General features: G+C 42.5%; 1 protein-coding gene across 1 annotated transcript; it reads left to right on the top strand.

Annotated features, from left to right (window-relative positions):
* Window positions 1-22,407: 22,407 nt before the first annotated feature.
* On the top strand, window positions 22,408-128,993 carry KHDRBS3 (KH RNA binding domain containing, signal transduction associated 3). Its single transcript, XM_039362976.1, has 9 exons — window positions 22,408-22,802; window positions 66,018-66,136; window positions 78,068-78,184; window positions 83,452-83,598; window positions 91,026-91,165; window positions 96,438-96,630; window positions 105,967-106,049; window positions 122,938-122,993; window positions 128,332-128,993. The coding sequence occupies exons 1-9, from the start codon at window positions 22,715-22,717 to the stop codon at window positions 128,421-128,423; spliced, it is 1,035 nt and encodes a 344-aa protein (XP_039218910.1). The 5' UTR covers window positions 22,408-22,714; the 3' UTR covers window positions 128,424-128,993.
* Window positions 128,994-143,797: the final 14,804 nt, after the last annotated feature.

The following is a 143,797-nucleotide window of genomic DNA, read 5'->3' as shown; positions in this document are numbered from 1 at the left end:
TCCTGCCCTCAGGCGCTTTGGAGAATAGCTTGACTCCCTCTTCTTTGTGGCAGCCCCTTTGGCTACCAACTGGATTTTCTTTGGCTACCAACTGGACTTTCTCGTTTTTCTTTGAAGACATTTCGCTTCTCATTCAAGAAGCTTCTTCAGCTCTGACTGGATGGTGGGGAGTGGAAGGATTTATACTCCTTGCAGACCGCTGAACATTTGCCTTCTTTTAGAGAGTCATTGAGGCCATTTGGAGGTTTATCTGTGTCCTCAGAGTCCCCTGAGTAGTACAAATGGGTGTGGAGCCATCTTGGCTGCAGGATATTTTCTGCCCTGGGTCCCTTCCCTGTTGAAGACGAGCACACAGGCTGTTGGGGATGAGTCTGTGTTGTCTGCATGTCAAACTGAAGGGCGAATGGTTCCTGTAGTCTGCAATGTTTTCTGGAAATCCATTCATACTCCGTCAGCAATCGAAGGATGTTCGTCCCAAAGTGCATAGCTCAGTGTCTAAGGAAATTCTCAGTCATCCAGGTCCTGGTTAGATTTGTTGTTGTTGTAGTACTGGTATAAAATCCCTGTGGGTTTAACTCCATTAATTAATGGAGTTTACTCCATTAATTAATGGAGTTCACTCCATTAAGCTGCCAACTCAAGGGGGCAGTGTTCTTCTCCGTTTCGAGCCAGCGCTGTCCGAAGACATTTCTGTAGTTCATGTGGACAGCATGACGTCACAGAGCGCTGTTGACTCCCCACTAAAGTGGTACCTATTAATCTATTCCCATTTGCATGCTTTCGAACTGGGAGGTGGGCAGGAGCTGAGGCAAGGACGGGAGTTCAACTCATCACGGGGTGCTTGGGTCTCAAACCTGGGCTGCTGGCTTTCCAGCCAACAAGCCCAGCGTCTTACCTGCTGAGCCACTGTGTCACCCCATAATGGTATAACGGCCGTATATAATTATGTCTCAGTCTCCTTATTACAATGCAACCAGAAAATGCTGGAAATTTGTATTCGGTATTCAAAAACAGGAAAAAGAAGGGGGAAAAACAGCTTCCATAAGCTAAATTACTAATTACTAAATTATTTAGTGTGACAACCCCTCCTCTCTACTTACACTTGAGCAACAGCAGACACCTGGCTCTCCTAAACCTAAATGGAATGAACTCTATGTCTGTCATTGCTAACACCTGTCTATGTCTGACCCTTTCATACCACAATAACTGCTGCACCCAAATAGGTCGAATAGAATAGAATAGAATAGAATAGAATAGAATAGAATAGAATAGAATGGAATGGAATGGAATGGAATGGAATGGAATGGAATGGAATGGAATGGAATGGAACGGAACGGAACGGAAAGGAGTAGAATGGAGTAGAGTAGAACAGAACAGAACAGAACAGAACAGAACAGAATAGAATAGAATAATAGAGTAGAGTAAAGCAATAGAATAGAATAGAATAGAATAGAATAGAATAGAATAGAATAGAATAGAATAGAATAGAATAGAATAGAATAGAATACAGCTGGAAGGGAGGTCTTGTAGTCCAGCTCCCTGCTCAAGCAGGAGAACCTACACTGTCTCAGACAGGTGAATGTCTAGTCTCTTCTTAAAAATTTCCAGTGATGGAGCACCCACGATTTCTGAGGGTAAGCTGTTCCTCTGGTTGATTGTCCTCTCTGTCAGGAAATTTCTCCTTAATTCCAGGTTGCTTCTCTCTTTAATAAGTTTCCAACCATTGTTTCTTGCCCTTCCCTCTGGTGCTCTGGTGAACGTGACCCCCTCTGCCTTGTGGCAGTTCCTCAGATACTGGAACACTGCTATGATGTCTCCCTTATTTCTTCTTTTCTTTAGACTAGCCAAACCCAAGTCCCGTAGCCGTTCTTCATATGTTTTGGTCTCCAGGCTTTTGATCATCTTAGTTGCTCTTCTCTGATTTTTTTCCAAACTCTCAACATCTTTTTTGTGATAAGGTGACCAAAATTGGCTGCAGTATTCCAGGTGTGGTCTTATGAGGGTTTTATAAAGCGGTACTAATACTTTGCGTGATCTTGATTCTATGCCTCTGCTTATACAACCCAGGATTGTATTAGCTTTTTTGGTTGCTGCTGCACACTGCTGGCTCATAGTTATCATCCAAACCAGGTTTGTGCAAGATGTGCTTGAGCGTTACATAATGTACAGTACACACACATGTAGGATGAGTGTAATTCATTGGAAGCTTGCTAATAAGACCAACTTTCCATCACCTCATTCCAGTCAGATGGAGCTCTTGAAGGTGGCAAAAACTAATTCCACTGTCTAAGGATTCCTAAAAAATCAAAGAAATTCAAAGGACAAAGAAAGGTAAGGTTTTCCTATATAAGGAACTAACGAGAGACAGTTCAAGGTGGCCACCTCTGACAGCTAACTATATTGTCTGTATGCTGACCTCAAAAATAAACTTCACCTCCGTTTCAAGCAACTGCCCATCTTCTGCATTCTTTTTCCACTTTGGAACAAACCTGACTTCTTTTTCACAAGATCTTCTCAATGACTTGGATATATCTTCGGAAACTGGACCTTCTGCCAAAAATATTTTGAAGTAAGATGGATCCATAGCAGATCAGACGTGGGGATGGTCTAATGCACAGGTCGGCAACCTGCGGCTCCAGAGCCGCATGCGGCTCTTTGAGCCTTCCCTTGTGGCTCCCAGCCTCCTCTGCCTTTGCAGAGAGAGATGGAGACAGAGAGAGGCAATTGCACTTCCCTGCTTCTCTCTCTCTCTCTCTGTTTGTGTGTGTGTGTGTGTGTGTGTGTGTGTGTGTGTGTGTGTGTGTAAAAGAGAGTGCACTCACAGTGTTCTCAGAGGAGCTGAAAAGCTTACTGGGCGGAGCTCCTCCCTTTGCTGCGTCTCTGCAGGAAGCAGGAAGGGCAGGAGAAAGCTAGCTAGCCCAGCTAGGCTGACTCAGGAATTCTGGGAGTTGAAGTCCATGAGTCATAAAAGAGACGAGGTTGCTTACGCCTGAGCTTGTTGGACAACAGCTTGAAGCTTGCCAGGTGAGCAGCAGATAGGAGGGGGGGGGAGAAAGAGAGAGGGAGGGAGGGAGAGAGAGAGAGAGAGAGAGAGAGAGAGAGAGAGAGAGAGAAAGAGAGTGGGGGAAGAGGAGTGGCAGACCAAGGGCAGATAGAGAGGGAGGGAGGAAGAGAGACAGAGAGAGAGAGACCCTTTTGACATCTAAAATGAAGATAACACTGCATATATCCTTTTTTTACCTGTGTGTGTATGTAATTTTATTCTCTTAAAGCATTCTCTTGGTGATCATTGTTTTAATAGTATGGATATTCCCAAGAGTAATATTTTTACTTTTATTTTTAATGTGTGTGTGTGTGTGTGTGTGTGTGTGTGTGTGTGTGTGTGTGTGTATGTGTGTATATATACATACACACACACACATACATACACAAACAAACACACACACACACACACACCTATAATAAAGGTAAAAAAGGATATATGCAGTGTTATCTTCATTTTAGATATCAAAAGGGTTTTGTGGCTCCCAGTGTTTTGTTTTTGGTGGGAAACGGGTCCAAGTGGCTCTTTGAGTGTTTTGGGTTGCCTACCCCTGGTCTAATGTCATATTTAGTCAATAACTTGGGAATGGAGAGAAAGTGACTCTTAGCTGAGAATATTTTCATGAGTAAGATTTTCTTGCTCACCTTCCCCTTCACAGATCTTGGATTAGGAAGGTGATGTTATCCTCTTTATCTTAATTGCTACAAATAAGGATAAAGGCCCAAAGTCAGAGTGATTTACAATGCAGTGATGCAATTGGCAAAGCTGGCCAAGTGTTCGTGTGGAGAAATTTACAAAGCATAGCTTGTTAAGGGGCAAACAGATGGGCTCAGTGGCTAGATAATCCTTTCTACACAAATCTATTTTATGTGTGCAAAGACAAAAAGAAGTCCAGAATGCCATTCTCCCTGACATACCTCTGCAATGCCAATGCAATCATGTTGGACTCTGATGCTTATACTGGCAATGTACTGGGAGGAGGAGGAGAAGAAGAAGAAAAAGAAGAAGGAGGAGGAAAAAAAGGAGGAGGAGGAGGAGGTGGTGGTGGTAGGAGATTGTTGTTGTTGTTGTTGTTATTGATCATCGCATAGTCAGCCAGATGTTCAGATTGGATTTGGCATTTTTGTCTACCTATTGAGTCCTTATCAAGGACCTGGGATAGGCAGATGTGGATGTTTGATGGTATTACAGATATCATCGCAGGATGGAAGCAGTTCCTAGTAAGGCCGCCTTTTGCAATTGACTAATGGCGAATTTGTCAATGCCAATGGTGTTCAAGTGGTGCTCCAATTGTTTTGGGATTGCACCCAAGAAGCCTATGACTATTGGTACTACCCTTGCTTGCTTTTGCCACAGTCTTTCTATTTCTATTTGTAGGTCTTTGTATTCTGTTATCTTCTCCAGTTCTTTCTCATCTATTCTGCTGTCTCCAGGCACTGCCACGTCCACTATCCAGACTTTTTTGTCTTTCTTATCGACAGTGGTTAAGTCCAGGGTGGTATGTTGCAGGTACTTGTCTGTTGTTGTTATTGTTGTTGTTATAATTATTATGGCAGTAATTTGATCTAGTGTTTAAGGCATTAGGCTAGAAACTGGCAGACAGTGAGTTCTAGTCCTACCTTAGGCATGAAAGCTGCTGCTGTGTGACTTTGGGCCAATCTCAGCCCAATTCACCTGACAAGGTTGTTGTTAGGCAAATAGGGAGGAGGAAGGAATATCATGCCTTGAGTTATTTATGCAGTAAAAAAGGCAAGACAAAAATAGAATAAGTCCTGAAATAACAAGAATACGGAAGTAATGGATTAAAACCTAGAAAAAACAAATCCTGAGAAGGAGACCAGAACGTCAATAATTATAAATGAGCTGAACTGAGGAGACAAATAGGAGATATGCTATCTCTAAGAGAAAACAAAAGGAACAGGATCCATGCTTAGACTGCAGTGTGTAGTGGGAAGTTTTGAGTTCTGGTTTCCTGTTTTTGAAAATAATTTGCCTTGCTAAGCTATTGAAGTTTACAGAGGTGGAGGTGGAGCTATTTGAGCTTTGCTTGCATTTTTCTCTTAAGAACAGCCCTAAAAGAGATGGAACAATGCAAATAGGAAAGGCAGAACAACCCCATTGAAAGCCAGTTTTGGCTATCTGAAAGTATAAAATCAATACATTTTTTTTTTTTTAAGGGAGAGCGCTCAAACAACAGATTTTTCTCACTTCAATCAGTTTTGATTCTCAAGTGCAACTTCAGATCTGGATCTGCTTATTCTGAAAATTCAACTTAAATAGTCCTACCTCTGGTTAAACTGTCTGCCTGTTTGTCTGACGATATGTCCCAAAGACTTTTAAATATAGAGAAATCCTGAATGGGACTGAAGTGAATTTTTAATTGATTAAAAAAAAAACACAGTTTCCGTAAGAAGGAGATTCTTGTAATCAATGAAATAGGAGAACACTTAGACTCAAACAAGTAGCAAAGCAGGGATGTCCAATCTTGGCCACTTTAAGTCCTGGAGACTTCAACTCCCAGAATTCTGCAGCTAGCCATGCTGGCTGAGGAATTCTAAGAGATAAAGTCCACAAAAGTGGCCAAGGTTGGACAGCTTTTTATTAATAGATGCCAGCCAGTGGTGGGATTCAGCCGGTTCGTACCACTTTGGCAGAACCGGTAGCTAATTTTTTATTGCCCAGGCCCAGAACCGACTTCCAGAAACAGCATCCACACAGAGAATCGGTTGTTCACATATTTGAATCCCACCACTGATGCCAGTTATTACCTGGAGGTGAAATGTTAGCAAAAGTACCTATTTGCTCAACGACAACAATATTAAGGTTTAAAATTAATAAGGAGTCTTAAAGAGACAGAAAGGGAGAGAGAGAGAGAGAGAGAGAGAGAGAGAGAGAGAGAGAGAGAGAGAGAGAGAAGGAGGAGGAGGACGAGGAGGAGGAGGAGGAGGAGGAGGAGGAGGAGGAGGAGGAGGAGGAGGAGAAGAAGAAGAAGAAGAAGAAGAAGAAGAAGAAGAAGAAGAAGAAGAAGAAGAAGAAATATATGAGCATATTAAAATCAGTTTTGTCCCCCCTTGTTGATTGATAACTAGATTTCTTCCTTTGTAGTGTGTTTCTTCAGTTCCTGCAGGGACCTGCTCTCCTTCTGTGAATATTCCATGATTTAAAGGACTTTGACTCTTTCAGATCCCATGGAGAGATTTCAGAGAGAGTAATTGTATTTTTGATGATCGGGGTAGATGTGGGAAATGAATATTGCAAAGCCCAAATTCCACAACTCTCAATTTAAAACTTTAAATCAGGTCAAGGCGACACTAAAAAAAAAATTACCCCGTCTCTTGTGCTTTACACAGGAGGACCTGGATGTTCTTTCTTTGGGCTGACCATGAAAGGAGGCCTAGCCTGGCTTTGACCTCCTTAGGCTTTTCATCTTCACCTTCACCTTCCCATGGTGAACGTAGTATCGATTCATCAGGTTTTTAAAGCAGGCAGCCTCTGTGCTCCTGCCCCTGGCTAGGCACGGAGCCAGCATATATTGCATTCCAACTACAGTAATCAGAATTTGTAGGAAAGTGAAGCCTACTACAGAATTCTGTGTGTTGGTGCAAGGGATAGTACACTTTTATCAATAAGTCATTCTTGGGCTGACTGACAGCCCTTGAGATGAGGCTCTAAAGTTGAAGAGAGGAAGCAATGTTCTCCTTTCATCTCATAGGATGGAGGCCTGGGGGTGATTCACCACATCTTACCTGGGTAAACATTTTTGAAGTTGTGATTAAAGGCACAAAATAAAGTTCATTGTGGATTTTGAAGGAAGTGGACATTGGGAGATCACTAAAATTGCTTGCACCATTGAACAGGAAGTAGTCCAGGATTCGGGAATAACAGAATTGGAAAAGACCTGAGATGTCTTCTAGTCCAAGCCCCTGCTCAAGCAGGACATCTTATATCAGTTCAGACAAATGGTTGTCCAATCTCTCATTAAAAACCTCCAGTGTTGGAGCATTCACAACTTCTGGAGTCAAGACGTTCCACTGATTGATTGTTCTAACTGTCAGGAAGTTTCTCCTTAGTTCTAGGCTGCTTCTCTCCTTGATTAGTTTCCATCCATTGCTACTTATCCTGGCTTCAGGTGCTTTGGAGAATAGGTTGAGCCCCCTCTTCTTTGTGGTAGCTCCTTAGATATTGGAACACTGCTATCACATCACTCTTAGTTCTATGAATGAATGAATGAATTCATATTGTGCTACAAATTCCATAGCTTAAGGAGGTACTCTTCTGAAGCACGCAAAAATTATCCAGGCATGATACAAACATGTTTTTCAGCTCTACTTATAAATGATTCAAAGATCTCAAACTTAAAGAAGTTCAGAATCAGAACCAAACAAAGTAGCAAAGCAGAGGTGTCCAACCTTGGCCCCTTTAAGATGTAGGGACGTCGACTCCCAGAATTCTCCAACATGAAACAAACATGTTTTCCAGTTTTACTTATAAATGATTCAAAGACCTCGAAGTTAATCCAAGTTGGTCTCTTAGCTGACTGACACTTCAGCCAAATATTCCTTGTTATCAGCTGGAGCTTTCCTTCTATGCAACGTGATCAGGATAAAAAGACAGGAATTCAGTCTGATTTATTTTCCTTATTGAAATATTTATAAGCAACTGTAACCTATGAGCTGCTTAACATAGTACGTTGCAAACACCGTCTGAAGAAGCTTGGAGGAAAAATAATAATCATTGGTTTTTATTGCTTTGAATGAGGGAAATTGAATTAATTATTGTGCATGGTTAAATTGTAAGGAGATTGGAATAAATTTCAGAGGTTTTTTATTTTAATTTTGCCTTTTAAGATTGCAGCTCTGAGTTAAATGGGTAAATTCCAATTTATGAAGTATCTTCTGGTTATATATACAGAACCCTGGGAAACTCAAAAGGTATTTGGCTGACCAAGGCAAAAACTTTGAATAAATAAAGACTTCCAATTTGAATTGTTTGGGTTAATACATATTTAATTTTATGTTTGATAAGTTTTATGATTCTGTAATCTTAAGTCTTGAACAATTTCATTCTATCATAGGCCACTTTAGGAAGAGCCAAGCAAGACTGATCAACCACATCAAACTGTTGAATCCATCATTCCCATCCATCAAAATGCTTCTTTTATGGTGCAGAACAGAAGCACCATAATCACCTGGTGTCCTACTTTCCTTCTGTATTCTATTTATGCATATAAAAAGGTTTAAGTTGGAATAATCACATTAGTTTCCATGCAAATTATCCTCTGTATTATTTCAAAAAGCTCTCAAAAATTCCATGCCTGGAGAGACAGAAGCAGAGAATGCAAATGTTGTTGATCATTGTTCATATCACTATTTCACCTTCCTTTTGCTTATCTTTCACATCCTTCTGTTAGCGTTTGCTGTTAGGTAATTTTCTAATGTTTCCGGTTCCTAATAACCATCAAGCTATATTTCTGCTAGATGAATTGAGTGAGCCATGTACTAGCTCTGATTGGGATACAGTGATCGGGTGCAACTCAATGGGAAATTATCAATAATAATTTTCTAACACAGACTAGTTCAGTGATGGCAAACTTTTTAGAGACCAAGTGCTCAAAAACTGGCCCCGCTCCTACTCCATCCCCTGCCCCGCCCCCACTCCACCTCCCATCTCTCATCCTGCCTGCCCGCAGGGCCACTCACCGCCTCCAGGGCCCACCACAGATTGCCCAGGCAGCCCAGCAGCGCTATGGTGGTCACGCCCTCTGCTCGCGCCCTGCAGCATCAACTGTGCATGATGGGGCGTGAGGCCAGAGTCTTGTCTACGCTGCCTGGCTGCCATGTCCTTGGCTGCACTGCTCCACGTGGGCCACACTTGAGGGCGACTCTCCTTCAGGGGGGCTGCTGGAGAGAAGGGGTCGCAGGGGGAAGCGAGGTGGGGGCAACAGCACGTGTGCCCACACAGAGGGCTCTGAGTGCTGCCTCTGGCACCCATGCCATAGGTTCACCACCACTGGACTAGTTGGTCTTGGGAACTGGGAGCCACGTACAGTTGGCAACTTTCTGACATCTCTGGGTAAGCTCAGAAAGTCAAAAACCCCACCCAGAAGATCTAATTATTCCCATGGATGAAATTACTTGGAGAAAATTATTGTGGTGACTTCAATGATGCATTTAGACCCATTCCCAGGGAAAATAAATCTTGGGACTGTAGAAGTTAAGCAAATGAAGTTGATTTAGTAGTTGATACCAGCAGGTTATATTAATATCTGCAATGATCTGAAGTAGATGTCACACCCTTGATCCCAAGAGATTCCTTGAGGTAACTTGAAAAGCTGGTTGTCTGCAGCTGTTTTGGGGATGTTTACTCTCACATACAATTATTGGCTAAGTTGTGAAAAATATTTCCAGAGGAAGTCAGTGGTTATTCACAAAGTGAATATGCCAACAAATAAATAAGTCATAACCAGGTACATTAGCCCAAGACTAAGTCATTATGGGAGTTCCGCAACAAAAAAAGAATGCTTCTGAGTGCAAGAGAACAAACTAGCACTTATGTTCAACTCTTAAAACCAGACACATTTTTTTCCAGTCACAATTTTGAAGAGCAGTCATGTGATCCTTGGAAAATATATAGTTGTCTTTTGGTGTTGCAGACAAGTGATATAGCTTTGGTTGATTGACTGATTTTGTGCCAACATGACTCTTAGTGACCATATGGATCAGGGGTGTCAAACTGCCGGCCCATGGGCTGGATGCGTCATCCGGAAGCTGCGCCCACCCCATTGCTGGCAATGGCAAAACCATCCCGATACGTTGCGCAATGTCACGTGATGTCGCGAGTTTGACAAGTCTGACATAGATAGACTATTTGTCCCCCACCTGCTCTTTCAATAGGCACCACTGACGCTGTAATCACATCCACTTGTTTTGCTATTGTTGGTTGTCTTCTTTCCTTCTCTTCCATCTTTCCCAGGATTCTGTACCTTTCAAGATCTTTGAGTTAGGTGTCCAAAGTATAATAATTTGAGCTTGGTCACTTGCCCCTTGGGTGAGAACATGGATTGATTTGTTTAATGGCCCATTGGTTTGTTTCCTTAGTTGTCCATGATATTTATCTCTGGAGTCTTCTCCAACATTAAAGTTCAAACACATCAACGGTCTTCCTATTCTCCTCTTCAAAGTCCAACTTTTGCTTCTGTAGAGTGTCACAAGGAAAACCATTCCCTGAATTATGCTGGGATGGCTTGTTGTCTGGCTGGCTTCCCCCCCTCTCCCTCTCTCTCCCTCCCTCCCTCTCTCTCTCTCTCCCTCTCCCTTTCCCTCTCTCTCTCTCATCTCAAATGCTAATCTGCAGCACATTTCTGACTGCTGCTTCCTTTCCTGTTGACAGTTGATCCTAAAAGGTAAAACCTATTCACCACTTCAGTGCTTACTATCAAAAGCTATATACCTGCATGCACTAAACTAGATCTTTGCTTGTTGAATCTCAATTGTTGCACGGGCCTACATACAATTACATATCCTCATTTCTACTTGGAGATAACAACTAATGATATTGGAAGAAGGAATCTTTGCCTACCTTACAAGAGTGGTTTTATAAAGTTTCTTATTTGGCGGAAATGGCAAAGATTTCGGCTTTCTTAAAGGAGCAATCTCAAGAGAAATTTTTTGTTGTATGGGAAAAATGGATAAATTTTATACAATATAATTTGGATATGGAAAAATATCATTTAGCTTTTTTATAAATTGTATAAAATTTTTTTTTTGATATTTTACAGATTGTTTTTTTCTTTTCTTTTTCCGTCCTTTGCTTTCTTCCTTCTTTTTTTTTATCTTTTTTATTCCTTTTTTTTTCTTTCTCACTCGCTTTCCTCTCTTTTTCTTTCTTTTTTTAAGTATTTTTCTTTTTAATGCTTATGTCATATATATTTTATTATTAATTATTTTATAAGTTGTAAAAATTTGTTTAGGTTTTTTAAAATTATAGATAAGCCTGTATTCAGCTCTGGGAAGCTCGGGAAGGGGGGAGGGGGGGGGTTGGGAGGGATGGGTGAGGGTTGGTTGTTTATTTGTAAAATTTTTAAAAACTTTTCAATAAAAAAAAAACAACTAATGAAGAAATGCTGGGGTAACGTCGTGGTTAAATTGGGAACCAAAGTCCATGTTCAGTGATAGGAATCAGTCTCTTACCCTCTCTCTTTCTCTCCTTCTCCCCGCCCCCCAAACTTCATCTTGAAGTCCTGGAAGAAAAGCAAGACACAAATCTAAGGAACAAAAAATGTTATTCAAAAATCACTGGGGCAGAAATTCAAGTTTAGCCAGTTCGGCGGAATTTCTCAAATTGCCACGATTCAAAGATGCACCTTTGTGAAATAGTCAGATGAAAGTGTTAATTTGCTTGTGGTATATTACTTTTTTGGTGGCACCCTTGTAAAAGGCTTATTTTACTAATTAAAATCAAGGCGATTTAGACTCAGGGCATAAGGCTCATTCAAAATCTGTAATTTTTTGCACCAACTTGCACAACTGTTGTAAACGTCTTTGACACACCGGGGGGACACAACTTTTTCAGATGGATCTGAACTCTTTGCTGACCCCCCCCCCCCAGAGGATGAGCGTTGAGGGTGATGCCAGGAATAGGGCTGGGGTGCGAGATCTTCTAGGCCAGGGGTAGGCAACCTTGGCTCTTTTATGACTCGTGGACTTCAACTCCCAGAATTCCTAAGCCAGCATGGCTGAGCTTGGAAACCTCTCCCTTTCCCCTCAGCATGGCTGGCTCAGGAATTCTGGGAGTTGAAGTCCACGAGTTACGACCACAATTGAGCCCAAAATTTATGTTGATAAGGGAGAAATTTGTTAAGTGAGTTTTGCCGCATTTTATGACTTTTCTTGCCCTATGGCTCAAGTGAATCACTGAAGTTATTAAGTTAGGAACACAGTTTCAAACTACAGATATAAACAATTATTTAGGTAAAGTTAACTTTCCTAAATTAACAGAAGCTAAGGAGAAACTTCCTGACAGTGAGAACAATTAATCAGTGGAACAGCTTGCCTCCAGAAGCAGTAAATGCTCCAACACTGGAAGTTTTTAAGAAGAGACTGGACAGCCATTTGTCCGAAATGGTGTAGGGTTTCCTGCCCGAGCAGGGAGTTGGACTAGATGACCTCCAAGGTCCCTTCCAACTTTACTACTATTACTATTACTAAAGAAGAAATTGTTACAGCTATTAAACAATTGAAATTGGGCAAAGCGCCGGGTACGGATGGGTTGACATCTATTTATTACAAAACTTTAGTAGAAGAGATGACTCAACCATTGTGTGAATTGTTTAATAACTTATTACAGGGTTTAGAGATCCCTCCATCTTGGCGTAATGCATTTATATCATTGATTCCAAAAGATAATCAAGATCTTACATTGCCTAAAAATTACAGGCCTATATCTCTTTTAAACGTGGATTATAAAATCTTTGCAAAAATTTTAGCTAATAGGTTTATGGGGATCTTGCAGCAGTTTATACATAAGGATCAATCGGGTTTTATAACTGGAAGGTATATGAAAAATAATGTTAGACAAATTATTAACTTATTAGAGTATCTAGAAAAGAATAACCAAGTCTCTGCAGGCCTGATATTTTTGGATGCTGAAAAAGCCTTTGACCAAGTGAATTGGCAGTTTATGTTATGTTTAATTAAGGAGATGAATTTTGGACAAAATATATTACAAGTATTATCTAATATATATCAAAAACAGACTGCTCAACTTATTGTAAATGGGGGTTTGTCAGAGGCTTTTGTAATAGAAAAAGGAACAAGACAGGGATGCCCGTTATCTCCGTTATTGTTTGTTTTAACATTGGAAATTTTGTTGATTAAAATTCGGGAGTCTCAAGAAATAAAAGGAATAGAAATTAATAAAAAAGAATATAAATTAAGAGCCTTTGCAGATGACTTGGTTGTTACTCTGTCTCAACCTACCTGTTCAGTGGTAAAATTATTACAATTGATTCAACAATATGGATGTGTTTCTGGTTTTAAAATTAATAATAATAAGACCAAAATATTAGCTAAAAATATGACTAATGGTGATAAACAGGTTTTAGTTAACTTAACAGATTTTGAAATTGTTGATAAGGTAAAATATTTGGGGGTCACATTATCTGCTTCTAATGCAAAACTGTATAAAAATAATTATGAAAAGCTGTGGATGGAGGTACAGAAGGATTTAAAAAACTGGAACAATCTACAGTTATCCCTTATGGGTAGAATTGCAGTTATCAAAATGAATGTCCTGCCAAAGTTTATTTTTTTGTTTCAAATGTTACCTATTTTAAAGAATGAACGTAATTTAGATGAATGGCAAAAAGGTATTAATAAATTTGTTTGGGCAGGGAAAAAACCAAGGGTGAAACTTAAAATAATGCAAGATTTTCGTGAGAGAGGAGGACTCAAGGTACCAAATATGAAATTGTATTATGATGCTGTAGTATTAACATTGATCAGCGACTGGGTGAATTTAACAAATATAGAAATACTTCATTTGGAAGGTTGGGACTTACTTTTTGGATGGCATGCCTATTTAATATTTAATAAAAAAGTGGATTGGGTTTTTAAGTCTCATATTATAAGAATCTCTTTGCTTAGAGTGTGGAGAAAGTATTATAAAAGTGACTTCAAAATACCATTATGGGCTATACCTCGGCATGCCATAGAAGGAATAAGGAAAGGGGTTAATATGGATATGGTCTCTTATGCACAGTTACTTAGATGGGATGGCCAAGATTGGCAGTTAAAATCTTTGGAAGAATTAACGCATGAAAATTTAACTTATTCATGGTTCCAATACAGACAAATAGTGGACAGATGGAAGATGGATTGTAAAATGGGCTGGCTTAGAGAAGATGAAGCTCTTTTAAAACAAGTAAGAGATCAAAGGCCAACCCATATTAAGAGAGTTTATGGGGTTTTAGTGGAATTGGACTCAGAACCTGAATTAGTTAAAGATTGTATGATTAAATGGGCACAGAATATTGGTGAAACGATTTCAATGGATACCTGGGAACTTATTTGGATAAGAAATGTTAAATTCACACAAGCGCAAAATTTAAGAGAGAATTTTTATAAGATGTTTTATAGATGGCACCTTGATCCAAAGAAAATGTCTATTATGTACCCTAATCTGCAGCCGAAATGCTGGAGATGTGGACATTTGGATGCTACTTATTATCATACTTGGTGGCCGTGTAAGCATATAAAAGCTTTTTGGATTAAGATATGGTGGAATATCCAAAGAATTTTTAAACGGAGGGTAAAATTTACTCCGCAATTATTTTTACTAGGTATTGTTACTGATGGTGATGCTAAGGAGGTTATATTGATGTTAAATTTGATTACAGCCGCTAGGCTGTTAATAGGGCAATATTGGAAGAAGGAATCCTGGCCTACTTTGCAAGAGTGGTTTCACAAAGTTTCGTATCTGGCAGAAATGGCAAAGATTTCGGCTTTTTTAAAGGAGCAATCTCAAGAGAAATTCTTTGCAGTATGGGAAAAATGGATAAATTTCATACAATATAATTTGGATATGGAAAAATACCATTTAGCTTTTTTATAATTTGTAATGATTGTTTTTTCCTTCTTTCTTTCTTCCTTTTTTCTTTACGTATTATTACTTATATATATTTTTTTTATATATATGTTCTATTTTTCGTCTACTTTTTTCTTTTTTCTTTCTCTCTCTCTTTTCTTTTCCCTTTTTTTTCTTTCTTTTTAGTATATATTATTCATTTTAAAGCTTATGTTATGCATATTATTATTATATATATTATTATATATATTATTATTATGACCTTTATTATTTTTATTAATTATCTTATAAATTGTAAACGTTATTTTTTAAAATTTGTTAAATAATCCTATATTCAGTTCTGGGAAGTCGGGGGGGGGAGGGTGGGGTGGTTTGGGAGGGGGGGGATGTTTATTTGTAAAATTTTTGAAAAATTTCAATAATAATAAAAAAAAAAGTTAGGAACACAGTTGTTAAGTGAATCTGGCTTCTCCGTTGACTTTACTTGTCAGAAGGCCGCAAAAAGGGATCACATGACCCTGGGATTCTGCGACCATCATAAACATGAACCGGTTGTCAAGCTTCCGAATGTAAATCATGTGACCCTGTGGATGACGCAATGGTCATAAGTGTGATAAATAAGTCATTCTTTTCAGTGCTGCTACGACTTTGAACAGTCACCAAACAAACTGTTGTAAGTCAAGAACTACCTGTATAAGAGTTTGGGGGTGGTGGTGGTACAAACAAGAGGATTTATTGATTTAATGGGTGGGGAAAACGCTCAAAGAAGCCTCTGTGGATTTGAAGATCTGGAGAAACCTCTTCTGTGCCACTTTCCTAGTTTAAAATAGAAACTACAGCTTTCCTTTCCTCAAGGCAGGAGTATGGCTTGTAACCGGATGGTATAATGGTCTCAAGGATGTCCTTTTTTTTCCCCTATGTGCCAAAACCAACTTCAAAGTCTTGAGTTATAGTGAAAACTTCGGATCCAATTCCCACTATTGGATGCAGGCACATCTGTCTGTTAAATAAAAACATGAAAAACATGAAAAAGAGCCGAGGTGGCGCAGCAGTTATTGTGCAGTACTGCAGGCCACTTTATTTATTTATTTATGAGACTTATATACCGCTTTAAGTGCAAGCACTCTCTAAGCGGTGTACACCAGTAAGCAATGTATATATATATTTACATTGCCCCCAACAATCTGGGTCCTCATTTTACCTACCTCGGAAGGATGGAAGGCTGAGTCAACCTTGAGCCGGTGAGATTTGAACCGCTGACCTGCTGAACACAGTCAGCTAAAGTGGCCTGCAGTACTGCACTCTAACTGCTGCGCCACCTCGAGAGTGCTTGCACTTAAAGCGGTATATAAGTCTCATAAATAAATAAATAAATAAATAAATTAAAGAAGAGCAGAACTGTTAAGCAACAGAGGGGCAATGTTAGACATTGGTGGGGTTGTATATGTACGGGCTGGAGTTATAGGCCGTCCTCAACTTACGACCACAGTTGAGCCCAACATTTCTGTTGCTTAGTGAGACTAGTGAATTTTGTCCCATTTGACTACTTTGCTTACCATAATTGTTCAGTGAATTGCTACAGTTGATGAGTTAGTAACACTGGTTGTTAAGTGAATCTGGCTTCCCCATGGATGCTGCTTGTTGGAAGGTTGCAAAAGGTGAATCATGTGATCCAGGGACACCGCAACCGTCATAAACATGAGTCAGTTGCCAAGTGCCTGAATTTTGATCGCATGGGCATGGGATTATATAATGGTTATAAAAGGGTGAAAAATGGCCACAAATCAGTTTTTTCAGTGCTATTGTAACTTTGGACGGTCACCAAACTGTTATAAGTCGAGGACTATCTGTACTGTGTGCATCAAGCTACAGACAGAGGAGGAAGCTGCAGCTTGGAGACTCAGCAGGAGTCAGCGGAGCCCGAGGGAGAAATTTAGAGTGAGTTAATTAAGGCAGAGTGTCTCTGAATATTTTGAGAGACTTTTTCCCAGGTTTCTCCCCACCTGGGCTGAGCTGAGGTTGATGTGATAAGCTGTCAAATGACTTGCTATCTCTTCAATTCCTCCCCACAATTTCTTGCTCAGCGGGATTTCCAGCTCTTACACAATTTTGGATGATCTGCAAAACCTCTGTTGCATGTCACTGAGGCAGATGTTCTCATGGTGGTGAAAACACAGGATCATGGCCATAAAGTAAAACTCAAATATGTATTCTTATTGATGTCTGGGGATATTCCTCAAAAGCCATCTACTATAAGAGGAACCCACAAAGGTATTATAGTACTAGGCTGAGTTGGGGACATATCCACGGAACTTGAATAATCTGCTTGTTTTAAAAATACTAAGGCTTTGGCAGAAACAGCAGATAAATCTGTAGGGAAATCTCCAAGAGATTCTTGAAAACCATTTCGCGCATGCTGGCTGGGGAGTTGATGTCCACAAGTCTTAAAGTTGCCAAGTTGGAAGACCCCTGATTTAAATGATCAGCCTCCGGGGTAGACCGTCATGTTTGGTCTTTCATCTCCACAGAAGCTACAGGTAGCCCAAATGTCCAGCTTGATCAGATCTGCTTTTGTGCATGCCAACAACGTCAGCTGAGCTGATGGGAGAAATGTGCTCATGAAAAACAGCAGAAATGGTTATGTGCAGAGATTTCCCAATGAGTAAGATGTGTTTGAAGATTAGTGGCTCAGATTGGGCTGTTGGTATGATTTTGCTTGGGTATCAAGGGGAGAAGGAAGATTCCTCGAAGCCCGGTTTCCACCAATAAGTCAATGAACAGACACATTGACATTGACCCAATCTGCCAACTGCTGAGAACGAAAAGACTACTCCAATCCCGAAGGCAGCATTTAAAATAAACAAACAGGCACCCCACCACACACCAACAAAAATCACAAGAAATGGGATCACGTCTCAGCAACAACAGCTAACCAGCCCAAGAACCCAAAACTATGTCCATGACTCAGAGGCAACCAACCAAACAAACACTATTTGCATCACACAGACCATACTTAAACACCAAAGATTATGGGCTCAGCAACAACAAACAGCCAAACAGCCAGCCCAAAACCAGACCCTGACTCAGAAATATCTGGACAAATAACACCCACACCAATTTACAACACACATAAAGGTATTTAAAGGCCAGCGCTCTGACAGACAAGCACGATTCAAAGCGCACTGAAGTGTCCCCCCAAATGGAGACGAAACGTTTGCAGCCAAACTGCCAAGCTCGGAGATCAAACCAACAGCCCAATTTCCAAATGATCATGATGCAGGAAATCCCCACCATCTCTTCCATTATTAACATCCTTCCTGTGGATGCCTCACATGAAGTGCTCCTTTGTGAAAATCAACAATTAATCATATGAATGCCTTCAGTGACCAGTTTACTGAGTTTTTGACTGAAATTAACTGAGGATTAGCAATATTGCTGTGGAAATGCGATGTGCAAAGAAGCTTCTGCTTAGTCTCTTTAGACCACAGTAAGCCTAGCTCAGTAATGGTGAACCTTTTAGACACCGAGTGCCCAAAAACTGCCCCACACCCACACTGCCCCAGCCCCGCTCCACCCCTGCCCCACCCACACCCACCCGCAGGGCTACCCACCACCTCCACGGCCCACTACAGTTCACCCAGGCGGCCCAGCAGCGTCACGGTGGCCATGCCCTCCACCCGTGCCCTGCAGCATCATCTGTTTGTGACAGGGTGCAGGGGCGGAGTCTTGTCCCCACTGCCCGGCTGCCATGTCCTTGGCTGCGTTGCTCCAGGTGGGCCATGCCTGGGGGGGCGACTCTCCTCTGGTGAGGCTGCTGGTATGGAGGGGGCCGTGGGGGGAGGTGAGGCTGGGGCGACAGCATGTGTGCCCACAGAGAGGGCTCCGAGTGCCGCCTCTGGCACACGTGCCATACGTTCACCACCACTGGCCCAGCTCATTGGTGCAACTAACAGATGCTGCGGGAGAAATTCTCCAGGGTCTCACAACTACCAGCTAAGGTTAAAAAAAAAACAGAAGTCCAATATTTAATCTTGAAATGGATTTGTGCAGATGATGTAAGAAGAATGTACTGTGGCTGTATAAGTGTACTTTTAAACCTAGAAACTGGATAACAGCTGTATCTTGACAATCTTTTACAGTTCAATCTCTTTCTTCCCCACTGGAGCCAATCATCACATGGATTAAGCTATTTTATCTTACTGAAAAAGAAAAAGTTCATGCTTTCAACCGTGCATTTTTCTTCTCACCGTCATTACGCTCTTTTTCCCTTTCTTTTGTCAGGGAGATACTAGGGGTTTCCCCTTGCAGCGTACATGAAGTATACAAATGAGTACTGCTCAGATCAAAGTTGACTCTCCAGACAGAGGTTAGCATCTCCTAGCAGCTACTTCAGTTGGTTGTGATGCAGAGAGGCTGTTCCATCACTTCTGCTGAGTTCTCAGCCAGATATGGCTTTCATGCCACCATAGCCATCCCATAATCCCAACTGTCCCAGAACTGTAATAATCTCCTATCTGCGTCAATGCTTCAGAAAGCAATCTCAAGGACAGAGATAGTCTTGCTGTTGATGTTTCTAAGCTCTTTTGGAAGTCCTCCTGAGTTGTCTGAAGAAAATAACTTGTTTCTAGATGGTGGATAGAAGGATGAAGTATTTAGCTTTTCCCCCCTAACTGCCATTAGCAAACTCCAAATAATTCCTCAAGGGGCTTTTCTGATGAACCTGTAAAGTCTCCAGTATCTATTGTTTATACTGGACATGTTGCGGGGAAAATCCCAAAGCAATTTCAGCAGTTCCTGAAGGAATTGTGCGACTTCAGTGTTTTTTAGCTGGGGGAAGGATAATGCTGGCTGCCATTTTACTAACAGGCAGTCCATTTGTAAGCACGTATGAGTTCTGACTTAAATACAAATTCAGGCTAAAGGCAGAGTTGGGAAATGGAACTCATTCTTAAGGTAAAAGACCATATTGCAACCAGAGAAGTTTTTTTTTCAAATGGTTCAAAAGGACACCATTGTCAATGCCACTGAATGTCACTGAGAGGTCTAAAAGGACTACGTATACCCTGACAATCTGGCTCCACGTGTAAGCCATCTACCAAAACAAACCTGTGTGATTTCTTTTCTCTGACTAGGCTGGAAAAGTTCCAGATAATCAGCTTTATCTAGGGCAGTGGTTCTCAACCTTTTTAATGCCGCGACCCCCAACCGGTCGTAAGTCGAGGACTACTCAACCGGTCGTAAGTCGAGGACTACTCAACTGGTGCAGCACCGTTTGCAGAATGGGACTTTTGGCGGGCTCAGCAGGGCAGAGACAGCCTGGACAATTCCTATTGGCTTTTGAAAGCCAATAGAATTAGACTCTATTCAAGAGAGTCTATTCTATTGGCTTTCAAAAGCCAATAGAATAAAAGGGAGTAGCACAGCTAAGGAAAAGGGGGAAAAAATGGTGGACTGCATTGTTTGGCGACCCCCGTGAAATGGTCGTTCGACCCCAAATGGGGTCCCGACCCACAGGATGAGAACCACTGATCTAGGGAAGGTTGGCAACTGGGCAAAAGTTATGAAACACAGCTAGATCCAGTGAGCTCTTTTTCAAGAAAGGGCAAACCTTTCAACTAAACCTTGGAAACCATGCCCTTCCCAAGAACGGCATTCAGCTACTTCTTGCAGCTATTCAGATTCTAGTTATCCCAAATAACATGCAAGATGCCACTTCACTCATCACCCTAGACTCTGTCCAACTGGCATTCAACCCACAACAGATAAGAGAGACTTTATCTGCTAAGAAGATAGAATATCTGTAATTCAGGGCTGAACTGTAGAGCCCTTGGTCCTGGTGAGCATGATTGTTTGCTTGCAGACATTTCATTACCCAACTAAGTAACATCCTGAGCTGGCTGTTCCTTTCATGAAAGGCAGAAAGTTCCCAGAAGCACTGTTCTTCCAAGTTGGGGATGGTCTTCTGTCAGCTTCCTATTAAAAGCTTAAAAAAAAATTATAAGCATAGTTTTTTGCAGACATTTTTTTGCCATGTATTTTGAGAAATTAGCATGGTACTTCTCTTCTTATGCAAGACTTGAAGGATCAGGTTGGGGACAGATCCTCCTGAAGAAATTTAGATTCAACATTGACTTGAGGGCACATAATGTAAACATGTCAATGTAGCTATATAAGCTCTGTTGCCAAGACACCTAAAACTAGCTAACGCAATAAGGGACAAAACAGCAACATGACCCAATAATGGTTTAATGCAGTGGTTCTCAACCTATGGGTCGGGACCCCATTTGGGGTCGAACGACCATTTCATGGGGGTTGCCAAACAAGGCAGTCCGCCATTTCCCCCCCCCCTTTTCCTTAGCTGTGCTACTTCTTTATTCTATTGGCTTTTGAAAGCCAATAGAATAGACTCTCTTGAATAGAGTCTAATTCTATTGGCTTTCAAAAGCCAATAGGAATTGTCCAGGCTGTCTCTGCCCTGCTGAGCCCGCCAAAAGTCCCATTCTGCAAACGGTGCTGCACCAGTTGAGTAATCCTCGACTTACGAACGGTTGAGTAATCCTCGATTTACGAATGGTTGAGTAATCCTCGACTTATGAACGGTTGGGGGTCGCGGCATTAAAAAGGTTGAGAATCACTGGTTTAATGTTTCATACCTACGCAGTGGCAATAAAAGCAATCATTCCCCCCCCCTCTTCTTGAATCTGTAGATTCCTGCATGTGTTGAATAATTTAAAATCTTTAATGGGTGGGACAAACCACGTGGCTGGCTGAGGAATTCTGGAAGTTGAAGTCCGCAAGTCATAAAGTGGCCAATATTGGGGACCCCTGTGCTAGATGATTTTCTTCTATTGCCATCTCCAGCTAAAATAGTTATTCACCAAGCAAATTTAGATACTGCCATCTCTTTGAGAATGGCTATTAAAAACCTTTCAAGGACTGTATTTACTTAACATGTTAAGACAAGCAATTCTATCTTAGCACTGTATGAATAAATTTGGGGCTGCATCCCTCTAAATCTCTTTGGAATTCATTCCAATTGCTCAAGTGAGGAAAAAAAAATAGTTTATCCTAACTAGCTGGTTTACAGACCAATTCAATTAAATTTACAAGCATTCAGCAGAAACCATGGAGGAAAAAGCTGGAAAACCGTGGAGTGCAGGACCTGAGGCATCCACCAGGGGGCAGCAGAAAGAAAAACAAAACCCAGCATTGCTGCCCCCTAGTGGTCATCTGAAGGCTTACAGCCCCACTCTGGGAGAGCTCATTCATATAGTGGGAAGCCGCCTGGGCACAAAAATGGAATATTGTTCTGTAATCTTTTTTTTAATTGTCTGACCGGTTTTATACGATCATTAACCAGGCGCGCTCCCGACGGGTGTTTGAACGCCCGCAGGTGCAGCCACTCGCCTCAAGGCGTCCAAAACGTCAAGCGCGCGCCCCGCCTCCGGCCGCGCACCCCCTAACGGCTTCCTCAGAGCGCGTGCTTGCTCGCCGTTTTTTTTGGCGCGCGGCTCAGCGACGGGCGGGGCGGGGTCGTGGCACCTACCCCTTAAGCGTCGCGAATAGGAGGGCGGGGAGAAATGCTGCCAATCTCACTGGGGGCTCTGGCCTCCTGGCGTCACAACGCTCTTCGTACCCAATGGCAAACAAAGGGAGGCGGGCGGAAGGGGACGGCTCGGCTTTTCCTCGCCGGGCGTTGGAGAAGAGGGGGCGCGGCATTTCCGCGCGAGGAGGGGGCGTGGCTGCGGAGCCGACTATTTAAGGCGAGCTCCGCCGTTGGCACGCTCAGTCGCGGTTTGCCGCCGGAGGGGGCGGTGCTTGGTGTTGTAGTGTTGCTGGCGGAGTGGCCGCTCCTTTGGATTCGTGGCCTCGGGAGGGAACAACAAGCGTTTCTATTTCGTCCGGGAAAGGCGCAACCGGGGCCGCCTCGTTTCCTCGCCTTTATCGGCTCCTACCCGCGGAGGCTTCTTGCCCGAGGAGGATTTACCGGCTTCCCGGCGGTGGCCGCACCGTCCTGCGTGGTTTTCTTCCCTTCCGGCGTGTCGAAGCGAGTAGTCCGGTCCCCCCAGCAGGGCAGGCGGGCGGGCCATGGAGGAAAAGTACCTGCCCGAGCTGATGGCGGAGAAGGACTCCCTGGATCCGTCCTTCACCCACGCGCTGCGCCTGGTCAACCAAGGTGGGGGCGTCCGCGTGGCTCTAACGGCCCGGAGGGGCTGCAAACGGGGGGCCGGGCCGCTGGGGCGGAGGCGCCGCTTTTGCATTGCCTTGTACGGAGGGTGCAGCCCGGGAAGCGGAAGGCAAAGGGGGGGGGGATGATGCATGGGGTGGGAGGAGTGCACGCCTCACCCGGGTCCCCAGCGCGTGTGAACGCCGGCCGGGTGCAAACTCGCGTCATCTCGGCTTCTCCGCCCGGCACTTATTCAAGTCTCTGCCCTTTTAAGCCCCGGCTGGATTAAGGCGGCGTTTCTTAAAACTCCTCCGAATGGCTGGCTGTTTCTAGATGGGGTGGCCTTGCTGAAGACACCCCCCCCCATTAGCTAGGGATTTAGCGACCCCCCCAAAAAAAACCAGCCAACCCGCCGAATTGCACAGTCTATGCACCCTGAAATGCGATGCTGCTGGAGAGGGATCGGGGTGGTTCAATGTGCCTCTGTGCGCCCCCCCCATTTTTCCCAACCAGGGGGTTATGGTGTAGTAAAATTGGGGGTTCTCCTTAGCTGCGTCCTGCCTCTCAGCTTTGTCTTGACCGGCTTAGGTTCTGCTGGGTGGAAAGGACAGACTAGTGTCTCAATTAAACCGACCCTTCTCTTTTGGGGAGCGGGCTGCTCTTTTTCCAATGCCAGAGTAGAAGAAAGAGCTGTTTTCACGTTGGAAGTTCCTGCAGGAAGAGTGCCTCCTTTCCCCCCCCCCCAGGCCACTTTGGGCTTGAAAAGATGACCTTTACTAACCTCCAGCGCTGAAGGAATGACGCTTGCTAAAGGAAACCTGGTTTCAGAGAGTTATTCTCTCAATTGGGGCTGCACTAGAATGGGTGGGAGACCCCAGGAGGTTCCTTGGGGCCCCTTAAATAGGGTGGAGGGGATAAGGAAAGGCATCCTGGGCTTCCATGAAGTTCCCTTATGGCTACAAGTGACAGCCACCCACTTTGCTCACAGGATGCTTTCTTCCTAGTAGTGGGACTTGATGCATGGAGGGCAATTGGGTGTGGAGACCCGAAAGATGGGAGGGCTTGAAGGTTTCTTTTGGAAACTCCCAGACGAGTGTGCCTAGGAAAAAAGGATGAAGTGATTGATGAGTTGTAAATTTGGAAGAAGGGCTGAATGGATTGGTGGTCCTTCAGATTGAGCTGATCCCCAAAAGAAGGGTGATGAAACTCAAAGCTGCTCCACAGGATTTCTTCCTTTCTAGCGGTTGACTTATTAGAATTATCACAGAGACGCATCTCTGTGGAAGTTCTAACCCTATAGAAGTGGCAGGTGTTGCAGTTACACAACTCTCAAGTGAATGTCTCTTTTGGTATAGATTGTTATGTAAAAAGGGAAGCCTGTCTTCCCTTCAGGGCAGGAAGCGGAGGGGAAAAAGACCTCCTGTTCTCTCAGCTTAATAGCAAGGAGGAGTAAAGAATCTGTGGTATTGACTGGTTAACGGGCGTTAATAGCTTTTGCTTTGTGGCTGTCTGTATTCCACAAAATAGGCATTCTCCTCAGCTTCAAGTTAATCATTGTGGCATCTTTTGCCGCGCCTGGAAGGACCAACGATCCTCTTGTAAATGGCTTTCTCTATTTTCCCCAAACAATGGGATTTTGTGTTCTCATTTCTGGCTGCCCTGCAGATTTATTGCCTTCTTGATGTTCTTTGAGAAGAGCTCATGAGAAAATGTGACCATCTTCTCTCCCGTGGTTAGGCTGTAAGGTTAGCCTGGCTTTTGCTATCTGGGAAACTGAAAACAACAGATGCTGTTTTTAATAATCAGCAGGTAGGCTTGCAGTTGCTCAGAGAGCCTGGATAGGTGGTGTCCTGTTTCCACGGTCCTATTAAAACAAATTCAGCTTATTGATTTAACAGGTGAGACATAGTAATTTTGTCCTGAAGCAGTCTTTTCGAAACACTTGTTACGGCGTCTTTAGTATAAGATGGTTTCAACATTATAAGCTCCCCTCCCCTATGTTTTTACTTGGGTAGTTCCTTGTCAATCTAGTTTACAGTTGGAGGAATTGTAAGAACAGTTGAGCACTAAAAAAAATATCAGTGTTTTTGTGTATTTTGGGGTGTCTTTGAATAGGAGCTGTAACATGTAAATAAAGTAGCGTGAGAGTCCTCTAGGAGATGCTTGTCTAATGCAATCAGAAACATTAAATTTTGGTAGCAAATACTTGAGTATTGCTGAAATTGGGGCTGTGGGCTGTCAGTGGAGTTAATAATTACATATTTGAAAGCATAAAGCATTGAACCTTTTGGGGAGGCAGTTCACTGTTTGTATCACAACAGAACTTGGTTAGGTGGATCTATGGTGTGGTATGGAAGCATTCTTATGTCAGAGTAGCTTGTTTACTGAGTTAAACTTCATAAAGCATCATGGGCAGCTAAAGCTAAAGGCTTTAATGTTTTGCTTCCTAGTCCTAGTTTAACACTGCAGAGGGAGCCTCATGTTCAGTTTGGAGTACTTGGCCACAGCTTCAGATGCAAAGGAAACCTCTGAGTACATTTTCTTCTAACAAAGTGCTTAAGTGTTCTGGACTTTGTGTGGACATTATTGGAATTATCCTTTAGGGCAGGGGTTCCCAACTGGTGGGGTGCGAGACGATATTCTGGGGTGTGTGCAAAAACTTGGCTTTTCACAATTATAGTGTATATGCATAATTCTCTGCTGTTATTTTGAACTTTCGTAAGGGGTGTGAATATATCAGAAGCATTCTGGGGGTGCGGGGTATAGAAAAGGTTGGGAACACCTGCTTTAGGGATAATAAAGTTTACTTTTGACAATCCAGCTTGCCTAATGTTGATGGCTACAATGTTAGTTCCTGCTCATTCAAGAATGCAATAATAAAAAAGGCTTTTAAATATTCTCAAAAGTACAAGCCAGGATTTGTTTTGGATAAGTTTCATGCTTGTGTAGAGTGTAAGAAAATACTAGAAGAATATATTAGACTTGCCCTCCCCCCAGTGATGAATAAAATTCTGGACAGCAGTTAATCCTCACTTTTTTGTAATATCCTTAAATGTTCAGAAGAAGGATTTAATTTAATTTGGGGAGTAAACAGCGAGAAAAGATTCTGTGTGTTCTTCTGTTTGTTAAGGCATTTGCTGGTTCATTTTTGTCTGAGTGTTGAAGCAGATGAGAGCACTCAGGTTTTGAAATTTTGGTGCCTCAGGGTTTTGTTTTTTGAAATCTGAATGATGAAATAAATATAATCAAGTAAATGTTTTCAGGTAGAAGAAATATTAGAATACATTAGAAGATATAGTTTAAATCTTTGTATTACAAAATACATTCCATAAAAAACACTTTGTAATTACAATGTTTAGCAGTATCATATTGCTCAAAGAGTTGGAATATATATATATATATATATATATATATATGCTGTGGTTAATATTTGTATTCCGTGCTTAAGTTCCCAGACCACTTTAAGTGATGCATGCCCGAACATCAATCTCTAGGCTTAATGTTCATCCTGGTGAGATGCTTATTAATTCAAATTGAGAATGACCTCTTTGGAATGGGCTGGTAGCCAGCATTTAAACTGCTGTCAAAGGTTATGTGTCTTTATACTGTGTAGATAATCTTAAAGCATAGAAAGCTCTGCAATGTTAATTTGTCTTAAGTGTCTGCAGGAACAGGTTTGCTATGATAAATTGCCGAGGTTTCACCCAATGTAAGAAATACTATAGTCAGAAATGTACTACCTCGGGTTTTTTTTTTAAAATAAGGCTTCTAAGGTTGTCCAGCTCCATAGTATCCCTCGATGGTATAATATTAAAGACAAGAAAAACTAACCTACAGAATCAAAAGGAATGGCATACATACTATCTTTAAAACTGTGCCCATATGAGACGGCTTTTGATGAATTTCTGAAATGTAGGTGTCTGAAAAGAAGTTCAGGCAAAGCTCTTGTTTAGTGAAAGTTCTGCATAATATATCAGAATTATCTCCACATCTCTATGCTGCATGTTTGTATAAATTAAGGGGTTTGTTTGAGGGGATAGTTTAAGTGATAATTAAAAAGATTTTTTTTTTAACAAATTAGATGTCATGGTAGCCAAATTTTTAATAATGGTAATTTCTTCTGGTGTGGAAATAGTGTGTTCTTCATTTGGAGTAATTCATTTTAAGTTGAGAAATGTATATATTGGAAGATTAGGAAAATTATTCCAGATACAGAATAAAGATGCACATGAATGCAGCATAACCATCCTGCTATGCTGTCTTTACTGAATTGTCCATTTGTGTTTCTTTTTTTTAAAATCACTGACAACTGATTTTTAAAATAGGCGCTTGGGTTTAAGTAATTTTACTTTCTGCTTATTAAAAAAATATTCAAGACAAGCAAAATTGTATTAGAAGTATGGGTTCTTTCCATCAGGGCAAAAATATCCTCTGGTTTAGAAAAAAAATGAGAAATTATAGAAAGTATCTGGTATTTATAAAAGCATTTCTAAATTGAAATCTGAAAAGTCAGACCGTTGGTTTATATGGAAGATGAATGTTCTGGAAAGGAAATCTGTATCTAGCTAAGGTTACAACTCAAAAAAAGTAGGCACTTTTCCTACAAACGTCCCAGAGCAGTGCAAATAATTCTGATTTTAATCATTCCATGGGAATCCTTTAGGCAAGTGATCTGTCTGAATTTGATGTAGCAATCAGTTCTTAAAAATATCTTGATCATCTGTTTTCATTGCAGTCATTTCTGCAGAAGCACAGACCAAGTTCAGCAATGTAGGCTAGAATCTAATCAGGGTAAGGATGGTAACAGCCACTACGTAGAACACAGAGGCAGAAGACTAACAGCACATCCATGAACACTTAGTATTCGGAAGAGATGATGAAAACTTCCTTAAACCGGCAATACATGGACAGACTTCACCGTCGGTTATGAGCTGGATCGTGCCAGGGAATTCCTGGAAGCTTGGCATTCAGACAGATTGTCCATTAATAAATACATAGGGATAAAAAGCACACTTAAATGCCATTTAAAAAAAAAATAAAGTTAAGGAAACAAAAATATCCAAACACATTTCCAGCAATCAACAGCCAGGTAAGCAGGAATTAATACAAGACAAACAATCTGGCAGAAAACAATATCCTAATCTAGGTGCTATCAAAAAAAGAAAACCACACTTCCATCAACTATGGTAGAATGAATGATAATGAATCTGTGGCAGGGAAGCAACTAAGCTCTTGCGGGCACCAAGGACTCCATACAATCTTTTTATATTTATCAAAATTATTTTAATAAAATCCTTTTGGAGTAAAAGTCTATCTGATAGATATCTATTTAAGATACATTAATAATTTAGTTCATTCAGCATTAAATGGAGCTTAGTTATGTAGCATGAGGATGATGATATAGAAGGGATCTTGGAGGTCATCTAGTCCAACCCCCTGCTCTGGCAGGAAACCCTATACCATTTCAGACAAATGGCTATCCAATCTCTTCTTAAAATCTTCCAGTGTTGGAGCATTCACCACTCCTGGAGGTGGGTTGTTCCACTGGTTCAGGGGTAGGCAACCTTGGCTCTTTTATGACTCGTGGACTTCAACTCCCAGAATTCCTGAGCTAGCATGGCTCAGCTTGGAAACCTCTCCTTTTCCCCTCAGCATGCCTGGCTTAGGAATTCTGGAAGTTGAAGTCCACGAGTCATAAAAGAGCCAAGGTTGCCTACCCCTGCATAAGTTAATTGTTCTCACTGTCAGGAAATTTCTCCTTAGTTTTAGGTTGCTTCTCTCTGATTAGTTTCCATCCGTTGCTTCTTGTCCTGCCTTCAGGTGCTTTGGAGAATAGCTTGACTCCCTCTTCTTTCAGGCAGCCCCTGAGATACTGGAACACTGCTATCATGTCACCTCAATTCCAGAAATACTTCTTTATATGTCTTAGCCTCCAGTCCCCTGATTATCTTTGTTGTTCTTCTCTTGCATGAGGCTGTACATTCTGCAATACTTACATTTTTGGTAAACTAACTCAATGAATCCAAACTCTGCAAGCTGAGATAACACCTACTGCGTTACAACAGCACTGAAAAAAGTGACATTTTTTACACTTAACATCTGCTTGTGGCATCACTTAAGTACAAGGGACCATATATAGGTAGTTTTTGACTTACAACCATTTATTTAGTGATTGTCTAAGGCAGGGGTTAAGATTTATAGGATTTGTAAAGTTGTCAAGGCTGCAGTCCCCTGGTCTAAGGTCATAACAGCACTCAAAAAAGTGACTGATGTCCACACTTACAACTATTGCAGCATCCCTATGGTCTCATGATCAAAATTTGGATGTTTGGCAACTGGCATGTATTTATGCAGGTTGCATTCCCAGGGTCATGTGTTTCCTTTTGTGACTTTCTGACAAGCAAACTCAGTGTGGAAGCCAGATTCACTTAACAGCGTGTTACTAACTGAACTACTGCAGAGATTCACTTAACAAGTGTGGCAAGAAAGGTTGCAAATTCACTTAACAACTGTCTTGTTTAGCAATGGAAGTTTGGGACTTGTGGTCATACGTTGAGGACTTGACCGTCCTGGAGAATCTTTAGTCCCATTCTTCATTTGAAGTAGTAGGTCCTTCACCCCATTTTATATTTAACTATGTCTGAGATGGATATAGATTCCAAAGTAGTGAGTGACATGTATTGATTGCATTGCTTGTTCAGATTAATTTGGGAACCCTGAGACACCCTGAAACGTAGGATTGACATTTTAGTCCCTGTTCATAATGTGGTTTAAATAAACAAGGTGATTTTGTTTTCATTAAGGACTTTATATGGAGATATATTCATAAGCAAATATTCCAAACTAAAGCTTAATGGGAACCATGTATAAATAGTTGCACAAAAATGTAGGAAATTGAGTTTTCTATAAATAGCAAAATAGGCACTCCTTTTCTTTGCAGAACTTTTAAAAAAAATACACTATCTCCGGAAACACAACCCTCAGGTAGTTAAGCTTAGGTTTGACTCAAGCACGAGTTAAATGCTTTAAAACTCCCCTCATTGTCTTTCAGCCATCCTACTGTCAGAAAACTTGTTCTACGTGAATTAGTCTGCTGGCAGAGCAGAATAGAAACTGCCAAAGTATTTGTGCAGGGCAGAGAATTTAAGGAGGCATTCAAGACAAAACTAATCATGGATCTCCAGTTAGAGCAAAAGAGGCCCTGAACCTTGGATGTCCTTAGCTAATAGACCTTACTTAGATATATGCTGAGCATTGCAGAAGATCGTGTCAGTTATTTTGCTTCTCCCAAACTGCATAATTTAGCCGTGCAATGCCTTAAAGTTGTTGAGAGAAAAGAGCCAAGATCCTGGAATAGCCTAAGAGGGTTTGCTGGGAACAAAACCACCAATCTCCAGTCATTTATGGCAGAAAAGATGCTTTCTGGATGGGGACCTCCCCACCCTGGCCTTCAAAATTTGGGCGTTGACCCATCGTTGGCTCTTTAAGGCTAGACGTGCTGGAGTGTGAAACAGGCTGACGTGAAGTTTTAAGAAGAAAATGCTAATAGAGTCGATGATGTTAGTTAATAAAGATCCATATAGTTTTAAGTTCATTAAGATTTACACCAGTCAGCTTGGGCTCAGATGGAGTCATATCAAAGTTTCCTTGACCATGTTGCTGAATGAGTCAAAATTAAGGAATTTGGTTTCTGATAGGGTGCTTCTGTTTGGCTTTGCAAATGTTAGCAATCTGCCAGACAGGCAGAAACAACAGTAATTATGTGCTTTTTTTTGCTCTTGGTGTTCCAACCCCCCCCTCAATTGTAGAACATGTGTTAGAATTACACTCTTTAATAGTTGGGCTTGTCTCACATTTGCTGAAAAGATAGATTCTTACAGGAACTGTAGCTTGTCACTTCGGTTTATACAGCCCTGACTATAACTTACATAAATGTTGGCACTATATCCTTCCATCATAGTATCAGAAAATTACATTTTTTCTTGCATCTGCTTTTCAGTAACCACTTGCTGGTTGGGGTGAAGGTATCAGAACAGTATTGTACCTGCAGGAAAAGGATGAGTTACTTTTAGGTTGTTCACGGGCTCTTCACTGTTACTTATGATCATGGGAAATATAATACAGGTAGTCCTGAACTTGCAACAGTTTGTTTAGTGACTGTTCAAAGTTACAACATCACTTGAGAAAAGTGACTTATGACCGTTTTTCACACTTAAGACTGTTACAGCACCCCCGTGGTCCTGTGATCAAAATTCAGATGAATCAGAATAGAGCTGGAAGGGACCTTGGAGGTCTTCTAGTCCAGCCCCCTACTCAAGCAGGAGACCTTATAACATTTCAGACAAGAGGCTATCCATTCTCTTCTTAAAAACCTCCAGTGATGGAATACCCACAACTTCTGGAGGCAGATTGTTCCACTGATTAATTGTCCACACTGTTAGGAAGTTTTTCCTTAATTCCAGGTTGCTTCTCTCCTTGATTAGTTGTTTCTTGCCTTCAAGTGCTTTGGAAAATAAATTAACCCCCTCCTCCTTGTGGCAACCTCTCAAATACTGGAGTAGTGCTATCATGTCCCCATTAGTCCTTCTTTAAACATCTTAGTTGCTCTTTGCACTTTTTCCAAAGTCTCAACATCTTTTTTGTAATGTGGTGACCAAAATAAGATGCAGTATTCCAGGTGTGGCCTTACTAAGGCTTTATAAATGGTACTAATACTTCACGTGACTTTGATTCTCTGCCTCTGTTTATACAACCAAGGATTGTATTAGCTTTTTGGGCAGCTGCCATACACTGCTGGCTCATGTTTAAGTGGTTATCCACTAGGACTCCAAGGTCCCTCTCACAGTTACTGTTTTTGAGCCAGGTTTCACCTAATCTGCACTTGTACCTTTGGTTTTTCCAACCCAGATATAAAACCTTGTTTTTCTCCAGCACCGGAGATGGAGAATCCACCAATGGGTTAACTCTGCCTTCCTGCCCATTAGACCAAGTCAGCCAAATTTGCCACGCCCGTCCTTGGATAGCCACTCTCAATCTTGACTTGGTCTAGAGCCCAGACGGACGTGACAAATCTGGCTCCTGGTCTAAGGCAGGTAGTAGAGAATAATAGATTGGATTCTCCTCACCCACAGCCTCTTCAGCAGCGCTGGGATCAGTGCTGGATGAAATAGGCTGTAGAAGATCAGGGGTGGGTTCTCCCCCTCCCAGATCTGAAGCTTCTACCGAGGCTCCAGCCCTCCAAAAGGGGAAAGCCTTGGTCAGCTGTTCATTGCTGGGATCAGCACGGCAGCCAACTCATTGGATCCCCTGGGGAAGGGGGGAATCCCTCTGGCTCATTGTTGCACGTGGAAATTGGCTGGGGCTCGTCCGTTGGATCGGCAGCCACCATTCCTTCGGATTTCTTCGATCCTTTCTTGTGTTTCTGCTGCTTTGAGCAGACGCGTCACTCCTCATCTCCTTGGGTGGGGGGGGGGGTGCTTAGTCGATGCACGCAGACTTACTGTTCTTGTGATCACTTCGCCACAGTGCTTGTTTGAGCTTGTCTTCTGGGATGTTGGCTGTTCCTTCCAGCTTAGTGTCATCTTCAAATTTGCTGAGTTCCCCTTGTATTCCCTCATCTAAGTCATTTATGAAGATATTGAAGAGTACTGGGCCTAAGACAGAACCATGTGGTATCCCACTGCTTACTTCCCTCCATGTAGAAGTAGTACCATTAAGGACTACCCGTTGAGTACGGTATGTCAGCCAGTTATAAATCCATCTGGTGGTGATGCTGTCTATCCCACATCATACCAAGAAATCTACTAATTTAGTCAATTTGTCAAATAATGAAATAAGATTGGTTTGGCATGATCTGTTTTTAACAAACCCGTGCTGGCTACTTATAACTGCTTTTATGATTATATTTTTCAGTGTTTCCCACGCTTCTTGAGTTTCATCCCACCAAGTTTCAGTAATGGCAACTATGTCATATCTGCCTTCATGTACTAATATTTCAAGTTTGGCCTGTTCATTCCCTAAACTTTGAGCATTAGTGTAGAGGCCAGGGGTAGGCAACCTTGGCCCTTTTATGACTCGTCGACTTCAACTTCCAGAATTCCTGAGCCAGCATGGATCAGCTTGGAAACCTCTCCCTTTCCCCTCAGCATGGCTGGCTCGGGAATTCTGGGAATTGAAGTCCACAAGTCATAAAAGAGCCAAGGTTGCCTACCCCTGGGATAGGCATTTGAGCCCTTCATTGGTCTTGACAATTGGTTCATATTTATGACGGTTACACAGTCTGGGGGTCACGTGATCCCCTTTTGTGACATTCTAACAAGCAAAGTCATTGGGGAAGCCAGATTCACTTAACGACTGTGTGTTACTAATTTAGCAGGTGCAGTGATTCCCTTAACAACTATGGCAAGGACGGCCGTAAAATGGAGCCAAGCTCACTTAACAAATGTCTCACGTAACAACAGATATTTTGGGCTCAGTTGTAGCGGTAAGTCAAGGACTGCCTACAATGAGGGTAGAGAGTAAATGCAGAAGCTTCTTGGTTTTATTTTATTTTTTATCCTATTGTGCTTTGCAAATTCAAGGTCTTAGCTATAAATTATAGCACAGTGACACATGAGATTCCAGAGAAGGAGAGGAACAAAAGGCACCTGTTTTCTAAGCTTGTAAGCCAAGAACGGGGACCAAAGAGTGTAGCTTAAATGTAATGCACAGTGAGGGTGAATGCTTTTTGTTTTAAAGATGGCACTTACGCTAATAGCTTCTGCAGAAAACATTCAACATTATTTTCTTTGGGGAGTATTTATTTGTTATAATTATAGAATGACTCTTGAAAGAAGAAAGGGGGGAGATGAAAAAGACCTTGGCTGCTGACCAGAACGATTTCCATCTATTTGTAACCTTCTAAATCATAGGTCACCAACCTTTGTCGGTTGGCGGACCAGAGGAAAAGGGAGGGAAGCATTTTACATAAGTGAGTGCATGGGGCCGTGAGCACGTGCGCGTGCAGCAAATGGGGCGTGGCTAGCACCCATATGATACTCATTAGCCCTGCCTTGTTCTTGCGTGGCGCAGCACCTTTTTTCTGCAACCCATGGCTCAGCGGTGGCCCATTTCCACGCCCAGTGGTGCATTGTCCATTTTTGCACCTTACATCGCAGTGGCGGCCTGTTTTTGCACCCCACAGTGTGGCGGTGCCCATTTTGATGCCCTGCACTGAGGCAGTGGCCCGTTTTTGCACCCCGGAGTATGTTGTCGGCCCATTTTTGTGCCCCGAGGTGGTGGCGTCCCATTTTCACGCCCCGAGGTGCAGCGGCAGCCCATTTTGCACCCTCTTGGCACGGGTGCTAGCGCAAGTGAGTGGCTATGCATGCACACTGGCCAGCCTGTCCCGTGTCCTGGTGGCATGTAGGCCATGGCCCACTACCAGGCCGCAGCCCACAGGTTGGGGGCCCCTGTTCTAAATGATTCTGGGTCAGGTTCTTCTCAAAAGAAAGCACGTATTTAAGAGTAAAAGATGATCCTAATGGTAGGATATAAATATATATAAAGGCCATTTCTGTATTATTGAATAGGCCTGATATACAAGGTGTGGAAGTTGAGCTGTAGTACTTTACAATATGATGGAGTGGAGGATTGGAATTCCTCCAACTGTTGATAGCAGGCAGGCAACCATAATTCTAATTCATCTAGTAGGAAAAGCCTTTTTATCCTACAGTAGTTCAGTAGTACCTTGGTACTCATCGTTAATTGGTTCCACGAGATGTGATGAGTACCAAACAGATTTTTCCCGTAACGAATAATGTAGTATGTCACAAGGCAACCAGAACTGACAAGTTCTAGCTTGTGCATCTAGTACCAAACAAACAACGAGTACCGGGACAAAATCTTCACGTCAAAAGGCATTGAGAACCAAATTTGCTGAGTTTCAAAGCAGCTGAGTACCTAAGAATCACGGCACCATCCACCCCCTAGATTTGCTAGGATGGTGATGGGGAGCACTGTTCTGTGACAGCATCTATTTGTAGAACAAGAATGAATTGAACCCAGATAGTTCTCAATTTACAACCATTCATTTAGTGATTATTCAAAGTTAGAATGAAACTGGAAAGGTATGACTATTATTTGCTGTTTCAGCATCCCCATGGTCATGTGATCAAAATTCAGGCACTCGGCAATTGGCATGTATGTATTTGCGGTGTCCCGGGGTCATGTGATTCCCTTTTGTAACCTTCCCGGATGGCTTCCAACAAGCTAAGTGAATAAGGGAAGCCAGATTTGCTTAATAACTTCATGATTCGCTTAACAACTGCAGTGAATCATTTAAATGTGGCAAAAAAGGTCATGCAATGGGGTGCCACTCACTTAGCTTGGGCTTAGTTGTGGTTGTAAGTCAAGGACTACCTGTATTCCTGAAGGCCCGTCATGGGAGAAGAATAAGTTTGATAGATTCAGAGAAATATATCATAAGAAGAACTAGGAGAAAAAGAAGCTTAAGATGTTTCCAGGAATAGAGAGGGACAGTTTATCAACATTGCCGGTGATGGAAGAGTTAGAAGAAAGAAAGCAAGCCCGTTGGTTATACTGGACATTTTGTGAAGTTCTGACCATAGCAAGAAATAAAAAAATTATGAACAGGGCCAAAGCTCCCTAGACAGTGATGGGATTCAGCCAATTCGCAAAACTGGTAGCTAAATTTTGTTGAGTTCGGAGAACCGGCTGAATGCACACTGCTTCTGGAAGTCCATTCTAGGCCTGGGAGGCCTGGAGGAGGCCTGCTGGAAGTGCGGGGATGCCACTTTCAGAATGCTGCCCTTCTGTTCATAATAATAATAATAATACCAATAGTAATAGGCTCCTTGGGTGCAATCCCAAAACAACTGGAGCACCACTTGAACACGGTTGGCATTGACAAATTCGCTATTAGTCAATTGCAAAAGGCGGCCTTACTAGGAACTGCTTCCATCCTGCGACGATATCTGTAATACCATCAAACATCCACATCTGCCTATCCCAGGTCCTGGGTAAGGACTCGATAGGTAGACAAAATGCCAAATCCAGTCTGAACATCTGGCTGACTGTGCCATGATCCATAATAATAATAATAATAATAATAATAATAATAATAATAATAATAATAATAATAATAATAATAATGTTGGAAGGGCCTTGGAGGTCATCTAGTCCAACCCCCTGCTCAGGCAGGAAACACTATAACATTTTAGACTAATGGCTGTCCAGTCTCTTCTTAAAAACTTCCAGTGTTCGATCATTCACAGCTTCTGGAGGCAGGTTGTTCCACTGATTAATTATTCTGTCAGGAAATTTCTCCTTAGTTCTAGGTTGCTTCTCTCCTTGATTAGTTTCCATCTGTTGCTTCTTGTCCTGCTTTCAGGGGCTTTGGAGAATAGCTTGCCTCCCTCTTCTTTGTGGGAACCCCTGAGATATTGGAACACTGCTATCATGTCCCCCCTCGTCCTTCTCTTCGTTAAACTAGACATACCAAATTCTAGCAACCGTTCCTTATATATTTTAGCCTCCAGTCCCCTAATCATCTTTGTTGCTCTTCTCTGTACTCTTTCTAGAGTCTCAACATCTTTTTTACATCGTAGTGACCAAAACTGGATGCAGTATTCCAAGTGTAGCCGTATCAAGGCATTGTAAAGTGATATTAATACTTCATGTGATCTTGATTCTAGCCCTCTGTTAATGCAGCCTAGCACTATGTTGGCTTTTCTGGCAGCTGCAGCACATGGTTGGCTGCTTAGTTGAGTTTAGTTGAGTTTTTGTGAGAATAACTACATGGGAATCTTAAAGCACTGTATTCTTTATTTAGCCCATTATTTATTTTTAAAAAGTAGGAAGTGCTGGACAGATTTGTTAGGCTTTCCCCTAGGTATTAAGCATAATTGTGTGGTGTCTAAAAATGATAGTGACACTTACAAGGGATTGCTTCATCTTCCGGCATTCTAGTAGAGGTTAGTCCTCAACTTACTGGTTGATTAGCCACCATTCAAATTTATGGCAAACCTATCTTGGAGCTACTTATCTTATGACTTAGATTCAAGGTTATAATAGTTTGCAACCTTCCCCCTTGACCAAATTTCAGGCACTCGGCTTAGTTTACAGCTGTTATCAGTGTCACACAATTGTGTTTACAATTGTTTTGATGAAAATGGGCAATTGTTTTCAGTTTTTGGCAAAACTGCACCTGTAACAATCCATTGGTTCCCTAAAAGGCCACAATGGCCACTTTATAATCACCAAGTTGGTTTAATGACTGCTGCAATTTACGAGGTTCCATTATGGTCTTAAACCGAGGACTGCATTTTGAATTTCTGCTTCTTTCTACTGCAGCAGATCCAGAGTGAAAAGTGGTGGTCGCTGAAGCTCAAAATCACTGAATTGTGCCTAGAAGCTGTAACTCCTCTGCAGACTGAATTAGGTATCTTCACTTTGGGCAGCTGTTGATGTTTGCCATCTCAGGCAATGTCCCAGGTTTAGGCTTATAATACCTATTATTATTATGAGCAGCAGATGTTAAAATGGAACCTGGAATGACGTGGCATCGTGGGAATACAGATGTTTACCAGAAAAGAGATGAAAACAGATAGTGGGGGAAGCCTTGCGCTGCAGCTCTGCCCTCTTCTCCATAATTGGAAATTACCCTGCAGGTTGAACTGAGTGTGAACTTACATCTTGAGTGGATGCATTACGCTAACTTAAGCTGCATTCTAGATTCTTCTAATGAGTCTCCCATTGCTTTATGTAATAGGGGTAGTCCTTGACTTACGATCACAATTCAGCCCAGAATTTATGTTGCTATGTGGGAAATATGTTAAGTGAGCTTTGCCCCATTTGTACGACTTTCCTTGTGACATTTGTTAACTGAATCACTACAGTTGTTAAATAAGTGAATCTGGCTTCCTCATTGACTTTGCTTGTCAGGCGGTCGCAAAAGAGGGTCACATGACCCCGGGATGCTGCAACCGTTATAAATATGAACCAGTTGTCAGACATCTGAATGTAAATCAGGTGACCATGGGGGAGGTGCTGCAACAGTCATAAGTGTGAGAAATAGTCATAATTTTTTTTAGTGCCGTTGTAAATTTGAATCATCACGAAATGGGCACTAACATTTCTGCAGCAGGCAGGTTGCTGAATCAGCTTTTTTCACTGTGCAATCATTCAGATGTTTCCTCTAAAAAAAATTACTGGAAAATTACTAGTCAGTCGAAATACATGTAGTCCTTGGCTTACAGCAGTCTCTGCTTTGTATTCTATAATGCCAATCCTATGTTTGCACCCATCCTATTGAGTCATAGAATTAAAGGGGAGAAGCTGGAAACTGCTAATTTTGCTGTTATTTATCGTTAAGGTAGTTTATTTCACATGTGAACTAAGACAGCTGGCAGATGTCGGTAAATTGCCAACCTGTTTTTCCAGTAATTTTTTAAAAAGGAAAATACTTTAATGATTGCACAGTGAAAAAAGTTGATTCAGTCTAGCCAATTTGTGGCAGAAACGTTAGTGCCAACATTGTATTCCCAAGCTCTTTTTGGAAAGAAGTAACAGATATTTTTCCCCTTGATAAAGGGAGTGGTGGAACAAGTGGGAATTGTTCCATTATCGCAGCTGCCTCTTTGAAAGTAGAAAGTTACAGCTGTGGTTTTCTTGTTTTGGTTTTTTAAAATCTCCTCTTGCATTTTCTGTGCAGCTATAGAATGCGTATGTTTGTGCTTGCATGCAGGACTGTGAATGGATGATAGTAGCTTACGCACTTGTTGAAAGAAAAATCTTCATCAGGTCCAGTCCAAGCTGGGAATAAACAAAATGGAGACTGCTTAAGAAAGAAGGTTGTAGTTCAGTGATGGCGAACCTTTTAGAGACCGAGTGCCCAAACTGCAACCCAAAACCCACATATTTATCTCTGGGTGCCAGGTGGGCATGGCCCACTGGATGGGCGTGGCTGTGGAGGTCATGGCAGATTGGGTGGGTGTGACCAAGGTGGGCGTGATCACCTCAATGTTGCTCATGGGGAGGGACGCCTGTGGGGGCTGGGCAGGGTTGTGGGAGATCCAGGGGGTCTCTTGCAGGTGGGGCGATGGGCAGTAGGCTCGTCCTGCGGGGTGAGGCGAGGCAAGGCTAGGCAGGGCGGGGGTGCCATTGTCACAGGGCAAGGCGAGGCAGGGACCGGAATGGGACCTCGGCGAGTTAGTGGGCGGCTGGTTGAAGAGGATTGGTTGCTATCTCCGGGACATGGCGAGCGTTCCCACAGAGAGGACTCTGAGTGCTGCCTCTTGCCATAGGTTCACCACCACTGCCCTAAGCAAATGCCGTAGTCATTTAAGCAAACCCGTTGTTTGCTATGGGGTATTTTGGGGGGGCAGAAATAAAACACATCATAAATTGTGGTCACGTGACTGCTCGATGGTGCAAACGGTTTTGCGTGTAAGGCTGGTTGCCGGGCAGCCAATATGTGGCATGTGGTCATGTGACTTGGGGGGCAGCGGTTGGCACTTCCAATCTGGATCGGAAGTCCCTTTTTCGGATCAGAAGTCTTACCACTGTTTGTTATTTTGGAACCACCGTTTTAAAAGAAGCCCCTGTAGCATCTCGTCTCTGTCCTCATCACTGGAGCAGATTTGAGCCCTTTTCTCTTATCCAATGTTGGCACAGGGTCTTACTATATGTTTCAGGAAGTTGTTCTTATCTCCTGCTCCTCTCCAAAATTGCCTGTCAGTGTAAAAGGGACCGCTGGGGCTTATTTGGCAAACTTAGTAATGATGAGCCTTTGCCACTGATACAAGTAGCCCTTGACTTAATGACCCCCAGCAACTCCAAAATTTCTATTGTTCTTTGAGGGGCTGCCACAAAAAAGAGGGGGATTAACCTATTTTCCACAGCACCAGAGGCAAGACAAGAAACGATGGATGGAAACTAATCAAGGAGAGAAGCAACCTAGAACCTAATAGTCAGAACAATTCTTCAGAAGTTGTGGGTATTTCATCAGTGGAGGTTTTTAAGAAGAGACTAGACAGCCACTTGTCTAAAATGTTACAGGATCTCCTGCTTGTTCAAGAGGTTGGACTAGAAGACCTCCAACGTCCCTTCCAACTTAGTTATTCTTTTACTTTCTAAAAAATGTGCAGTTGCTAGATTCACTTGAAGTTGAAATCATGCAGACATATTCTTTGTGGTAAGATATATTGGACGTTTTGGCTTTTATTGTGGACTAAACAAGACGGAGATAGCACCAGCCTTCCAACAGCCTGACCACCATTCTTGGTATTTAGACCAGCTTCAAATATTTGTGTTTAAATACGCCTCAAAGGCACCGGGTTAGAAAAAAAATGTGCATTATCCCTTTGACTTTCAGGGTTGACTTTCGTTTCTTTTGCCTTTGAAAAGTGACGTTATGTTCCAGCTGCACGAACATTGTCAGGCTAGTTAAGACAGAATGGGGACAGCATACTAATCTTCAGCACAAGGTTCAATGTACGTTTCCTTTAGCAGTTAAGGGGCAAACAAGTGCTTCTGAATGAAGGAGGCAAGAGAAAAAAAACGCAGCAAGGAAAATAGAAATGAGGTAAGAGATGGGAGATGCTTAACTGGGAGGGTTACAACTTCGATGGGGAATGTATGAGAGATGGGCGACAATGTGGGTTGGGAAGGAAAAAATTGTCGAGCACAGTGTGTGTCAGTTGAAATACCGGGTTTACTACTGTATTCTTTATTGCAGAGATCCCCAACCTTTTGGGCACCAGGACCGGTTCCGTGGAGAGAGATTTTTTTCCACAGACCGGAGAGTGTGTGGTTTTGTGTGCTGCCTGCATCTCGCAGATGGGGCTTTGCTTATCTGTGTGGACCAGTTGCTGGCATGCTGTGGCCCAGTAATGGTCCACAGACTAGGGGTTGGGGATCCCTGCTTTATTAATATTCTTTGATGCTGTTCTTGATCGATGTGGGATGTGAAGATACCGTGTTTCCCTGAAAGTAAGACCTACCCCAAAATAAGCCCTAGCTTGATTTTTGGGGGTGGGCCTAATATAAGCCCTACCCGAAAAATAAGTTCTAGTTTTGGGGCGAGGCACCCCCTCACCTTGCAGCCAGGCCTCTCCTCACTTGCCCATATCTTCTGCAGCCAGGCCTGCATTTCTCAGTCACAGGGTGTTCCGGGAGGCCTCTGCAGCTAAGAACTGAGCTACGGATTCAATCCATAGCTCGTTTCCGCAAGACCTCAGCAGCCAAGCACCAGGCTATGGATTGTGTGAATAATACGACCACACCTGGAATAATACTGCAGCCAATTTTGATCACCATATCACAAAAAAGATGTTGAGAGTTTGGAAAAAAAAAATCATAGAAGGGCAACTAAGATGATCAAAGGCCTGGACACTAAAACATACGAAGAACAGCTGCAGGATTTGGGTTTGGCTAGTTTAAAGAAAAGAAGAAATAGGGGAGACATGATAGCAGTGTTCCAGTATCTGAGGGGTTGCCAAAAAGAAAAGCGGGTCACGTTATTCACCAAAGCTCCAGAGGGAAGGATGAGAAACAATGATTGGAAACTGATCAAAGAGAGAAGCAACCTGGAACTAAGGAGAAACTTCCTGACAGTGAGGACAATCAACCAGTGGAACAGCTTGCTTCCAGAAATCGTGGGCGCTCCATCACTGGAAATTTTTAAGAAAAGATTAGACATTGATCTGTCTGAAACGGTATAGGTTCTCCTGCTTGAGCAGGGGGCTGGACTAGAAGACCTCCAAGGTTCCTTCCAGCTCTATTCTATTCTAATACAAAAGCAGACATAATCTCCCTTCTTCCCGGGGGCTATGATAGTTCTATCCCCATAATGTTCCTTCAGATATGTGGTCTTTTGTCGCTGTTCAGATTTGGAAAGGTTTAAACATGATACTTTCAGTAATTCTAATTGTTATGTTGCATAGTATAAAAGTCACTGTAATAAACAAAAGTAAATATTGTACTTGGGGGAGGCGAAGTGTTCTTTCTGTCTGGGCAAGCAAGGGTTTCTGAAATACCAGGAAAAAAAAAAAAGATGTTTTGTCAGGATTAGAAGAAAAACGATGCTCGTGTACTTGCCGAGCTCTGCTCTTGTATTGATTCAGCGAGTTCACGGTGATCATAGAATTAAAACCGTATGAAAAACAATAATGCTCACCTGCTGGTTTAGAATTTTACCTGCTCGTACTTTCTTCATCTTATGAGATTTCTGCTTTGGAGTTCTTCATCTTGCTTTCCCCATGGGGCCTATAAATCTTCATGTTGCAGTTGATTTTTACAACTGGGTTGCATAGTTCCATTGATGGATGATGTCCTTCTGAAGGACAGGGGAAGGTTGACTTTTAATGGTTTCCCCTGCCAGCTGCACATGCTAAAATACATGAAAAGTCCCTTGTTTTCCAAAGCAGCCAGTTGATCAACTTTGAAGGGGTTGTTCTGTCCCAGCCTACACGAGTCCTTGTTAACCCCTCTTCCAACAAGCAGGCTGGAACCACAGGAAAAAAACAATCCTCTTTTATTATCCACAGACCTGAGTCAATGTCCAAGGCAATCCACCATCAGATACATTCGTAGCTGGCTGACTGGCCGTACTCAGCGGGTGGTCCTCAATGGAACTGCATGGAGGGAAGTGTGTAGTGGTTGCCCCAGGGCTCTGTTCTAGGCCCAGTGCTCTTCAACATCTTCATCAACGATTTGGACGAAGGGATAGATGGGGAACTCATCAAATTTGCAGACGACATCAAGCTGGCAGGAATAGCCAACACTCTAGAAGACAGGCTTAGGATACAGGAGAATCTGAAGAAACTGGAACACTGGGTGCTATCTAACAAAATGAAATTCAACGGTGAAAAAAGTAAAGTTCTACATTTAGGCAAGAAAAACCAAATGTACAGGTATAGTATAGGTCACTGATGGCGAACCTTTTAGAGACTGAGCGCCCAAACTGCAACCCCAAACCCACTTATGCATCATTGAGTGCCGAGTGGGTGTGGCCCATTGGCCTGGTGAGGTCAATTTGATGGGTGTGGCCAATTGGGTGGGCGTGGCTGTGGTGGTATTGGCAGACGGACTAAAAAGTTCAATCAATTCCAACTTTGCAAGATCTTTTTTTTTCCTGCTAGAAATTGAAATTGATTGAACAGCATTGAAATGGCCAGTTCTCACACTTAGGGCTTTCACAGGAATCCCCATAGTGATCAAAATTGGCACTTGGCAACTGGCATGCATTTATGAAGGTTGCAGCATCCCGGGGTCATGTGATCACCATTTGGGACCTCCTTAACCCAAGGGGGAAGCACAATTTGTTTAATAACTGCATGATTCGTTTAACAATAGGAGTGGGCAGTTACTGGTTTTATAATACTTAGCCCTTAAGGCGTACATACCGCTTCACAGTGCTTTACAACCCTCTTTAAGCAGGTTTATAGAGTCAGCATCTTGCCTCTAACAATCTGGGTCCTCATTTTACCAACCTGAGAAGGATGGAAGGCTAAATCAACCTTGAACTGGTCAGAATCAAACTCCTGGCAGTGAGCAGAGTCAGCCTGCAATACTGCCTTTTAACCACTGCGCGACCAGGGCTCCTGTTGTTTGTGTACTGGTTTTTTGTTTTTGTTTTTTACTTTTGGAAGCTGCTCAGAGTCACTCAGAGTGGGAGAGCAGCCATATAAATGTTCTTAAATAAACAGCCAGGGCAAAAAATGTAAGATTGGTTGCGACACACTGAAATGCCAGTGGAAATTCTCATCCTAGTTATGTTCTTAAGTCGAGGAAGTAACTGCACAGGTTTAAAATCCAAGAATTGGGCGCACCCCTAAGCTCTTTCTGGAGAGACTGTGTTGTCTGGTTTGAAATTAAGAGTTTGGGACAATTTTGTCTTCGCATATTCGACTACGAAGCTCGGGAAAAACCTCTAGTCCTGTTGGATCACAGCTGATGTCATCTCCAGCTATCCAAGTTGGAGGCACCAGCTCAGGAAGGTCTTCCTAAAACCACCTTGTGCATGGTGTGTACATAAAAAACATAAACTACATTTTCTTTGTCGTACTCATGGATGTAGCATCCTGGGTACATTAACTGGAGCTGAGTGGATTATTTCCACTCTGCTCATCAGCATGTCTATCTTTCCCCATTATTGTGGGATGGCAGTCAGAGGATATGAAATCAGCGTTATAGAGAGTTGAACAACTGAAGAAGATTCAGAAATCCTTCGGGATTTCTCTATGAGGTTTTTTTTATTTTGATAGGCAGCAGCTTCTTCTGTACATCTCTATAGGGAACAAGCTATTCTTTCTCTGTCTCTGGCAGCTTTATCTAGCTAAAGCCATCTTCTTTCTTTTCACGTCCTTTGGTTTCATTTTACAGTTTCTTGCAAGATGAGCTGAAACACAGAAATAGTTATAGAAATGGGAAGTGAAGCTTTCCAAATGCAGCCAGGAGGAGAAAGCACTGTTGTGTATTGTAATGTTTTTGATAGTCTTGTTACTTTTCCTTTGTGTGTTACTTTACGAAGGGGGGGGGGGAATTGTTAGTAGCACAGGTGAACTGTTGACTTACTGCTTTTATATTCTCCAACATAGCACAAACTACAGGTTTTCCTTGTCTATGGAGATTCTCAGTCATCCAGGTCAAAGGTGCTTTTTCAGGAGGCAATTGGACTTTTTTGTTTTTTCTTTTAAGACGTTTCGCTTCTCATTCAAGAAGCTTCTTCAACTCTGACTGGATGGTGTGGAATAGAAGGATTTATATTCAATGACTCTCTAAAACAGTGGTTCTCAACCTGTGGGTCGGGATCCCATTTGGGGTCGAACGACCATTTCACGGGGGTCGCCAACAAACACAGTCTGCCATTCCCCCCCCCCCACTTTTTCCTTAGCTGTGCTACTCCCTTTTATTCTATTGGCTTTTGAAAGCCAATAGAATAGACCAGTGGTTCTCAACCTTTCTCATGCCGTGACCCCATAATACAGTTCCCCATGTTGTGGTGACCCCCAACCACTTATACATCACCGGGTGCCAGGGGCGTGGCCAAAGAAAAGGGGGGAAAAATGGCGGACAGCCTTGTTTGGCGACCCCCGTGAAATAGTCGTTCGATCCCAAATGGGCTCCTGACCCACAGGTTGAGAACCACTGGAATAGACTCTCTTGAATAGAGTCTAATTCTATTGGCTTTCAAAAGCCAATAGGAATTGTCCAGGCTGTCTCTGCCCTGCTGAGCCCGCCAAAAGTCCCATTCTGCAAACGGTGCTGCACCAGTTGAGTAGTCCTCGACTTACGTCCGGTTGAGTAGTCCTCGACTTACGACCGGTTGAGGGTCGCGGCATTAAAAAGGTTGAGAACCACTACGAGTCTAAAAGAATGGAAATGAGACCAGCTGTCTGCAAGGAGTATAAATCCTTCCATTCCCTACTATCCAGTCAGAGCTGAAGAAGCTTCTTGGCTGAGAAGTGAAATGTCTTCAAAGAAAAAGTCCAGTTGCCTCCTGAAAAAACAGCTTTGGGACAGGTTCTCCTTATAAATATTCCCTTTTAAGGAATATTTGGGTCAAGCATCTAGCTCAGAGTCCCCCTAATCGGTCCAATGCTCAAGTGTGACTCTTTGGTTGAAGTCTACCATTTTTAATTGACTACATTTCACTGGCTTTTAAACAAAATGCTGGATTTTTCAAAAATACATCCAGTTAAATTAGGTCCCCATTAGGCTTGTATGGTATGACTCTGGGCACTAGAGAGAAAGGGACTGTTCGCTTCAGTGGGCTTTCAAACTGTATCTTCATGCAATTTTTAGTGGTTCTCCTATTTGGTTTATTAAAGGGGCAAACTTTCCATTGCATTTCCAGAGGGAAACATATAACAATAAGGATTGAGAATCTTCTTTTGGGTATTACCGGCTGAGAAAATTTAAAGGGGGGTTTGCTAGCTCCAATACAGTCCAAACTTCCAGAACTTGTGACAAGAACAAAGTAGAAAAGTTACACTTACTTTTCTTTTAATTAATTGGCATCGTTTACTGTTAGAATTATAAAACAAAGGAATTTCTTTTCTCATTCTTCTTTCTGCACATTTTATAAAATGATACTTTGGGCGGTAAGGAGAAAAAGATTCAGTAAGGCACTTAAGAAATGCTATTGCATATTAAATCTGATGAGGCTTTTCCCCACTAATACAGGTGGTCCTCACGTTATGACCACAATGGAGCCTGATCATAAAGTGGATTGGTCATGTTACCAGTTAAATTTTTGCAACTTTTTTTGTGCCAGTTGTTAAGCAAATTGCCATGGTCGTTAAGTGAATCTGCAGTAGTTAAGGAGACCGTGGGCTGCGGTTTGGGTGTGATTGGACGAAAACTAGAAGTAAATGCTGCAAACAGCCATAAATGTGGCCTGGGTTGTCAAGCGCCAGAAGTGTCACATGACTAAGGGGTGACGACTGTTGGAACTTTTAAACGAGTCATACTGTGTTCCCCCCAAAAGAAGATCAGGTCTTTTTTTTTTTTTTTTTTGCCTCCAAAAGAGGCACCAGATCTTATTTTCGGGGTAGGCCTTACCTCACCTCCGGCACCAACAGCCCCACCCAGCTGGTCCACTTCTTCTGGGGCCGAAGTTCTGCAGCTGCATTCGGGCCTGCATTTTGCAGTCAGGCCTTTCCAGAAGGCCTAAACAGCTGAGTACTGACGTATGAATTTAGTCCATAGCTTGGTGCTCGGCTGCTGAGGTCTTGCAAAACCGAGCCACTGATTTATTTATTTATTTTATTAATAAAATTTATATGCCGCCCAATCCCTAGGGACTCAGGGCGGCGTACAAAATTAAAACAATAAATATAACGATAAAACAATAAAATAAGTGCATTCATACAGCGTGTCCAGTCGTATCCCAGCCCCCCCGGGGATATCAACCCCAGGCCTGCCGGAACAGGAGAGTTTTAATGGCTTTCGTAAAGGCCGGCAAGGTGGGAGTTGATTGAACCCATAACTCGGTTCTTGGCTGCAGAGGCCTTCCAGAAAGGCCTGTGACTGAGAAATGCAGGTCTGGCTGCAGAAGAGGCCTCAGAAGAAGAAGTGGGCTGGCGAGGAAAGGCCTGGCTGCAAGGCGAGTGGGCGCACAGCGCATGGGGCACTCCACATCCCCATCTCTACCACAGCTTGATTTTTAGGTGTGTGCCTTGCCCCAAAAACTAGGGCTTATTTTTGAGGTAGGGCTTATATTAGGCCCACCCCCTAAAATCAAGCTACTCGTGGACTTCAACTCCCAGAATTCCTGAGCAAAGCCATGCTGAGGGGAAAGGGAGGTTTCTAAGCTGAGGAATTCTGGGAGTTGAAGTCCACGAGTCATAAAAGAGCCAAGGTTGCCTATCCCTGGTATAGGCCTTACTTTCAGGGAAACATGATAGATAGACCCCATGTGGGTCTGCTTAAACTTCAAACATTTGCTAAGCAATTAGCCATAAATCGAGGACTACCCATACTTGTAATCGATCCTGATCGATCACATGATGCCAAGTAGAGACATGCCAAAGACTTGGGGGGGGGGGTCAAAGTATTTTCCTTCTCATTTGTTTAAATTAACTTTTAATCGAAACAGATTCCTTGTATTTCTCAGATTGTGGACTAAGCATGGAACAAAACATAGTTGTTTGAGGAGAATACAGGTAGTCCTCGACTTACGACCACGACTGAGCCCAGAATTTCTGCTGCTAAGCAAGGCAGTTTAGTGGGTTGCATCCTATTCAATCACCTTTTTGCCACATTAAGAAAAGCATTGCAGTTGTTAAGTGAGTCATTGCAGTTGTTAAATGAATCTCGTTCCCCTCCCCCAATGACTTTGCTTGTCAGAGGTCAGCTGGGATAGTTACAGATAGTGATCACATGACTCCCGGCACAGTGAAACTGTCATAAGTACATGCCAGTTACCAAGCCTCTGAATTTTGATCACATGACCATGGGGATGCTGCAGTGGTCACTCGTAACTTTGGTCACTAAGCAAATGGTTGTGAGTCAAGGACTACAGTACCTACAGCTTAGTGTTTCAAATGGTGTGCTCAGAAGGGATCTTATCTCTTGTGATTGGGACGTAACCTGTTGGTAATCTGTTTCAAGCTAGACTTAACAGGGATGACTTTCTGTTTTGGTGGCCTTTCAAAAGAAAATAGGTGGAATATAAATTCAACAGTACTGGGTTTAGGAGACCATGAGTGTATTTTGTGCCTCTTCTAGAATCCGATTGATTTTGAGAATTAGGGTACCTTTTCATCTTCAAAAATCAGAACAAATTTCTTCAGTTCAGGAGTAGTATGCGTGTACGCACAGTTGCTAAGCAGGCCATCTACATATCTCCCATCTTCTCCCCAGAACATTTTCTTGGCTGGTGACAGTGGGTGCAAAAAGAGTAACTTTGGCTAGTTGGCTTGCCAAGATTTAGCAAGCCCTGTCGTATTTCGTATTCTCTTTGTCTCTTTGTTGGCCGAGAGGCTTTGGAGTGCTTTCAAAACGAAACAAACAAACAAAAAAATCCTGTGTGCTGGTTGGCTTTCTAAATGGGACATGCATGTGTGGTTTTGTGTGTGTGTGTGTGTGTGTGTGTGTGTGTGTCTGTGCATGCGTGCATCTTGGTATTATTGATGCAGTCCATGGTATATTTTACTATAAAACTCTATTTGGATAAGTTGGATTCACCAGACTTTCATTCATGACATCAAGTGTAAAAAAAGAAGAGTTGTTTTGCTCGGGGAGAGGGATGCACAGAAGTGGCAGTTGCTTTGTGTGCACCTGAGGCTATATATGTACAAATAGTCCACGAACTACGACCGGAATCGAGATTTTTGTTGCCAAGTGAGGCATTTGTTAAGGGAATTTTGCCCTATTTTTTTAACCTTCCTTGCCACAGTTGTTCAGTGAATCACTGCAGTTAGTAACATGGTTGTTAAGAGAATCTGGCTTCCCCATAGGCTTTACTTGTCAGAAGGTCACAAAAGCTGATTGCATGACCCCAGGACACTGCAACCGCCCTAAATATGAGTCAGTTGCCAAGCGTCTGGATTTTGTTCCTGTGAACATGCAGATGCTGCAACGGTTGTGTGAAAAACAGCCGTAAGTCCCTTTTTTCAGTGCTGTTGTAACTTCGAATGAATTGTCAAGGACTACCAGTAATTTACATTTAGGATAAGGTTCTCCCAGTCAGTTAATCAGTTCTGCCAGAACAATTAACCATTAACCGGGGGAACAACCTGCCTCCAGAAGCGATGAATGCTCCAACACTGGAAGTTTTTAAGAAGAAACTGGACAGCCATTTGTCTGAAATGGTATAGAGATTCCTGGCTGAGCAGGGGGTTGGACTAGATGACCTCCAATGTCCCCTCCTCCTCCTCCTCCTCCTCCTCCTCCTCTCTTCTTCTTCCTATTATTATTATTATTATTATTATTATTATTATTATTATTATTATTATTATTATTATTATTATTGAACTTTGTGTTTTTCAGGGTGTGGCCTCTTTCCTAACCTTTCTTTCCAAATTTGTATTTGTGCCTGCCCCCCTCCCACCCCTTTCCCCCCCCTTCCACCCTCTTTCCCCCCCACCCAAGAATAAGGAAGTTTAACTTTTAATGCTGGGGTTGAAGGAGACAGTCCACATTCCTGAGTGTTTAGGCTTAGATTTATGCCACATTGATTTAGTCATATTTGCTTGAAAATAGTTTTTAAATGTTATTTTTGAAAGCATTCCTGTTTGTATTCATGGACTGACTGGAATTCATTTTCTGTTACGGGCTCCTCCTCCTCCTCCCCCCCCTCCCCTGCAGGAAGAAATTGATTGGAAAGGGTTAATCAGAGATTAAAGTCTTTGCCTACTCAGCCTCTTAATCTGCCCTGCCATTGCTTTCAATTGGCCTGCTTCCAAGGCAAGGGAAAGGAAAGGGGGGGGGGATACATTTTTGTTTGAATTTTAAAAAAAGGCATAGGAGGAGGATGCCAGAAATACTTCCATAACATTCAAAAATTCATGAATATTTTTTTTTTCTGTGAATTGGTTCTCCAGACTGGATTAGGACAACAATCAATGTGCTTCTTTAGCTACCTGTGTGATCATGATGTTTAAAGAGTTGGATGTTTCCTTCCTTCCTTCCTTCCTTCCTTCCTTCCTTCCTTCCTTCCTTCCACTCCATCCCATCCCATCCCAATGTGTTTGGTTTTAACCAACCATGAAAACTTGGATGGTTTGAGATTTCTCCCATTGGCTTCTTGAAGTACTTTCTTTTAACTTTTTTCTTATCTTACCGTCATTATTTTTTATAACTAATTCAAGGTGGCAAACATACCTAATACTTCTGCCTCCTCCTGCTTTCCACAGCACAACAAGGAGGGCTGTGCTGAGAGAGTGACTGGGAAGCATTTCCCTGAGCCCCTTGTAAATGCTATAATAAAATATGTTTTATAGGCGGGCCTTTGCTTAGTGACTGTTTGAAGTTACAAGGAATCTCTGAAAAGTTACTCTCCCCCTGAGATCATGTGATCAGATTTTAGGTGCTTGAGACTGGCTCAAATTTACCACTGGTTGTTTACAACCGGTTGCAGCATTCTGTGGCCATGTCACCATGATGTATGACTTTATTGCCAGTGTGCAACAAAAAAAGAACCCCTACTTAGGTGGAAATAGGTCCACTTAACAACCATATGGTTCACTTAACCATGTACTTTGCTTAATGTCTGCAATGATTTATTTTATGACTGTGGTAAAAATGAGTCAGGTCATGTGACCCACTTATCCACAACTTATAACCAGAATTCTGGGCTTCATGGCGATTGCTAAGCGAGGCCTACTTGTGGCTCCTTTTCCCCCAGGCAACAGCTTCCACACATCCCTGTCAAAGTTACTGTGGGAAGTCAGACCCCCCCCCCAAGGAAATATTAAAAGGGCAGAAAAAATATATTTCCTCAAAGGATCTTAAAGAGGCAGAAAAGCATGCCCAGTTTTTCTTAATAGCCCCAAGTCTCCCTTCCCCAAGCAGAAACCAGCTCTGTAGAAATGCAGATGTAAATAATCCAGGAAAGTTGGAAGCCTCCAGCTAGAAGTTTAGGAAGACAAAGAGACCTAAGATCTACATACCACACCTAAACTCTAAGACAGAACATAATAGGATTAACCTACAGATGCCAAAGGGCACACACAGACTCAGGTCAAAATACGTGACACAGGAAATACAAAGCCTAAAACAGGAACAGGAAACAACCTCAAGAGCCCCAGAGGGTATAAAAACCCACTCCCTACATGTGCTCCCTCTCTTCTCCAGCAGGATGACTGTAGAGTCCAAATGGAAGGGTTCTATGACGGCCTTCCTGCCTGGCAGACTGGGTAAAAACTTGGGCCACACCCCTTCCTTTGGGCGTGACCCCAGTTTTGACTCAGTCTCGAAGCCTGGTACAAGTGCGAGAGGCAGCTCTCAGAACCAAACGAATTTAAACTCAAAGAAAACAGAAAAAAGGAATCCCCTCTTCTTCCCTTTGCAAGAGAAACTTCCTGGCAGCGATTAGAACTGAGAGAGGCAGCCAGGATCGGCGGACTCGTGAGTGGGGCTAGCTGGGGAGGCTCGGAACGGGCCGGATCGCTCACCCTTTCTTCCGGCCTGCCGAGCAGCTGTTTGGCACGGGGGATCTCACCGGGTTGCGCGTAGCCCCCCGGGCCCTCCCAACAGCTGAGCAGCCTGGCCGAGGGAGCTGAGCGCCGCTCGGCGCGAAACAGCTGAGCCGCGCGGGAAGCGGCAAACCAAGTCGCCGCTCGGCTGCGATCAGCTGAGCGGCGCGATAGGCAACGCGGCAAGAGCGAAGCCGGCGCTGAATTTCCTTCTATCCAGAGGAAAGGTGCAGCCCCCTCATGACTAGAGGAGTCTTCCTGATTGCAAAAATCAGGATCCGCCATTGTTTTTGAACCTCGTGGATTCCCGGGCTTCCATTGGGAGGCGTGGCTTCTTCCCCATTCGCCATTTTGGAAATTGATCTTCCCGCCATTTCCCCTTGGGGGCGGGGCCATCATCCGGACTCCATTTTCCGGCAAACAAAGGGTTTTTTCCCTTGCAAGGATCTGAGGTTACCCAAGGAAATTGAGACAGAGGAAGGAAGAGGGAAAGCAAAAAGAACCGTTTTCCTATCGTGGTCTGTTGCCACAGCCACAGACTGGGGGAGAGAGAGAGAGATATAAACTGCACCTTGTCTGGACTAGGTGAGGAGGTGAGGAGGAATATTCTTCCCTAACTGTTCCTATAGTGGCCTTTAGTCACTGCCTGGCAGGATCTTCTGTCCAAAGAATCCTGTCTGTCCGGCCATTGTTTGTATAGGCAGAGGAGGGCACAGTCCCAAGCATCTGCCTCTGATCTGCGTACCTCATTCCCCCATCCCAGGCATTTCCTACTCGGGGTGTCTGGCACAATGGCAGACAATGTCTCGTATTCAGTCACACAGGTCCCTCAATTGTCCCCCCCACAGCAGCAGCGAAAACGCAGATCCTCTGAATCAGAGGTGGGGGGGAAGAAGAAAGCTAAAACAAAGCACCTTACTCAGAAGGGACAGTCTAAAACGGCTGAGCGAGAGGCTTTGAGGAGACATTTGGCTTTAGAAAGACAAATTAGCAGGGCACAGAGAACCAATGCCAATGGGACAAATTTGATTTCCCCTGTCCCAGTGGCGGCACCCAGCACAGAACCTACTGCCGAGGAAGTGCTCAAGACTTGGTCTCCTCCTGGGGAAACTGAACAGTTAGATTCCTCCAATCCCTCCTCACCAGCTTCTTCTCCCTCACCCGACCACACTCCAGCGCCTCACCCCAGCGACAAAGCGCAGGAGAACATATGGTCGGCACAATTTCAGGCATTCATGCAGGATGCATTCTCCCAATTCATGGCTTCCAAAGGGCAAGTGGCCTTTCACACACCCCGTAAGGGACGAGCTAGGCCACCCCCTACCAACATCTCTGAATCTTCCTCTCAACTAGGAGAGGGTGACTCAGTAGATCTTGACATGTCAGACATGCCCCTATCGGAGGACGAGGAAACCGCACCTGAGCAGGAGACGAGCTCTGGCCTCTTTAACCCAGCGCTCCTAAAATCACTCCTGATAAAGGCAGTTTCCACAGTCAGCCTAACATCAGTACAGGATGAGAGGCCATCGACAAGCAAGGAGGCCAACCCTCTATTTGCCAAAAAGGTCCCACAGGACAAGTACATTCCATGTGCGGAGGTCTTCATGACCACGCTGGAGGAACAATGGTCCTCACTTGCAAGCCCACCGGCACCTAACAGCGCGGAGAGGAAGCTTTTCAACCTATCTCCCTCCTTCTCTAACATGTTAGAGGTTCCCACTGTAGATAACCCCTTGATCTCATTATTCTCTACCTCCGCGATTCCAGGAGACATGGCGGAGGTCTTGAAACCTGAGGAGAAGAAATTTGAACACTCCTTCCGGCGTTCCCACATGGCTGCAGCCTGGGCGGCCAGAGCAGCCACCTCATCATCATTCTTCGCGAGGGCCTGCATCATGTGGCTGAGGGAACTGCAGGGCACGGTGCCTCCAGACCAGGTCAGAGTACACCAGACATTGGCCAAACTCCTCGCGGCCTCTCAGTTCATGTCTGACGCTTCACTGTACGCAACAAAGTATGCGGCAAGATCCATTGCGGCCACAGTGGCCTCGCGTAGGCTACTGTGGCTCAAAAACTGGAAGACAGACCTGAGGTCCAAATGGCGTCTCTCGACGTCCAAATACAGTGGAGAGGCCCTATTTGGTTCCATTCTGGATCCACATGTCAGCGAAGGCAGAGACAAGAAAAAAATCCTAGTACATCCATCAAAGAAGTTAGACAGGAGAGGCAGTCAGGACTTCCGGAGGCAGGGCTCCCGCCCAGGAAGCCCCTGGGAATGGAGGCAGCCCTTTCGATCAGGGCAATCCTGGGACTGGCCCAGAGGCTCACGATCCTTCTACCCGAGACAGGATCGAACCCAGGATCGCCAAAGCCCGGGAGCCAGGGGCCAGTTCCAGTCCAGACGCCCATATAGAGGAGCGGGAGGCAGATCCTTTAAGCGTACCAAGTGACGCCAAACAGGATACACCCATCGGGGGTCGGTTAGGAAATTTCACCGAGGTCTGGGAACAGACCACTACCGACGCCTGGGTCCTGGAAACGATCAGGCATGGCCTGACCTTAGACTTCTGTTCTCCCCCTCCAAACCGGTTCATCAGATGTCCCATCTCCAGAAGAGTACACAAGACAAGGCTGATAACTTCGGCCATAGCTCACCTCCTGTCAATTCAAGCCATAGAGAAGGTACCAAAGGAAGAGGAAGGAAGAGGATTTTATTCTATCCTCTTCGTTATCCCAAAGACATCAGGAGGGTGGAGAGCAATCTTGGACCTGAAAGGCCTGAACTATTTCATAAAGTACAGGAGGTTCAAGATGCACTCCCTAAAGTCCATACTAGCCAGCGTCAGGGAAGACGATCTACTATCCTCAATAGATCTCACAGAGGCGTACCTACACATCCCCATCCACCCCAGCTACCGGAAATTCCTCAGATTTACCTACGCGGGGCGACATTACCAATACAGGGCATTACCCTTCGGACTGTCGTCAGCACCAAGGGTATTCACAAAGATCTTAGCTGTACTAGCGGCCCATCTCAGGTTGATCCCGGTTCGCGTCCAGTTTTATCTGGACGACATCTTGATCCAGTCCAGATCTCGGGAACAAGCAAGGGCAGATCTCAAGACCACAATCCGAACCCTACAGGGGCACGGATTCTCGGTCAATCTAAACAAGAGCCACCTCATTCCCTCAAGGAGACTGCAACACCTGGGCGCGGTGATAGACACGTCACAGTGCAGGGTATTCCTTTCCCAGGAGCGACTGATCAGCATATCCAAGCTAATCCACCAAATTCAAAGGATCAGGAGAGTGCCCTTGCTACAACTCTCGAAGCTCCTGGGGAAGATGATATCTTGCATGGGCATCATCCCATGGGCAAGGCTACACTCGAGGGAGTTGCAGTGGTTCCTCCTACCCTACCAGAGGAGGAACCTCAGCACCTCCAACAGGAGTGTGCTGGTACCAGCACAGGTGATGAAACTTCGCGCCTCTTTTCTTCCAGAGCCATCTTTCTGTCTCGCTCTCCTCTTCATTAAACTGCAACTTTCTTTCTAAAGCAGTCCCCATGTTGTTTATTCCCGGCTTGGACTGAACCATGTTGAAGACTTTTCCTTCAACATTACCGTTCAGAACGAGGAAGCACTATTGGAGGAGTATAGTTTAAATGTCTTCACATTTGCACAACACTCCTGTGAAAAGTTCCTCATTTTTGGTCTTTGACATTCCTAAACTCAAATACTTTGAGTTGGTTTGCTTCTGGCCTTCTTCCATGCTCCGGTGACTACAAGTCAGCATGCAGTCTTCTGAGCAGGAAGTTTGCAAGCACTGATCTGTACTGAGTTGCTGAAGCAGTGAAAAAAAAATAGTTTCAGGAAAGGCTGAAGGCATTTAAGTTCAAGAGAAGCAAATAAGCTTTCAGAGGTGAAGCGGAGAAAAGTGGAGGGGGGGGGAAGAAGGCAAAGCAGAGGCTAGCAATGGAAATGAAATGCAGGCAGACACAGAGAAAGCAATGAGCATAATATAATAAAGGAATGAGCATTTCAGGCTGGCCTATAAAATATTAACTGCTTTTCCATTCACTGGATGATGGAGTTGTTTGAATATCCCCTTATTTTTTGCTTGATTTTGTTTTTTTTCACTAATTCCGGAACTGCAACGTAACAGATAGCTAAGTTACACAAGATGGTATATTTTGGAAGAGCAGAGTTTGAAGGGATATTGGAGGTCCCGAACCATTTGGGCGCCAGGGACCGATTTTATGGAGAGAGGGGTTTTTTTTTGCAGACTGGAGGGGGTGTAGTTTTGTGTGTTGCCTGCATCCTGCAGAGGGGGCTTCATTTGTTCCCATGGACCGATTTGTGGCATGCTGTGGACCAGTGTCGGTCCACGAACTGGGGTTTGGAGACCCCTGTTCTAGTCTTACCCCCTGCACAAGCAGGAGACCTTATATCAGGGGTAGGCAACCTTGGCTCTTCTATGATTCGTGGACTTCAACTCCCAGAATTCCTGAGCCAGCATGGCTCAGCTTGGAAACCTCTCCTTTTCCGCTCAGCATGGCTGGCTCAGGAATTCTGGGAGTTGAAGTCCGTGAGTCATAAAAGAGCCAACCCCTGCCTTATACCATTTGAGACAAATGGCCGTGCAGTGTCTTTTAAAAACTTCCAGTGATGGAGCACTCACAACCTCTGGAGGCAGGTTGTTCCACTGATTAATTGTTCTAACTGTCAGGAAATTTCTTCTTGGTTCTAGGTTGCTTCTTTCCTTGATTAGTTTCCATCCATTGCTTCTTATCCTGCCTTCAGGTGTTTGGAGAATAGTTGACCCCCTCTTCTTTATGGCAACCCCTGAGATATTGTAAGAGTGCTATTATATCACCCCAATTCTTCATACGTCTTGAAGGGGGCTAGTTTCCATAGTAGGCAGAGTATGGGGGGAAAATTCACATAAAAGTCAGAGCCATCCATAACCTTTCATTCCACATTAAAGAGGGGGGGGGGAGCCCATCAGATACACTAAAAAAATTCTGCAGCTTTCCTTTGAGTAATAATTTACAACATGGCTGTGGGGAGGAGGATATATTTCTAAAATGGAGTCTGCCATTTTTTTTCTGCAGACTACAGAAGGTGGATGTTCCCAGAACTTTTAGGATTGGAAAAAAATATATGATAGAATGAAATTCAAACATTTGAAAAAAATATTTGAATTTTTGCCCTGCTCAGCATTCACAGGGCAGTGGGTTGTGTAGATCAAAAGCACAAAAGTGTTTGGCATCATAATAACCTGATTTGAAGTATTCGGGACTTTGTAATTTGTGATAATGGTCAATTAAGGAAAGTCAGTATATTGGAAGTAAAGTGCAGCCGTACCTTAAAAGTTGCCAACGTTGAAAAACAGTATTCTACATATAGTTCTCGACTTACGACCACAATTGAACCCAAAATTTCTGTTACTAAGTGAGACTGTTAAGTGACTTTTGCTCCAATAAAAGTGGCAGTAACCAGTAGGGTATAGCAGGGATCAGTGCTGAGGTATTATCCAACTTTTTTTTATTGATGTCAGGGGTCTTCAAACTTGGCCCTTTTATGACTTGTGGACTTCAGCTCCCAGAATTCCTCAGTCATAAAAGGGCCAAGTTTGAAGACCCCTGTCTTAGGTAATGGAAACCCTATACCATTTCAGACAAATGGCTGTCTGGTCTCTTGTTAAAAACTTCCAGTGTTGGAGCATTCACAACTTCTGGAGGCAAGTCATTCCACCAATTAATTGTTCTAACTGTCAGGAAATTTCTTCTCAGTTCTGGGTTGCTTCTCTTTGGTTAGTTTCCATCCGTTGATGGAAGTTACATTTGTAAGTTATGACAGTCATGAAGTGGGTGATCACATAGTTAACCTGATTTTACAAGCTTTTTTGCGGCAGTTGTTAAATAAATCACAATGGCCATTATGTGAATTTGCAGGTGTTAAGTGAACCCATTGTTCACAATCTGGTGCTTTTGCCAAAAATCAAGAGTAAATGCTCAGAATTGCCTCAATAGTGAGATGTAAGTTTCATAAATAAATCACGGTCATGTGACTGTGGGATGTTGCAAATGGCCACAAACATGGGCCAATTGCTGAGCACCCGAACCGTGGTTGCATGACCAAGAAGGGCTATACCTTAGAACTTCGGAACTAAACATAAGTGCCTTTAGGGATAGGTTCCTAGGTTCCAGGATCACCACAGATGGGGCCTGCAGCCAAGAAATTAAAAGATGCTTGCTCCTGGGAAGGAAAGCTATGGCAAATCTAGACAGCACACTAAAAAACAGAGATGTCACCCTGCCAACAAAAGTGCGTATAGTCAAGGCCATGGTTTTCCCAGTTGCAATGTATGGCTGTGAAAGTTGGACCATAAGAAAGGCTGAGCACCAAAGAATTGAGGCCTTTGAACTCTGGTGCTGGAGAAGACTCCTGCGAGTCCCCTGGACTGCAAGGCGATCAAACCGGTCAGTCCTAGAGGAGATCAACCCCGACTGCTCTTTAGAAGGCCAGATCCTGAAGTTGAAACTCAAGTACTTTGGCCACCTAATGAGAAGGAAGGACTCACTGGAGAAGAGCCTAATGCTGGGAAAGATTGAGGGCAATAGAAGAAGGGGACGACAGAGAATGAGGTGGCTGGATGGAGTCACTGAAGCAGTAGGACTCCAGAAGATGGTAGAGGACAGGAAGGCCTGGAGGAACGTTGTCCATGGGGTCACGATGGGTCGGACACGACTTTGCAACAACATAAGGGGTAGGTTGGTTAGAACTTTGAATGATCATTAAGTGACAAGTCATAAGTTGAGAACTACATGTAAGCAGAAGGCCAGGGTTTTTTAAATAGCATTTGCTAACATACACAAAACCAAAATCAAACAAACAAAAAACCCCAAAACCTTGATGAAGGGACTAGTGATTCTTGATTATTTCTCTTTGGCTTTCATGCACAGCTGCTTCTCTCCTGTTGTGTGACCTAGTTTGTCTATATTCATGTTTTCACATTCCATCTCAATTAAGCTGATTACCATTGTTAGATTAAGCCACTGACCCCTCCCCCCCAAAATAAGTATTATTGCATAGAATTTAAGGGCTCCCATCTTAGACTCAACAAAGATGTCTCATCTGGCAAGTTATTATTCAAGATCGCAAACAGTGCTTAACTGCTGTTGAAAATTCCCAAATATGCAGTGTAGCTTTTGGCGTTAATCCACACTAGAATATTGATAACATAATGATGGTGACGATGAGAAGCAGGAGGCTGAAATTAGCCCATTTCTGATGTTTTCTTCATTGTTGTTTTTGAGCAAGGTGCAAAAAATGAGGCAGGGAAAAGGCAGTTGATTATGTGCATGGATAGGTAGAGAAATTGGCTCCGTTGTTCTTTCTGTTGTGTTTTTTAATCTTCAGAAGTCTACCCTGTCTGAATTGTTAGGGCCAGGAAATGGCAGGTAATCTTGCTTCCAGAACGGTGTGTATCACAGTCCCCCCACATTGCAATGTCTGCTCCAAGAGTAGAAAATTAAGATGATTTTTTTAAAAAGTCTATTTCTTTGGCTCTGCTTGGCTGAGGTCTGGGAGGCAGCATGCACCTTGCAAGGTTGAGATAAGGTGACATGTCAGTCAGTCACTGCTCAAGAGTGAGAAATATTTGACATTTCAGAACTTGCTTGATTAAAATCCCATTTTTTTTAAAACTCTGGTGGGATTTCAAGGCCGCAAATATTTCGCAGAAATGTGGAGACTTGGGGAAAATGGAGGGGGGAGACCTTTGAGAAAACTGTCGTTTTTCTAGTTTTCCTCTAGGCCAGGAGTAGGCAACCTTGGCTCTTTTATGACTCTTGGACTTCAACTCCCAGAATTCCTGAGCCAGCATGACTCAGCTTAGAAACTTCTCCCTTTCCCCTCATCATGGCTGGCTCAGGAATTCTGGGAGTTGAAGTCCACGAGTCATAAAAGAACCAAGGTTGCCTACCCCTGCTCTAGGCCAAGGCTTTTCAACCAGTGGTACGGGTACCACCTGTGGTACATTGGCACCTGGCAGGTGGTACACGACCATCCTAGAACAGTGGTAGTGGGGGAGGGGAATGGGATGAACTGGTGGCAGTACCTCACAAGCCTGAGGAAGAGTTGGCTGGAGCTGCAGGGCTGTCAGGGCTCAGTGGAAGTGCCAGGATCAGTTCCAGGCTCCAGCTGGAGCTTGGCGCTGATCCTGACCCTTCTCCTGAGCCCAGAAGAAGCGCCGATCAGGTGGAATGTTGCAGCATCTCCAGGGTCTTGTGATTTACATTCAGATGCTTGGCAACTGATTCATATTTATGACGGTCACAGTGTCCCAGGGTCATGTGACTTGAGCAAAACCTGCTGCAACCACCCAGCAGACGGGGGGAATAAAAACTAAACACCCCCCACCCCTGCTGCCAATCCTCACAACAATAAAATGTCTCACAACAATGAAAACCTCGGACAGGAGGAAGAGCGCCACCAGGTGGGCAGGCAGGTGTCTTGCTTGGCTGTGGCTTGGGGGGCACTTTTTTCAGTGTCATTGTAACATCAAACAGTCATTAAGTGAACTGTTGTAAGTTGAGGACTAGCTGTACTTCATCACTTTTTTCCTTTTTGGGGGGGGGATTATCAAGTTTTTGACCCCTTGCTAGGCGACTGGTGGTACTCGGTTATTGCCATATCCTAAAAGTGGTACAATGGGTGAAAAAGTTGAAAAGCCCTGCTCTAGGTCTTTGTTTGTTTCTTTAAATTGAAACTTGAGAGGGGTTACAATGAAATATTTAGGACAGTGATGGCGAACCTATGGCTCGGGTGCCAGAGGCGGCACTCAGAGCCCTCTCTGTGGACACAAGTGCTTTTGCCCCAGCCTAGCCTCCCCCCGCAGCCCCCTCCTTTCCAGCAGCCCCCCTGAAGGAGAGTCTCCCCCGAGCGTGGCCCACACGGAGCAGCGCAGCCAAAGACATGGCAGTCGGGCAGCGTAGACAAGACTCTGCCCTCACACCCCATCATGCAGTTGATGTCCTGTGGGCAGGCGGGGTGGGAGATGGGGGGGCAGAGTGGGGGCGGGGCAGGGGGATGGGTGGGTGCGGGGCCAGTTTTTGGGTACTCGGTCTCTAAAAGGTTCGCCTTCACTGATTTAGGGTAACAAATTTAAATCAGATCCGATGGTGATATATTGTTGGAATGTTTCCCCCCCCCACAATATTGTCTAATTTGTAATAAGAGAACCTACAAGGGAAGAGAGATTTCTGCCCATTATTCCAAGGTCTAGTGCAGGGGTAGTCCATGAGTCACAAAAGAGCCGAGGTTGCCTACCCCTGGTCTAGTGCTTGATACAGTCCTTGACTTACAACTATAGAGGCTGGAATTACAGTTATACATTGTGCTGGTCATAAAGCAGTTCACCATATGAATCTTTTGTGGCAGTCATTTAAGCAAACCCATTGCCCTCAATGCGCAGTGTCTTTTGCAGAAAACGAGGAGTAAATGCTGGTTTCCAGCAAAACAGTTGTAAATTGTGGTCACGTGATTGCAGGACTTGGAAAAGGCCATAAATGAAGGCCTGTTGTCCAGCACCCAAAAGGCAATCATGTGGCTACGTGGGAGTAATGCTTTTTTTCTTAAAAAAAAAAAAAAAATGTGTCGAACTCACACACATCATACAACCCGCCTTGCCTACCCTACAAGGTTCCATCCAAAAAAGGTGCCAGAACTCTGTTCTGGGCGTTCTATGAGGAAAAAAAAGCTCTGCCTATTTGAACTTTGAATCTGGGTCATAAGTAGCCCTGTGGAGGTCCATTATAATTATTAAGGGTTGCCCAGCCAACTACTTGTAAATCAAGGACAACCCGTATGCATGATTTTAAAGCAGCAAGACAAATTTGTCAGTTAATAGTTGTAGGGGGAAAAAAAATATGGAACATTTGAAATATTTCCAGTTTCATTCCTGGGGACTGTGGAGAAATTTCTGCCTGGCTTTGAAATTTCTAGAATTTTTTTACATCTTTTCCAAACTTGTTCTCTGCTAAAGAATTTCAAGACTGTACTCAAAATTTCAAGATACAGAAGATATAATAAATAGAGGTTTGAAAAAGTGGGTAACAGTTTTTTGGGGGGGATTTTTATGAACTCTCATTTATCAGCTAAAAGGTTGTGAGTGTTGGGAAGAGGATAAATTAATATGAGTTGTTTTGTACGTGATGCTCCACAAACATGGATATATCCTTCAATGCCACTTCCAAGGCTGAATTAAAATACAAATCTGTCTTTGCCTGCTCTATTGCTGGCAGGTAGATTCCATGATATAACCCAGGATTGCGAGAAATAGACAAAAGTCTAGTTTTCAGTATCTGCAAGAAAAAGTGAATGAAAACAAGGCGTAATAAATTTGTCTCTGTTGGACCATATTCACAATTGGAATATTAATACATATGGAGTTTAGAAAAAAAACACAGAGAAGAGCAACTAAGATGATCAAAGGCCTGGAGACTAAAACATACAAAAAAACAGCTGCAGGACTTGGGTTTGGCTAGTCTAAAGAAAAGATGAAACAGGGGAGACATGATAGCAGTGTTCCAGTATTTGAGGGGCTGCCACAAGGAAGAGGGGGTCACGTTATTCACCAAAGCACCAAAGGGCAGGACGAGAAACAATGGTTGGAAACTGGTCAAGGAGAGAAGCAACCTGGAATTAAGGAAAAACTTCTTGACAGTGAGGACAATCAAACAGTGGAACAGCTTGCCTCCAGAAATCCAATCCAATCCTATCCAATCCAATCCAATCGAGAAGTTTATGGTTACACAGCCATAAGGATGTTACCTCAGTTCACAGACTTAATGGAGAAGATACAGTATTTTTTGCCTCATAGTGACTAATGCTAGCATTATCCAGTTATTAATTTGCAGACTTTAAATCTGTAAGAACACACTTAGGAGATGGTCAAGGGAAGGAAAGCAAAGCAAAGTGAGTGCACCAACTTTAAAATTTGCAGAATTGGTTTGATTGCTTCTCATAATATTGGAGCAGAAGAAGGAATAAGTGATTCTCATTGCTTGTCCAGTCCTCTCATTTGGACCTAAATAAACAATATCTCATAATGAGAGTTTCATCATTGTAGGTTCTTGGTCTTGAACTTAACATAGTCAAATGCTTTCAAACTTTTTTTTTTTTTTCATTATAGATTGTATGGTCCAGATTTGGCATTTTTATTTTCAGTTCTTTCAATATTTGTGTAAAATACCTAAAATCTCGAGACAATTTTCCCATATAAACCTATCAGTTTTCCCTGTACAGATAATTACATTTGAATTGGATTAAAGACTCAAGAGACATTGTTAGATAGAAAAGGGTTGGGGGGGGCAGGTGTTTATCTTACTCACTACAAATCCTTGCAAAGAGGGGGAAAAAGCAGTTTTACAAATCAGTTGGGATGTGGAAATTAATGTCTTAAGCAAAACTTTCATTAGAATGAAATGCTTTTCGGATTAAAGGAAACTCTGGGTCTGATTTTACTGTATTAACAAAAAGGCCTATAGAAGCTATAGAAAAGGTTATGCTTAGTTTGACTGTTACGATTCTGGCCTTCAAGTCCATGTGATAAAGCTAACCGCTAAAGGGCTTGCGGTTTCTATACTTAAATGTTTACTAAAATCTGTGGTTCCGCTGTTTTTATCTCAGTTATTGATGGAGACAATCTCTTGAAAGGCATCACTTTAATGCAGGCAAAGCCTTGTTGTGTGGAGCATTAATAAAGATAGCAAGGCTCATGTTGATGGTCCTCTCACAAGAAGATTAATTCTCTGAGGTTATCAAAAGAAGTCATCCTTTTATCCATTATCTAAATGCACTCGGTGATACTGTGGTCTGCAATACGGATTTATTAAAGAAACAATCCTTGCTTAGCCTATTGTGCTGTGCGTAAAATTCGGTAATTCCTTTATTTGACCTGAATTTTTGGGTATTGTGTCCATGATCTGGGAACATGGGATTTTAATCCTTAGCATTATGAAAAGACCTTAATCACACACTCATGTATTATTCTGAGCTAGGAGACTACAACGGAAACACAAAGCTTACTAGCAGCACAGTATGTAATCTAGCGATTAAAGAAGGTAAATCCTACTTATTCGACTTTGAAAATCTGATTAGATTCCCCTTGTTGGTCTAGCCCTGTTATATCTACAACTAAATCGGCGTGCTGCATAGGTAAATAGCCCACTGGAAACTTTTTTGAGTGTTACATTGATACCCAGTTTTGCTTAAACCAGAAGTGAATATGAAAGGGACAACGTTCTTGCGTTGTTTTTTGTGATCTTAAAAACCTAGCCTAGGTGTCTGGATTCTCCAGATAGCGAAAAAGAGGAAATTATAGGATATACTTTGCAACTATACATTACAACTATACATTGCAATGTTACAGACTTGAGCAGTTTGTAACTTTCAGATTGCAATTCTCTTCTTTTTAGGATTTGACATAGGTTGCTGTTGACTACCGTATTAACAAAACGGTAGGTGCTCTTTACGGCCATTTAGAGAACTTCGGTGTAGTTTGGAAGGCATATGCCAACTTTTAAAACAATTCCAAATGTAAGGCATGCTGGCTGAGGAATTCTGGGAGTTGGAAGTCCAAGAGTCATAAAAAGGGCCAAATTTGAAGAGGCCTGACCTAAGCTCAGAGAGTACCAAGGACTTCTGAGTTCAACCCTGAGCTGTATATTTTCAGTCATTTTTTGTAAGACACTTTTCAAAATCTAATTCAATCTCTTACATTACAAGGAGAAAGAAATCAAGGGGATGCCCAGCAACTCAAAAAAACCAATTTGATTTGTAAAACTGAGCTTATTTCACTTGCTATGCCACAGCAATCATGAGGACCACTTCTTCGTTATTTTGAACTAATTATGTTTCCACCCATATCGGTAACAGGAATTATCTTCTGCTCTTGCTGGGTGATTGGCCTACGTATAGATCAGGGCTTTTCAACCGGTGGTATGCGTACCACCAATGATACGTGAGCACCTGGCTGGTGGTACGCGTAGAACGGGTTGAAAAAAATGTAAAAAAAAAAAAAGTTAAAAAACCCGACCATGGCAAAAAATAGATAAAATCTGATATGATTAGGATAGCGTTTCCTGCTTGATTGTTTGTCTGAGTTGGTAGTTCGTTGATTAGGGTGTTGTTTACTGTTTGATTCTTTGTCTGCTGTTAATCCTGGTGTTAACTCCTTGCTTAGCTGGGTGTTGATTGCTGGCAAAGAGACTCCTGGTCTTGACTGTTTCTTTTTTAGTTCCACAAAAATTACTTGATAATGACTCGAACAGCTGGAGTTTGCATTTCTGGCTTGTCACTTTATTGTTATTTGTATACACGCCTGTTCTATTTTTAAAGTATGGCTCCTTATTAAATACGTTGGAGATGCGTGACTTAATTTTAGGAGAACGTGACTGTTGTGCCAACAGATTCAGAGCAGGAAACGAGTAGCTGATAAAACGCAACCCTTTTTTTTTTTTAAACTGCCTATTTTTAAACCACTCCAAAAGTTTTTCTGCCTGACCGTCTTACAGAACGCTGGCAAAAAATACATACATAAAAGCACGTAACACTTTAAAACTTGAATGATCATTCCTGGCTAAATGTAAATGGCAGTGTGTATCATTTAAGGCAGTGGTTCTCAACCTTTTTAATGCCGCAACCCCCAACCGGTCGTAAATCGAGGACTACTCAACCGGTCGTAAGTTGAGGACTACTCAACTGGTGCAGCACCGTTTGCAGAATGGGGCTTTTGCCGGGCTCAGCAGGGCAGAGACAGCCTGGACAATTCCTATTGGCTTTCAAAAGCCAATAGAATAAAAGGGAGTCTATTCTATTGGCTTTCAAAAGCCAATAGAATAAAAGGGAGTAGCACAGATAAGGAAAAGGGGAAAAAATGGCGGACTGCGTTGTTGGGCGACCCCCGTGAAATGGTCGTTCAACCCCAAATGGGGTTCCAACCCACAGGTTGAGAACCACTGATTTAAGGGAAGAAATAGCTACGTGCAGATGTCCGAACGGTACAAAATGCTCTTCTAAGGTTGCCTTCCTTAAACAGAATTCTGTGTTTTAGATAAGCGTGAGGAAGACTTTTGAATTTCAGTAAAGAATTGGGAATAAAGGGAATGGGGCATATCCTTAGGCCAGAGTTAATTATGTTCCACAAAAAATGCTCCACTTCCTAGAGTAGAAGAGGGAGAAGAAAAAAAAGTAAAATCAGGCAAAGCAAAGACTTTCATACAGGAATGGTCCCCAGCTTTTCCAGGTTTGTGGACCTGTGGGGAGAGGGGGGAATAGACGGGACGTAGCCCAATATCTGGCCATGGCCCCGGGGGTTGGTGACCCCTGTTAAGCAGCATAAACTTTTAGGGTGCAAGACTCGCTATCCAATATGTTTCTTGGGCTGGATCTGGTGGTTATGGAAGTGGGAGATCAATTGCCCTCCTGAAGTCTTGCCTGCTTTAAATGAAGATATATTTGCTGTTGTTTAGGAAAGTTAATTCTAAAACAAAGTTTTGTATTTCCTGTTACAGAAATTGATAAGTTCCAGAAAGGTGAAAGCAAAGAAGAAGAAAAGTTCATTGATGTCGTGATTAATAAAAACATGAAACTGGGACAAAAAGTATTAATTCCAGTCAAGCAATTTCCTAAGGTGAGTTCAGTGCCTACTCAAGCTGATTTGCTGTCGTTTCTGCTCGTTGTATTTGATACTGTGCACTATGACTGTATATATTTTTAGATTTGACAGTATGGCTAGAAAGAATCATGCAATCTTTCCACAAATGTTAGGAAATATAGATTCAGTTTTATTTTATTTTAATTTTTTTTAAAAAAAATATTACCTGAGAATATTCACTAATCAGTTAAAACGAATAATAATCTGATAATTAGTGCTATCTATGTATTTATAAAATGTTCATGTTACAAACCAATGCAAATGAACACTGTTAATACTCCATTTCAGTTTTTGGCATTCCCTTTTGTAAGAGAAGCGTAATTGTAATGAGCCAAGAGAACTATTTATTCAATTTCTGTAGCTGTCCACTTCGATCAATGATTCTCAATTCAAAAAAAATGTATTACAATCAAAATACTGTACTAGAAACATTTTAAAATCATAAAAACAATAGAAGCATCCAAAGTAAATACTATTTTATTTTTACTAATAAATAACTATTGCTAATTTACTAATAAATAACTGTTGCAGAGAACTGACCATTTGAGGGAAACTGAATTTCCAGGATTTCCGGGAAGGAGAAAGCATTTCTGCTGTTTCAGAATGGGGGTTGCTTCTGGTTTGGAGAGTTAACTCCAGAAAAACAACAGGTAGTTTGTCAGAGCATGTACCATATATTCCGGCATATAAGACGACTTTTGAGAGCGTCGAAACAGCCTCTGAACTTGGGAGTCGTCTTATACGCCAGGTCGTTTTATACGCCAAGTCGTCTTATACGCTGGAAATAAGGTAGTTTCTGGCATATAAGACGACTTTCTAGGCATGCGACTCGGCATCGATCGTCTTATATGCCAGAAATACCGGTAGTTTCTGGTGTATAAGACGACTTTCTAGGCATGCGACTCAGCGTCGATTGTCTTGCGACCCGACGTCAAACTCGGGGATTGTCTTATATGCCGGGTCGCCCTATATGCTGGAATATACAGTACAGTCTTATTGTGCTGAGGTAACTCAGGAGTAAATACAGTAAACAGTGGTTTGTAATTAAATGGTGATTTATATTATGCTATCTACAAATATACACTAGAAACAAAATACATACACGTGGTGAAACAGCAAATTCCAACACGCAGCAGTTACAGCAGTCAAACAAATGAGAGAAAGACTCCATGCAAAAAACTTCCCTTTTATACTCAGACTCTTAAAGGGATACACACACCTGCTGGAGTTTTTTGCTGAAGTTCTCTTTCCGTTTGACTGCTGTAACTGCTGTGTATTGGAGTTTGCTGTTTCACCATGTTGTACGTATTTTATTTCTAGTGTATATAGTAGATAGTGTAATATAAATCACCATTTAATTACAAACCACTGTTTACTGTATTTACTCCTGGGTTACCTTAGCGCAATAAGACTGTGCATGCTCTGACATAGTTTTTGACTTCTGGCCGGTTACTTAGCAACCATTGGAAGTTACAAAGGACACCTCTAGAAGTTACTTACAATCCAGTTTTGGAATTGCAACAGTTGCAATACTCCCCTGTTGGTCATATGACTACTTTTTGGGAGCTTCGCAACTAGCTCACCTTTACAAAGGGTTGCAGCATTCCATGGTCATGTTGCTGTAATTTACTATGTTTTTTGCTGAAATCTGGTCTTTTCAGCTGGTTTCTAGCAGAAAAGAAGAATATATGGGAATATATGGATTTGTTTAATGACCACTGCAAAGAAAATGTCATACAATTGGGTCTGCCCACGTGGAGGCCCTGTAACGACAGAAATCCTGGATTGAATTATGGTTGTAAATCAAGGGCTACCTGTATAAGAACAATGCGATCAGCACAGAACGGTCGATCCTGCACATCCCTCGGCTAGAAAATAAATTAACTGGTGATTTGAATTAAGAATGTAGCAGGTATTTAATTCTGATGGTTATGTATGCAGAAGCACGGCTTTTGACACTTCTGACAGATGTTTCCAGCCATACCTCAAGATGCCCTTAATTACATTTCTGTTCTTGTTTAAATAGAACCAAACCAGCTGAAGATGGCTGATCCATTTTTTTTTTTTTGTGGGTGTTGCGAGCTGTATATATGCCTTTTTCTAAAAGGAAGAGCTTGAGATTTTTTTAGAATTTGTTGCCTTGTAGCAATAAGAATCCAATTCAATTTAATTCAATTCTGAATAGAGCTGGAAGTGACGTTGGAGGTCTTTTAGTCCAGCCCCCTGCTCAAATTGCCAATGGTTACAGCTTATTTTATTGATAGCAAAGGGAAGGCTGGTTCAATCACAATAATTAATTGTGTCCTGACATGCTAACCACCATGGTGCCATTCTTTGGGAAGACTCAATGGGAACAGTGTCTGTTGCTGTGTATCCTCAAAAATAGGGGGGGGGGATTGGTTTTCTAAATTGCTTGCATCAAGTAACAAAACTAGAGTTTTAATATTTCATAATTGATACTTTGGGTCAGTCTGCAATGCTCAGGCTTCAGATTTATATCTTAAAGAAGCTGCTTGACATCGTGAAATAGATTTCTTGCACTCTTTACAGTAAATGAGTAATTCCTCGTTTTACAAATGCACTGAAGATTTATTTATCCTGCTTTCCCTTAATGGAGCACCTAGCCGAGTATTTCAGGCCGTCCGTTTACTGCAGAAAGAAGCCTTGCAATCATTAAATCATGACAGGATTTGGATTATATTGACCAACGTTCCATTAAACTGAAAACTAGATCTTTATGTATGTTAACTATGGGGCATGTTTCAAGCAAAGATAGTTTCTGATAAAGTGAGGGAATTGTTGACAAGGCATTACTGATATCTGGAGGGTTTTTTTTTTAAAGGTATTCTTACTAAATGAGGCTGAATCTGTATAATAAAGCTTAATAGCAGTTCCCCTACTCTCTTCCCAGTAACTGTCATGGCTTTCTCAAAGATTAAAAGTTTGCAAATGCTGCTGAATTTTTTGCTATTCCCCCTGTAAATTGTCAAAAGTCCCACGAAGAAGCCGTGCTATCTGCAATGAACAATACCTAGATCAGTGGCTTTTCTACACCACAGCCCTTCTTTTAAATGCCTTTTGTGGCCATCAAGACTTAACTCAAGATTTTTGGGGGGGAGGGCTGTGATGACATCACACACCCCCAGAGGTCCGCAGACCACAAGCTGAAAACCATTGCCTAAATCATCAATTAAGAGGCAGCTTTTGTGAATTTGACATCCTCCAGTTTGGTTGGACCTTTTCTCCCATAATTCCTAGCTAGACTAATTTTTGGGATTACAATTCCCAGCCAAGCTAATTTAGCCCCAGATTGGGGGAGGCTACACATAAGTTGTGTGGTTATTCAGAGTTTACATCGTTGATGAATATAGTTTTGGGTGAAGTGTCCACAGCTTTATTTCCTCCATATATTGTCTCTGTCCAGCTTGTTCCTTAGCTCAGGGATCCCCAACCCCCGGTCCGTGGACTAGTACCGGGCCGCGGCATGCCATCAATCAATCAGCACAAACAGGAAAGCCCCATCTGCGGGATGCAGGTAGCACACAAAACCACGTCCCCTCCGGTCCACAGAAAAACGTCTCTCCACGGAATCGGTCCCTGGTGCCCAAAAGGTTGGGGACTTCTGCCTTAGCTAATTAAACATCCGTAAGTGTCTCTCCTCTTTTTGTTAAAACAAACCAAAGCCAAACCAGGGGCTAAGGAGCAAATGCATTTTACCAAAGAGCACTTTATAATATCTTAAGTAACAACAACAGCAGCAATAATAATAAAGTTGGAAGAGACCTTGGAGGTCATCTAGTCCAGTGGTTCTCAACCTGTGGGTCGGGACCCCATTTGGGGTCGAACGACTATTTCACGGGGGTCGCCAAACTAAGGCTGTCCGCTATTTTTTTCCCCTTTTCTTTGGCCACAACCCTGGCACCCAGTGATGTATAAGTGGTTGGGGGTCACCACAACATGGGGAACTGTATTATGGGGTCGTGGCATTAGAAAGGTTGAGAACCACTGATCTAGTCCAACCCCCTGCTCAGGCAAGAAACCCTATACCATTTCAGACAAATGGCTGTCCAGTCTGTTCTTAAAAACTTCCAGTGTTGGAGCATTCACTGCTTCTAGAGGCAGGTTGTTCCACTGGTTAATTGTTCTAACTGTCAGGAAGTTTCTCCTTAGTTCTAGGTTGCTTCTCTCCTTGATTCATTTCCATCTGTTGCTTTTTGTCCTGCCTTCAGGCATTTTGGAGAATAGCTTGACTCCCCTCTTCTTTGGGGCAGCCCCTGAGATACTGGAAGACTGCTATCATGTCCCCCCTTGTCCTTCTCTTCATTAAACTAAACATACCCAATTCCAGCAACTGTTCCTTGTATGTTTTAGCCTCCAGTCCCCTCATCATCCTTGTTGCTAAGTCATCCAACCAAAGTAATAACAATGTGCCAAAGTAGTAACAATGAATTCAGGGCGTTCAGTCATTTTTATCAAGGTTTTGAGTGATGCTGTGAAGATGTTATTAGTCGCTATAGCACAAGCATGGCCTAAGAATAAACAAATTTACAGAAATTGATCTCTCACAATGAAACATAGTATACAAATCTGAGGGAAACTAGTTGATGGCTGTATCTCCCCTCTGACACGTCTGGTTCTATAAAACTTGAGCACATGCAATTATATTTCACAATGTTTACAGCAACAATTTTAGTAAACAGTATTTCTTATCTATCGGAGACTGCCCCCTCAATTTGTTATCACCCATTTGGCTGTTAAGTCACTAGGAATGTGTTGCCCCCCTCAAATTCCCTAGGGATGCTCCATTCAAGGGTTAATTAATTTTACTAAACTTGCCAACCAGAGAAAATGGAAAAGGGATGTTCATCCCAAAGGTGCTTTTCCAAAAGACAAGTGGACTTATTTTTTTTCCCCTTGAAAATGTTTTGCTTCTCATTCAAGAAGCTTCTTCTGTTCTGACATCAGGTTTTCAAAGAAAAAAAAAAGCAAGAAAGTCCAGTTGCCTTTTGGAAAAGCACGTTTGGGACACCTATGACCCGGATGACTTGAGAATCTTCATAGAAGAGAAGGGAAGCTGTAGCTATACTTAGTGCTGTAGGTTGAATTCCAATCTACCTCACCCGAATCTCAATTTAATATGAATGATATTTATTTGTTGTTGTTGTTAATTGCGAAGTCGTGTCCTATCCATCTTTACCCCATGGACAATGTTGCTCCAGGTCTTCCTGTCCTCTACCATCTTCTGGAGTCCATTTAAGTTCATACCTACTGCTTCAGTGACTCCATCCAGCCATCTCATTCTCTGTCGTCCTGTTCTTCTATTGCCCTCCATCTTTCCCAGCATTAGGCTCTTCTCCAGTGAGTCCTTCCTTCTCACTAGGTGGCCAAAGTATTTGAGTTTCAACTTCAGGATGATATTTATTAGGATTGTCCAAATCATTTGGGGCGATGCTTCGTGGAACAGGCGAAGAAGCATCCCTCTGAACTTGTTCTTTATAACAGGGGTCCCCAACCTTTCTGGGTTGGCCCAGTGGTTAAGGAAGGGGCAGGCACCTTTATGTGTGCATGCGCACCCATGCAAATGTGACTGTGCGTGCCCAAGCATGCATACTCTGCAAATGAGTCTGCTAGCGCTGGCGTGAGGCTCACGGCTCGGCTAGTGCTGGCGCAACGCTCATGGTTGACTAACGCCGGTGTAAGGCTACCAGCTTGGCTAGGACTGGTGCGAGGCTCACAGCTCGGGTAGTGCCGGCGCAAGGAAGAGTGAGCGCGCACATACACGCATATGCACTGACCAGCCACTCACACGGCCCGATGGCCAAGAAGCCACAACCCAGTAGTGGGCCATGACCCCTAGGTTGGGGACCTCTGCTTTATAACATTTAGATGTCCTTTTGAAAGCTTGGAATGACCGTATCTGTCTAGATATGGACTAGATTGCTGTCTTAAGTGGAACTGCTGAGACTTTCCCAAGTAGCCACCTGAAATTAACAAATTAAATACAAGTAGGCTTATGGCCACAATTGAGCTCAACATTTCGGCTGCCTTAAGCTGAAGAATTGATAAAATTGATAAATTTGCCCCATTTAACAACCTTTCTTGCCACAGTGGTTAAGCGAATCACTGCACTTGTGAAGTCAGTAACCTGGCTGCTCAGTGAATCTGGATATCCCATTGACTTTGCTTGTCACAAGGTCGCAAAACCCCGGGACACTGCGACCATCATAAATAACACGTCAGTTACTAAGCGTCCGAATTTTGATCAAGTGACCGTGGGGATGCTGCAGTGGTTGTAAGTGTGAAAAATCGTAAGCCACTTTTTTTCAGTGCCCTTATAACTTTGAACAGTCCCTGAACAAATGGCAGTCGCTTTTTTACACTTTTTCTGTTGACCCACATCGTACACCCGTTCTTAGTACACTTAACACCATTTTTTTTTTAAATTTCTAGTGTGGAATTCATCTCTCTCCAGCACACACTCGGTAATTTCAACTCTGCCCCAAGAACCCTTTTCTAGTTAATTTCCCAATTCATGGTACTTTGGTCAAAAAGTTAGTTGGCTCATCTGCAGATGGGTCAATATGCAAATATATATGGGAAATATGGGTGTTTTTGCAAATATATATGAGAAATATAAGCATTACCGCATATGTACACAGGTAAGTCCATCGGCAGATAAGTTGAACTCCATTCTGGGTGTATGTTTTGGCCCCTAAAATTGAGTAAAAATATTACACTACATCGGAAGAAATGGATATGCAACAGCGGACAGGTATTATGTTCAGATTTGACGAAAGGAATAAAGAAAACGACCATAAGAATACGATGAATGTTTTTGGAATTCCTGCATCTAAAATATAATCTTGTTTTTTGTGTATTGTTATGCCTATCAGTGTGACACTGGGTCATTTCTTCAGTGCTATTATTGTAAATGCTGCACTTTTGGGGGGGATTAATTTAGCATCGTCATTTTTAAGAGATCCCTGATGTATTCTATAAGAAGAAATTACTCTTCTGCAATGACAGCTAAGCTTGCTCAGAATTTCTACATTACGTGACTGTCAAATGAGCTAAACATAGCCCATGACAATGAACCAGAGTGAAATATTACATAATACTTGCAAGCATTTTGAGTTTGTCAGAACTTTATATCAAACGAGGGGATTGATTTCCAGGAAAAGAAAAAAAGACGGAAGACGGGAAGAAGAAAAAAAAAAGAGTGATTCAAACTCTGTTCAGGATGTAATATTCTTGGGTGTAATGTAAGATAATTTCCAGATTTGCAGCGTACATCTTGAATTTCCAAGTACAACAATGTAACTTTAGATACGCTTGTCGTATTTAGTTGCACTATAAAGGGAATGCAATACTCTGCATCCTGCCTTGTTTTCTGAAAATGTAAAATTGCATCTGCTAAAGTCTACAACCTTTTTGAATAACGGCTGAAGGGAGAGACCAACTCAGCAGTCCGTCTGGTTAGAAGGCCAGGGATAACTTAAGGTGTGCTAGAAAATAATGAATCAGACCCAAATAAGACAAGACACTTTATATAAAGAGGGAGATAGCGCATCCCAGCACAGATGGTCCTTTTCTGTAAGTTATTACAGTAAAATCTATAGTGCCTTCAGCGATACTTCATTAGAGGGAATCCTCAACTTACGACCACAATTGAATCTCAAATTTCTGTTGCTAAGCGACACAATAAAGTACGTTTTGCCCCATTTTTAAGACCTTTGTTGCCACGTTTTCTTAGGTGAAACACTGCAGTTGTTGAGTATACAGCCAGCTGTGAAGTGAATCTGGCTTCCCCATTGACTTTGTTGATCAAGGTCGTGAAAGAGGAGCACATGACTCCGGGATACCGCCACCGACATAACTATGAATCGATTGCCAAGTGTCTGAATGTTGATCATCTGGCAACGGGGAAGCTGCAACGGTCATAAATGTGAAAACCAGTCATGTCCCTTTTTTCAGTGCCATTGTAACTTTGAACAGTCACTAAACAAACGGTTGTAAGTCAAGGACGATCTCTGTTGATTTCTAAAATCCAGAGGCCCCTCAACGATGTGTCTCAAAGATAAGCCATCCCAATCGGTTGCAGGAATTGGGTGTGTCTAGTCTAGTGAAAAGAAGGACGAGGGGTGACATGATAGCAGTATTCCAATATCACAAAGGAGAGGGAGTCAAGCTATTCTCCAAAGCACCTGAAGGCAGGACAAGAAGCAACGGATGGAAACTAATCAAGGAGAGAAGCAACCAAGAACTAAGGAGAAATTTTCTGACAGAACAATTAACCAGTGGAACAGCCTGCCTCCAGAAGTTGTGAATGTTCCAACACTGGAAGTTTTTAAGAAGAGACTAGACAGCCATTTGTCTGAAATGGTATAGGGTTTCCTGCCTGAGCACGGGGTTGGACTAGAAGACCTCCAAGGTCCCTTCCAACTCTGTTCTATTCTATTCCATTCCATTCTCCGTTCCTGTTCCTATTCTCCATTTCATTCCATTCCATGTCATAGCATATCACATAATCTTCTGTATCGGGAGTTCTTCTATCTACCAACACATGGTAGATTGGTTTGGTTTGAAAAAGGCAGCGTAATGCTTTATCTTTGGGTAGCCTTGGTTAAAAGAAACCAATGAATGCCCAGTGAAAGCAGGTGGAATAACTCTAATTTCCCTCCTCTTGTTACATGCTTGACCGATGCTGATTTTTTTCTGACTTTCACTTCCCTTTGCTTTCCCAGCTTTGGCAGCAAAGACTTTGTTGAGGTTTTGGCTCAACTTTCCCTGATCCAGTACCCTCCAAATGAGTTGGCCTGCAATTGGCAGAATACATTGGAAAAAAGCCAGGATTTTTTTTTTTAAGCAACTTGACTGCAGGGCCGATCTGAAGCAAAAATAATGTATTTTTCAACCACTTTTACGCTGCGAGCTTGTTGCTCAGCAGACAAACCCCAATCATTATTACTGGGGAAGAGGATGATGCTTTAACCTGTCTCTTTCCAGATCTTCCCTACGTCAGAATTGTTTTAACTTCATCTTTCCATCCTGGTATCTCCTAGTCAGCAATCCTGAGCAAAGTTGCTGGTTCTGTGCTACTGCTAGCTACAAAATTTTGGCTATCCTGAGGCAGAGGGGAATTAATAATACGAACTAGCATAGAGAAAGAAGGACCACAATGATGGTATGAAATGTATCTTTGTTTGCTAGCTGGCTGGCTAGCTTGATCAATCTATCTATCTGTCCATCCATCCATCCATCCATCCATCCACCCATTCATTCATCCATCCAAAGGGAAAGTGTGGGTTCTGTCCCTCCACAATATGTATATACATATGGATAGCACATACATATACATACATATGTAAGCAGACAAACACATGATGTAGCTGAACTGGTCATTGTATTTATTTCATTATGAGCCACCTACAGTGATGAGATGGATAGCATACAAGTTTAATAAATGAATAAAATAAATGCCATGGATGACTTTGGATCAGTCTATCTCTCTTGGTTTTTGGATTAAAAAATAGATAAAAAACCTGCAATAGATCAATGTGGTAGATGATGATCTAAAGCCTTCAATGAATAGACCTCCATCCTGCAGTGGATTGATTCAGACTAAGGGGTGTGTGATACTGTCTGTCTGTCTGTCTGTCTGTCTGTCTATCTATCTATCTATCTATCTATCTATCTATCTATCTATCTATCTATCTATCTATCTATCTCTAATTTGCCGCTCATCTCCCCACATGGTGAGTCTGAATGGCTTACAACACTTAAAGCAATAAAACCATACAAATACGGGTAGTCCTGGACTTGTAACTTTGAACAGTCACTAAATATTATAATGACATTGAAAAAAGTGACTTATGACCATTTTTTACACTTGTGATCGTTGCAGCGTCTCCATGGTCACATGATCAAAATTCAGATAGTTGGCAACTGACTGGTATTTGTGATGGTTGCAGTGTCTCATGTGATCCCCTTTGCAACCTTCTGATAAGCAAAGTGAACAGGGAAATCAGATTCACTTAACAACTGTAGTACTTAACAACAAGAAAAGTCATAAAATGAGGCAAAACTCACTTAAGAAATGTCTCACTTAAGCAATTTTGGGCTCCATTGTGGTTATAAGTTGAGAACTACCTGTACATATATCTAATAAAAATAGCAACAGCACTTAGACTTATATACTGCTTTACAGTGCTTTATAGCCCTTTGTAAGTGGTTTACAGAGTCAGCATCTTGCCTCCAACAATCTGGTTTCTCATTTTACGTACGTTGGAAGGATGGGAGGCTGAGTCAACCTTGAACCGGTGAGGATTGAACTGCTGGTAGTGGGCAGAATTAGCCTGCAATACTGCATTCTGACCACTGTGCCACCATGACTCTTGCAAATACAAATGTATACCAGCAGTTATGCATGTTCGTCATAAGGTACAGTCTGACAGAGTTTCCTAAATTTAAACATTCCCCCAGTTAAGGGCTAAGACACCAAGAACTGCAGAAAATCTACAAAAGTGGTAAGACAAACTTGGATGCAGTGATTGGCATCTAAGAATCTTAACTGGGCAGGTTTCTCCTACTCCATGGCTGTCAATCCAATAGAAATTCTGCAGGCTGTCAAAAGGCAAAAAAAAAAAAGAGCGATAAAACATTCCACAGCTCTGAGTAATCTCCCAGGCTATGTTTGAGCCAGCCCAAAGAGCTGAAATAATCTGTCCAAAGGATGTGAATGCTACAGCTTACATCCCTGGTACTTTTGCCATCTTCCATTCGTCAAAAGGCACTTCAGTCCTCAAGGGGACCATTCCCCCCCCCCCAAGAGAGCACTTATTTTTAGGTTTTGCCTCTTGAGGGTCACATCAGAGACAGATTGCCTTCTCACTGCTGGAAGCCATCTCGGCTGGTCCTGTCAAGTGTGTCTTGCTTTGCCCCAGAACGTCAGTCAGTGTCATCTCTTGTCAATCTCTGTCCGTTCCCAGTAGATTTGAGCATTTTCAGTGTCTAGACCAGGAGTAGGCAACCTTGGCTCTTTTATAACTTGTGGACTTCAATACCCAGAATTCCTGAACCAGCCATGCTGACTCGGGGATTCTGGGAGTTGAAGTCCACAAGTCACAAAAGAGCCAAGGTTGGTCTACCTCTGGTCTAGGCCCAGAGGTGTCCATTCTTGACAACTTTAAGACTTCTGGACTTCAACTCCCAGAATTCCCCAGCCCAGCTATAGACAACCCTGATTTACACCTAGCTGTTCTCTGACTTGTGGTCAGGTATTTTGTGAGATAAACGGGGTGAAATGGATCAGTGGGAATTTCATCCATACCTTATAGTTTCTTGTCTTCCCCGGAAAGCAAAAAGACCATTGAATCCAGATGAGCTTTACTTAACTGTGGCAAGAACGGTCATAAAATGAGGCCAAACTCATTAGCTATCTTGCTTAGCAACAGAAATTTTGGACTCAGTTGTGGTTGTAAGATGAGGACTACCTGTATCTGTTTTTCACGGAAATAGATTAACTTAATGGGTCTCCTTTTATTATTTTTGACAGTTGGAGCTCCAGATTTTTGTTTTCCAGTTCCTACAATTTTTTTTGATCCCTTTATCACTTCTTATGTACCTTTCTATTACCCTAGAACTTTCTAATGCGAAGAAAGCTGCCAGCAGCAAAAGTGCTAGCATTATGGTAATAATTTTTTATATGTTCTTCCTCTTACTTGTCCTCAACAGCAGCAAAATTTACAGCCTAATGTGTTTCTTTATTTCACAGAAGTAGACAAATGCTGTTTTCAGCAGCATTTTTTTTTTTTATCCCCGGCACGAATCTTAAGTCAAGCTTACAGCTTCTCAGCACTGTGGGTAGATACTTTATTGGTTTTTATTGTTGCTTATTTTGTCTTTCAGTTCAACTTTGTGGGGAAACTTTTGGGCCCGCGTGGCAATTCTCTGAAGCGCTTGCAAGAAGAGACATTGACAAAAATGTCAATATTGGGAAAAGGATCCATGAGGGATAAAGCAAAGGTAAAAATGCTGGCCGAAGATCATTAGTGTGTGCACTGTACTGCTGTGTGTGTCTTTCTTCACCAATCCTAGTGTAGCCTGGGGAGAATTAAAGCTAACACAAGTCAAGGTGTATATACAATGACCTATCCCTATTTGCATTCTGCATGCAATTTCCTCTTCCCTCCGTGCATTCCTACCTCAGAGAAAATTCAAGTTTTTGCATGTCTTTTGTGGATAGTTGGAATATATTGTTGACTGTTGCGGGAATTAGTTGCCTAGCAGAGTGATGGCATGAGGGAAAAACTACTTGTGCCTAGTTGTTTTGGCGTGCAATGCCTTATAGCGCCATCTTGAGGGGAGGAGTTGAAACAGTTTATGTCCAGGATGTGAGGGGTCTCTAGATCAGAGTTCTCCAATCTTTCTGGGCTCATGGCCCGGAGGGGAGAGCAGCTTCCAAATTACTGCGTGCACTGCGTAGTACTAGTGGCTGTGTTCGTGCATGCCCTGGCGCCATGCACATGTGCAAACTGCTGCACACCCTCGCGGCGGCTAGCGACTATGCGCAAATACCCCGCACTAGCAGCCTGTTCGTACATGCACAAATGGGGCATGCCCCCCCATGCTACCGTCCCGTTCACGTGAATGCACAAACAGGGCCACGGGCGTTAGCGCGAGTGGGGAATGTGCGCCCACACGTGTGTGCCCTGGCCAGCCATTTCTGCAGCCCACTGGCCAAGAGCCCACAGCCCGCTATCAGGCTGCAGCCCATAGGTTAAGGACCCCTGCTCTATATATTTTCTCAGCCCTCTTTCTGGCTCATGCAGTATACAGGTCCTCAATGGAAGGCAGGCTGGTAGCAGTTGTTTTTTCTGCAGTTCTGACTATCTGTTGAAATCAGCGTCTTGTTTGGTTGCAGTGCCAAACCAGATGTCATGGTTCCAACAGATGAAACTCTTCTAAGAACTCCAGGGCATTGTTTACCTTAAATAAATCTTTTATTCCAGTAGCATAATATCATCACTGCATAATCAAAGCCAAAAAACTGAATTCCCCTCCCCTGGGTACATAGTATCAAAGCACAATTCCCTCCTCCAATTAACTGTCATAAATCACATTCCCCAATTAGCTTGAAGCACAGGCCTCCTCTCCAGTTCTCCAGCCTGCCCATTCCTTATCAGCTTTGGGCTCCATAACCTTGATTCTCACGCTATGCTTAGTGTTGTTATGTCTAACTGGACTCTCGTTCACTTCCCCCCTCCCAGCATCATCTAACTCCAAAAGCGAAAGGAAAAAGATGGCTACATTTCCATCTGTTGTCAATGCAAAAACATCCAAAGTTAGCAGCGTTGACACCAGATAGTTATAAAGGTGCAAATGATAGACTCAGTAATTCCTTTGTAGAACTGTATCCAGCAACTCCTTGAGCTTTCTGACTTGGGAAGAACATTCTTTTTTGTGCTTTTTTTTTCTTTTTCTTTTTTTTTGATGACATTTTTAATGTCAGGTGCCCATTTTAAGTCTTGAGATATTGTAGAATCTAGAAACTCGACGGTCTCTACTGTTGAAACTGTGTTGTTAAGTATTGTAAGAGGTGGTAGCATAGGAGGGCTTCTGCTAAAGTCTATCATCATTTCTACAGTTCTGAGTGTGTTTCAGTCACCCTTGTCTTTATCTGCCCTTGTCTGAATCAGCAAGGAGTGTCCGTAATCCTCTTGTTCACTTTGCTTGACAGTCCCCCATTAGCATACAATAACTTTATTACAGTTTTCATTGGCACTCTTATCTTTCAATGCTCCAACACTGGAAGTTTTTAAGAAGAGACTGGACAGCCATTTGTCCGAAATGGTGTAGGGTTTCCTGCCCGAGCAGGGGGTTGGACTAGATGACCTCCAAGGTCCCTTCCAACTTTACTACTATTACTAGAGTGCTGTCAGAGTATCCTGGATGCTCTTTAGACCATCTAGCAGAGCCTGTGAGGCTTGTTTACCAGGTGGTTTGTTTGTTTGTTTGTGTATTTCTGAGCTGTGTTCACACTTAAATTGTTCAGTATATCAGGGCTTGCGTTGTTTCCCATGGGGAGACAATTAGAGTCTAATAGCTCTCACTCTTAAAAAAGGATTTTCTGAAAGCTGGCTTCGCTTTTTCCAGATTAATTTTATTACTTGCAGCTCCTACTCTGTTCTGTTTGTGGACTTTGCTAAATTGCCTAAAAAGTAAAGAATTCTCTTCATCTTTCAAAAGCTGCCTTCGTTAGTTGCAAGTAAGACAGCACTGGAATGCAGATAGGGGATGGAACAGCCTGATGCCACAAATAAAGAAGCTGAGAAGCTAATAGGAGCAAAGACTTTATATCTTTCCTTCTACCCATTTTTTGTTAACAAGCCTCAAACTGCCAGTCTTGATGTGTTAACTTGCTCGATTTACGTGGGCTTGTCAATTGATCCCATTACTTTTGTTGTAAGTTTCAGAATAAAAAGATTGCTACCTAGAAGTTGTTTTTGAGTGACATATGCCTAAGTAGCTCATAATTACAACACAAACCAAGAGCAGATGCAAGAACTTTTAACAAGGCCAGTCAAATGTGGGTCTGTGGTCCTTTTCAGAAAAAGAGTGCAGTGTATTTTTAATACACCCTAACTAGAACAATAATATAGAAACACTTCTGAACATACCATATTTTCGGCGTATAAGGCGATCTGGCATATAAGACGACCCCCGACTTCACTGACTTCGGCACTGAGTTGCATGCCTAGAAAGTCGTCTTATACGCCGGAAACTACCATTATTTCCGGCGTATAAGATGACAGTCGTCTTATACACCGGAAAATACGGTACATAGACTAGAAATGTAAAAGACTATTCAGTATGCCAGGAGTGTCTGATGTACTTGGGGGCGAGGAATGTCCTTAAATACCCCCTCTTTCAATCATTAGTAATACTGCTCTGTACTTCTAGTTTTGTTTTTCCCCAATCAGCACCCATTTATCTTAATTTACAAACAGTCTTTTATCTACCATAAATGCCGGCGTACAAGGCGACCCGGCATATAAGACGACCCCCGTCTTTATAGCCGGGCCGCATTCCTAGAACGTCGTCTTATACGCCGGAAACTACCAGTATTTCCGGCATATAAGACGACTCGGCGTATAAGACGACCCCCGTCTTTGGCGCCGATTTCAGCGCTCACGGAAGTCACCGTATACGCTGACATTTACGGTAATTCTCTGTAAAACATAATGCTATATGCCTTTAATAAAATAAACACAGTGGCTCACGTAAGTACAGTGGAAAATAGAAGGGTTTTTTTGTGTGTGTGTGTATGTGTGTGTGTAGATATAGATACCCACAGACACACATTCCATTTTCCAATATATCTGGGTGGGCCACTGTATTTATTTTACTAAATACTCATGGTAGGTAGGTAGGAAGGTAAGTAGATGAAAGAAAGAAAGAAAGAAAGAAAGAAAGAAAGAAAGATTCTGAGGTTGCGTGCTTATTTATCAAATATGTTGCAAGTAGATGGGGTCGAAATACCAAAAGACATTTTGTTCCAGACCTTCCTTTACCTCCCCTGTTTTAACCTGTCTCTGTGGTTTATCCGTGATTACCTATATGTGTTGAAAGGGTCAATGGCATCTGCTAAGCATCGGCAATATTTCAGTTGCCAGGCAACAGAGATAAGATAGAATGGTAAAATAGAGGAAGTAGAGCAGAAATAGAACACTTGGTGAGGGAAAAGTGTTGTGAAAAAGATGAAACTTAAGCAGACTTATGTTATAGGCTAGAGGTTGGTGGCATTTCATAGTTGGGGGGGAAATGAAGTCACGTCATGGACTCGTTGGGTGCCTCTTTTGGTGTGATCAAGTGGGATGAATGAGGTTGTCCAGCTTTATTAAAGCCGGCACTAAAATACTTAGCTGGTTGACAGCTCTAGAGGGTAACCAAATTCTGTTCATTTCCAGAAAGTCTGGGAGATAGTTATTTTTTTCTTCAGTCGTGGTAGGTCGATGCATAAGCAAATAAGCAACTTTTAACTCAGAATGCAAAGTGCACCTTTTTCTAAGAGCATGGCAGGATTTTGAGAATTCTCATAAGGCTGGGGGTTCTTTAGAAGATGCCTAACTCCATCTTGTTCCAGCCCCAATTACAAGGGCAATGGTATACAATCCAATGTATTTTTGATGTAAGAAATTTGTAGATTGTAGATTTGTTGAGCAGCTATTGAATGGAACCATGAGAGGATTATTGGCAAAGTTCAATCTAAATCAGGATTCTCTCTCTGGTACCATATAATAGTTTTTCTCAATCTTGGTCACTTTAAGATCTCTGGACTTCAACTCCCAGAATTGCTTGCTAGGAATAATGGGTGTTGAAGTCTAAAGAGCTTAAAGTGCCTAAGGTTGAGAAATAGCGCCCATATAGACCCTTGTTATTAAAGGCCTAAGGCCTAGTTTGTACTCATAAAATTGGCTTGGTTACAGGTTAGAAAGGGCTCAAATGTGGCCATATGTCAAGGACTACCTGTATACTATAAAAGATTAGCGGAGTGGGCCCTATGGTATCTTAGAATTATTTAGTTAAATGATGGGACTCCATATGGTGTATTTGTTTCCAGATTCATTTTGGTTCATTATATGCAACATTCCCGTTTTCTCCACCCTCCCGACCCCTTTGTTGTTATTAGTTGCAAAGTCATGTCTGACCCATCACAACCCCATGGACAACGTTCCTCCAGGCCTTCCTATCCTCTACCATCTTCTGGAGTCCATTTAAGTTCACACCTACTGCTTCAGTGACTCCATCCAGCCACCTCATTCTCTCTTGTCCCATTCTTCTATTGCCCTCAATCTTTCCCAGCAGTAGGCTCTTCTCCAGTGAGTCCTTCCTTCCCATTAGGTGGCCAAAGTACTTGAGTTTCAACTTCAGGATCTGGCCTTCTAAAGAACAGTCGGGCTTGATCTCCTCTAGGACTGACCAGTTTGATCGCCTTGCAGTCCAGGGGACTCGCAGGAGTCTTCTCCAGCACCATAGTTCAAAGGCCTCAATTCTTTGGCGCTCGGCCTTTCTTATGGTCCAACTTTCACAGCCATACATTGCAACTGGGAAAACCATGGCCTTGACTATACGCACTTTTGTTGGCAGGGTGATGTCTCTGCTTTTTAGTATGCTGTTTAGTATGTTTAATATGTTTACTCCTAGCAATGTGTAAAAACTATTCCTGATAATGGTGACTTCTTGCATTTTTCCATGCAGTGGTTTCATATGTCATTTTTCCGTCTTCCTAGGAAGAGGAGTTGAGGAAAAGTGGAGAAGCAAAGTACTTTCATTTAAACGATGATTTGCATGTTCTCATCGAAGTGTTTGCCCCACCAGCTGAAGCCTATGCCAGAATGGGACACGCGCTGGAAGAAATTAAGAAATTTCTCATTCCTGTAAGTACAGATCACGGCCATTGTTTTTTTTTCTTTCTCTTTTTCTTTTTTCCTTCCTTCCTTTCTTCCTTCCTTCCTTCTTTCCTTTCCTTTCCTTTCCTTTCTTTTCTTTTCTTTTCTTCAATTTCTATGCAATGATACCCATTGCAGGTGATTTAGATAATTTTCCGAAACCTGCTACTTATAAGTAGATTTAACTATTAGACACTGGCCTGACCATTTTATTGGTCACTTTAATCAGGCAGTTAGTTTTCTCCATATACCTGCATGGAAATTTTTGCAATTAATGAGTGTGTAGCAGCAGGCAATCCACTTGAGTGTGGTTTGTTCATGTTGTAGATTATTAGCACAAATACTTCTTGATTACCTCCCACGGCTGATAAATTTAAAAAAAAAACCACACAATTTCAAAACACCATAAAAGCAGAAAACATTAAGATGATAGAAAGCAGCCTACAGAATAGAAGTATTAAAATAATTAAAATAGTTTAATGGCCTAGCATAAAAGTTTTGCAGAACCATGCAAAAAGAGAAGAGAATACCAAATGAGATAGCCTTTTATAGTCATCTCAAGGATTGAAATATCTTGCATGTACAGGAAACCCTTATTAGACTCCAGTTTATTTTGGCTTCAGTAGACAATATATGTATTTGGACATTTCTCCAAGATAATGGATTTCACTCATTGTATCCGTCCTATTATAAATGGTTCACTGAATTTTACATTAATTCTGCCAATTTATGTCACTGACATCAATTATGCAGATGGTGTACATTTGGATTGAATTTAATGGTAATTTAAAATTTAACAGTTACCTCCTACCCAGGAATATGCTAAATTGAGTTTTACTGTGTATTCCAAACCATTTGGCATGTAGTCTACCACATATATACATGCAAATAAGATGAGAATTTTCTGTGTCAAAATACACCCCCAAAATTAGGTTCAGTTTATGCACAAATAGGCTTTTTTGCGTATATACGGTAACACTTTAAAAAGTACCCATATATCTTGTATTTCCTCACATATAAGCCTATCCAAAGATAAGCTGACCCTCACAGTTTTAACTACAATGCCATGAAAAATGGATAATCCATGGATTATCCACAGCTAAGCTAATTATTTAAAATTAAAACATATGAAAATTTTGAGAGTTGAGTTATCTGTGAGTGGCACTTTTCTACTGTTTTTAGGTTAAAAGGGGTCAGCTTATTGGTAGATGGGCTTATATGTAAATGTATATAGTCATTTCAAGATTCTATACATTTTGTAATTCCCTAAAAAACAGTCATAGAACTATCATTATAAAGACATGATTCTATACATTTTGTAATTCCCTAAAAAACAGTCCTAGAACTATCATTATAAAGACATGATAAATGTGTATTTTAGTAATTAGAAATGAATGCATTCCTAAGTCTTCTGAACCTTAGATAACTCTTGCACTTTTGCAATGAAATGACAGTGTTGTGAAGAAGCCTGAAATTCATGTGTGCTGTTTGGGGGCTAAAAATAATATGTAAGTTACTTGTTACATAACATTTACTGCACATTGGCAATCCCTAAGGCTGTTTCATTACATTAAAATTGTGGAGGAAGATAAAGAATGCCAGGATTGTAGCTGAGTTGAAGATCCTTTCTACTATCCTACATTCTCCAGGATGATGACAATGCAGGTATTCCTTGACTTACGACCACAGTCGAGCCCGATATTTCTGTTGTTAAGTGAGATGTTTTATCAAGCGAGTTTCGCCGTATTTTGCGACTGTTCTTGCCACAGTTGCTAAGTGAATCACTGTAGCGGTTTAGTTAGTAACACGGGTTGTTAAATGAATCTGGCTTCCCCATTGACTTTCCAAAAGGTGATCACATGACCCTGGGACAGTGCAAGCGCCATAACGTCTGGCACTTTCCAAGCATCTGAATTGTGATCATAGGACAATGGGAATGCTGCAACAGTTGTGAATGAGACAAACGGTCATAAGTCACTTTTTTTCCCCAATGCTGTTATAACTTTAAAAGGTCAATGAAGGAAGTAAGTCAAGGACTATCTGTATCTACTAATCTCTACCGTGTTCCCCCACAAATAAGACCCGGTCTTAGGTAGGTAGGTAGGTAGGTAGGTAGGTAGGTAGGTAGGTAGGTAGGTAGGTAGGTAGGTAGATAGATAGATAGATAGATAGATAGATAGATAGATAGATAGATAGATAGATAGATAGATGTAGGTAGGTGGGTAGCTAATAGGTAGGTAGGTAGGTAGGTAGGTAGGTAGATAGATAGATAGATAGATAGATAGATAGATAGATAGATAGATAGATAGATAGATAGATAGATAGATAGATGTAGGTAGGTAGTAATAGGTACATAGGTAGGTAGATGTAGGCAGGCAGGCAGGCAGGCAGGCAGGCAGGCAGACAGACAGACAGACAGATAGATAGATAGATAGATAGATAGATAGATGTAGATAAGTAGGTAGGTAGTAGTAGGTAGGTAGGTAGGTAGGTAGATGTAGGCAGACAGACACAGATAGGTAGGTAGGTAGGTAGGTAGATAGGTAGGTAGTAATAGGTACATAGGTAGGTAGGTAGATGTAGGCAGGCAGGCAGGCAGGCAGACACAGATAGATAGACAGACAGACAGACAGACAGATAGATAGATAGATAGATAGATAGATAGATGTAGGTAGGTAGATAATAGGTAGGTAGGTAGGTAGAGAGAGAGAGAAAGAGATCCTCCGAAAGAGGCAGGAGGTCTTATTTTCGGGCGATGTCTTATTTATTTCCCCAACACCTACCTCGCCTTGTGATGGTGGCACCGACAGCCCCATCTAGCAAGAGCTCATGTGGCTGCTGGCCCACTGCTGCGGCCACTTGTGGCAGGAGGCCGTGTGGCTCGCCCTGAGGCAGGGGGTGGAACTACCCAAACACTTTTCACCCAGATGGAGAAATGATGGAGACTGGAAGTTTCGTCTCCTTGCAAATGGGGCACTTGGAGTCGGAGTGAATTGCTTGGTTTCTAAGTGCCCCATTCACAAGCAGATGAAGCTTCCAGTCTCCCTCTGGGTGAAAAATGCGCAGCACATCTGGATCACCTGCCTCCTCCCCCCTCCCCCCACCTCTGCCTCCACGCTCAGACTTACCTGCGCTGAGCCAAGGGGCTGGCGGGTTGCGTCTGCTGCCAGACACTGTCAGTCCCTACACCGGGGGTAGCCATGCTGGCTCAGGAATTCTGGGAATTGAAGTCCACAAGTTATAAAAGAGCCAAGGTTGCCTACCCCTGGCTTAGAATCTTATTTATTTTTTAAACTAATCAAAGAGAGAAGCAACCTAGTTAGAACAATTAATCAGGGGAATAATCTGCCTCCAGAAGTTTTGAATGCTCCAACACGGGAAGGTTTTAAGAAGAGACTGGACAGCCAGCACAAGCAGCGGCGAGCGTATAGCGCAGGGGTAGGCAACCTTGGCTCTTTTATGACTCGTGGACTTCAACTCCCAGAATTCCTGAGCCAGCATGGCTCAGCTTGGAACCCTCTCCCTTTCCCCTCAGCATGGCTGGCTCAGGAATTCTGGGAGTTGAAGTCTACGAGTCATAAAAGAGCCAAGGTTGCCTACCCCTGCGCTACACGCTCGCCGCTGCTTGTGCTGTCCATGTGCCCCCCCCTCCCGGCCTTGTTTTTAGGGTAGGGTAGGGTGGATTTTGTTTTCGGGGAAAACACAGTAGTATCTCTAAATTAATATTGTTTCACTGGTGTTGCAGTGCTTGTTCAATGGTTTGTACTAAATCCTCCTTGTAAATGATTTTCAGTATTTGTTTGGAAAATGGTTACGTGTGTTAAAATAGCAGCGAGCACACCAGAAAAATGAAAATTATCTTGCCACTTCCTAGGAAATGAATATCAGAACGAGAGACCGAGGCTCAGCGCAAAATTTCCTCTTGTTCTATTGATTCTTCTGTGACTTAAAAGCTTTGCTTCTTCTTAAAATACAGGCCTAATTATGTGTAACTGGAGATTAACATTAGCCTATGGATACGTGTGTCCTTTATTACCTTAAAATCCGGGCATTGTGAGTCCTTAGAGATTTGCGATTCGTGCATTTATAGCTAACATTTCTGATGTTTTCAGCGGACAAATATATATATATATATATATATATATATATATGAATAAAAATGCAACTGGTTCTATGTTTTTTGTGCCTTTTCAAAGCCACAATGAAGGCATGAGCTTTTATATGAAAGTTGACATGCCTCTCTTTCTTTTCCCCTCCCCCCGATAGTCTTTTGGATTTTTCTAGACAAATGTTTTCAATCTGTTCTTCCAGTTGTTCAGTTAATGAAGTGTTTAGCAATCTTGACAGGATTTATGAATTTAGTATCCAGGGGTAACATTTCTTTAGTAGGAAAAGAAACCAATCTAGAGTCCCCGTGGGGGTAAGATGAAAGAAACCATATTGGCTTCCTTCATCCTCCTTTATACAATGTTATCTAACTCAATTAGAGAATATTCTGCAATAGAAATTGAGCTGTGAAGAGCTAACATCAGTTCATTGATCGATTCCCCCCCCCATCCTGCATGTGGAAGAACACATCTTATATATGTAAGATTATTAAAATATCTTTTTTTAGAATGGGGAGGCATTCTGGGAACTGAACGAATCCATGCAGTTCTCTTGAAAAAAGGCAGTCAATGGAGAATAGAAAAGTTTATTGTTTGTTTCTTACTTGTGGCATGGCACCTTCTACTTGGAGGGTTTTTTCCAAGGTTCTTAAAATGAACTTAAAATCACAAAGAAGAGGGGGTCAGGTTGTGCACCAGAGCACCAGAGGGAAGGATAAGAAACAATGGTAGGAAGCTGACCAAAGAGAGAAGCAACCTGGAATTAAGGAGAAATTTCCTGACAGTGAGGACAATCAACCAGTGGAACAGCTTGCCTCCAGAAATCGTGGGCGCTCCATCACTGGAGGTTTTTAAGAAGAGTCTAGACCAGTGGTTCTCAACCTGTGGGTTGGGACCCCATTTGGGGCCAAACGACCATTTCATGGGGGTCGCCAAACAACGCAGTCCGCCATTTTTTTCCCCCTTTTCCTTAGCTGTGCTACTCCCTTTTACTCTATTGGCTTTTGAAAGCCAATAGAATAGACTGTCTTGAATAGAGTCTAATTCTATTGGCTTTCAAAAGCCAATAGGAATTGTCCAGGCTGTCTCTGCCCTGCTGAGCCCGCCAAAAGTCCCATTCTGCAAACAGTGTTGCACCAGTTGAGTAGTCCTCGACTTACGACCGGTTGAGTACTCCTCGACTTACGACCGGTTGCAGGTCGTGGCATTAAAAAGGTTGAGAACCACTGGTCTAGACATTCATTCACATGTCTGAGACAGTATAGGTCAGTGGTGGCGAACCTATGGCACGGGTGCCAGAGGCGGTACTGAGAGCCCTCTCTGTGGGCACGCGCACCGTCACCCCAGTCCTAGGCCTTCAGCTGGGTTTTATAAAACCTTTTTGCTTTAGGCCTCCACTGCCATGTGCAAAAAAAAAAAAGAGGTTCAATCTAATAGTCAATTTCAACTTCTCGCAAGAAAAAAAATCTTGCAAAGTTAGATTTGATTGATTGAACTTTTTAGTCCCATCCACTCTGCCGTTACCTCTGCAGCCACGTCCACCCAATGGGCCACACCCACCCGGCACCGAACGATGCATAAGTGGGTTTTGGGTTACAGTTTGGGCACTCGGTCTCTAAAAGGTTCGCCATCACTGCTATAGGTCCTCCTGCTCGAGCAGAGGGCTGGACTAGAAGACTTCCAAGGTCCCTTCCAGCTCCTATTCTATTCTATTCTATTCTATTCTATTCTATTCTATTCTATTCTATTCTATTCTATTCGTCTTGTAAATGAAGAATTCAGCCTATGCTACACATTAACAGCTTATATTAAGTATTCCTAACTGCATTTGGAAACTGTTTTCAAACAACTGTTGTGTTCATTGCATTTGTATTATCTAATAGGCAGTTCCCACCAGACCAATCTCAAAGCTCTTGATCTATCTTAAGATCTTTCTTCTTCATTCTACAACAGTGTTTCTCAACCAGAGCAACTTTTAAGATTTAAGAATTTTAAGAATTCTCCAACCAGCATGTGAAGTTCACCCATCTTAAGGTTACTCAAGTTGAGAAACGCTGTTCTATATAAAAAACGAGGCTGAAATAAGCCATATAGAGCAGAACCTTAACTGATATGGTTTATCTTGAGTTATGATGTGTTTGTCTTCCACAATCAATGCTCAGTAAATCTTATACATCCGATAGGATATTTGTAGCTTGGGGTTGAACTGTAAGGTCCTCAATGTTCTCTGAGTTTGGCTGTTTTCTTGCTGATGTTTTGTAACCCAACTAGGTAACGTTATCAATGCGCTGATGGTACTACCTAATTGGGTGATGAAACGTCTGCAAGAAAACAACCAAGCCCAGAGAGCACCAAGGACCTCATAGTATTGCACATCCCTTATTTATGGATGCTGCTGCTTACACTGGACATTGTCTGTATTTCATGGAGGGTTCGGTAAGGACGATGTATGTGGGATGTGTAAGGGACAATATGCTTGGTTGCTGGGTTGTGGGAAGGGCAGTCTCCTTGACACTATACCAGGTGTAGGCAACCTGGGCTCTCTTATGGCTCGTGGACTTCAACTCCCAGAATTCCTGAGCCAGGTTGGCTCAGGAATTCTGGGAGTTGAAGTCCATGAGTCATAAAAGAGCCAAGGTTGCCTACCTCTGCACTATACAGAGCAAATGTGCATGACCTGGTTGATTACCGTCTGTCTTATCAGACTATGCTTAAATACTGCTTTGGCAACTGCAGTTCTTAACATTTCATTTGATTTGAGGACTGCATTTCTGGGATTTCTGGAGAATGGAAGTTACAAACAAGTTTACAGCAGGCAATTTAAAGAAAGCTGGTCTGTAAAGGGCTGTTGACCACAGCAAATAATAAAGTCTGTAATACAGGAACATTAAACCCCTTCCCATAAGATTCGGAGGACAAACAGGAGGAAAAACACCGTCGCTTGATCCAGCAAGAGACACTTCTTGCATTTTTTTTCTCCCACTCACCAGCTTAAAGTAAGCTTAAAAGAGAGAGAGAGAGAGAGAAAAAAAAAAGAGAGACTTTCAGGCTTGGATTTCTTAAATCCTGTGGAATACTTTCTTTCAGATGTTTGTTTTGCAGCATTTTTTTGTTATCAAAGTGTTGAATCAGGTTTGTACAAAAAAATAATAAAAAAATAAGTCTGCACCAGTTCTACGGCTCTCCGCTCTTATAACTATAGAACCATGAAATTAAAAAAAAAAAAATGCTTTTAAGGCTTTGACAAGGAGTGTTTCTTCAACAGCGAGATGTCTTTTTCTTCCCCTTTCTTCTTTTTTTCTGTTCCAGGACTACAACGATGAAATCCGACAAGCACAGTTGCAGGAATTAACTTACTTGAATGGAGGCTCAGACAATGCTGAAGTTCCGGTCGTCCGGGGAAAGCCTCCTTTAAGAACACGGGGAGGCCTATCTCCTGCTTTGGCAAGGTAAGCAGCTGGGGGGGGGGGAGAGATCAAATTTTGGGCTGTTGGCTAAAGGCTCACTTTACAGGGTTTTTGCAGCATCTTGCGGTCATGTGGCTGCGGTTTTCAGTGATCTTTCAATGATCCATCGAAATTTAGCAGTAATAAAAGAGTTCCCCTCGGACATTATCTCATTGTACGGAGGTAAATATTTATTAAATTCACAAATGCTCCAGCACTACAGATGGGGGTTCAGAATGGGGAATCGGGAAAATTGTTGCTGTGAGTTGCGAGGTCGGGTCCAACCCATCGCAACCCCATGGACAACATTCCTCCAGCCCAGGGGTAGGCAACCTTGGCTCTTTTATGACTCGTGGACTTCAACTCCCAGAATTTCTGAGCCAGCATGGCTCAGCTTGGAAATCTATCCCTTTCCCCTCAGCATGGCTGGCTCAGGAATTCTGGGAGTTGAAGTCCACGAGTCACAAAAGAGCCAAGGTTGCCTACCCCTCCTCCAGGCCTTCCTGTCCTCTACCATCTTCTGGAGTCCATTTAAGCTCACGTCTTCTGCTTCAGTGACTCCATCCAGCCACCTCATTCTCTGTCGTCCCCTTCTTCTATTGCCCTCCATCTTTCCCAGCATTAGGCCCTTCTCCAGTGAGTCCTTCCTTCTCATTAGGTGGCCAAAGTGGGGAAATTTTTAGCTGACACCAAATACTTCAAGAAGTTGGAAACAAAAGGGAGATTGCTGTGGTCTAGGAAAGGATATTTAGCCAGGAAAAAAAAGAGATGGTGAAAAGAATCAAAAGCAATTGTAGAATGAGGCAACGAGGACAAAACTAAATTAAATAAAGAAATAAAAATCCTAGCTTTACTCACGTACTCCTGCTGTCTGAAGTAAGGAGAATTAATTAAGGAAGAGATTTTAATTTAAAAGAAGAAACCCAACTCCATAGTAGTTGGAACTGCCAGTATTTGCCAACACTTTCTAGTAGAGAGAAGTTGCCTGAAACTAAGCCTCTTGTCCCAGTGACCAACCCAGATTGGATACTCCCAATATTGGCGTGCAAAAACTGTGGTGTAGTTTTTAGATGCAGGAAAAATTGGAAAAACCTTCCAAGATTGCTAAGCAGATATATACAGTGATACCTCGGTACTCATCATTAATTGATTCCGAGAGGTGCAATGAGTACCAAACATATTTTTCCCCTAAGAAATAATCTAGTGAGTCACAAGGCAGCCGACACCAACAAGTTCTAGTTTGTGTTACCAAACAAACGATGAATACAGGGACACAACATTCGCATCAAAATGCACTGAGTGCCAACTTTGATGAGTTTCAAAGCAGCTGAATTATCAAGGGACCACCGTATATCTTTATGTGTATTATTGATTAATCCAGAAGACAAAATAGTTCAAATATAAAATAGAGAGGAAATAGAGGATCAGCGGTGAAGATAACAGAAACATAAATCCTATTCTCATAACATTTTTTAAAGAATTTTCTCTCAGCTGTCACCTGTGAGCTTAGTTATTGCCTGTTATTGATCATTATCGATTGCTGTTTTTATCTTGGGTTTTTGTTTTGCTTTACAAGCTGCCTACAGTCCCATTGTTCAGTTCGGACCATCGTATAAATCCTTTAGATGAAATAAATAAATAAATAAATGCATCAGGCAAACAAAGTCTTCCTGCAAATCTTAAGAAAGGTTTTTGCACGCCGCTGGTTGAAAAAGAAAATCGGGAGATTTTTCAGGGGAAAAATGTGATTGTTTTCTACTCTCTCTGATTTGTTGGGAGAGATAGCATCTAGGAGTGATAGGGGCATACACGTGTTGTAGATTATGAACTATTATCCTTGTCTAGCCATCTGCATGACACGAAAGGCTGAGCTGCGGTTATAAGAAACAAAAAGGTTCACATTTGATGCATTGATCGCTGGAGTAATCTTCAAAGCGCTCACCGTCTTGTCTTTATCGGCTGCTACGTGCAAAAAGAGAAAAGAGAGAGAAAGAAATCCTGCAGATACTGTATGCTTCTATGTCTTCTGTTGGCCCTTTAATCTGCTTTTCTTCTTTTTTAAGACCATACCTTGAATTAGCCAGGCTGTCGGCCCTTGATCTGCTACTGAAGAACAGAGCTGCTGCTAGCCTCTTATTTTTCTTTTTTTTTTAAAAAAAAAACAGATTTTTTTTTCTTTTGCTTTGGTTAAAATCCATTAAGTTTTGTTTCTGGAGCATTAAAATAAGCATTCGGAGGTCTTCTTCTTCTTCTTCTTCTTCTTCTTCTTCTTCTTCTTCTTCTTCTTCTTCTTCTTCTTCTTCTTCTTCTTCTTCTTCTTCTTCTTCTTCTTCTTCTTCTTCTTCTTCTTCTTCTTCTTCTTCTTCTTCTTCTTCTTCTTCTTCTTCTTCTTCCTCTTCCTCTTCCTCTTCCTCTTCCTCTTCCTCTTCCTCCTCCATGTGATATCCCCCTATTCCCAGAAGCAGGCAAAAAAAAAGTGATATTTATTAGTGACATAATCTCTATATCCACGCAGTTGTGTACGTTCAGGCTCCTTCTGAAGAAACAAACGGAATTAATATTTTTGCAAGGTTTTTTTTTTTCACCCAAAGGGTAGTTGCATAGCTCTCTGACCCGGTAGATTGCATTTTTCCTCTAATGCATTTCATCATGCGTATCTATCAAGCGCACAAGACTGGGTTCTACCTTTGTTAAAGCATTTCGTGTGGCAGTTTGCATCTCTTACCCCAGCCAGGTTTGGGGAGATGCCCACCGCAGATGAGATGTATGTGATGAAATACAGTGGGGAGGACTTGTAATCAATCATCTAAAATTGGAAGCGTATATCACCATCCATGGGGAAAAAAAAAAAGCATGGTTCTCTTAATGAGCGGTCGAGAAGATCATTATCAGTCGCCAAGTTACTGGTCTATTTTTTCCTTTCCTAAACAATTACATCAGATTTGCTTTTTGACCGTGGCTTGGAAGTATCCGGTAGATTCATACACTAATCTCATTTGTTGCTCAGAGTGGTTTACCAAAAAGAAAAGAAAAATACAGACATACGGGTAGTCCTCGGCTTACAACAATTTGTTTAGTGAACCTTCAGAGTTACAGCAGTATTTAAAACTTTTATCGACCGTTCCCCATGGTCGCATGATCAGAATTTGGATACTTGGCAACTGGCATGCACTTAACGACCGTTGCGTTGTTCTAGGGTCACTTTTGCTACCTCCTGATGAGCAAACTCAATGGGGGGAGCCAGGTTCACTTAACAACTGTGTTCCTAATTTAACAGCTGCAGTGATTCACTTAACAGCTGTGGTGGAGGAAAGGTCATAAAATGGGGCAAGACTTAGCCTGCAGGAATTTTGGGTCCAGTTGTGATCGTAGATCGAGGACTTGCGTGTATTTTGTTATTTTTTTCATACCTCTTAATTTTCACTTCCACTTAAGCCAGTGGTTCTCAACCTTTTTAATGCCGCGACCCCCCAACTGGTCGTAAGTCGAGGACTACTCAACCGGTCGTAAGTCGAGGACTACTCAACTGGTGCAACACCGTTTGCAGAATGGGACTTTTGGCGGGCTCAGCAGGGCAGAGACAGCCTGGACAATTCCTATTGGCTTTTGAAAGCCAATAAATTAGACTCTATTCAAGACAGTCTATTCTATTGGCTTTCAAAAGCCAATAGAATAAAAGGGAGTAGCACAGCTAAGGAAAAGGGGGGAAAAATGGCAGACTGCGTTGATTGGCGACCCCCGTGAAATGGTCGTTCGACCCCAAATGGGGTCGCGACCCACAGGCTGAGAACCACTGACTTAAGCAATCAATGTTAAACACATACAATTGCTGTGGAATGCCTGGGACTCAGTTGAGGAAATTTTTGGCTGCGTCTGTACCATCCTGGGAAGAAATGTGGCTGCTTTAATGAGTCACAGACCGATTTCTCCAGTTGAGTCCCACACATTCCAGAATCGCAACCCTAAAACTTTGCATAGCCATATCGTCGACTTCATTTGGCCTAAGTAGAAGGGCAGGGGAAAGGGAAGGGGAAGATAATGAGCTGTGATGACACAGTGGTTACAATGCAGTATTGCAGGCTAACTCTGCTTACTGCCAGGAGTTCGATCCTGACTGGCTCAAGGTTGACTCAGCCTTCCATCCTTCCGATGTCAGTAAAATGAGGACCCAAATTGTTGGGGGCAAGATGCCGACTATGTAAACTGCTTAGAGCACGGGTCCCCAACCCCCAGTCCGTGGACCAGCACTGGGCTGCGGCATGCCAGAAACTAGGCCAGGGGTAGGCAACCTTGGTTCTTTTATGACTCGTGGACTTCAACTCCCAGAATTCATGAGCCAGCACGGCTCAGCTTGGAAACCTCTCCCTTTCTCCTCAACATGGCTGGCTCAGGAATTCTGGGAGTTGAAGTCCACCAGTCATAAAAGAGCCAAGGTTGCCTACCCCTGAACTAGGCCATGCAAACAAGCAAAGCCCCAACCATGCCCCTTCCCGTCTGTGGAAAAACCACTCTCCATGGTAGTGGTCTCTGGTGCCCAAATGATTGGCGGCTGCTGGCTTAGAGAGTGCTTTAAAGCAGCAGCCCCTGACCTTTTGGGCACCAAGGACTAGTTCCATGGAGAGAAATTTTTCCACAGACCAGAGGGACCCTGGTTTCCCGTGCTGGGAACAGGGCTTCGCTTGTTTGCGCAGACCAGTTGCTGACATGCCGCGGACTGTTGCTGGTCCACGGATCGGGGGTTGGGGACCTCTGCTGTAACGCACTATGAAGCAGTATATAAGTCTAAGTGCTATAGCTATTTTCTATTTCATTGCTCTTATTAATTATCAGACTTGGTGTTAAAAAGGGGGCTGGCTGGGATGATTCGTAGGTAATTTTGCACTGATATCTGTGTGCAGCAGGGTAAAGTTGGGTTAAGGGTTGGGGTTAGGGTTAGGTAAAGGGTTAGTGTTAGAGGTTAGGGTTAAATAAAGGCTTAGGGTTGGGATTAGGGTTAGGTAAAGGGTTAGTGTTAGAGGTTAGGGTTAGGTAAAGGGTTAGGGTTAGGTAAAGAGTTAGGGTTAGGTAAAGGGTTGGGGTTAGTGTTAGGTAAAGGGTTAGTGTTAGAGGTTAGGGTTAGGTAAAGGGTTAGTGTTAGGGGTTGGGCTTAGGAGTTGGGGTTAGGGTTAGGGTTAAGTAAAGTGTTAGGGTTAGTGTTAGAGGTTAGGGTTGGTGGAGGTGATAAAAACACTGAAGATTCACTTTTCATGGCGATTCCCTCTTTCTTTCTCCCTAGAACCCGCGGGGGTGTGCTGCCACCGCCCTCAAGTATTCCAAGAGGGGCACCAGCGCCCCGGGGAGTCCCCTCCGGCAGAGGTCCCATCAGCCGTGGTCGTAGCCTTATCACTCCCAGAGCAAGAGGAGTTCCGCCATCTGCAGGTTACCGACCTCTCCCCCCACTCCCGGCACAGGATACCTATGGGGAATATGTGAGTACTTACCTCCCAAAATAAGGGGTGCATGTCTGAGCTGTTATGGGAACTGGCTCACCTTTACGCCTTGATCTAGGACTAGGTGGGCCTCGACTTAACAACGTTTACTGATGGTTCGAAGTTGCAATGGCACTGGGGGAAAAAATGATCCATGACAGTGTTTCACACTTAACCACCACTTTAACATGCCCATGGTCACGTGATCGAAATTCATCCGCTCGGCAGCTGGTTCCCATTTATGACGGTGGCAGTGCCATGTGATCCTCCTTTTGCAAGCCTCGGGGAAGCAAATCAGTGGGGAAGCTGGGGCTTCCTCAACAACTAACCTAACACAGGGGTCTTCAACCCTTGGCAACTTTTAAGACTTGTGGACTTCAATTCCCAGAATTCCTCAGCCAGCCAAGCTGGCTGAGGAATTCTGGGAGTTGAAGTCCACAAGTCATAAAAGGGCCAAGTTTGAAGACCCCTGTTCTAGATCAGTGGTGGCAAACCTATCCAGAGGTGGCACTCAGAGCCCTCTCTGTGGGCACACTCGTCATGCCCCGGAGATGGCAACTGTCCCTCTTCAACCAGCCGCCCATTAACTCGCTGAGGTCCCACATGGCCAGATGCATCCCAGCACCCATGCACTCACTGGCCTCTGTGTGCAGGGGCAGATGGTGTCAGGCAGTAGCCGCCCCGGCCCCTGCCTCGCCTTGCCCTGTGACAATGGCACCCCTGCCCTGCCTCACCTTGCCTTGCCTCCTGCCCACCGCCCCACCTGCCAGAGACCCCTGGATCTCCCCCAACCCTGCCCGCCCCCCCACAGGTATCCCTCCCCACGAGCAACATCAAGGTGATCATGCCCACCTTGGCCACATACCCCCAATCTGCCATGACCACAGCCACGCCCATCCAGTGGGCCACACCCACCTGGCACCCGGCGATAAATAAGTGGGTCTTGGGTTGCAGTTTGGGCACTCGGTCTCTATAAGGTTCGCCATCACTGTTCTAGATATTCTCCAGCAGGCTCCTGGGAGTTGAAATCCACCAGTCTTAAAATTGCCATGGTTGGGGATCTCTGACTTAACAGTTGCAGTGATGCACTTAACAAGTGTGGCAAACTTAACAGGTGTCGTAAAATGGGGGCAGAGCTGCCTTAACAACTGTCTTGCTTAATAACGGAACTTTTGGGCTCAGTTGTAGTCGTAAGTCGGGGGGGGGGCGACCTGTAATCTTGATGGTCAGACAGAGTTCCAAAGCCCACAATGCTGCATAATTTCTTTGCAACCTTTTAAAGAAAGAATGTGTTTCCCCGTTCACTGGGAAGCAGGTAACTCTTGGTCCTCGCCCTCTCCTGCTTTGGGAGAAAAACGTGTGGCGAAGGAGGTAATGAGCAAATGCTCTTGGATAGTTCCCACACGGAAGGGAGACAGCTCCATTTGGGCTGGTTGCAGCCCAGTTGCATCTCTCTGCTTTCCGGGAATCTGTTTGCAGGCTTGCCACAGACCACGTTGATCATCGCTTGAAGTGCTTTTGCAATTAGATAAGATAACCTTTATTGTCATTTTTTTTACTGTGGGCACAACTGCACGCATCAAAAATGAAATTTAGTTGCCCGCTCTCAAAGTGAAACACATACATGACACACACCTAAAACATACTATGTACAACCTATGTATAGACCCACATCCCTACATATACGTAGCAAATAAATATTTAAATACTGTCCATCCTTAATATATAACGGAAGGAGGAAGCTTGAGAGTTCACACGGTTAATGCTGTATGGAATGAAACTATGGCTGAATCTGGATGTTCTGCTACGGATACCACGAAGCCTCCTCCCAGAAGGTAACAAAGAAAACAGTTTGTGAAGAGGATTTGTTGTGTCCCGGACAATCTTGTGGACCCTGCTTAAGCAACGCTTCTGTGCTATGTCCTGGATGGGAGGGAGGGAGCTGCCAATGATCTTTTCGGCCATCCTCACCACTCTCTGCACCGCCTTCCTGTCTGAAGCAGGGATGCTTCCAAACCAGACTGTGATGCTGTATGACAGGATGCTCTCGATCGTCCCTCTGTAGAAAGTGGTCAAGACAGAGGAAGGAAGGTGTGTTTTCCTCATGCGATGAAGAAAAAGCAGGCGTTGCTGTGCCTGCTTCACCAGTGTCTCACTGTTGAGTGACCAAGAGACCATTATGGAGTTGGTTGACACTATCATACCTACAGGTCATCCATGACTTAGGACCAGATTTTTCCTTGGCCCAAGAAGGTGATTGTTAATTAAGTTGAGCTCAGTTTTTCCACCCATTTTGCTACGGTTATTAAGCAAACCCAGCTTCTCCCCTGCTTGTCAGAAGCCAACTGGAAAGGTTGCAAATGGCTGTCACACGACCGTGGTCCTTGTAAACATTGCAAATGCATGGCGGTTGCCAAGAAACCCAAATTTTGATTACGTGACCGTGGAGATACTGTGACAATCATAAGTCATTTTTTTTTCCCCAGTGCTGTTATAAACTTCAAACAGTTGCTAAAAGAATGGTTGTAAGTTCAAGGATTATCCGTATCCTGATGATGGTCTAGCATAGTGTTTCCCAAACTTGACAATTTTAAGGCATGTGGACTTCAACTCCCAGAATTCCACAGCCAGCGTTGCTGGCTGTGAAATTCTGGGAGTTGAAGTCCTCATGCCTTAAAATTGTCAAGTTTGGGAAACACTGGTCTAGCAGAAACTTAGTGCAGAGTGTAACCTATTCTCGGAATACTGTCCCTCATGATACTATCAGTTTATGCTTCCAAGGGTTGGGTCTCACTACTCTTGTGTTCCTTTTGCAGTGACTGCCGACCTTTCTGATCACAAAACTGTTTGCTTGTTTCCCAACAAAATTTGCCGCTCATTGAACTACAGCTAGCAGCAGTGATTTTTTTTTTTCGAGAAACACCACCAGATATATAACTCTGATCTGAATAATTACTACATCAAACCGATCAATGAATGAATGCAGGCGGTTGTTAGTTAATAACCTTCAAACCAACTGTTTCTCATTAGATCCATTTTTGCAAAGTGGTCTCGTGGCACACGTTGACTTGTTGACAGCAGCATCTGTTGGAAAACAGATTGCAAGAATTAAAACGTTAGAACTATACCCCATTGTGCCACTAGCCAGATAAAGAATGTCTTAGATAACCAAGGAAATGTCCTAACGTTAGATTCATAAAAAAGAAAGGCGACCTCAAGAAGGTCTTTTAAAAATGGTTAAAAGCTGGTAGGTGAAATTTTCCAAGTCTGGAGGTAATTGAGCATCGTGCATTGGACTATCTTGCTGAATCTGCAAAGGTCAATGTTTGTCTCATGTTCTCCTAAATATTAGTTCCATTTTTCTTCTCATGTCCGAAATGAACAAAATAAACTTAATGAGATCCTTCTGTATTTAAAAGGCAGCTTGTGTCAGCAAACGTGAAGTTGTTAAAGTGCTTGGAATGTAAGGATAAGGGACCAGGGAGATATTTGGGCAATAACTGTCTGAATTCATAGCAAAAAAGAAAATTAAACTTGCAGTAAATAAAGGCTAGAATTCCTCCTGATTTTTAATAGCTTTGTTGGCTGTTTATGTCTGTGTGTGGCAGTAAGCTTAATACGGAGGCAGGTATATGAATTTACAAAGTCTAACATTATTTTTGAGCGGTTAATAAAATCTTTAATGAAAGAGTAATAGGTTTATCCTACATTATTTCTTGGAAGACTTTACCAGAAATTTATCAAATTAACTAGTACAAATTAGCCCCCCCCCCCAAAAAAAATCTAAGGGATCTGCGCTTCTAACATGGCAGAGCAAAATATCTTTTTTTCCAAACGGAAACATGGTTTTCAGAGAAATTTAACCCCTCGTAGATATCAGATGGGGACGCCATCTGATATCATATAAATTAAGATGTATGAATCCAGCAAGTGTCATGGTTCGACAACGTGCAACAGATTTTGAGGGAGATTTTCTCATAAATTAAAATGTTAAATGCCAGTTTTTATACAGGCAGTCTTTCAACATGCAACTACAGTTGAGCCTGGAATTTTGGTCGCTAAGTGATGCAATTGTTTCGCGAGTCATCCCATGATTGGTCCCATTTATATGACCATTTTGACTACGGTCATTAAGCGAATGAATCATTGTGATCATTAAGCATATCTAGCTTCCACAAATGACATTGCTTGTCAGAAACTGGCTGGGAAGGTTGCAAATTGTGACCAGTGAACACTACAACCAGTTGTATATATTGCCCAGTGCCTAAGTTTCAATCACATGACTTTGTGGATGATATATACCGGTTGTAATTTGAGGACAGGCCTTAAATCTTTTTTTTTCCCCTGAGGCTGTTGTGATTTTGAACCATCGTTAAACAAAGGGTCATAAGTTGAGGACTACTTTTATCTGTCTTTTTTTTTCAAAATTGACTGTGGCACGAGGCCCAGGGTCCACTTCTCTCACAAGATGAGTGGCTATATAAATTTGTTTAATAAATAAATCCAGAACTCTGTTTTTAGAATACTGCAGTGGGTAAAGTAATTTAATTCCCGAGCCACACCTAAGAAGCTCCTGTCAGCAGGATTTATTTATTTATTTATTTTGTATGATTTGAGCTACTACCCAGAGTTGCAGTGGCATTTTAAAGGATTATGTGATAGCAGACATTGTATTTGCTGGATGGTCAATGCTCCCTTCCCTGCAGGAGTTCAGATCAGCCTTCGTGCATCCCTCATCCCTTTTTCCCCTATAGCAACAATTTTGTGAGCTCTGTTGTGCTGCAACAAAAAAAGAGAGAGGTTGGGCCAAATCACCCGTCACGTTTCTTCAAAGGAGGGTAAACTTAAACCTGGGTCTCTGCAATTCTTTCCAGCATCTTAAACACTCACCCGCTGGCTGTCACTAAAATTGAGAGGGCTCATCTAGCTTTTCGCAGGTTTTTTAATTCAAGGGTCAAAGGTACAAGGACAGGAAACTGGGATAAAGCCCAGTCTAAAATATGAACAGATCGAGCTCCTGTGGGAGATTATTTTGCCTTTCCAAAAACTTTGCTGAGTCTCATTTTTCTTCAAATTCACTTTTCCCGAAAGCTATTTAAAACGCCAGCTTCTGGAGGCAGGTTGTTCCACTGATTAATTGTTCTAACTGTCAGGAAGCTTCTCCTTAGTTCTAGGTTGCTTCTCTCTTTGGTTAGTTTAACTAGACATACCCAATTCCAGCAACCATTCCTCATATGTTTTAGCCTCCAGTCCCCTAATCATCTTTGTTGCTCTTCTCTGTACTCTTTCTAGAGTCTCAATGTCTTTTTTACATCATGGTGACCAAAACTGGGTGCAGTATTCCAAGTGTGGCCTTACCAAGGCATTGTAAAGTAGTATTAACACTTCACATGATCTTGATTCTATCCCTCTGTTAATGCAGCCCAGCACTGTGTTGGTCGTGTTTGTTGCACTGGCCAGAGTTGGTGGGTTGTTTTTTTTCTCTTCCCAGCAAAGTTCTGCCCAATTATCCCTTGAAATCCAATTAGCGAAGTGTAAACCAGGCATCTGTTTGGAAAATTAGTCAGCTGGTTGGCTCAGAAGCCCGTTTAGCAAAGCCCCAAGCTGGATTCAGGAGGTATCAGCCAACACTTCACAAGCACTTTCAACAAACACCTGGTAGAAAAGTATTCCAACTACCTTTAAAGAATGCTGTCTCTTAGCACTTGTTATAAATTTAAGGGCAGCACTCAACAAGCTTTGGGCAAAACTGGGAGCTTCCTACATAAATCACCATCTTCTCCTTTTGCCGTGGGTATGGTAGAGGTTGTGCACCTGTTTGAGGACACAGGGGGGAATTTACTGAATGCTAAATGGTCGAAACCTCTTCTGCATATTTAGAAAAATAGTATAATTCCAAAGCAGCTAAAGGCAGAATAGGAAGCAATGGAAGAGAATGGAGAGAAGCAAGCTGCAGTAGATCTAAGGAGAAATTTGCTGTCGGTGAGAATAATTAACCAACTTGCCTCCAGAAATTGTGGGTGCTCCGACACGGGAGGGTTTTTAAGAAGACAAATGGACAACCATTTGTCTGAAATGGTATAGAATCTCCTGCTTGAGCAGGGGATTGGGCTAGAACAGGGGTAGGCAACCTTGGCTCTTCTATGACTTATGGACTTCAATACCCAGAATTCCTGAACCAGCCATGCCGACTCAGGAATTCTGGGAGTTGAAGTCCACAAGTCATAAAAGAGCCAAGGTTGCCTATCCCTGCACTAGAAGATCTCCAAGGTCCCTTCCAGCTCTGATGTTCTGTGTTCTAAAGTTATGGATTGTGATCAGAGCCTACCTGCACATGACAGACAAGTACCTTTCACACATTTGAGCCTTTAATGGTCTCATAAAAATAAAAGCATGCTCAGTTTGGACTATGTTATTTGGATTGTGAGGAAGGGAAGAGAAAGCTAGTTTAGCAAAACGTAACAAATGAAATAAACAAGGGCATATCTAATAGTTATTGTCCTAAATATTTCTTGTCCTGAAGGCAGGACAAGAAGCAATAAATGGAAAGTAATGAAGGAGAGAACCAACCTACAACTGAGGAAAAGATTTCCTGACAGTTAGAACAATTAACCAGTGGAACAACCTGCCTCCAGAAGTTGTGAATGCTCCAACACTGCAGGTTTTTATGAGGAGACTGGACGGCCATTTGTCTGAAATGGTATTGGGTTTCCTGCCTGAGCAGGGGGTTGGACTAGAAGACCTAGAAGGTCCCTTCCAACTCTTATTATTCTGTTAATTCTGTTGCATCAAAATTCTCAAGACAGATTCAATGCAACCACTGACGTTACTTTTCCCATTCTTCTCACATGCAAAGATGCATCCCCTTTTTTTCATTTCTGTATTCCTTCCATTATTTCAGCAAAACCTGGATTTTCCCTTCTGGAGTCAGTCAGCAGCCATGTCTCAGTGTTCTTTATGCAGTCCTTTTGAGCATACAAATGGATTTTAAGCCAGGGGCTCCAAGGTCTTGCCTTGGATTGCAGAGAGAGAAGACTGGCCATCAACTATGATAAAACAAAAATAATCCTGGTTACCAAGAGACTGGCCAGCTGCAGGCATAGCTGAAACTTTAATGGCTGCTGTAGAGCACAGACTGAACATCCAGGATTTTAATCCTTACCTGTATGGAGAAGAGGTTACCTGTATGGAGAAGAGGCCAGGAGAGTTGCTAACATTCGTAGGTGGGCTTGTGGTTACATCCCCACCACTCTAAATGTGTCAGAGCAAAAACTTTTTGTACCTTACACAAGTCACAGATTTGTCCTAGAAGAAGTCTAGGCCAACCTTTTAGAGCACGTTTAGAATGTCTTGGTCACGGGTCGGCAACCCGTGGCTCCAGAGCCGCATGTGGTTCTTTGCGCCTTCTCCTGCGGCTACCAGCCTCCTCTGCCATTTGCAGAGACAGAGAGAGGCACTTGCGCTTCCCTTCTCTCTCTCTCTCTCTCTCTCTCTCTCTCTCTCTCTCTCTCTCTCTCTGTGTGTGTGTGTGTGTGTGTGTGTGTGTGTGTGTGTAAAAAAGAGAGTAGCCTCACGCTGTTCTTCGATGAGCTGACAAACTTATTGGGCGGGGCTCCTGCCTAGGCTGTGTCTCTGCAGAAAGCAGGAAGGGCAGGGGAGAGCCAGCCCAATAAGAATGTGTGTCAACTTGTTGGACAATAGCGTGAAGCCAGCTTGCCAGGTGAGCAGAAGATCGGAGAGAGGGGGAGAGAGAGAGAGAGAGAGGAAAGAGAGAGGGAGAGAGATAGAGAAAGAGAGAGAGAGAGAGGAAAGAGAGAGGGAGAGAGATAGAAAAAGAGGGAGAGAGAGAGAACTCATGCATAGCATCCTCTATTTCTTTTTAATTAAACTCTTCAATCCAAGCCCTCCTCTGGCACTGCATGTAAGTTTTGCGGCTCCCAGTGTTTTCTTTTCTGTAGGAAACGGGTCCAAGTGGCTCTTTGAGTGTTTATGGTTGCCGGCCCCTGGTCTTGGTGAATCTCCAAGCCTTAACTTTGTTTGGTATCTGGATTCATTTCTTTAGAGTGTGCCTGGCTAAGGAATTCTGGGGGTTGAAGTCCACAAATCATAAAAGAGCCAAGTCTGAAGACCCCTGCTTTAGAGGATTGGATGATGTTTTGCCATACAAAATGCTGGCTAAAATTGATCTTGATTGATGACTCTGTTGTTCCTTTGCTCATTCACGATACTTTTCTCTCATCCTGAAGGAAAGGAATTGATTTGGATTTAAAATCCTGCGGTATTTCAGCCCAGGGGTTGATCTTCCTTGTCTCTGAGAGCACCCTGGTGAAGCAGTGGATCCTTGATCCTAATCTTTAGAAAGATCTGAGTTCAGTTTGCATCTCGGCGCCTTGTTTGGAAAGCCTTTTATCCCAGCCAATAGCCTAGGAAACGTAGGGAGATCCTTATCAAAGATCAGTTTAAATTCTCTCCCTTCCATGTTAATATTACTGGAAGGGAGATTTGATATGGTTCCAGTGCCATAGTGGTTATGCCCTTCAAGCATGGAGAAATGAAGACTGTCACACATGCTATTGCTTTGTTCTTTGATTGAGACAAATGTTCTCTGCATAGTACATAATCTCTAAAGCAGATGCCAGATTCTGTCTGTAGTCATTGCTGCTTCGGATGCTGGGAAAATTGGGTCAGTATGTAGTTCGACATATGTCACGTACATACATAATAAACATTCTCAATGTAGTATATTTATTTTAGCATCTGTGTTGCCTCTCCCCTGGGTGTTTTTTCAAAAGGGAACCGGACTTCCTTGAATTTCCTTGAAGACGTTTCACTTCTCATCCAAGAAGCTTCTTCAGTTCAGAACGGAAGAAGCTTCTTGGATGAGAAACAAAATGGCATCAGGGGAAAACTAAGGAAGTCCAGTTGCCTTTTAAAAAAGCACCTTTGGGACAACCATGACCTGGATGACTGAGAATCTCCATGGACATCTGTTTAGCTTGATTCCCCCCCTTGTTTATTTTCCCTTGTCCAGTGCAGTTAATTTGACCATAAGCAAAGATAAAACAATTTTCTGATTAGTGGTTTCCCATGTCCTCCCCTTCAAATGTTCCTAAGATGTTTGCTTGTCCTGGGATTTGCAATTCCATTTTCCTTCTTTTCAGACACTGAATTAGACATGGGCTAATTTTTACTGAGTGCTTAAATCAGTCTCGCTGGCATCTCTCTGTGAATTTAAGTCCAGGAAAGAGTGATTTTTTTTCTTTCAGTCAGATAGACAGATGTTCTGATGGAATTCTTGAATTGTAATGCTGCCTTTATGTGGGCTTGCCTTTCCAGGAATATGATGATGGTTACGGCACTTCGTATGATGAACAGAGTTACGATTCCTATGATAACAGCTATAACACTTCGGCACAAAGGTAAGGGAACGACGCCTCTCATGCGCTTAGCTGGAATCGCCATCTTTTAACAGGGTTGGACGTTTCGGCTGTAGCTGGCTGGGTTGAAGGATAGTTTGGTGGACAGCGATTAATATTTATATGTTATTTATGTGGAAGGGTGTAGGTTTATACATGCGTTGTATGTAGCATGTTTAAAATGTGTGTTACGTGTGTGTACGCTTTTGAGAGTAGGCAACAAAACTTCATTTGTAATGCGTGCCAGTTGTGCCCACAGTAAAAAAAAATAACAGTAAAGGTTGTCTGTCTGTCTGCCTGCCTGCCTGCCTACCTACTTATCTTCTGTGGAAGATGTCAGAGAGTTAATGGAGTTTTTAGGTAGGGAAAAACAGTGATTCCCTCCAAAGCATTTGGGAGAGTTCAGGAAATCTTGCCTAACCAGAGGGTCTCCTTTCCGTTTCCATCATGGCAGCTCTTCAATTGTAGAAATGAAGGACATGTTCATGTTGGAGTAAAATAGCGTGTAGGTATCTGGGTATATAAATTGACGACTTTATGCTCTCAGAAAGCCCAATTATGTTGGGCTATATCAGGGGTAGGCCACCTTGGCTCTTTTATGACACATGAACTTCAACTCCCAGAATTCCTGAGCCAGCATGGCTCAGCTTGGAAACCTCTCCCTTTCTCCTCAGCATGGCTGGCCCAGGAATTCTGGGAGTTGAAGTCCACGAGTCATAAAAGAGCCAAGGTTGCCTACTCCTGGCCTAGGCCTAGGCCGCTGTATGACTCGTGGACTTCAACTCCCAGAATTCCTGAGCTAGCATGTCTTAGCTTGGAAACCTCTCCCTTTCCCCTCAGCATGGCTGGCTCAGGAATTCTGGAAGTTGAAGTCCACGAGTCATAAAAGAGCCAAGGTTGCCTGCCCCTGGCCTAGATAGGAAGCTTGGTTCTATTATGACTCATGGACTTCAACTCCCAGAATTCCTGAGCCAGCATGGCTCAGCTTGGAAACCTCTCCCTTTCCCCTCAGCATGGCTGGCTCAGGAATTCTGGGAGTTGAAGTCCACGAGTCATAAAAGAGCCAAGTTTGCCTGCCCCTGGCCTAGATAGGAAGCTTGGTTCTGTTATGACTCATGGACTTCAACTCCCAGAATTCCTGAGCCAGCATGGCTCAGCTTGGAAACCTCTCCCTTTCCCCTCAGCATGGCTGGCTCAGGAATTCTGGGAGTTGAAGTCCACGAGTCATCAAAGAGCCAAGGTTGCCTACCCCTGGCCTATACAGCCTGTGGACATAGGAGAGGTTCTCTTGCTCTCTTGCTGTAGCCTGTTAGCGACATGAGCTTTCTTGCAGTTAACGTCGATATTCGCGGTTGACCTCACCTCTTTGCGCTGCTGACTCATACCATGGATGTCTTCATTACAACCCCACCTAGCATTTCTCTTCTAATGATCAACATTTTACTTCTACATTTTAAAATTTGCCCCCTGCCTCGTTTTCATTTCACGGTTACCTTGTTTTCCTTCTACTTCTTTGGTTTTATTTTGGGATAATTTTATGGCCGCTTGTAAACCGCTTCAGGGTTTTCCTGTGGTGAGAAACGGTATAGAAATAGTATACTTTTATAAATAACCGGATAGTGTCGCCTTCTTTCAAAATGCCCTGGACAAATTAGATGTTAAGTTTTTATTTATTGCTACCTTGCATAATTTTTGTGCCAGGAAGGTCTATATGCCTGTGCACTGAAGCAGTCGGAACGGTGTTTCAGGTGCTGTAAGCTTTTAAATGCCATTGGAGGGATTTCTTTAAAATGCTGAGCTAAAATGTAATTGCGAAGACTTAAAATGATTTAAAGGATTATCTTACAAACTGGAAGCCAATTTCAGCCGCTACTACCTAACTATTCTTCTTGTTCTTTTGAAGGGAATTCAATGCATTGTAATTCACAGATGTTGTAGCAAGATAGAGAGATGGCTGGATAGATGGATTTATTTACTTAGAGGAATTACTTTTGACAACTGGCTGCAGGTATATAAGATCCATTGGGGTTTGTGCCTGGCTTCATTCACTCAGCTCCATTGACTACAGAGAAATATGACATGGGCAATAATGTTCAGAGGAGATTAACATCAATTTGCATAACTTTAATTGAGACAAGCCAATGCAGAGACCGTCTAGAACACGGGTGTCAAACTGCTGGCCCATGGGCCAGATGTGTCATGGGGAAGCCACGCCCACCCCAGTTCCAGCAAGGGGGGGGAAATGGCGATACGTCGTGACACGTCACAACAGCCCCGGTCTAGAAAGCCACAATAACTGAATTCTAAAAAACAGTGTTGTAGATGTTGAAGACTGTACATCTCTGAACTTGGTTGTTTTGAGAGAATCTATTCAATACTCAGAATATATTTTGATCCTCCAAATTAAAGACATAAAACAGCTGGATATTTGTAAGCAAGGTTAGCTAGGAGGCTTTAAACCATCATTTCTTGAACGCTACCCTTTGTAACTTGCTCAGTTTTTATTCTTTAAAGTAACTGGCTGGTTGATCTTTGCACCGCTTCTCTGTAACTCCCTATGTTAATCTTTGTGCTACAAATGAAGTTAGACAGCATTGTGGAACTCCCTTATAAGTCTTGAACTACATTCCACTAATCTTAGTGTCAAAGCCAAAAGAATTTGTTACTTGACTGGTCCAGAACAATTCCATTATAAAGTCCTTCTGAACAGAAACAAATGTAAAACCGGAATTTGTAACAAGCGTAGTCCACAAACTGTGTTTTAAATGCATTTTGTAAAGACAAGACAGTCCTAGTATGTGTAATCTGCTGGGCACAAAACACTTGCGATGCACAAAATTAGGCCACTAGGCCTAATTGTGGGTTTTTGCCGTCTCCCACACAAGTGTTTGCAGAGGCAATAATAGGGGCAAATGCAAGCCATTGCTGATAAATCTGTTGCTGATGTCAGCCCGCTATTTAATGTTCTCTAGCACACATAAGATTTATCACAGAGGAATTATGGAGTAATGGTAGAGTATAGAAACAGAGTCCACCAGGGAGATGTACTACATCATTTGGATTTAGCGCTACCATCTGCTTAATAGCGCTCAGATCACTACCAAGATACTTATGATCAGCCATTCATGGCAGTGACAGATGCTGGAAGAGAGTTAACATGGCAGAGAATGAAGTTTGTTACTAAAACTCAGAAGATGTGACCAGCTTTCAGAAAAAGAAGGAATTTGTTTCCCACCAAGTGTCCAAAGGAAGGATTGCTTTTATCCTGATTTCTTAATAGTCTCTTATATTAAACATATAGTTTTGGAATTCTCAAGAAATAGCCATTTCAGCATAAGGGTGTGGGGAGGGGACAGGAGAAGGAAGGGGAAGGGAGAAGAGAGGAGAGAAGGAGGAGAGGAGAAACTCATAAAAATATAAGTTGATCCTCTAGGGTCTTTGGTGCTTTCTGGATGTTTTTTGACAGATGTTTCATTACCCAACTAGGTAACATCATCAGTGCTACAAGGGAGGAGGGTTGCTTTCTGTTTATATACAAGTGGCTTGCCCTGTCAATGCTGGTGGGAGTTTTGTAGTTCAACAACACTTGATTCAACAACACTGTCAGGGCAAGTCACTTGTATATAAACAAAGAGCAAATACCACTCCCTTCTAGCGCTGATGATGGTAGGTAGTTAGGTATGTTTGCAAAAATAAAACAAGATGAAAGAGCACGAAGGACCCCACAGTTCAATCCTGTGCTACAAATATTCTCTTCTATCAATTCCTCAAGGAATTTTTAATGTTTCCACAATAGCACACTTATTAATGATGGATAGGTTTGCTACCACATCTTTGAATGAGGCTGCTGGCTAATTCATGGAGTTTAGGGGTTGTGAACCAAAATTAAAAGAAAGGGACCTAAAAGTAAGATTTCTGAACTTTACATGCAAGACTGCACATTGCCATTGGGGTGCATGAAGTCCTTGTTAAAATCTCAAGGGTCTCTATTCATTAGTTTTCATCATTAGTTCTTCTTTTTTGTTGTTTTGTTTTCTTTGCCCTTTCTCTTTCACTGTTGTTGACGCCCTCTCCCCCTCTTCCTCCCAAAATTGAGTGGCTTGTATGAATTTGTGGCAGGGCCGCACTGACTGGAAGGTTGGAATTATTTCGATGTTCTCAAGCCACAGTGGAGGACTGAATTGAACGAGCTCCTGAGTCCAATAAGAAAAGAAACAGCAGCCCTAAAAAGTGTATTACCGAGAAATTCTTCTGCTTGTGAAAGCTGTGGCGCCTCTTTCAGAGGTTGAGAGCACCCAAGCTGTGCTTGTGATGCTCTGCAGTTATCAATCACAGGACAAATGATGCTGCATTGTTGGACAGGCACGCGGCAACATTCTTCTTGGGTTTTTAGAGTGGGTGTAATTGGATGATTCAAGTCTTGAAGGCCTGCATTACATTTTGAAACAGTGGCATTGAGATTTTAAAAAACGCTAACGTCGGGCTTCCATTTCTCTGATTTTTATTTGAGTAGAGTACATTGCCAATCATATATATCCAAATAAATACGTTTTAAACACCATCACCTATGCATAGCTACTCGACGGTATCGCTGCTGGTTAATACAGCCTTTTCTCTCTATTGATGTATGCTAAATTTACAAGTGAGGAGTAGCCTTCCAACTCAACACAAAATGAAATAGAAATATAACAACTCATTACTTGGCAATCATTTTTTTTTTTCAGTGCGGCTTTTGTAAATGGAATACTACTCGGGATTTTTTTTCATGCTTTTGCTAAGGAGAAGATTTGAGTGTTTAAATGTGAGCCATCGTATGTTTTCTCAGATTTGTGAGTAAAAGAGATGTTGCTGATGGTCAACAGGTTGGATGAGGACATGATGGTCCTAAGCTCAAATGTGTCACGTCCAAGTCCAGATATTTATATGTGTTTGTGTCTGTGTATACTCTCTCTCTCTCTCTCTGTGTGTGTGTGTGTGTGTGTGTGTGTGTGTGTGTGTGTAGTATACGTATAGTATTTATATGTATAGTATTTATATATGAGGTTTTATAAAGCTTGAATAAAGCCTTAGTAAGATGGCTAGTCTAGATAAAAGAAGGACTAGGGGATGACATGATACCAGTATTGCAATATTTGAGGGGCTGCCACAAAGAAGAGGAGATTCAACCTATTTTCCAAAGCACCTGAAGGCAGGACAAGAATCAGTGGATAGAAACTAATCATTGAGAGAAGCAACCTAGAACCAAGGAGAAATTTCCTGACTGTGAGAACAATTAACCAGTGGAATGGCTTGCCTTCAGAAATCGTTGAAGTTGTTGGCTTTTAAGAAGAGATTTGACAGCCTCTTAATCTGGAATGGTATAGGATCTCCTTCTAGTTTATTTGGCCAAGTGTGGTTAGACACACAAGGAACAAGATGAAAAGATGGTGTGTAGCAGTATTTCTCAACTTGGGTACCTTTAAGGTGAGTGGATCCTGGCTGGAGAATTCTGGGAGTTGATGTGAAACACTGGTGTGGGGAATGAGCTAAGACAGGGGTCTTCCAACTTGGCCCTTTTATGACTTGTGGACTTCAATTCCCAGAATTCCTCAGCCAGCGTGCCTGGCTGAGGAATTCTGAGAGTTGAAGTCCACAAGTCATAAAAGGGCCAGGTTTGAAGACCCCTGAGCTGAATAGAAGGACTGAAAACCAAATGCAGCTCTATACTCATTATTCTTAAAAAGAATTTTAAAAAAAAAACCCTTTTCCCATTTGAAACATTGCACTATGTAAGTGAAGCTGCTCTGAGCTGTAATATATCTGTCTCAAGGATATCCATCACGTTGAGGTCATAAAAATGTATTCATGTCTGCCTGCGAACAGATGTGAAGACGTCTCAAAAATCTACTGCTCAGAAATATGGGATTGCTTGATTTTCACAAGGAAAAGTAACTAATGGAGGTAAGAGTGAGTTTTAATGAGGCATCTGCTTTCTCTCCTTTGAAAGCAGATCTGTTCCCAATAAAGCCCTGTTGTGTTAAAAGTGAGAGGCACATTTTTTTTAATATATTTTTACTTTTCTCAGCTCCACATGGCAGAGGATGCCCTGTGAACGGAGTCAAATCTGGAAGGCTTGTTCAGCATCAATTAGAAATATGTTTGAATTTTAAGCAAGCCACTTTGTTTTCCTGATCACAGAAGTGCTCAGAGGGAAGCGTTCCAGGTTTTTGCATGCTCCTAAGTTGAGAAAGCAAGGAAAAATCAAAGCAGCCAAGCTTTGTTCCCAGAAAGTTGTTTAGTTCAGACGTTGGAAATTTGTGCGGGCTCAGTCGAAATGGCTTCTCAGGAGAGGAGTTTTAATTAGCCCTGGCTTTTGTGTGTGTTCTGCCTTAAAACCTTTGCAGAGAAGGGAAATTTGCTGTTTAAAAGATAAATAAGATTCTAAGCCAGGAGTAGGCCACCTTGGCTCTTTTATGACTGGTGGACTTCAACTCCCAGAATTCCTGAGCCAGCATGGCTCAGCTTGGAAACCTCTCCCTTTCCCCTCAGCGTGGCTGGCCCAGGAATTCTGGGAGTTGAAGTCCACGAGTCATAAAAGAGCCAAGGTTGCCTACTCCTGGCCTAGGCCTAGGCCGCTGTATGACTCGTGGACTTCAACTCCCAGAATTCCTGAGCTAGCATGTCTTAGCTTGGAAACCTCTCCCTTTCCCCTCAGCATGGCTGGCTCAGGAATTCTGGGAGTTGAAGTCCACGAGTCATAAAAGAGCCAAGGTTGCCTACCTCTGTTCTAAGCAATGTGGTGATGGAGAAACATCTGGCAATTTCAGATATAGGTGGTCCTCGTCTTACAATTGCTCATTTAGTGACCATTCAGAGTTACAACGGCACCCCAAAAGTGACATAAGTTTTTCACACTTAATGACTGTTGCGGCATCCCATGGTCACGTGATCAAAATTCAGACGCTTGGCAACTGGCATGTACTTATGACGACTGCAGCGTCCTGGGGTCACGTGATCCCCTTTTGCGACCTTCTGACAAGCAGAGTCAATGGGGAAGCCAGATTCACTTAATAGTCATGTTCCTAACTTAACTAGAGTGGGTCACTTAACAAGGAAGGCAAGAAATGTTGTAAAATGGGGTAAAACGTCACAACTGTTTTGCTTAGCAACAGAAATTTGGGCTCAGTTGTGGAGCCCATCCCATCTGAAGAGATGGAAGACAGTGGGGCTAATAAAGTAGCTAGTTTATTTTTGTGGGGACATGAAGGAATTTGTGGAGACAGCCCTGATTAACTCTGGGTGCCTCCCGTGTCCTTGCGGTATTTTAGAAACAACATTGAGGATGAGGTAAAGACGACTTCACTCCGCTTTGTAAGGAATAACAGATTAACAAATTGATGGGAGTTGGAAGGGACCTTGGAGGTCTTCTACTCCAACCCCCTGCTCAAGCAGGAGACCTTATACCATTTCAGATGAATGTTTGTCCAGTCTATTCTTAAAAACGTCCAATGATGGAGCATCCACAGCTTCTAGAGGGAACTCCTTCAACTGATTAATTGTTCTGTCAGGAAATTTCTCCTCAGTTCTATGTTGCTTCTCTCCTTGATTAGTTTTCATCCGTTGCTTCTTGTCCTGCCTTCTGGTGCTTTGGACCCCCTCTTCTTTGTGGCAACCCCTCAAATATTGGAACACTGCTGTCATGTCATCCCTAATCCTTCTTTTCATTAAACTAGACATGCCCAATCCCTGCAACCAATTTAACTCTTCGACAGGGAATGAAAACGTTCACAAATGACACAACTAAAGACAAGTGTGTAAAGCCGAGTTTTTCAAGCTGGCAACTTTTAGGTGTGTGGACTTCAACTCCCAGAATTCCCCATCCAGCAAATATGCAGCAGATTTTAGAAAGAAGAAACAGTTTAGACATGGAAGTGCCTGTAAATTAAAAACATGGACATAGGCTATTTACTTGCTCTAGCCAAATCAGACAATGTGTAATCATTATTGTGGTTTTAATTGTTGTGGTATTATTCGCCATCCAGTTGGATTGAGATGGGCAGCGAGAGATAAATAAATAAATTCAAGATGTGTAGAACTCTTGCAGCTTCCAGCCAACTCATTAACTCTGCTCCCAATCTAGCCTCTTGTACAACACCCAGGGAATTAAGATGATGAGTGGCCTAAAAAAAATAAGACCAGTCAATAAAAATAAACACGTTTGGAGGCACCCCGCTCGGGGTGAAAAAAGCCGAGCAAAAATTAGTACTTTAAAAGAGATCATCTGAAGGCTTTATTCTTTGTAAGCCCGAGAGTGTTTTGTATGGCAAGGGCTGTGACATGCTATTCTCAGAGATAAAAGGCATTTTAAGATTATGCTACAGCTGGAGATTATCCTGCTTATATTTGTTTTAATTGCTTGGGAGACAACCAAGCAACCATTAGCTGTAGGGGATGAAAGCTGGCTACAAGTGCCAGACTGGAGTAAAGGATGAAAAAAAGCAGGATTGATGTTCTTGCTGATGTTAAGCTACCTCACCACAAATAATGCACAAATGAGCAGAGTACAAAAGAAACCGGGGCGGCGGGGGGGGGGTTGCTATTGATTAAATGCTGCCCTCCTAATGCCAAAAAATAGGGAAGATGTGGAAAGATCTTTTTATTTAAAAAAAACCCAAGCTACCTCTTCTGTCGTCCTTGGAAATGGCCTCGAGACATTAGTAAATAGGGGTAGTCCCCAACTTACGACCACAACTGAGCCCAAAATTTCTGTTGCTAAGTGAGACACTTGTTAAGTGAGTTTGGGCCCATTTTACAACCTTTCTTGCCACAGTTGTTAAGTGAACCATTGCGGTTGTTAAGCTAATAATATGATTGCTAAGTAAGTCTGGCTTCCCCCATTGATGCTGTTTCTCAGAGGGTTGCTCAAGCACAGGGGTAGGCCACCTTGGCCCTTTTATGACTCATGGACTTCAACTCCCAGAATTCCTGAGCCAGCCACACTGAGGGGAAAGAGAGAGGTTTCCAAGCTGAGCCATGCTGGCTCAGGAATTCTGGGAGTTGAAGTCCACAAGTCATAAAAGAGCCAAGGTTGCCTACCTTTGGCCTAGGCCACTTTATGACTTGTGGACTTCAACTCCCAGAATTCCTGAGCCAGCCTGGCTCAGCTTGGAAACCTCTCCTTTTCCCCTCAGCATGGCTGGCTCAGGAATTCTGGGAGTTGAAGTCCTCGAGTCATAAAAGGGCCAAGGTTGCCTACCCCTGTTCAAGGGGATCACGTGACCCCGAGACACTGCCACCGTCATCAGTACGCCAAGCGTCTGAATTTTGATCATGTGACCATGGGGATGCTACAGCTGTCATAAGCATGGAAAAAACGGTCATTAGTCGCTTTTTTCAGTACCGTTGTAACTTCAAACGGTCACTAAACGAACTGTTGACAGTACTTTTCTGAAAGCGTAACGTTTGCACGAGGAGCATCTTAGCCTTTTTCCTTAAGAGAAATACAAGCAGGTTTCATTCGTATAGATCAGGAATAGGCGACCTTGGCTCTTTTATGACTCGTGGACTTCAACTCCCAGAATTCCTGAGCCAGCCACACTGAGGGAAAAGGGAGAAGTTTCCATGCTGAGCCATGCTGGCTCAGGAATTCTGGGAGTTGAAGTCCACGAGTCATAAAAGAGCCAAGGTTGCCTATCCCTGGTGTAGATGTAGGAGAAGACCTTTTACTCGGCCAGGAGAAAGTAGGGTTTCATAATTCATAGCGTTACACCAAGGGGCCAGGCTTGCCCAAGGCTTAACCTGATACGGATCTCCACGGCTGTTGATCTAACATGATTAGGCAGGTCTCCTTCCAGCTGACCGGAGGCTTTGAACCTGAAGTGCTATTCATGCAGAAGAGGAAGGGTTTCACTTTGTGCATTCCAGCTAGTCCACGTAAGTGAACCACGCAGGGAGCTGTGCGTCGAGGCCTTTGCAGACAGAGGTCAAGCAAGTGGAAGGCCTGTAGACGCTAAGAGATGGAAGAGCTGATGTGGGAAACTTCGCTCCCTGAGAGCAAGTCCGTGGGGCTTTAGCGCAACTTCTCTTGCTTAGTGGAGCAGGTCGACTGATTTGATTTATGATTCTCTAGGACAGGGGTCCCCAACCCCTGGTCTGTGGACCGGTACCGGGCCATGGCCAGTTAGGAACTGGGCCACGCAGCTAGAGGCATGTGGCGTGTCTGCAGGGATCTGGGCAGGGGCGGGAGAGTGGCAGGGCAGAAGCCGGTTTGCTCAGTGCAAAGGTTCTCCAGCGGCTGCGCTTGCAACACCTGAGCTCAGCGTCCTTTCTCTCCTCCTGCTTCTTGTGCTCTCTCTTCTTCCGCCTCCTCCTCTTCTGCTTTCTCTCCCTCCTGTTACTTTTTCTTCCTCCTCCTCCTCCTCTTCTTCCTCACTTGTCTCCTCTCTCCCTCCCGGCACCCCAGCTGGGCTCGTGCTCCCTTCGCAAAAGTCTCCAAGTTTGCAAGGCATGTGTTTGTGAGGGTGCTTTATCAGGGTGCAAATAGGGGCAAGGAGAAGCTACCTTTCACTTTAAGCATGTTTTGGCAATTTTCTGCCTGCTTTAATTTGTGTGTGTGTATGTGTGTGTGTGTGTTCAGCTCCTTTCTTCCTGCAGCTCTCAAGTTTGCAAGCCAAGTGCGCTCCTACTGGCTTGCAATGGGGGAGAAGGGAGAGGAGAAGCTACATTTCCCTTTAAGCATGGTGTCTCCCAAGAGAATCCCTCTCTCATCTGCACCTTTTCCAAGGCTGCTGGGCTTGCACAGTGCTCTCCCTCCCTCTCTCTCCCTCTCTCTCTCTCTCTCTCTCTCTCTCTTTCTCCCTGTCCCTGAATGGTTTTCTCAGCACTTCCTCAGTGGGCTGGGTCTTTGGTTTGTTTTGCTGGAAGGCCAAGTTTAGGATTGCCTCTTTTCCTTCCCACTTTCTTAGAAGCAGAAAGTCACTGGTCTAATCTAATACAATGTAATAATAATAGAAATAAAGTGCATTATTTATTTGCTTGTTTATTTAGAAAACTTAGAATAAATATAATGAATCCTGAAATCTCTTCCCTCCCCCCCCATACCGGTCCTTGAAAAAATTGTCTTCCATGAAACCGGTCCCTGGTGCCAAAAAGGTTGGGGACCTCTGCTCTAGTACAGGGGTCCCCAACCCCCGGTCCGTGGCATGCCAGAAACCGGTCTGTGCAAACAAGTGAAGCTCTATCTGCAGGATGCAAGCAGCACGCAAAACCACACCTCCTACAGTCCGCGAAAAACCCCTCTCTCCACGGAACCGGTCCCTGGTGCCCAAACGGTTGGAGACCTCTGCTCTAGTAGACTGGAAAGATCGGTAAACCTGAAGATGCAAGCGAGCTGGTGCTTTAGATCACTGTTTCTCAACTGTGGCCGCTTGAAGATGCGTGGAGCTCAACTCCCACAATTCCCATCGTGCACAACCACACAGGAGGAAGGAGAGAGTGGCAAGGTGCCCCTGTCCCATTGAGAGCCCCCTCCCAATTTGTCTCTGTTGAAATCTGGAAAGAGCAACCTGTTCTGGGTTTCAGATCAATTTTATTACGACCTGCTTGGAGAAATCTATATAACTTTTGAGCCACATTGTCATTTTTCCATGTTTGTGCAGGTCAAAACAGGGTTTTGTTTTGGGCTACTGGCTCATTTTAGGAAAATTAAATGAATTCTTCACTTCCCGGTCAGTTTCCGCCTGTAATATTTCTGGCACTTAGTAGCGACTGTGATTTAGCGGTTCTGTTTTGAGCCAGCTTGGAATTCATTCATTCGTTTATACATAAAGAATCCAGTTAAGATTTATTTTATTTCTTTATCACATTTAGAAGGGCCTCCGACTTTGCGACTAGGGCATGAATGACAGTCAGAAAGGGCCTCCTGTTTAGGAATAGGCACAACTGCTGCACATCATGAAACTATAAACACCGTATGGATTTTTTTGGATGACTTTGAAGTCAAACGCTCTACAGGCCTGTTGCAAATACTGGTAATCCTCTATTTTATAACAGCTCGTTTAGTGACCATTCAAAGCTACAACAACACTGAAAAAAAGCGATTATGATCGTTTTTCACACAACCATTGCAGCATCCCGATGGTCACGTGATCGAAATTCAGATGCGTGGCAAGTGGTTCATATTTACGACGGTTGCAGTGTCCCGGAGTCGTGCGATCAGCTTTTGCAACCTTCTGACAGGCAGAGTCAATGGAGTATCCAGATTCACTTAACAACCAGGTTACTGACTTAACAAGTGCAGTGATTCACTTAACAACTGCGGCAAGAAAGATCGTAAAGTGGGGCAAAACTCACCAAATGTTTCACTTAGCAACATAAATTTTGAGCTCAATTGTGGTCATAAATAACTCAAGGACTACCTTGTACGTTCTCTGTCCTAGTTTTTTTTTTTTCCAGCGAGGATGGCAGCAACTTTATTTCTTTTGTTTTTTCTTTCCTGAAATGAAACTAAAATGACATGTTAAGAGGAACATCCTACTGCCCCATGCAAAAATGATTTCAACCTTGAGTCACATCTTCCAACCATGCAGATCTCCGGATTTGCAGATTCTGTCAATTTCCTGCAGCCTTGCTGCTTAACGCCTTTTGGCACCTCATGTTGTCTTTTGGCCATGGGCAAAGAAACTACAGAACTACCTGCTGCGTATTTTTCCCTCTGACCAAAATTATTTTATGAAGAAAAACGATAATAGCACTTGCAGTCGCAAGTGGGCATACATTTTCACTGAGGAAGGCGCAAAGAGCTTTATTCTGCAACAGGCACTACCTTTAAAACAATGTTTCCCAACCGTGGCCACTTGAAGATGTGAAGTCCACACATCTTCAAGTGACCAAGGTTGGGAAACACTGCTTTAAAATATAATTGAAGAAATTGAGGTAGTGACAAATTTTATCTTCCTGGGCTCCAAGATCACCGCAGATGGGAACAGCAGCCAAGAAATTAAAAGACACCTGCTCCTGGGGAGGAAAGCTATGGCAAATCTAGACAGCATACTAAAAAGCAGAGACATCACCCTGCCAATAAATATCGGTATAGTCAAGGCCATGATTTTCCCAGTTGCAATGTATGTCTGTGAAAGTTGGACCATAAGAAAGGCTGAGCGCCAAAAAATTGAGGCCTTTGAACTCTGGTGCTGGAGAAGACTCCTGCGAGTCCCCTGGACTGCAAGGCGATCAAACCGGTCAGTCCTAGAAGAGATCAACCCCAACTGCTCTTTAGAAGGCCAGATCCTGAAGTTGAAACTCAAATACTTTGGCCACCTAATGAGAAGGAAGGACTCACTGGAGAAGAGCCTGATGCTGGAAAAGATTGGGGGCAATAGAAGAAGGGGATGACAGAGAATGAGGTGGCTGGATGGAGTCACTGAAGTAGTAGGCATGAGCTTCAATGGACTCCAGAAGATGGTAGAGGACAGGAAGGCCTGGAGCAACATTGTCCATGCGGTCGCGATGGGTCGGACACGACTTCGCAACTAACAACAACAGTGAAGAGGTAGCAGAAATGGCAGACACACAAAATACATTTTTGTGACCCTGCTGTTAGGCAAGAAGAAAATTCTCACCCGGACATTGAAACCAAGGCCAGATTGCAAATTTAGATCCCGGCACTCAGTCACCCAGCTATAGTTTCCTATTTGGGTTGCAGTTTTCTAAATAAAGTAATAGTTAACAAAAGAGGTTTTCTATTTTACTAAGTCAGCTCCTCTTCAGTCTGCCGAGGGTTACCCAGGCAGGAAGCTGTTAGCCTCCAGGCCAAGTTGAACCCACCAAAATGCTGGCTTTACTCAGCAATCGCTTTGAATTACCACTTCTTTTTTTTCTTTTCCTTTTTTTTTTTTTTTTTTTTTTTGATACGATTACTGTCGGTGAAGGGTCTGTCAGCTAATCACATTGATGGGCTTTTTCATATGCCTTCATTGTAAATAAGTGATTTTTCTTCCTTTTCCAAGGATTATTGGTTTTGCTGTTTACATGCCAGGAAAGGCAGAGTCGTGTTTGCTTTAACAGGCATTTGGGTTTATAAAATGAAGCCCAGCCAAAGTAGTTCTGACAGGATTGACAGGGAGTGGAACAGGGGCTCAGCTGCTGGAAGCTTCCAGCCTTGATGGGTCCTGAAATAAGTAATCAAGATATTGTAGGGAGGAATAGCATCTGTCACTTCAAAGGTCTCCCTGTCAAGATATGAGCATCTTGGTGTGATGGGGAGGGGGGGTGAGGTAAAAGTTTTGTGAGTCAAAAACGGTACTGTTGTTTTCTTCTTCTGAAAAGCTGTTCAGACTGTGTTCCATAATTCTTGTTGGGATTTCTTCCTGGAGTATCTTAAGAGTGGTGTTTGTTGGGCCCCCACTCCCTTGTAGTACTGATAGTTAACTAATGTGCTTTCCATAGGGGAGGGTGACTAGCCATGCAGAGGGAGAATGGTTACATTCAGTGCAATAATGAAGCTTCCAATTCATGACCCAGGCCGTAAACGTTGTTTTTCTGCTCAAAAAAAGAAAAGAAAAAAAAAAAACCATCACAACTCCTGCAGCAGATAGAAAGTTTGCTAGCAGACTATGCTGACTGCGAATTCGAAATTCCAAATATGCAGTGCTGATTCATCTGGAAGGAGCCTGCTGGAGAATACCTAGATCAGGGGTCTTCAAACTTGGCCCTTTTATGACTTGTGGACTTCAACTCCCAGGCACGCTGGCTGAGGAATTCTGAGAGTTGAAGTCCACAAGTCACAAAAGGGCCAAGTTTGAAGACCCCTGCTCTAGAATATTCCTGAGGAGCAAACTGACATTTGGGAATCCTAACTTTAATTTAGAGCTCATGGGCCAAGGCGGGATTTAGCAACCTGCAAGCATCCAGCCACTTTTCCTTCCTTCCTTCATTCCTTCCTTCCTTCCCTCCCTCCCTCCCTCCCTCTCATCTTCATTCCTCCCTCCCACTTATGGCTATAAATAATTCAAGGTGGCAAAGGTACAAAATATTCCTTCTCCTATGTTCCCCACAGCAGCAACCCTGTGAGGTGAGTTAGGTTGAAAGTGAGTGACTGGCTCAAAATTGCCCAGCTGGCATTCATGCCGTGTCCTGCTTTCTAGGCCAGCACCTCCATTACTACACCAAACTAATTGCTGAACATATAATGGCTTGGTTCCTTCCTATTTTCTGATGGGGAACACATGAAAGCTGTAGCAGAATAACTAAATAACAGTTGGAAGGGACCTTGGAGGTCATCTAGTCCAACCCCTGCTCAGGCAGGAGACCCTATACCATTTCAGACAAATGGTTGTCCAGTCTCTTCTTAAAAACCTCCAGTGATGGAGCACCCAAGACTTCTGGAGGCCAGTCGTTCCACTGATTAGCATAATTTAAACCTTAAAATTAGCTTAATACAGTAAAGCCAAGAAACTCAATTCAGATCCTTACCCTCTCTGAAAAAGCCCTGATACTTTTGCATGGGATATGGGGCTCACTCCTCTTAGAGTCCAAGATGTGTCCTTTTCAAACCAGGAGCTTGTGTCAAAGGACCGCCTTAGTTTCAAAAGTTTCCAGCTGTAAGAGTTAACATCTGTCTCAGTTAACAAGACAGAAATGTAGAGCAGGGATGGGCCAGTCTGTTTGGGTCAGAGGACATATTTAACCTGACAGCATATTGTGGGGGCTTTAGCAAAGCAGTTGCTGTGATGGATGGGACCAGTCACAGCAGATTAGTCGCATTCCATTTTTTTTTTTGTTACTGAAAAGAATCTAAAGATTCAGTAGAACAAGGAGTTAGCTTGCATCAAGGACCAGGTTGGCCTAAAGTAGACCCACAGTCAGTTGAGGGGTTCTTAGTGCCACCTCTGAGATGGTGACCAGCAAACTCCTTCATGCCTTGGAGACATTGGACGTGACAGACCTCTTTGTGAGCCACTAAGCCAGTGGTTCTCAACCTTTTTAATGCCGCGACCCCCAACCGGTCGTAAGTCGAGGACTACTCAACCGGTCGTAAGTCGAGGACTACTCAACTGGCGCAGCACCGTTTGCAGAGTGGGACTTTTGGTGGGCTCAGCAGGGCAGAGACAGCCTGGACAATTCCTATTGGCTTTTGAAAGCCAATAGAATTAGACTCTATTCAAGAGAGTCTATTCTATTGGCTTTCAAAAACCAATAGAATAAAAGGGAGTAGCACAGATAAGGAAAAGGGGGGAAAAATGGCGGACTGCGTTGTTTGGCGACCCCCGTGAAATGGTTGTTCGACCCCAAATGGGGTCCCGACCCACAGGTTGAGAACCACTGCATTAAGCCCATAACATTAACCAACAAGAGAAAACATTTCGTTCTTCTCTACTTTGAGAAGACACAGGCAGCAAATGGCTCTCTCTCTCTCTCCTTTCTTTCTTTCTTTCTTTTTCCTTTCTTTCTTTCTTTTTTTAAAAAGACAATTCCAACTTAGCACCCTGGCCATTTTGAAGCGTTACCAAGTCAGTATATTTAGCCATCTGAATTTAAAGCTTTTTAATGCCACTTTGGTAAACCTCCAAATTTTCCTCTCCTTTGGCCTTGCTGATGAAGCTTTGGGAGCAACTGTAAAGAAACATCTGGAGGGCTTCAGGTTCAAGCCTCAGGTCTGCCTATACATCATGGTGGACCTTCAAAGGGTGTGTGTGTGTGTGTGTGTGTGTGTGTGTGTGTGTGTGTGTGTGTGTGTTTGTTTATGGTCACCTGATACAGGGATGCTTGGAGTTTAGTGTGTCAATATGCAGTGCCCGCTAATGTCTTCTTGCTGCTTTTGAAAGCCTTGCAAAAATGGATCCGCTTAAGTAGGTTCATATTTTCATACTGCCTTGTAACCAGATGCATATATTTTCTTTTTTCTTCCAAACAGTAGTGATTACTATGACTACGCCCATGGCTTGAATGACGAGACATACGATTCTTACAGTGAGTACTTTTAATGCTCTGGAATAAACTTTGATGTAGTAGAAGAAGAAGCGATGGTGCCGGTATGTTTGCCGGTGTAGTTTGTCAACCGTCCCGTTGGCATATGCAGCAAAAGAAACTCCTGGGACATTATTTACCAAGAGCAGTGCTTTTTTTGTAACTCACATCTTGTTAATCTTTTATTTACCTTTTGCACGTAGTCAGTCACTGTACACACACCCACACACGTCAGTTGTGTAACGAAACATAATGGTCATTGCTCGCAGTGGACGACTACATGACCAATCACAAGCCGAGCAGTGCCACAAGCCGAGCAGCCGGACAAAGTACGCATGCATCGGATTCGACACACAATGATTTTGCCTCCGACCTGCTATGCTTAACAGGGAGATTCAAGTCCATGTGGACCAAACATCAACTTTTCAAAAGTTACTTTTAAAACTTGAAAAATCTGTCAAAAAAAGGTGCCGGAACTCTGTTCCGGTGAGTTCTATGACAAAAAAAGCACTGGCCAAGAGTGTAAACTTTACTGATAGATCTATACAGGTACAGAAGAAGCGAAGCTGGCTCTTGAGCAGCGGTTCTCAACCTGTGGGTCGGGACCCCATTTGGGGTCAAACGACCATTTCACGGGGGTCGCCAAACAACGCAGTCGCCATTTTTTCCCCCTTTTCATTAACTGTGCTACTCCCTTTTATTCTATTGGCTTTTGAAAGCCAATAGAATAGACTCTCTTGAATAGAGTCTAATTCTATTGGCTTTCAAAAGCCAATAGGAATTGTCCAAGCTGTCTCTGCCCTGCTGAGCCTCGACTTACGACCGGTTGGGGGTCGCGGCATTAAAAAGGTTGAGAACCACTGCTCTTGAGGTTTTTGTGCCCAAAAAAAAAAAAAAAAAAAACCCACAGCACAGTTAATTCCCTCTTTTCCCCATTTGGGCCATCCATTGTTCAACAATCCAACACATTCTTTTTTATTTTGGGAAAACAGTCTGCATCTTTGAAAGGTTCCCGCACAGCCTTGAAGTGTTGGGACTTTTTCAGGCTGCAAAAGGCTCAGGTAAATTCCTCACCTCCCCCCCCCCCCCAGCTCCCAATACATTCCAAGTATTCCCCTCCCCCCTCACTTTGTTTCTGTTGTCAAGTTGTGAGTAGATTTGTATTTCGAGTCAGCCTTGACAGTGAAAATGCTCCGTGTTGTGGTTACTATTGAAAATGGGAATGAATTATGAATGGGGATGGAATTATTCAAGATACGTTCCCTTTCTTTCGTTCCGGCATGCGGGTATACGCAGGAGTTTGAAATGACAGGAAGGCAGATTCCAAGTTAAAAGTTAGCAATGTTAGTTTCAGACACAGAAAAGTGTGTGTGGTGGGGGGGGGGGAAGGAATTTATTTTTATTGTATATGGTTATTGTAAATGTTAGATCACCGCAATTCAGGGTTGCTGGATTTAAATTCCTGCATGGAGCTATGATTGGACTAGCCCAGAGGTAGGCAACCTTGGCCCTTTTATGACTCGTGGACTTCAACTCCCAGAATTCCTGAGCCAGCCATGCTGAGGGGAAAGGGAGAGGTTTCCAAGCTGAGCCATGCTGGCTCAGGAATTCTGGGAGTTGAAGTCCACGAGTCATAAAAGAGCCAAGGTTGCCTACCCCTGACCTAGGCCTAGGCCGCTTCCTGACTCGTGGACTTCAACTCCCAGAATTCCTGAGCCAGCATGGCTCAGCTTGGAAACCTCTCCCTTTCCCCTCAGCATGGCTGGCTCAGGAATTCTGGGAGTTGAAGTCCATGAGTCATAAAAGAGCCAAGGTTGCCTACCCCTGGCCTAGGCCTAGGCCGCTTCCTGACTCGTGGACTTCAACTCCCAGAATTCCTGAGCCAGCATGGCTCAGCTTGGAAACCTCTCCCTTTCCCCTCAGCATGGCTGGCTCAGGAATTCTGGGAGTTGAAGTCCCCGAGTCATAAAAGAGCCAAGGTTACCTACCCCTGGACTAGCCTATATGATGCTGCTTTGTGATTCTTTTCATTTGCCATTTTATATAGCAGGGGATTGCGGGGTCAATCCCAAAGTGGAGCAATTAGGAAGTTAAATTTAGCATTTCACTAGCTAAACTGTAGAATGGGGTGGGGAATACCCAAAATGGCTGACCATCTAAGGGAATTTGGCCAGGTATTTGCCCGTTCCACTAGTTTGGGCGGCGTGGGCACAACAGTTTCTAGAACAAGTCCATTTCATCTCTAGAAGTGTTTCTCAACCTCAGCCACCTGAAGCTGGGTGGACTTCAAGTCCCAGAATTCCCCAGCCAGCCCTGAAATGGAATGGGGAAAGGGAATGGGATCAAATGAAACAAAAGCAAGGGTTTGGAGCACAAAAGCTGAATCTTTAAAAGTTGCAATGGAACAGAAGTATTATATAAAGGATGTCCCAAGATACTATTGGATAAAAGTTAAAATTGAGGCTTAAGTTTCGAGGACTCGAAATTTCAATCGCGACTGAGCATGATACTTTCACACCCACAAAGACAATCACAGACATATGCACCACATTGTGCATGTTGTCAGAGGGAGTGATTGCAGATTTTCCTGCTAATTGCTAGATGTTGGAGGTGGGGGCAAGACTGAATTCCTGTTTCCCTGGGGCTCTTTGTAGATGGGAGGAGATTTTAAAAAAAACAGCATTTCTCAATTGAAGCAACCATCTTCTTAACTTGTCGTGAGATAGTAAATTATTCTACCGTGCAAGCTGTCTCCATGTCACGGGTTTAAATGACTCTTAAGTCACCTCGAGGGGAAGCAGCTGATTACACGAGTTCTTGAAAAGAAAAGTCACCGAAGCTTCCTCTTTTTTTCCCCTTGCAACATGCTAAATTGGTCTCCCTGGACTTCAGGGCGTTGACGGTTCCATGCTTCAACATCAGTATGAGTTGTCTCCTGTTTGCCTTCTTGCAGGAAACATTTAAGCCCTGAGCTCGTGGTGTGCTTGGTGCAAACGGGGAGTGAGTCATTGCTATCTTCTGCCGACACCATCTCAAATCTCAGTTCTCCTATTCTTCTCCCACCTAATAATGCACAGGGACTGGAGGGGGAAGTAGCAAATAATCCTGTAAAGAAAAGAATCAAGAATCACTTATTGCAATAGCAATAGGACCTATATATTGCCCCGTAGTGCTTTACAGCCCTCTCTGAGCAGTTTACAGAGTCAGCATATGGCCCCTCCAACAATCTGGGTCCACATTTCACTGAACTCGGAAGGATGGAAGGCTGAGTCAACCTTGAGCCGGCCGGGATCGAACTGCTGGCAGTGAACAGAGTCAGCCTGCAATACTGCATTCTAACCACTGCGCCACCACGGCTCATCATATGGGAATTGACAGGTTTTCCTTGCTTTGTCTTGGTGACCTGTAACCTGAAGCATCTTATCATCTCCTTCCTGATTCCAATTTACCGATTGACCTATTCTAACAATGTAAACGGAGTAGCATAATGAACCCCAGACGTACAGAGTGATCTCAATCTTGGATTCAGTTTTCTGAAGATGATTAGGTCTTCATGTAGCAATGGCAATAGCACTTAGATAGACCAGGGGTATCAAATTGCCGTCCCGTGGGCCAGATGCGGCATCCAGAAGCCGCGCCCACCCCATTGCCGGCAGTGTCAAAACCGTCCCGATACATTGCGCGACGTCACATGACGTCACGAGTTTGACATGTCTGACTTAGACATTATATACTGCTTCATACTGCTTTACAGCGGTTTACAGAGTCCGCCAATTGCCCCCAACAATCCAGGTCCTCATTTTACCGATCTTCGAAGGATGGAAGGCTAAGTCAACCTTGAGCCAGTCTGGATCAAACTCCTGGCAGCGGGCAGAAACTATACTGCATTCTAACCACTGTACTACCAGGGCTCTTGCTATGCACTCATATTATCCATCCTTGTGCTCTCATATGCAGAGTTAAAGGAAGAATCATTTGAGGTTGGGATACCCCAATCAAGAATTACCTCTCCAAGGGGAGAAATAAGTGCTTGCTTTTAAACAAAGAGGGAAAAAAGGTCCACACGTTCACTGTGTTTTTTTGAGGATTTTATTACTGATGCCTTATTATTTTTTTAAAGTGGTTTAGATGAGTGGAATAATGCTGTTATTGTTTCTTTTCTATTCTTTCTTTTCTTGGGTGGGGGGGAGAGGAAGGAAGGAAGGAACGAAGGAAGGAAGGGGAGAGAGGAAGGGGAACAAAAAAGGTGAGAGGGACAGGAAGAGGAAGTTGGCAGGGGAAGGAAGGAAGGAACTGTTAGGCATGCTGCACTCATGCAGTTAGACCAGTGGTTCTCAACCTTTTTAATGCCGTGACCCCCAACTGGTCGTAAGTCGAGGACTACCCAACCGGTCGTAAGTTGAGGACTTTCCCTGCCCGGGAGCGCCGCGCATGCGTGGTGCTGCCCCCTGCGCCAGCCGAGGCGTAGCTGGCAAGCGGCAGAGACGGCTCAGGCCGATCACCGGCTGGGCCCCCAGCTAGCCCAGTCCAAGGGAGGTAAGGCACCCGCCGGGCCCCACGCGTGCCAGCAACCCTCCCTGCGCCCGCCGGCCTCCCACCCCTGGCCCTCTTTTACTTACATTTTTAGTAGTTGCTCAGCAGGGAGGGGTGGAAACTTCCAGACAGCTCGCCTTCGTTGCAGACAACTTGCAGCACCGTTGGCAGAATGGGACTTTTGGCGGGCTCAGCAGGGCAGAGACAGCCTGGACAATTCCTATTGGCTTTTAAAAGCCAATAGAATTAGACTTTATTCAAGAGAGCCTATTCTATTGGCTTTCAAAAGCCAATAGAATAAAAGGGAGTAGCACAGCTAAGGAAAAGGGGGGGAAAATGGCGGACTGCGTTGTTTGGCGACCCCCGTGAAAAGGTCGTTCGACCCCAAATGGGGTCCCGACCCAGAGGTGAGAACCACTGAGTTAGACAGATATAACTCACGACCCTATAATGAGGGAAAGGGGCAGCTTTTAACTGTTGTTAAGAGGGGAAAGGGGCACCAGTATAATTCTGTGACCTAGAGCTTAGCTGTCACTGAGGAATTAAGCTTGGGCCTGGCTTTTACTGAGACTTCAGGCTGAGGTCTGCATCCTTATTCTGAGCCAGGTTTGAATTTTTGTTCAGAAATCCCGTGCAGTTTTGTGTTGCTGAGGGCAGAGGAAAGGGTATTGAGGAAGGGTGAAAGCCTTTCCCTTTGGATAGTTCTTCCCCCGTTCCTTCTCCATCTGGAAAAATGAAATAAAATAGATGTTTTCTCCTTGAAGATTGGTAGAAAAACGTCTTACCCTCCTTTCCTTTGTGATTTCAGGACAGGAAGAGTGGACCAACTCAAGGCACAAGGCCCCTTCAGCAAGGTCAACAAAAGGAAGCTACAGAGAGCAGCCATATGCCAGATACTGATTATTCTGTCCGATGTTGTGAATTGCCCAATCTCCACCAGTCCTGTAAACTGTTCAAAGTAATTTTTTTCTATGAACAATCCCTTTTTATTAAAATCAAAGTGCTTAATCTGAATGGACGGACTGAGCTTAATCTATTTTTTGCTGACTGAAAAACCTGTACAGGAAGGAAGACTATGTGAAATGAGCTTTCTTATTTCTGGATTGTAATTTGGGGGAGAAAAGAAAAAAGGAAAAAAAAAAGGAAAATAGGTGATTAAAAAAAATACAAAAAGAAAAAAAAAACCTTTAACTAGTGTTAAAAACCAGCTAGGTTTACTAAACATGTTAATCTATTATTTTAACCTAAGCGTAACCTTTTATTTTAAAGGTTTTCAACAATTAAGTTCTTCTCTAGTTTTACCTTTCAACTATTTTGCTAGTTTTTTCTCTTGCAAACATGCGTAAAAAGGGAAAGAGATCACAAATGCAAATAATGTGGTATTTTGTAATTTGAGTCTTGAAATGTTCTGTAGTGTTAAGCAAAGTTTATTCTTGCTTGATACTAAATAAACTTTTGAAAGAAAAATCAGTGTGTGTGAGAGTATGCATTATTTATTTAAAAACCTTAATAAATAGTAGTAAACAGGGAAGGAGTGATTTTTTTTAACAACAATCAGCATAAAATGGTTCCTCTTAAAATACTGTGCAACTATTTTTGTTTTTAAAAAATATGGTAAAAACCTAAAGGTGCCTTACAACGTTTACTATAGCTATCTCTCTTTTGTTTTTCATTTATGCACACAGTTTAGATTTAAAGAGTTGTTAAAGGAAGTATCCAAATGGTTTTGAGCAGCTGGATTCCAACTTTAAAAAAAAATATTCTTGTTTTAAAATACCGGTAGCTAATGTATTTCTGAATCAGATAAATTAAAAAAAAAACAAACAGAGAATCAAAAATAACCTGTGACTTAGTTTTCATCTTGTTGAGCATTTCTTCATTAGCGCAACTTTGGAATATTTTTTGTTGCTGTTGTTTTCTGAGAGTTTTGATACCTTAATGACAACCTTACTCCGTGCCGGAAGCAATAAGCACAAAGCTTTTAAAGACTTTCTGACTTGACTAATTGCGGTCGCTTTTCGTCAGAGGCAGAGGATGTAACCTTAAAACGGTCTTCATTTGCAAAAGGTAAATAAATCAAATAAGATTTTAATCTCGCTTAATTTATCTTAATATAACCCATAAAAGCAGGGAAGCGTGCCAATTAGCCAGTTTTATTTTAGATTACAGAGAGAGAGGCTTTTAAGATCGCCACCTAAAATTTCATCTTAAAAAGTTTAATTTGTGCTAGTACCTAAAAAAAAAAAAAAAAAAAAAAAAGCCTTAGCTCGGTCAATTTAATTGGAGCCAAGTCTTCATGATTAAACCAATGTAAAACATCATAACTAGTTATTTGTAATCCTAGAGTTTATGGACAAATAATGTAACTAAGAACTCAAAACATTAGAGATGTTTTTGCCCCTTAAACCTTGTTCCTCTTTCGTTAGCTTGAATGTCTTTTTAATTGTGGTGTTAATGATTTATGATTTGTACTGTTTATTTTAGATTTTTAGAAAAAGCGGAGTTCTTGAATTAATTTTAAAAAAAGCCATTTTCTTCTTTTATTAGGAGTCACATGGAATATATGGAAGCCAGCCCAAAAACGTGTTTCTCTTGATACTTTGGTAGGTATCTTGTTTTTTTTTCTTTTAATTTTAAGCTTTAGTTAATAATATACAAGAGAATTGCTTTCAAATAATTAACTCGTGTTTCAGACTGTTTTGACAGTTTTCTACTCCTTGGGAAAGAAATGGGAGATTTGCAGCCAAATTTGTATCTGCCTGCAATATCAAATTGCACCATTTAATGGTGGCTCGGAAGCTATACTTGATGCTTCTTATTGCTTTTGAATTCAGAAACCGTTGATGGATTAATGGAATTGGTCAACTTCAAGGTGTGGTTTCATTTTTGTGTTGGAAGGTATTTTTATGGCGCAGATGAAAAAAAAATCAAGAATTGCAAGAGAGTGCTTATGCCCGTGGTAGATCTGGAAACCCACAGCCCAGTGTGGATCATGACTTGGATTACTCTGTACCTCTTTTAACATGGACCTGTGGCTTAGAGGTTGCAGTTTGAACAAGAAGCATGCTACGCTATTAATATCCTGATCAGGTAATCTACTCCGTCTTTTTGTGACCTATTATCATAAATATTCCTATGAGTCAACAATCATTTTAGCGACTGCTTAAAGTTACAAATGACACTGAAAAATGTGACTTAACAACTAGTCCTCACGCGTCAACAACTGTTATGGCATTCTATGGTCACATGAACAAAATTGGATCATTTGTCAACTAGCAAGTATTTAATGACGCTTTCAGCGTCATGGGATCATGTGATGGCCTTTTGTGGCCTTCCTAGCTGGCTTTCCACAAGGAAACCTGGATTTTCTTAACAACCACATGATTCCCCTTTATAACTGCAGAGATTTGCTTAACAACCGTGGCCAAAAAAGGACACAAAATTGGGTGCGACTGAACAACTGCCTTGCCTAGCAATGGAACATCTTATCCCAGTTGTGATTGTAAGCCAAGGACTACCTCGATGTGTTTTTGAAAAGAACCCCGTGCTAAATTTGTTGCACACTACTTTGTCTGTCACATTCTCTTTCCCCTTTGGTGGGAAGGATAAAATCCTAACAGGTAAATGTGTGGTGTAAGAAATTTTGGACAGGCATTTCCCAAATGTTTAAATCCTATCCTTCAAAAACTTCAGATGCAGGAAACTTGATTTTTTTTTTTCTTCTATCAGATATCTTTCTTTGAGGGAGTTTTTTTTTAAAAAATGTGTATGAAATTACATCCGATCTGGACCTTAAATAAAAATCACAGCCTTGCACGAAATTCAGTTAACTAGATTTAAAATCGGTCTTGCCCCGATTTGGTGGTCCTCAGACGTGTTGGATGTCTGGAGACTCCATGTTGGTCCGGTATCTGGGAAATTTGGAAGGGTATCAGTATGCATTTTTCAAGAACAAATGTTCCTCCAATTAGCCTTGTAACTAACCATTCGGCTGACTGTTTCTCTTACGTAAGAGTTGGTTTGGGGCAACCACATGTATAAAGACTTTAAAGTATGTCCCAAAGAGGCTTTTTCAAAAGGCAACCAGACTTTCTTGTTTTTTTCTTCCTTGAAAACATTTCACTTCTCTCATCCAAGAAGCTTCTTCAGTTCCAAATGAATGGTGGAGAATAGAAAGCTTTGTATTCCTTGTGGTCATCTGGTCGTTAACACTCTCTCTGAGAGTCGTTGAGGCTACCTGTAGGTTTATCTGTGCCTTCAGGGTCCCTTAAATAATGCAAATGGCTGTGGAACCTCCTTGAAACTGCTAAAAGGGCGGTTGTAAACAGGAGGTAGGTGGTGTTGTGTCCCTCTCCCTCTGTTGAGAGAGGGCCCTTCAGTTTTAGCGTAGATGGCCTCTTTGTTTACAACAACAGAGTCCTTCCAGCAGTTAGAAGAAGGTTCCACACCCATTTGTACTATTCAAGTAGCCCTGAGGGCACAGAGCCCAAGTGGGCTCAACGACTCTCAGAGAGAACACTAATAACCAAATGACAGCAAGGAATATAAATCCTTCCTTTCTCCACCATTCAGTCAGAGCTGAAGAAGCTTCTTGGATGAGAAGTGAAACATCTTCAAAGAAAAACAAGAAAGTCCCGTTACCTTTTGAAAAAGCACTTTTGGGACTGGATGATGGAGAATCTCTATAGACATTGAGTTTAAGGTATGTGTTTATATTCTAAAGGCCAGTATTTTGTGCCAAACCACCACCACCCCCATTCCACCATCCACTATCACACTGTTTCCAAAGTTTATCCGTTTATGAGATTTCAATAATAACCAATTATATAGAATTTTGAGCATCAGTTCCTTACGTCTTTTCAATCTCAATCTGTTACAGCTTGTTTACCCGGCACTTGATACCATTCTGATACCATTTGGAAAATAGTACGTGTTTAAGCATGGCATAATGGTATGATAGCTCCTTCAATAACTGCTCTCCTCCCCCCATAATAGCTTATCCACGTAATGACAGGTGTTTTCAAGGTATAAAACACTGCACGTTTCATGCAAGCTGAAGTACTTTTGCTCCATAAGAGCCCTGTAGAATATTTTATTGTTTTTATCGAAGTCTGTTGCAGGATTCCCAGCAATAAAAGTTATTTTGAAAAGTACCAAACCTCGGAAAATAAAACTGCTGGAGTAGTTAAGTGCTAGCACCACCACAACACTTTCGTCTTCAGTTTTTGTGGGCGCTAAGGCAGCACGAATAATGCCGTGAACAGATACATCTTTGAATCAGATAATGAACAGATGGATTTATTTTAATGCATAAGCCTCCTGTATAAATGTACTTAATAAAATTTCACAAACATTCTTTAATACATCTGCATGGAACAAAATAATACTATTTTTTAAAAAAAGTGGCTTGGAATATAAAGAGCAGATCAATCATTCATGTGCAAAAAGCTCAAACTCTCATTAATTCACTTAACTATACATAGTCCTTGAATTATGGCCGTTTGTTTAGTGAACATTGGAAGTTACAAACAGCACTGAAAAATTGTGACTTATTAGTCCTTACACTTACAACCATCGCAGCATCCTTACGGTCACGTTATCAAAATTCAGGGGCTTGAAAACCAGTGTGTATTTACAAACATTGCACCATATCTTTCAAAAATCCTGGAGCACCGGGGAAGTACTTGAGAATTAGAAAAGGGCTGATGTGATTCCCATCTTCAAGAAAGGGGAAAAAACACCCAGGAAACTATAGACCAGTGGTGGTGAACCTATGGCAAGGGTGCCAGAGGCGACCCTCAGAGCCCTCTCTGTGGGCACGCGCGCCGTCGCCCCAGTCCTAGGCCTTCAGCTGGGTTTTATCAAACCTTTTTGCTTTAGGCCTCCGCTGCCGTGTATAAAAAAAAAAGGTTCAATCAATCAGTCAATTTCAACTTCTTGCAGGAAAAAAAAGGATCTTGCAAAGTTGGAATTGATTGCTTGAACTTTTTAGTCCCACCCAGTCTGCTGTTACCACCGTCTAAAGAAAAAGAAACGGGTAACATGATAGCAGAATTCCAGTATCTGAGGGGCTGCCACAAAGAAGAGGGGGTCAAACTATTCTGCAAAGCACCAGAGGGCAGGACAAGAAACAATGGTTGGAAGCTGGTCAAAGAGAGAAGCAACCTGGAATTAAGGAGAAACTTCTTGACAGTGAGGACAATCAACCCATTGGAACTGCTTGGCACCAGAAATTGTGGGTGCTTCGTCGCTGGAAGTTTTTAAAAAGAGACTGGACATTCACCTGTCTGAGATGGTATAGGTTCTCCTGCTTGAGCAGGGGGCTAGACTAGAAGACCTCAAAGGTCCCTTCCAGCTCTATTCTAAACAGTTGCAGCCTGCCAGAGTATCATAATTGCCACTTGCAACCTTCCTAACCAGCTTCTAATAAGCAAAGTCAATCTGGAAAGCCAGATGCGCTTAATGGCCATGTGATTCATTTAACAGCCATAGCAAAAACAGTAAAATCACGTAGCCCTCACTTACTGACTTACTTGCTTCGCAATGGAAGTTGCAATCATAACCCGAGGTCTACCCACACTATATTGTCAAAGGTAAACAATTTATATAAAAACAAGAGTCGATTCACCGGTTGAATTCGGGCCATTTGAAATCAGTAAAAATGTCAGTTCTTGTGGTGTTTTGTATATTTCTCAAACAGTGGTGGAGATTTGACAAGTTAACTGTGTTAATTTGCAGCTGAATAGTATTTTATATACCCCCAGGATTTGTACCTGTTGCATCTGCTGTTTCTTTGTTCTAGACCTGGGTAGCCAACCTTGGCTCTTTTAACTCTTCAACTCCCAGAATTCCTGAGCTAGCATGTCTTAGCTTGGAAACCTCTCCCTTTCCCCTCAGCATGGCTGGCTCAGGAATTCTGGGAGTTGAAGTCCACGAGTCATAAAAGAGCCAAGGTTGCCTACCCCTGTTCTAGATCAAATGTTTCTGAATTATTTCACAGAGATAGAAGTTAGGGTTAAATGTGAGAATTCAGAAGGCAATGTTGGGTAGCTTTTTGGGGGGGTGAGTCTTCCTCTTTCCAAAGTTAGTATTTTCTGTTTTTGGTCTGTTGGTTAATTAGCACTTGTAGTTACTGAGCCAAATGATCTTTCTCCCCTTAAGATGGAAATGAAGTGGCTGTCTAATGCATAGAATATAGGTATATGAACCAATTGATTCTCCATTTTAATTTTAATGCATTTAAGTAGAGATATTGATTCAGTTTGCCAATTATCTGTACATCTAATATGTTCAGATCCAAACTATTCAATATCGGTCTAGGCTTACGAGAAAAAATGTTCCATTTTTATGATTCTTGAAAATAATGCAGTTTTTATACATACTCTTTATAATGGTAATAGATTTCTTTTTCTTGTTGCTCTCATTAAAAGTTAAATCTCTGGCTTGGCAACATTTCTTTCCAAAGGCATGATCTTCCAAAGAAAATACTCTCCTTTTTTTAGAAGTCTATATTAGAGCCAGGATAGCTGGCTCTGGGAGTTGAAGGACTTCAACTCCCAGAACCAGCTATCCTGGCTCTAATATAGACTTCTAAATTATACTTCCTATATATATATATATGTATGTATGTATATATATGTATATATGTGTGTATATATATATATATTTTCTGAGGTTTTTGCAGGTGTTTGTATGTAGGTCTTTGGTTATTCGGGTTTTCTCCCGCGTAAAATTGGAAGTGTCTTGGCGACGTTTCGACAAAGTCTCATTCGTCATCTTCAGGCTGGTGTTTTCGGCTTCATGCTCCTAGAAGCACGAAGCCGAAAACAACAGCCTGAAGATGACAAATGAGACTTTGTCGAAACGTCACCAAGACACTTCCAATTTTACACGGGAGAAAACCCGAATAACCAAAGACCTACCTACCTACATACATACATACATACATACATATATATATATATATACATACATGCATACATATATATGTATGTATATATGTATATATATATGTATGTACTATAAAAACAAATGAAATGAAATCAGAGATAAGTATATGTATGTATGTATGTATGTATGTATGTATGTATGTATGTAGCCCGCCACTTCCATTGCTTAGTTCCAAATGGTTCGAGGCCCGCCTCAGAGGTTAGGGACCCTGGTCTAAGCAATTGGTTGCTTAGGTTGAATTTAGGTTTTATCTCTGAATCTTTTGGCTATAAGGGGGGGGGAGTCCATTCACTATTCTGATTAATAATGTAGCTTTTCCCAAATGGATGGTAGTAACGGAATATGGAGCATAAAGTCAGAAAACACCAAATTGGGGATTGCCTGACATATTGACTGGGTTCTCTTGCATATGCTTTTAAACTGTTAACCAATTGGACCAGACACTGTGGCCAAAACAATATGAAAAAATGAATTGTTGTAAGGCAAAACATAGAAGATGAAGAAGAGAAACGATCAGGTGAATGAATGAGGTCTATTGTGCTTTTAATGTTCAAGAAATCAGTTTCAGTGAAATTGTTCTGAAAAAAATTGTATCCATATACATATAACCTGACGTACAGTGGTATTTTGGTACTCAACTGCTTTGAAAGTCATCGAATTTGGTACTCGACCCATTTTGTCCTGATAGTCATCGTTTGTTTGGTAGTCAACGCACAAGCTAGAACTTGTCGCTGTCGGCTGCCTTGTGAGTCACTACATTATTCCCTATGGGAAAAAAATGTGTTTGGTACTCATTGTTTTTGGTACTCATCCCACCTCCAGGAACCAATTAACGATGAGTACCCCTGTAATTTGATTTTTGCATATATGGAGAGTGCATGCCTAAATACAGCTTTTGTAAGTTCAAGTCAAAACCAAGTTACTGGTTTTGTTATACCAGGGGTTCACAACCCCCTGGACTGCGACCCATTGAGAATTGGGCCGCATAAGCAGTGGGCAAGTACACACATGCGCGAAACTCCATTTGTGTAAGCGGCAGATGAGTGAAACCATCTCCCTCCCCCACAGAGCTGGAAAGATTGGGGACGGCTATGTTATGCTATAATTCAAGTTGCAGGCTGTCAAAATAAAGACAAGCCCTGTTTTTGGCATATCCCTGGTAGCTTGCATTTAAAACATGAAATATTAAAAGGTCTCTTTTAATGTTTAGCCTGCTGTTTTAAGCTTTCAGTCATACATCATTTCTGCTGAACAGTAAAAGCCAGGCTTGTGTATAATTTGCTGTTCTCTCTCAGTTTCCTCAAACAAATTACTACTCTTTCTAATTGCTACGCTCCATCCTTGCAACGTGAAAGTCCCAAGAGAACAAACAATTGTTATTAATTTCAAAAATATCTAACCCAACTCTGTGTCTTTGTTCTGCTGTTTTCCAGGGATACGGACAGCTTCAAAATCCCTCCTTCACCAATGTGCCTCCAAAATTATAGCCAGCTTGTAGATGAAACTCCAGTATGATTTTTATGCTGCCTTGTCTCTTTTTTTTCCTAAACTTTGTAACACAAATAGCTTTTTGGATCTTTGTTTTAACTCCAAAGTGTTTCATCACTTATTGCTGTACCTTTGTAGAGATGTTAATAAACGGGTTTTTTTTTAATTGTCCTGTGCAAAAGAATCTTCTTCAATTATGAAACTTTTTCGTAGATGACAACTTCAGTTTTCACGTCACTTAACTCAACAATTCTTTTAAGAATATTGGGATATCGTTTCTTTCAAGCTTGCCTATTGTAGAAAGATGGTTATCTGCTATGGGTGCAATCAGAGGAAGTAAACAGAGGCAGAAAATACTTTGATTAAATGTCAAGGATCTTTCTGGGTGCAAAATCCTGTGAAGAGAAAGGGTGAATCCAACATTTAATTCCATGCTGTTGGTAGAAATTGAGTTAATCAAAAATCCTCCTCACTTTGTGTTGAGCTGTCACCAGCAGAGAACACGATACCAAAATATCTTAACAATTTTAAAACCACATTCACCTCCTTTCAATCTGGTATCTCAGGGGTTGCCACAAAGAAGAGGGAGTCAAGCTATTCTCCAAAGCACCTGAAGGCAGGACAAGAAGCAATGGATGGAAACTAATCAAGGAGAGAAGCAACCTAGAACTAAGGAGAAACTTCCTGACAGAACAGTTAACCAGTGGAACAACCTACGTCCAGAAGTTGTGAGTGCTCCAACACTGGACGTTTTAAAGAAGAGTCTTGGATAACCATTTGTCTGAAATGGTATAGGTTTTCCTGCCTGAGCAGGGGGTTGGACTAGATGACCTCCAAAGTCCCTTCCAACTCTTCTATTAAAATTATATGCCGCATAAATAAGGGGAAAATGTACACTTTTCTCACACACCTTTGTTAATTTGGAGCCAGTTTGTTCTGCCATGTGCAGCTGGACTCTAGCTTTCTGTCTTGTGCAAAGGTTTCACATGAAGGGATAATGGGATTTCTGGTTTCCTAAGGACTTTCTACAGTACATTTTGTTACGATGACACAAATGAAGGCCTTTTTTTTTTTTTTTAGTCAATGAAGCCCATACTGACTTCTTTTTGGTACTCTGGGGTTTTCTCAGTTATCCAGCATGGATCATCAATATTGTGTCTTGTTCTTTGGCCTTTTCTAAAGCAAGCATCAACTTGTGACCTCACCCTTTCCGTGTAGGGCTCTTTAATCTGCCATTAGGTGATCCTAAGCATTATTTTACTAGCAAGTGGAATTAAGAATTGTACTTTCTATTGAGTCATCTTTCTTTGGTTTTGATAGGTAGATTGACCCCTTCTGTTGGCTATTGTGTCATTCTCTATATCTGCTGGCCTAGTTTGCTTGGACCCTTTAACTAGTTTTTCTGTTGCTTTCCATATTTCTGCAACCATTCCAGAAATAGTGAGCGCTCCATCATTGGAGGTTTTTAAGAAGAGACTAGATAGTCACTTGTCTGAAATGGTATAGGTTCTCCTGCTTAAGCGGGGGGCTGGACTAGAAGACCTCCAAGATCCCTTCCAGCTCTATTCATCATTATTACAATTCTTGTAATCTTTCAGCTTGGCAATAGCCAGAATGCAATTCTAACTTTGTCTTCTAGTATGTACTTATAAATAGGGAATATCTTCTACAGCATTTTGGACACTGATGCCTTTACTGTACAGAAATTCAGCATATTCCTTCCGTTTTATTTGATCTTGAAATCGGCTACTCTCTGTCCATTGGTGTCTTTCCTTTCTGTTCCATTTCCAGTATCCAATAACAGATGTCATAATGCTACTTTTCAGTTCTTCTAGCAGCTCTCTTTGTTAAGAAATTTTGTTAGGTTTCTTCTGGAGATCTTTCCCTTTGGCTTCTTTTTTTTTCTCTTCTTGGCAATTTGTCTTGACGTTAATTTGTTTTCTACTCTTCCTTAGTTTTTGGCAGATTCTTCATATCCACCTTTAACAAAAAAAAAATTGACTTAATTCCACAGTTCCTGTGGTTTCTTATCAGCGAGGTTCAGGACTTTAAAATGGTTCCTTGTAAATAGTGGGTATATGACCAGGATCCTGCCATGGAAACTGGCCTTGTTTTCCTACTTTAGCTTGACTTAGAATTTGCACATAAATAGTGTGATATGTTTCACAATCCGCTGCTGGCCCCATCTTTGTACCAATACTATACTCAATTTGATTTGATAGCATCTATTATATAGGGATCATTTTGTTTGGAAACGGTATTAGCAACAAAAAACACTTTAGATTGCAGGAGTTGTTAAGTCATTGTCTTCATTTTTCTTCATTTTTTCCCCCCTTCCTAATCCATACTGTCAAACTGTTTCCTCCTGACTATTTCCAATTTTGGCACTCCAGTCCCTACCACAAGCAGTATATATCTTGCTTGCATGTTTTGTTCATTTGAGATTGAATTTGACATAACGCTCTCCAATCTTCTCTTCTCCTGCATTAATGGTTGGAGCATAAAATTGGATAACCATACTATTAAAGTGTTGCCTGCAAAGTCAAACTAATTCTTGGTCATTGATTGCACAGAATCCAAATAGTGTGTTTGCCATATTCTTCCTGACTGAGAAAGTAAAATTTCCTTCTTTGTTTTTGATGTCTTCCATAGCAAATTGTGTGATCTTCTGACTTACAGTGTGTTTTGTCAAGTATAAAAGTAATGACCAGGTGCCCTGGCAATTGGTTCTTTTGGACTCAGAGACAATGAACACTCTAATAAACAAAGGGATTTGATGCTCTATGATTAGCTTAAGCAAACTGATTGAAAAGCACAGCATAAAAAAAGCATACATACCAAGCAAAGTAACACTCCAATATCCTACAACTCCTTAATAACAACAGCAAAAGAGACCCATAGGCAGCCAGATTCTGCAATACCTAATACTAGTTTCCATGCAGAAACACTTTTAACTAATAACTCCGCCATTTTTATCAAAGCCCAGCCCCATGACTTCCTGGCCCTGCTATGGTTAGGAGATCTTTAAGACCTGATCTTGACTGGGTGGCACATGATTCTGGGATGGGAATGGAAAGTTTGAGACTTTTACATCGAGAAAAGTTTTGAAGCTATGTGAGAATTCTCACCTGCCTTTCCTTAATACAGTAAACAAAGGTTAAAAACAACCAGGCTAACTCTGAGCTTCAAAGAAAGTATAGGTGGAGTTATCCTGAGTTTCTTTTTCGGACTTCCTTTCTGAGGACTCTGTAAATCTCTCTGCAAGTCCCTCCATTAAGCAACCTATTCACTTCTCTGACTGAAGTTCCTAATAAGGAGAAATCTGAACACGGTCTAAACTCCTTGAAATAACAATGGTCTTCCTCACTTCCTTACAGTGAAGTGTTACGTGAAGCATTAATACCACTTTATAATGCCTTGGTAAGGCCACACTTGGAATATTGCGTTCAGTTTTGGTTGCCATGATATATAAAAGATGTTGAGATTAGAAAGAGTGCAGAGAAGAGCAGCAAAGATGATTAGGGCGCTGGAGGCTAACACATAACAAAGAATGGTTGCAGGAATTGGGTATGTCTAGTCTAGAGAAAAGAGGGAGCACGGGTGACACGTTAGCAGTCCTCCAGTATCTCAAGGGTTGCCACAAAGAAGAGGAGGTCAACCTATTCTCCAAAGCATCTGAAGGCAGGACAAGGAGCAATGGATGGAAACTAATCAAGGAGAGAAGCAACCTAGAACTAAGGAGGAATTCCCTGATAGTCAGAACAATTAATCAGTGGAACGACTGGCCTCCAGAAGCTGTGGGCTCTCCAACACTTGAGGTTTTTAAGAAGAAATTGGACAACCATTTGACATGGTACAGAATCTCCTGTCTTGAGCAGGGGGTTGGACTAGAACAGTGGTTCTCAACCTTTTTAATGCCGTGACCCCCAACCAGTCGTAAGTCGAGGACTACTCAACCGGTCGTAAGTCGAGGACTACTCAACTGATGCAGCACTGTTTGCAGAATGGGACTTTTGGCGGGCTCAGCAGGGCAGAGACAGCCTGGACAATTCCTATTGGCTTTTGAAAGCCAATAGAATTAGACTCTATTCAAGAGAGTCTATTCTATTGGCTTTCAAAAGCCAATAGAATAAAAGGGAGTAGCACAGCTAAGGAAAAGGGGGGAAAAATGGTGGACTGCATTGTTTGGTGACCCCCGTGAAATGGTTGTTCGACCCCAAATGGGGTCCCGACCCACAGGTTGAGAACCACTGGACTAGAAGACCTTCAGGGTGCTTTCCAACTCTGCTATTCTGTTACACAGAGCGTCGATTCACCGATGCCTAACCTGTCTTTGTGGACTCGTGTCACATTACACTGTGCTGAGCATCCCTGTGTCCATGGTTCTCAGGTTGCATTCCCCCAATGGAATTGTCAGCGCTTTGAGACAGGCAAGGTCAAAACAGAGACACAGCAGAGATTCCAGAAATCTCCTTTATTGTAAGAATAACAGAATCTTGAGACTCTCTCCAGGGTCTTCTATGTAACCCATCTTAACATCTGAAACTGAAGAAAGTATTCTTTCTCGAACTTCCCTTTCTCAGGACTCTTTTAATCTCTCTGCAAGTCCCCCCATTAAACAACCTGTTCAGTTTTTCTCTGACTGCAAGGTCAACTCTAAATTCTTCTAAGGTAATTCTATCTGGTAGCTTCTTTTCCTATGTGGTGATATCAGCAGCTGGACAGCCTGAAGACTTCAATCCAGCCATGTCATAAGTGCTGTCAGTTCTCCAAAGATGATCTGCTCTTCTCAGGAGCGTGTTGAGTGCCATCTGACCTGAGAGACCCATCATCCGGCACTGTATTGTCAGTCACTTTATACATGTGGCTTTCTCGGTAAAATATTAAAGTTCTCATCGGACTTCAGCTTATATTATTCCTATTCAATACAGGTCCGTGGCTTCCTTTAGCTAGACAACTGGGATGACCTTCATATCTTGCATAGCCAAAACACTATGGAATGGAATGGAATATGACTATTAAGAATAGAATAGAATAGAATAAATAGAATAGAATAGAATAGAATAGAATAGAATAGAATAGAATAGAATAGAATAGAATAGAATAGAATAGAATATGATCTTCATATCTTGGATAAATAGAATAGAATAGAATAGAATAGAATAGAATAGAATAGAATAGAATAGAATAGAATAGAATAGAATAGAATAGAATAGAATAGAATATGACTCTATTGAGAATATAACAGAAATAGAATATGATCTTCATATCTTGGATAAATAGACTAGAATATGACTATTGAGAATAGAAGAGAAGAGAAGAGAATAGAATATGATCTTCATATCTTGGATAAATAGAATAGAATAGAATATGACTATTGAGAATAGAATAGAAATTAGAATAGAATAGAATAGAATATGATCTTCATATCTTGGATAAATAGAATAGAATAGAATCTACATTGCCACTTTAAATGTACACTAATCAGCCTACATTAAAATGAGATTTCGTTGCATACAGCTGTCAAAGGGCAACCACCTCCAATATGCACTGCATAAACATGATAAAAATAAATAAATTATGCATATACACACACCATCCAAATAGCATTCAAATAGATGCTTCTACAGTACACCCAGAGACAGAAAATTGGATCTTGGGAACCTCCAGGAAACCCCTATTTAACAAGCCAGATTCTGAGGTTTGGGAAACATTGGAAGTAATGAGGAATTGTACAAAGAACTATATAAATGAAAGCTTTACCAACTTCAGGCCTGCCTTCCTCCCTCTTAACACCAGAAAGCAGTGTATTTTTTATTTGGATTGAAGCCACCACTTTCACTCTTAAAGGACACATATCTTTTAGTCATCAGATTTCATTCTGTCCGATTTATACATATTCCAAATTTTGCTTTTCACTGTTTTAATGCAGCTTCTGGTACACACAGGGAGTTTACCCTGTGTTATCGGAGAGCCTTCTTAAATAGGGAAATTTAAGATACTTTATACATGCGATAGAAATATATGAAAAAAATAAAAATAATCTTTTTTTTTCAGTTTCGCTCCAGTTATGTAGCCTTTGGTTCTTAAATGATGTATTTCAAGTAGGTTTGACGCCACTTTCTCCTAAATGAGAGCTCTCAAGTCTTCTATGAGGTCTCCTTAGCTTTAATTTAAAAAGAAGAAAGGTGATTTTGTCTCAGAAAATAAACTTGGATCCTTTTTCTTCCTGTGAAAATAATTATGTGTGCCATATTTCCTACATTTATAACTTGTTCAGAAGCATCATAATCCCCCCCAAAAAAGGGGAGGAGATTAATATATTCCCTTTATTTAAATATTCTGTGGAGCTCACATTTTCAAAGTCGAAAGAGATGAAACAATTGACATACAATAAACTAGCACTGCGTTTGATTACAGACATATTGTGAATCTTCATATTTATTTTTGTCAGCTTGCAAACCTTCACTGGTGCATTTTATAAGATTGTTTTGACAATGTTTTAATTTTGCTTTCATGAGCTGGATGATGATAACCATTAAATATATGTTTGCATATGTCATGGGATAAGGGAAAATTAAACATGGAACAAGGCAGCTAATGGAGAAATGAATTTGCCATTACAGAGAAGCTGATAAAAATACAGTTAGAGGAATTGTGGCTTTGCCAGATCATACTCCTCCTAGCACTGATGATGTTACCTAGTTGGGTAATGAAATGTCTGCAGTAAAACAGCCAAACTCAGAAAGCACCAAGAACCTCCCTCAGTTCAACCCTGAGCTACAAATATCTTGTATTACTTGAATGAATATTTGGATACTTCCTTGCACCTTGTG

The sequence above is a fragment of the Crotalus tigris genome, unplaced genomic scaffold (genome assembly GCF_016545835.1).
Source record: "Crotalus tigris isolate CLP2741 ecotype Arizona unplaced genomic scaffold, ASM1654583v1 scf7180000019500.377444, whole genome shotgun sequence".
Classification (NCBI taxonomy): domain Eukaryota; kingdom Metazoa; phylum Chordata; class Lepidosauria; order Squamata; family Viperidae; genus Crotalus; species Crotalus tigris.
The sequence above is the reverse complement of the archived record's forward strand: the minus strand, read 5'-3'. Positions and strand labels throughout refer to the sequence as shown.

Bases quoted from the DNA above. Each gene is read 5' to 3' on its own strand.
- KHDRBS3 (XM_039362976.1), top strand. From the start codon at position 22,715: ATGGAGGAAAAGTACCTGCCCGAGCTGATGGCGGAGAAGGACTCCCTG. The intron at 22,803-66,017 runs GTGGGGGCGTCC...TTCCTGTTACAG, and splicing joins GCTGCGCCTGGTCAACCAAG to AAATTGATAAGTTCCAGAAA. The intron at 122,994-128,331 runs GTGAGTACTTTT...TTGTGATTTCAG, and splicing joins CGAGACATACGATTCTTACA to GACAGGAAGAGTGGACCAAC.